The sequence below is a fragment of the Ranitomeya imitator genome, chromosome 6, assembly GCF_032444005.1.
Source record: "Ranitomeya imitator isolate aRanImi1 chromosome 6, aRanImi1.pri, whole genome shotgun sequence".
NCBI classification, from domain to species: Eukaryota; Metazoa; Chordata; class Amphibia; order Anura; family Dendrobatidae; genus Ranitomeya; species Ranitomeya imitator.
In genome coordinates, this window is record NC_091287.1 from 2936899 (window position 1) to 3058794 (window position 121896).

The window sequence follows — 121896 nt, forward strand, 5'->3', positions numbered from 1 at the left end:
CAGCATGTACCCCCCATATCCCACCACAGGGGTCCGACCCCCGGAGCAGCAGCAGCATGTACCCCCCATATCCCACCACAGGGGTCCGGCCCCCGGAGCAGCAGCATGTACCCCCCATATCCCCCCACAGGGGTCCGGCCCCCGGAGCAGCAGCAGCATGTACCCCCCATATCCCACCATAGGGGTCCGGCCCCCGGAGCAGCAGCATGTACCCCCATATCCCACCACAGGGGTCCGGCCCCCGGAGCAGCAGCATGTACCCCCCATATCCCACCACAGGGGTCCGGCCCCCGGAGCAGCAGCATGTACCCCCCATATCCCACCACAGGGGTCCGGCCCCCGGAGCAGCAGCAGCATGTACCCCCCATATCCCACCATAGGGGTCCGGCCCCCGGAGCAGCAGCATGTACCCCCATATCCCACCACAGGGGTCCGGCCCCCGGAGCAGCAGCATGTACCCCCCATATCCCACCACAGGGGTCCGGCCCCCGGAGCAGCAGCATGTACCCCCCATATCCCACCACAGGGGTCCGGCCCCCGGAGCAGCAGCAGCATGTACCCCCCATATCCCACCACAGGGGTCCGGCCCCCGGAGCAGCAGCAGCATGTACCCCCCATATCCCACCACAGGGGTCCGGCCCCCGGAGCAGCAGCATGTACCCCCCATATCCCACCACAGGGGTCCGGCCCCCGGAGCAGCAGCGTGTACCCCCATATCCCACCACAGGGGTCCGGCCCCCGGAGCAGCAGCATGTACCCCCCATATCCCACCATAGGGGTCCGGCCCCCGGAGCAGCAGCATGTACCCCCATATCCCACCACAGGGGTCCGGCCCCCGGAGCAGCAGCATGTACCCCCCATATCCCACCACAGGGGTCCGGCCCCCGGAGCAGCAGCATGTACCCCCCATATCCCACCACAGGGGTCCGGCCCCCGGAGCAGCAGCAGCATGTACCCCCCATATCCCACCACAGGGGTCCGGCCCCCGGAGCAGCAGCAGCATGTACCCCCCATATCCCACCACAGGGGTCCGGCCCCCGGAGCAGCAGCATGTACCCCCCATATCCCACCACAGGGGTCCGGCCCCCGGAGCAGCAGCGTGTACCCCCATATCCCACCACAGGGGTCCGGCCCCCGGAGCAGCAGCGTGTACCCCCATATCCCACCACAGGGGTCCGGCCCCCGGAGCAGCAGCATGTTCCCCCCATATCCCACCACAGGGGTCTGGCCCCCGGAGCAGCAGCATGTACCCCCCATATCCCACCACAGGGGTCCGGCCCCCGGAGCAGCAGCATGTACCCCCCATATCCCACCACAGGGGTCCGGCCCCCGGAGCAGCAGCATGTACCCCCCATATCCCACCACAGGGGTCCGGCCCCCGGAGCAGGAGCAGCATGTACCCCCCATATCCCACCACAGGGGTCCGACCCCCGGAGCAGCAGCATGTACCCCCCATATCCCACCACAGGGGTCCGGCCCCCGGAGCAGCAGCATGTTCCCCCCATATCCCACCACAGGGGTCCGGCCCCCGGAGCAGCAGCATGTACCCCCCATATCCCACCACAGGGGTCCGGCCCCCGGAGCAGCAGCATGTACCCCCCATATCCCACCACAGGGGTCCGGCCCCCGGAGCAGCAGCATGTACCCCCCATATCCCACCACAGGGGTCCGGCCCCCGGAGCAGCAGCATGTTCCCCCCATATCCCACCACAGGGGTCCGGCCCCCGGAGCAGCAGCATGTACCCCCCATATCCCACCACAGGGGTCCGGCCCCCGGAGCAGCAGCATGTACCCCCATATCCCACCACAGGGGTCCGACCCCCGGAGCAGGAGCAGCATGTACCCCCATATCCCACCACAGGGGTCCGGCCCCCGGAGCAGCAGCATGTACCCCCATATCCCACCACAGGGGTCCGGCCCCCGGAGCAGGAGCAGCATGTACCCCCATATCCCACCACAGGGGTCCGGCCCCCGGAGCAGCAGCATGTACCCCCATATCCCACCACAGGGGTCCGGCCCCCGGAGCAGCAGCATGTACCCCCATATCCCACCACAGGGGTCCGGCCCCCGGAGCAGCAGCATGTACCCCCCATATCCCACCACAGGGGTCCGGCCCCCCTAATAGCAGAATGTTCCCCCCATATCCCACCACAGGGGTCCGGCCCCCGGAGCAGCAGCATGTACCCCCCATATCCCACCACAGGGGTCCGGCCCCCCTAATAGCAGAATGTTCCCCCCATATCCCACCACAGGGGACCGGCCCCCGGAGCAGCAGCATGTACCCCCCATATCCCACCACAAGGGTCCGGCCCCCGGAGCAGCAGCATGTACCCCCATATCCCACCACAGGGGTCCGGCCCCCGGAGCAGCAGCATGTACCCCCCATATCCCCCCACAGGGGTCCGGCCCCCGGAGCAGCAGCATGTACCCCCCATATCCCACCACAGGGGTCCGGCCCCCCTAATAGCAGAATGTTCCCCCCATATCCCACCACAGGGGTCCGGCCCCCGGAGCAGCAGCATGTACCCCCCATATCCCACCACAGGGGTCCGGCCCCCGGAGCAGCAGCATGTACCCCCCATATCACACCACAGGGGTCCGGCCCCCGGAGCAGCAGCATGTACCCCCCATATCCCACCACAGGGGTCCGGCCCCCGGAGCAGCAGCAGCATGTACCCCCCATATCCCACCACAGGGGTCCGGCCCCCGGAGCAGCAGCATGTACCCCCCATATCCCACCACAGGGGTCCGGCCCCCGGAGCAGCAGCATGTACCCCCCATATCCCACCACAGGGGTCCGGCCCCCGGAGCAGCAGCATGTACTCCCATATCCCACCACAGGGGTCCGGCCCCCGGAGCAGCAGCATGTACCCCCCATATCCCACCACAGGGGTCCGGCCCCCCTAATAGCAGAATGTTCCCCCCATATCCCACCACAGGGGTCCGGCCCCCGGAGCAGCAGCAGCATGTACCCCCCATATCCCACCACAGGGGTCCGGCCCCCGGAGCAGCAGCAGCATGTACCCCCCATATCCCACCACAAGGGTCCGGCCCCCGGAGCAGCAGCATGTACCCCCCATATCCCACCACAGGGGTCCGGCCCCTGGAGCAGCAGCATGTACCCCCATATCCCACCACAGGGGTCCGGCCCCCGGAGCAGCAGCATGTACCTCCCATATCCCACCACAGGGGTCCGGCCCCCGGAGCAGCAGCATGTACCCCCCATATCCCTTCACAGGGGTCCGGCCCCCGGAGCAGCAGCATGTACCCCCATATCCCACCACAGGGGTCCGACCCCCGGAGCAGCAGCATGTACCCCCAATATCCCCCCACAGGGGTCCGGCCCCCGGAGCAGCAGCATGTACCCCCCATATCCCACCACAGGGGTCCGGCCCCCGGAGCAGCAGCATGTACCCCCCATATCCCACCACAGGGGTCCGGCCCCCGGAGCAGCAGCATGTACCCCCCATATCCCACCACAGTGGTCTGGCCCCCGGAGCAGCAGCAGCATGTACCCCCCATATCCCACCACAGGGGTCCGGCCCCCTGAGCAGCAGCAGCATGTACCCCCCATATCCCACCCCAGGGGTCCGGCCCCTGGAGCAGCAGCGTGTACCCCCCATATCCCCCCACAGGGGTCCGGCCCCCGAAGCAGCAGCATGTACCCCCATATCCCACCACAGGGGTCCGGCCCCCCGAGCAGCAGCAGCATGTACCCCCCATATCCCACCCCAGGGGTCCGGCCCCCGGAGCAGCAGCGTGTACCCCCCATATCCCACCACAGGGGTCCGGCCCCCGGAGCAGCAGCATGTACCCCCCATATCCCACCACAGGGGTCCGGCCCCCGGAGCAGCAGCAGCATGTACCCCCATATCCCACCACAGGGGTCCGGCCCCCGGAGCAGCAGCGTGTACCCCCCATATCCCACCACAGGGGTCCGGCCCCCGGAGCAGCAGCATGTACCCCCATATCCCACCACAGGGGTCCGGCCCCCGGAGCAGCAGCATGTACCCCCCATATCCCACCACAGGGGTCCGGCCCCCGGAGCAGCAGCATGTACCCCCCATATCCCACCACAGGGGTCCGGCCCCCGGAGCAGCAGCATGTACCCCCCATATCCCACCACAGGGGTCCGACCCCCGGAGCAGCAGCATGTACCCCCCATATCCCACCACAGGGGTCCGGCCCCCGGAGCAGCAGCATGTACCCCCCATATCCCACCACAGGGGTCCGGCCCCCGGAGCAGCAGCAGCATGTACCCCCCATATCCCACCACAGGGGTCCGGCCCCCCGAGCAGCAGCAGCATGTACCCCCCATATCCCACCCCAGGGGTCCGGCCCCCGGAGCAGCAGCGTGTACCCCCCATATCCCACCACAGGGGTCCGGCCCCCGGAGCAGCAGCATGTACCCCCCATATCCCACCACAGGGGTCCGGCCCCCAGAGCAGCAGCATCATGTTCCCCCCATATCCCACCACAGGGGTCCGGCCCCCGGAGCAGCAGCATGTACCCCACATATCCCACCACAGGGGTCCGGCCCCCGGAGCAGCAGAATGTACCCCCCATATCCCACCACAGGGGTCTGGCCCCCGGAGCAGCAGCATGTACCCCACATATCCCACCACAGGGGTCCGGCCCCTGGAGCAGCAGCATGTACCCCCCATATCCCACCACAGGGGTCCGGCCCCCGGAGCAGCAGCATGTACCCCCCATATCCCACCACAGGGGTCTGGCCCCCGGAGCAGCAGCATGTACCCCCCATATCCCACCACAGGGGTCCGGCCCCCGGATCAGCAGCAGCATGTACCCCACATATCCCACCACAGGGGTCCGGCCCCCGGAGCAGCAGCATGTACCCCCCATATCCCACCACAGGGGTCTGGCCCCCGGAGCAGCAGCATGTACCCCCCATATCCCACCACAGGGGTCCGGCCCCCGGATCAGCAGCAGCATGTACCCCACATATCCCACCACAGGGGTCCGGCCCCCGGAGCAGCAGCATGTACCCCCCATATCCCACCACAGGGGTCTGGCCCCCGGAGCAGCAGCATGTACCCCCCATATCCCACCACAGGGGTCTGGCCCCCGGAGCAGCAGCATGTACCCCCATATCCCCCCACAGGGGTCCGGCCCCCGGAGCAGCAGCATGTACCCCCCATATCCCACCACAGGGGTCCGGCCCCCCGAGCAGCAGCAGCATGTACCCCCCATATCCCACCCCAGGGGTCCGGCCCCCGGAGCAGCAGCGTGTACCCCCCATATCCCACCACAGGGGTCCGGCCCCCGGAGCAGCAGCATGTACCCCCCATATCCCACCACAGGGGTCCGGCCCCCGGAGCAGCAGCATGTACCCCCCATATCCCACCACAGGGGTCCGGCCCCCGGAGCAGCAGCATGTACCCCCCATATCCCACCACAGGGGTCCGGCCCCCGGAGCAGCAGCATGTACCCCCCATATCCCACCACAGGGGTCCGGCCCCCGGAGCAGCAGCAGCATGTACCCCCCATATCCCACCACAGGGGTCCGGCCCCCCGAGCAGCAGCAGCATGTACCCCCCATATCCCACCACAGGGGTCCGACCCCCGGAGCAGCAGCATGTACCCCCCATATCCCACCACAGGGGTCCGGCCCCCGGAGCAGCAGCATGTACCCCCCATATCCCACCACAGGGGTCCGGCCCCCGGAGCAGCAGCATGTACCCCCCATATCCCACCACAGGGGTCCGGCCCCCGGAGCAGCAGCATGTACCCCCCATATCCCACCACAGGGGTCCGGCCCCCGGAGCAGCAGCGTGTACCCCCCATATCCCCCCACAGGGGTCCGGCCCCCGGAGCAGCAGCATGTACCCCCCATATCCCACCACAGGGGTCCGGGCCCCCGAGCAGCAGCAGCATGTACCCCCCATATCCCACCCCAGGGGTCCGGCCCCCGGAGCAGTAGCGTGTACCCCCCATATCCCCCCACAGGGGTCCGGCCCCCGGAGCAGCAGCATGTACCCCCCATATCCCACCACAGGGGTCCGGCCCCCCGAGCAGCAGCAGCATGTACCCCCCATATCCCACCACAGGGGTCCGACCCCCGGAGCAGCAGCATGTACCCCCCATATCCCACCACAGGGGTCCGGCCCCCGGAGCAGCAGCATGTACCCCCCATATCCCACCACAGGGGTCCGGCCCCCGGAGCAGCAGCATGTACCCCCCATATCCCACCACAGGGGTCCGGCCCCCGGAGCAGCAGCATGTACCCCCCATATCCCACCACAGGGGTCCGGCCCCCGGAGCAGCAGCGTGTACCCCCCATATCCCCCCACAGGGGTCCGGCCCCCGGAGCAGCAGCATGTACCCCCCATATCCCACCACAGGGGTCCGGGCCCCCGAGCAGCAGCAGCATGTACCCCCCATATCCCACCCCAGGGGTCCGGCCCCCGGAGCAGTAGCGTGTACCCCCCATATCCCCCCACAGGGGTCCGGCCCCCGGAGCAGCAGCATGTACCCCCCATATCCCACCACAGGGGTCCGGCCCCCCGAGCAGCAGCAGCATGTACCCCCCATATCCCACCACAGGGGTCCGACCCCCGGAGCAGCAGCATGTACCCCCCATATCCCACCACAGGGGTCCGGCCCCCGGAGCAGCAGCATGTACCCCCCATATCCCACCACAGGGGTCCGGCCCCCGGAGCAGCAGCATGTACCCCCCATATCCCACCACAGGGGTCCGGCCCCCGGAGCAGCAGCATGTACCCCCCATATCCCACCACAGGGGTCCGGCCCCCAGAGCAGCAGCGTGTACCCCCCATATCCCCCCACAGGGGTCCGGCCCCCGGAGCAGCAGCATGTACCCCCCATATCCCACCACAGGGGTCCGGCCCCCCGAGCAGCAGCAGCATGTACCCCCCATATCCCACCCCAGGAGTCCGGCCCCCGGAGCAGCAGCGTGTACCCCCCATATCCCCCCACAGGGGTCCGGCCCCCGGAGCAGCAGCATGTACCCCCCATATCCCACCACAGGGGTCCGGCCCCCGGAGCAGCAGCATGTACCCCCCATATCCCACCACAGGGGTCCGGCCCCCCGAGCAGCAGCAGCATGTACCCCCCCATATCCCACCCCAGGGGTCCGGCCCCCGGAGCAGCAGCGTGTACCCCCCATATCCCCCCACAGGGGTCCGGCCCCTGGAGCAGCAGCATGTACCCCCCATATCCCACCACAGGGGTCCGGCCCCCCGAGCAGCAGCAGCATGTACCCCCCATATCCCACCACAGGGGTCCGGCCCCCGGAGCAGCAGCAGCATGTACCCCCCATATCCCCCCACAGGGGTCCGGCCCCCGGAGCAGCAGCGTGTACCCCCCATATCCCACCACAGGGGTCCGGCCCCCGGAGCAGCAGCATGTACCCCCCATATCCCACCACAGGGGTCCGGCCCCCCGAGCAGCAGCAGCATGTACCCCCCATATCCCACCACAGGGGTCCGGCCCCCCGAGCAGCAGCAGCATGTACCCCCCATATCCCACCACAGGGGTCCGGCCCCCGGAGCAGCAGCATGTACCCCCCATATCCCACCACAGGGGTCCGGCCCCCCGAGCAGCAGCAGCATGTACCCCCCATATCCCACCACAGGGGTCCGGCCCCCGGAGCAGCAGCAGCATGTACCCCCCGTATCCCACCACAGGGGTCCGGCCCCCGGAGCAGCAGCATGTACCCCCCATATCCCACCCCAGGGGTCCGGTCCCCGGAGCAGCAGCATGTACCCCCCATATCCCACCACAGGGGTCCGGCCCCCGGAGCAGCAGCAGCATGTACCCCCCATATCCCACCCCAGGGGTCCGGTCCCCGGAGCAGCAGCATGTACCCCCCATATCCCACCACAGGGGTCGGGCCCCCGGAGCAGCAGCAGCATGTACCCCCCATATCCCACCACAGGGGTCCGGCCCCCGGAGCAGCAGCATGTACCCCCCATATCCCACCACAGGGGTCCGGCCCCCGGAGCAGCAGCAGCATGTACCCCCCATATCCCACCACAGGGGTCCGGCCCCCGGAGCAGCAGCATGTACCCCCCATATCCCACCACAGGGGTCCGGCCCCCGGAGCAGCAGCAGCATGTACCCCCATATCCCACCACAGGGGTTCGGCCCCCGGAGCAGCAGCAGCATGTACCCCCCATATCCCACCACAGGGGTCCGGCCCCCGGAGCAGCAGCATGTACCCCCCATATCCCACCACAGGGGTCCGGCCCCCGGAGCAGCAGCAGCATGTACCCCCATATCCCACCACAGGGGTCCGGCCCCCGGAGCAGCAGCATGTACCCCCCATATCCCCCCACAGGGGTCCGGCCCCCGGAGCAGCAGCATGTACCCCCCATATCCCACCACAGGGGTCCGGCCCCCGGAGCAGCAGCAGCATGTACCCCCCATATCCCCCCACAGGGGTCCGGCCCCCGGAGCAGCAGCATGTACCCCCCATATCCCACCACAGGGGTCCGGCCCCCGGAGCAGCAGCATGTACCCCCTATATCCCCCCACAGGGGTCCGGCCCCCGGAGCAGCAGCATGTACCCCCCATATCCCACCACAGGGGTCCGGCCCCCGGAGCAGCATGTACCCCCCATATCCCACCACAGGGGTCCGGCCCCCGGAGCAGCAGCAGCATGTACCCCCATATCCCACCACAGGGGTCCGGCCCCCGGAGCAGCAGCAGCATGTACCCCCCATATCCCACCATAGGGGTCTGGCCCCCGGAGCAGCAGCATGTACCCCCCATATCCCACCACAGGGGTCCGGCCCCCGGAGCAGCAGCAGCATGTACCCCCCATATCCCACCACAGGGGTCCGGCCCCCGGAGCAGCAGCATGTACCCCCCCATATCCCACCACAGGGGTCCGGCCCCCGGAGCAGCAGCAGCATGTTCCCCCCATATCCCACCACAGGGGTCCGGCCCCCGGAGCAGCAGCAGCATGTACCCCCCATATCCCACCACAGGGGTCCGGCCCCCGGAGCAGCAGCAGCATGTACCCCCCATATCCCCCCACAGGGGTCCGGCCCCCGCAGCAGGAGCAGCATGTACCCCCCATATCCCACCACAGGGGTCCGGCCCCCGGAGCAGCAGCATGTACCCCCATATCCCACCACAGGGGTCCGACCCCCGGAGCAGCAGCAGCATGTACCCCCCATATCCCACCATAGGGGTCCGGCCCCCGGAGCAGCAGCATGTACCCCCCATATCCCACCACAGGGGTCCGGCCCCCCGAGCAGCAGCAGCATGTACCCCCCATATCCCACCATAGGGGTCCGGCCCCCGGAGCAGCAGCATGTACCCCCCATATCCCACCACAGGGGTCCGACCCCCGGAGCAGCAGCAGCATGTACCCCCCATATCCCACCACAGGGGTCCGGCCCCCGGAGCAGCAGCATGTACCCCCCATATCCCACCACAGGGGTCCGGCCCCCGGAGCAGCAGCATGTACCCCCCATATCCCACCACAGGGGTCCGGCCCCCGGAGCAGCAGCAGCATGTACCCCCATATCCCACCACAGGGGTCCGGCCCCCCGAGCAGCAGCAGCATGTACCCCCCATATCCCACCACAGGGGTCCGGCCCCCGGAGCAGCAGCATGTACCCCCCATATCCCACCACAGGGGTCCGGCCCCCGGAGCAGCAGCAGCATGTACCCCCCATATCCCACCACAGGGGTCCGGCCCCCGGAGCAGCAGCAGCATGTACCCCCCATATCCCACCACAGGGGTCCGGCCCCCGGAGCAGCAGCATGTACCCCCCCATATCCCACCACAGGGGTCCGGCCCCCGGAGCAGCAGCATGTACCCCCATATCCCACCACAGGGGTCCGGCCCCTGGAGCAGCAGCATGTACCCCCCATATCCCACCACAGGGGTCCGGCCCCCGGAGCAGCAGCAGCATGTACCCCCCATATCCCACCACAGGGGTCCGGCCCCCGGAGCAGCAGCAGCATGTACCCCCCATATCCCACCATAGGGGTCCGGCCCCCGGAGCAGCAGCATGTACCCCCCATATCCCACCACAGGGGTCCGGCCCCCGGAGCAGCAGCATGTACCCCCATATCCCACCACAGGGGTCCGGCCCCCGGAGCAGCAGCATGTACCCCCATATCCCACCACAGGGGTCCGGCCCCCGGAGCAGCAGCATGTACCCCCCATATCCCACCACAGGGGTCCGGCTCCCGGAGCAGCAGCATGTACCCCCCATATCCCACCACAGGGGTCCGGCCCCCGGAGCAGCAGCATGTACCCCCCATATCCCCCCACAGGGGTCCGGCCCCCGGAGCAGCAGCATGTACCCCCCATATCCCACCACAGGGGTCCGGCCCCCGGAGCAGCAGCAGCATGTACCCCCCGTATCCCACCACAGGGGTCCGGCCCCCGGAGCAGCAGCATGTACCCCCCCATATCCCACCACAGGGGTCCGGCCCCCGGAGCAGCAGCATGTACCCCCCATATCCCACCACAGGGGTCCGGCCTCCCTAATAGCAGCAGCATGTACCCCCCATATCCCCCCACAGGGGTCCGGCCCCCGGAGCAGCAGCATGTACCCCCAATATCCCACCACAGGGGTCCGGCCCCCGGAGCAGCAGCATGTACCCCCCATATCCCACCACAGGGGTCCGGCCCACGGAGCAGCAGCATGTACCCCCATATCCCACCACAGGGGTCCGGCCCCCGGAGCAGCAGCATGTACCCCCCATATCCCCCCACAGGGGTCCGGCCCCCGAGCAGCAGCATGTACCCCCCATATCCCACCACAGGGGTCCGCCCCCGGAGCAGCAGCAGCATGTACCCCCCGTATCCCACCACAGGGGTCCGGCCCCCGGAGCAGCAGCATGTACCCCCCATATCCCACCACAGGGGTCCGGCCCCCGGAGCAGCAGCATGTACCCCCCATATCCCACCACAGGGGTCCGGCCTCCCTAATAGCAGCAGCATGTACCCCCCATATCCCCCCACAGGGGTCCGGCCCCCGGAGCAGCAGCATGTACCCCCATATCCCACCACAGGGGTCCGTCCCCCGGAGCAGCAGCATGTACCCCCATATCCCACCACAGGGGTCCGGCCCCCGGAGCAGCAGCAGCATGTACCCCCCATATCCCACCACAGGGGTCCGGCCCCCGGAGCAGCAGCAGCATGTACCCCCCATATCCCACCACAGGGGTCCGGCCCCCGGAGCAGCAGCATGTACCCCTCATATCCCACCACAGGGGTCCGGCCTCCCTAATAGCAGCAGCATGTACCCCCCATATCCCACCACAGGGGTCCGGCCCCCGGAGCAGCAGCAGCATGTACCCCCCATATCCCACCACAGGGGTCCGGCCCCGGAGGCAGCAGCATGTACCCCCCATATCCCACCACAGGGGTCCGGCCCCCGGAGTAGTAGCATGTACCCCCCATATCCAACCACAGGGGTCCGGCCCCCGGAGCAGCAGCATGTACCCCCCATATCCCACCACAGGGGTCCGGCCCCCGGAGCAGCAGCATGTACCCCCATATCCCACCACAGGGGTCCGGCCCCCGGAGCAGCAGCATGTACCCCCCCATATCCCACCACAGGGGGTCGGCCCCCGGAGCAGCAGCAGCATGTACCCCCCATATCCCACCACAGGGGTCCGGCCCCCGGAGCAGCAGCAGCATGTACCCCCCATATCCCACCACAGGGGTCCGGCCCCCCGAGCAGCAGCATGTACCCCCCATATCCCCCCACAGGGGTCCGGCCCCCGGAGCAGCAGCAGCATGTACCCCCCCATATCCCCCCACAGGGGTCCGGCCCCCGGAGCAGCAGCATGTACCCCCATATCCCACCACAGGGGTCCGGCCCCCGGAGCAGCAGCATGTACCCCCCCATATCCCACCACAGGGGTCCGGCCCCCGGAGCAGCAGCAGCATGTACCCCCCATATCCCAACACAGGGGTCCGGCCCCCGGAGCAGCAGCATGTACCCCCCATATCCCACCACAGGGGTCCGGCCCCCGGGAGCAGCAGCATGTACCCCCCATATCCCCCCACAGGGGTCCGGCCCCCGGAGCAGCAGCATGTACCCCCCATATCCCACCACAGGGGTCCGGCTCCCGGAGCAGCAGCATGTACCCCCCATATCCCACCACAGGGGTCCGGCCCCCGGAGCAGCAGCAGCATGTACCCCCCATATCCCACCACAGGGGTCCGGCCCCCGGAGCAGCAGCAGCATGTTCCCCCATATCCCACCACAGGGGTCCGGCCCCCGGAGCAGCAGCAGCATGTACCCCCATATCCCAACCACAGGGGTCCGGCCCCCGGAGCAGCAGCAGCATGTACCCCCCATATCCCCCCACAGGGGTCCGGCCCCCGCAGCAGGAGCAGCAGCATGTACCCCCCATATCCCACCACAGGGGTCCGGCCCCCGGAGCAGCAGCATGTACCCCCCATATCCCACCACAGGGGTCCCGGCCCCCGGAGCAGCAGCAGCATGTTCCCCCATATCCCACCACAGGGGTCCGGCCCCCGGAGCAGCAGCAGCATGTACCCCCATATCCCACCACAGGGGTCCGGCCCCCGGAGCAGCAGCAGCATGTACCCCCCATATCCCCCCCACAGGGGTCCGGCCCCCGCAGCAGGAGCAGCAGCATGTACCCCCCATATCCCACCACAGGGGTCCCGGCCCCCCGGAGCAGCAGCAGCATGTACCCCCCATATCCCATCACAGGGTCCGGCCCCCCGGAGCAGCAGCATGTACCCCCCATATCCCACCACAGGGGTCCAGGCCCCCCGAGCAGCAGCAGCATGTACCCCCCCATATCCCACCATAGGGGTCCGGCCCCCCCGGAGCAGCAGCATGTACCCCCCATATCCCACCACAGGGGTCCGGCCCCCGAGCAGCAGCAGCATGTACCCCCCCCATATCCCACCACAGGGGTCCGGCCCCCGGAGCAGCAGCATGTACCCCCCATATCCCACCACAGGGGTCCGGCCCCCCGAGCAGCAGCAGCATGTACCCCCATATCCCACCACAGGGGTCCGGCCCCCCGAGCAGCAGCATGTACCCCCCATATCCCACCACAGGGGTCCGGCCCCCGAGCAGCAGCAGCATGTACCCCCATATCCCACCACAGGGGTCCGGCCCCGGAGCAGCAGCATGTACCCCCCATATCCCACCACAGGGGTCCGGCCCCTGGAGCAGCAGCATGTACCCCCCATATCCCACCACAGGGGTCCGGCCCCGGAGCAGCAGCAGCATGTACCCCCATATCCCACCACAGGGGTCCGGCCCCCGGAGCAGGCAGCAGCATGTACCCCCATATCCCACCACAGGGGTCCGGCCCCCGGAGCAGCAGCATGTACCCCCATATCCCACCACAGGGGTCCGGCCCCCGGAGCAGCAGCATGTACCCCCATATCCCACCACAGGGGTCCGGCCCCCCGGAGCAGCAGCATGTACCCCCCATATCCACCACAGGGTCCGGGCCCCCGGAGCAGCAGCATGTACCCCCCATATCCCACCACAGGGGTCCGGCCCCCGGAGCAGCAGCATGTACCCCCATATCCCACCACAGGGGTCCGGCCCCCGGAGCAGCAGCATGTACCCCCCATATCCCACCACAGGGGTCCGGCCCCCCCGGAGCAGCAGCATGTACCCCCCATATCCCACCACAGGGGTCCGGCCCCCGGAGCAGCAGCATGTACCCCCCATATCCCACCACAGGGGTCCGGCCCCCGGAGCAGCGCAGCATGTACCCCCCGTATCCCACCACAGGGGTCCAGGCCCCCGGAGCAGCAGCATGTACCCCCCATATCCCACCACAGGGGTCCGGCCCCCGGAGCAGCAGCATGTACCCCCATATCCCAGCCACAGGGGTCCGGCCCCCGGAGCAGCAGAATGTACCCCCCCATATCCCACCACAGGGGTCCGACCCCCGGAGCAGCAGCATGTACCCCCTTATCCCACCACAGGGGGTCCGGCCCCCGGAGCAGCAGCATGTACCCCCCATATCCCACACAGGGGTCCGGCCTCCCTAATAGCAGCAGCATGTACCCCCCATATCCCCCCACAGGGGTCCGGCCCCCGAGCAGCAGCATGTACCCCCCATATCCCAGCACAGGGGTCCGGCCCCCGGAGCAGCAGCATGTACCCCCCATATCCCACCACAGGGGTCCGTCCCCCGGAGCAGCTATCCCACCACAGGGGTCCGGCCCCCGGAGCAGCAGCATGTACCCCCCATATCCCACCACAGGGGTCCGGCCCCCGGAGCAGCAGCATGTACCCCCCATATCCCACCACAGGGGTCCCGGCCCCCGGAGCAGCAGCATGTACCCCCCATATCCCACCACAGGGGTCCGGCCCCCCGGAGCAGCAGCATGTACCCCCCATATCCCACCACAGGGGTCCGGCCCCCGGAGCAGCAGCAGCATGTACCCCCCATATCCCACCACAGGGGTCCGGCCCCCCGGAGCAGCAGCATGTACCCCCCATATCCCACCACAGGGGTCCGGCCCCCGGAGCAGCAGCATGTACCCCCCCATATCCCACCACAGGGGTCCGGCCCCCGGAGCAGCAGCATGTACCCCCATATCCCACCACAGGGGTCCGGCCCCCGGAGCAGCAGCATGTACCCCCCATATCCCACCACAGGGGTCCGGCCCCCGGAGCAGCAGCATGTACCCCCCATATCCCACCACAGGGGTCCGGCCCCCGGAGCAGCAGCAGCATGTACCCCCCATATCCCACCACAGGGGTCCGGCCCCCCGGAGCAGCAGCATGTACCCCCCATATCCCACCACAGGGGTCCGGCCTCCCGAGAGCAGCAGCATGTACCCCCCCATATCCCACCACAGGGGTCCGGCCCCCGGAGCAGCAGCATGTACCCCCCATATCCCACCACAGGGGTCCGGCCCCCGAGCAGCAGCAGCATGTACCCCCCATATCCCACCACAGGGGTCCGGCCCCCCGGAGCAGCAGCATGTACCCCCCATATCCCACCACAGGGGTCCGGCCCCCGGAGCAGCAGCATGTACCCCCCATATCCCACCACAGGGGTCCGGCCCCCGGAGCAGCAGCATGTACCCCCCATATCCCACCACAGGGGTCCGGCCCCCGGAGCAGCAGCATGTACCCCCCATATCCCACCACAGGGGTCCGGCCCCCGGAGCAGCAGCAGCATGTACCCCCCATATCCCACCACAGGGGTCCGGCCCCCGGAGCAGCAGCAGCATGTACCCCCCATATCCCACCACAGGGGTCCGGCCCCCCGGAGCAGCAGCATGTACCCCCCATATCCCACCACAGGGGTCCGGCCCCCGGAGCAGCAGCAGCATGTACCCCCCATATCCCACCACAGGGGTCCGGCCCCCGGAGCAGCAGCATGTACCCCCCATATCCCACCACAGGGGTCCGGCCCCCGGAGCAGCAGCATGTACCCCCCATATCCCACCACAGGGGTCCGGCCCCCGGAGCAGCAGCAGCATGTACCCCCCCATATCCCACCACAGGGGTCCGGCCCCCGGAGCAGCAGCAGCATGTACCCCCCATATCCCACCACAGGGGTCCGGCCCCCGGAGCAGCAGCATGTACCCCCCATATCCCACCACAGGGGTCCGGCCCCCGGAGCAGCAGCAGCATGTACCCCCCATATCCCACCACAGGGGTCCGGCCCCCGGAGGCAGCAGCGATGTACCCCCCATATCCCACCACAGGGGTCCGGCCCCCGGAGCAGCAGCAGCATGTACCCCCCATATCCCACCACAGGGGTCCGGCCCCCGGAGCAGCAGCATGTACCCCCCATATCCCACCACAGGGGTCCGGCCCCCGGAGCAGCAGCATGTACCCCCCATATCCCTCCACAGGGGTCCGGCCCCCGGAGCAGCAGCATGTACCCCCCATATCCCACCACAGGGGTCCGGCCCCCGGAGCAGCAGCATGTACCCCCCATATCCCACCACAGGGGTCCGGCCCCCTAGAGCAGCAGCATGTACCCCCCATATCCCACCACAGGGGTCCGGCCCCCGGAGCAGCAGCATGTACCCCCCATATCCCACCACAGGGGTCCGGCCCCCGGAGCAGCAGCAGCATGTACCCCCCATATCCCACCACAGGGGTCCGGCCCCCGGAGCAGCAGCAGCATGTACCCCCCATATCCCACCACAGGGGTCCGGCCCCCGGAGCAGCAGCAGCATGTTCCCCCCATATCCCACCACAGGGGTCCGGCCTCCCTAAGAGCAGCAGCATGTACCCCCCATATCCCACCACAGGGGTCCGGCCCCCGGAGCAGCAGCATGTACCCCCCATATCCCACCACAGGGGTCCGGCCCCCGGAGCAGCAGCATGTACCCCCCATATCCCACCACAGGGGTCCGGCCCCCGGAGCAGCAGCAGCATGTACCCCCCATATCCCACCACAGGGGTCCGGCCCCCGGAGCAGCAGCATGTACCCCCCATATCCCACCACAGGGGTCCGGCCCCCGGAGCAGCAGCAGCATGTACTCCCCCATATCCAACCACAGGGGTCCGCCCCCCGGAGCAGCAGCATGTACCCGGAGCAGCAGCAGCATGTACCCCCCATATCCCACCACAGGGGTCCGGCCCCCGGAGCAGCAGCATGTACCCCCCATATCCCACCATAGGGGTCCGGCCCCGGAGCAGCAGCATGTACCCCCCATATCCCACCACAGGGGTCCGGCCCCCGGAGCAGCAGCAGCATGTACCCCCCATATCCCACCACAGGGGTCCGGCCCCCGGAGCAGCAGCATGTACCCCCCATATCCCACCACAGGGGTCCGACCCCCGGAGCAGCAGCAGCATGTACCCCCCATATCCCACCATAGGGGTCCGGCCCCCGGAGCAGCAGCATGTACCCCCCATATCCCACCACAGGGGTCCGCCCCCCGAGCAGCAGCAGCATGTACCCCCCATATCCCACCATAGGGGTCCGGCCCCCGGAGCAGCAGCATGTACCCCCCATATCCCACCACAGGGGTCCGACCCCCGGAGCAGCAGCAGCATGTACCCCCCATATCCCACCATAGGGGTCCGGCCCCCGGAGCAGCAGCATGTACCCCCCATATCCCACCACAGGGGTCCGGCCCCCGGAGCAGCAGCAGCATGTACCCCCCATATCCCACCACAGGGGTCCGGCCTCCCTAATAGCAGCAGCATGTACCCCCATATCCCACCACAGGGGTCCGGCCCCCGGAGCAGCAGCATGTACCCCCATATCCCACCACAGGGGTCCGGCCCCCGGAGCAGCAGCATGTACCCCCATATCCCACCACAGGGGTCCGGCCCCCGGAGCAGCAGCATGTACCCCCCATATCCAACCACAGGGGTCCGGCCCCCGGAGCAGCAGCATGTACCCCCATATCCCACCACAGGGGTCCGGCCCCCGGAGCAGCAGCATGTACCCCCCATATCCCACCACAGGGGTCCGGCCCCCGGAGCAGCAGCAGCATGTACCCCCCATATCCCACCACAGGGGTCCGGCCCCCGGAGCAGCAGCAGCATGTACCCCCCATATCCCACCACAGGGGTCCGGCCCCCCGAGCAGCAGCAGCATGTACCCCCCATATCCCCCCACAGGGGTCCTGCCCCCGGAGCAGCAGCATGTACCCCCCATATCCCACCACAGGGGTCCGGCCCCCGGAGCAGCAGCATGTACCCCCCATATCCCCCCACAGGGGTCCGGCCCCCGGAGCAGCAGCATGTACCCCCATATCCCACCACAGGGGTCCGGCCCCCGGAGCAGCAGCAGCATGTACCCCCCATATCCCACCACAGGGGTCCGGCCCCCGGAGCAGCAGCATGTACCCCCATATCCCACCACAGGGGTCCGGCCCCGGGAGCAGCAGCATGTACCCCTCATATCCCCCCACAGGGGTCCGGCCCCCGGAGCAGCAGCATGTACCCCCATATCCCACCACAGGGGTCCGGCCCCCGGAGCAGCAGCATGTACCCCCCATATCCCACCACAGGGGTCCGGCCCCCGGAGCAGCATGTTCCCCCATATCCCACCACAGGGGTCCGGCCCCCGGAGCAGCAGCATGTACCCCCATATCCCACCACAGGGGTCCGGCCCCCGGAGCAGCAGCAGCATGTACTCCCCATATCCAACCACAGGGGTCCGCCCCCCGGAGCAGCAGCATGTACCCCCCATATCCCCCCACAGGGGTCCGGCCCCCGCAGCAGGAGCAGCATGTACCCCCCATATCCCACCACAGGGGTCCGGCCCTCGGAGCAGCAGCAGCATGTACCCCCATATCCCACCACAGGGGTCCGGCCCCCGGAGCAGCAGCATGTACCCCCCATATCCCACCATAGGGGTCCGGCCCCCGGAGCAGCAGCATGTACCCCCCATATCCCACCACAGGGGTCCGGCCCCCGGAGCAGCAGCAGCATGTACCCCCCATATCCCACCACAGGGGTCCGGCCCCCGGAGCAGCAGCATGTACCCCCCATATCCCACCATAGGGGTCCGGCCCCCGGAGCAGCAGCATGTACCCCCCATATCCCACCACAGGGGTCCGGCCCCCGGAGCAGCAGCAGCATGTACCCCCCATATCCCACCACAGGGGTCCGGCCCCCGGAGCAGCAGCATGTACCCCCCATATCCCACCACAGGGGTCCGACCCCCGGAGCAGCAGCAGCATGTACCCCCCATATCCCACCATAGGGGTCCGGCCCCCGGAGCAGCAGCATGTACCCCCCATATCCCACCATAGGGGTCCGGCCCCCGGAGCAGCAGCATGTACCCCCCATATCCCACCACAGGGGTCCGACCCCCGGAGCAGCAGCAGCATGTACCCCCCATATCCCACCATAGGGGTCCGGCCCCCGGAGCAGCAGCATGTACCCCCCATATCCCACCACAGGGGTCCGGCCCCCGGAGCAGCAGCAGCATGTACCCCCATATCCCACCACAGGGGTCCGGCCCCCCGAGCAGCAGCAGCATGTACCCCCCATATCCCACCACAGGGGTCCGGCCCCCGGAGCAGCAGCATGTACCCCCCATATCCCACCACAGGGGTCCGGCCCCCGGAGCAGCAGCAGCATGTACCCCCCATATCCCACCACAGGGGTCCGGCCCCCGGAGCAGCAGCATGTACCCCCCATATCCCACCACAGGGGTCCGGCCCCCGGAGCAGCAGCAGCATGTACCCCCCATATCCCCCCACAGGGGTCCGGCCCCCGGAGCAGCAGCATGTACCCCCCATATCCCCCCACAGGGGTCCGGCCCCCGGAGCAGCAGCATGTACCCCCCATATCCCACCACAGGGGTCCGGCCCCCGGAGCAGCAGCATGTACCCCCCATATCCCACCACAGGGGTCCGGCCCCCGGAGCAGCAGCAGCATGTTCCCCCATATCCCACCACAGGGGTCCGGCCCCCGGAGCAGCAGCAGCATGTACCCCCATATCCCACCACAGGGGTCCGGCCCCCGGAGCAGCAGCAGCATGTACCCCCCATATCCCCCCACAGGGGTCCGGCCCCCGCAGCAGGAGCAGCATGTACCCCCCATATCCCACCACAGGGGTCCGGCCCCCGGAGCAGCAGCATGTACCCCCCATATCCCACCATAGGGGTCCGGCCCCCGGAGCAGCAGCATGTACCCCCCATATCCCACCACAGGGGTCCGGCCCCCGGAGCAGCAGCAGCATGTACCCCCCATATCCCACCACAGGGGTCCGGCCCCCGGAGCAGCAGCATGTACCCCCCATATCCCACCACAGGGGTCCGGCCCCCGGAGCAGCAGCAGCATGTACCCCCCATATCCCACCACAGGGGTCCGGCCCCCGGAGCAGCAGCATGTACCCCCATATCCCACCACAGGGGTCCGGCCCCCGGAGCAGCAGCAGCATGTACCCCCATATCCCACCACAGGGGTCCGGCCCCCCGAGCAGCAGCAGCATGTACCCCCCATATCCCACCACAGGGGTCCGGCCCCCGGAGCAGCAGCATGTACCCCCCATATCCCACCACAGGGGTCCGGCCCCCGGAGCAGCAGCAGCATGTACCCCCCATATCCCACCACAGGGGTCCGGCCCCCGGAGCAGCAGCATGTACCCCCCATATCCCACCACAGGGGTCCGGCCCCCGGAGCAGCAGCAGCATGTACCCCCCATATCCCCCCACAGGGGTCCGGCCCCCGGAGCAGCAGCATGTACCCCCCATATCCCACCACAGGGGTCCGGCCCCCGGAGCAGCAGCATGTACCCCCCATATCCCCCCACAGGGGTCCGGCCCCCGGAGCAGCAGCATGTACCCCCCATATCCCACCACAGGGGTCCGGCCCCCGGAGCAGCAGCAGCATGTACCCCCCATATCCCACCACAGGGGTCCGGCCCCCGGAGCAGCAGCATGTACCCCCCATATCCCACCACAGGGGTCCGGCCCCCGGAGCAGCAGCAGCATGTTCCCCCATATCCCACCACAGGGGTCCGGCCCCCGGAGCAGCAGCAGCATGTACCCCCCATATCCCCCCACAGGGGTCCGGCCCCCGCAGCAGGAGCAGCATGTACCCCCCATATCCCACCACAGGGGTCCGGCACCCGGAGCAGCAGCATGTACCCCCCCATATCCCACCACAGGGGTCCGGCCCCCGGAGCAGCAGCATGTACCCCCCATATCCCACCATAGGGGTCCGGCCCCCGGAGCAGCAGCATGTACCCCCCATATCCCACCACAGGGGTCCGGCCCCCGGAGCAGCAGCATGTACCCCCCATATCCCACCACAGGGGTCCGGCCCCCGGAGCAGCAGCATGTACCCCCCATATCCCACCATAGGGGTCCGGCCCCCGGAGCAGCAGCATGTACCCCCCATATCCCCCCACAGGGGTCCGGCCCCCGGAGCAGCAGCATGTACCCCCCATATCCCACCACAGGGGTCCGGCCCCCGGAGCAGCAGCAGCATGTACCCCCCATATCCCACCACAGGGGTCCGGCCCCCGGAGCAGCAGCATGTACCCCCATATCCCACCACAGGGGTCCGACCCCCGGAGCAGCAGCAGCATGTACCCCCCATATCCCACCATAGGGGTCCGGCCCCCGGAGCAGCAGCATGTACCCCCCGTATCCCACCACAGGGGTCCGGCCCCCCGAGCAGCAGCAGCATGTACCCCCCATATCCCACCATAGGGGTCCGGCCCCCGGAGCAGCAGCATGTACCCCCCATATCCCACCACAGGGGTCCGACCCCCGGAGCAGCAGCAGCATGTACCCCCCATATCCCACCATAGGGGTCCGGCCCCCGGAGCAGCAGCATGTACCCCCCATATCCCACCACAGGGGTCCGGCCCCCGGAGCAGCAGCATGTACCCCCCATATCCCACCACAGGGGTCCGGCCCCCCGAGCAGCAGCAGCATGTACCCCCCATATCCCACCACAGGGGTCCGGCCCCCCGAGCAGCAGCATGTACCCCCATATCCCACCACAGGGGTCCGGCCCCCCGAGCAGCAGCAGCATGTACCCCCATATCCCACCACAGGGGTCCGGCCCCTGGAGCAGCAGCATGTACCCCCCATATCCCACCACAGGGGTCCGGCCCCCGGAGCAGCAGCAGCATGTACCCCCCATATCCCACCACAGGGGTCCAGCCCCCGGAGCAGCAGCAGCATGTACCCCCATATCCCACCACAGGGGTCCGGCCCCCGGAGCAGCAGCATGTACCCCCCATATCCCACCACAGGGGTCCGGCCCCCGGAGCAGCAGCATGTACCCCCAATATCCCCCCACAGGGGTCCGGCCCCCGGAGCAGCAGCATGTACCCCCCATATCCCCCCACAGGGGTCCGGCCCCCGGAGCAGCAGCATGTACCCCCCATATCCCACCACAGGGGTCCGGCCCCCGGAGCAGCAGCAGCATGTACCCCCCGTATCCCACCACAGGGGTCCGGCCCCCGGAGCAGCAGCATGTACCCCCCATATCCCACCACAGGGGTCCGGCCCCCGGAGCAGCAGCATGTACCCCCCATATCCCACCACAGGGGTCCGGCCCCCGGAGCAGCAGCATGTACCCCCAATATCCCCCCACAGGGGTCCGGCCCCCGGAGCAGCAGCATGTACCCCCCATATCCCCCCACAGGGGTCCGGCCCCCGGAGCAGCAGCATGTACCCCCCATATCCCACCACAGGGGTCCGGCCCCCGGAGCAGCAGCAGCATGTACCCCCCGTATCCCACCACAGGGGTCCGGCTCCCGGAGCAGCAGCATGTACCCCCCATATCCCACCACAGGGGTCCGACCCCCGGAGCAGCAGCATGTACTCCCCATATCCCACCACAGGGGTCCGGCCTCCCTAATAGCAGCATGTACCCCCATATCCCACCACAGGGGTCCGGCCCCCGGAGCAGCAGCAGCATGTACCCCCCATATCCCACCACAGGGGTCCGGCCCCGGAGCAGCAGCATGTACCCCCCATATCCAACCACAGGGGTCCGGCCCCCGGAGCAGCAGCATGTACCCCCATATCCCACCACAGGGGTCCGGCCCCCGGAGCAGCAGCATGTACCCCCATATCCCACCACAGGGGTCCGGCCCCTGGAGCAGCAGCATGTACCCCCCATATCCCACCACAGGGGTCCGGCCCCCGGAGCAGCAGCAGCATGTACCCCCCATATCCCACCACAGGGGTCCGGCCCCCGGAGCAGCAGCAGCATGTACCCCCCATATCCCACCACAGGGGTCCGGCCCCCCGAGCAGCAGCATGTACCCCTCATATCCCACCACAGGGGTCCGGCCCCCGGAGCAGCAGCAGCATGTACCCCCCATATCCCCCCACAGGGGTCCGGCCCCCGGAGCAGCAGCATGTACCCCCCATATCCCACCACAGGGGTCCGGCCCCCGGAGCAGCAGCATGTACCCCCCATATCCCCCCACAGGGGTCCGGCCCCCCGAGCAGCAGCAGCATGTACCCCCCATATCCCACCACAGGGGTCCGGCCCCCCGAGCAGCAGCAGCATGTACCCCCCATATCCCACCACAGGGGTCCGGCCCCCCGAGCAGCAGCATGTACCCCTCATATCCCACCACAGGGGTCCGGCCCCCGGAGCAGCAGCATGTACCCCCCATATCCCACCACAGGGGTCCGGCCCCCGGAGCAGCAGCAGCATGTACCCCCCATATCCCACCACAGGGGTCCGGCCCCCGGAGCAGCAGCATGTACCCCCATATCCCACCACAGGGGTCCGGCCCCCGGAGCAGCAGCATGTACCCCCCATATCCCACCACAGGGGTCCGGCCCCCGGAGCAGCAGCAGCATGTACCCCCATATCCCACCACAGGGGTCCGGCCCCGGAGCAGCAGCATGTACCCCCCATATCCCACCACAGGGGTCCGGCCCCCGGAGCAGCAGCATGTACCCCCCATATCCCACCACAGGGGTCCGGCCCCCGGAGCAGCAGCAGCATGTACCCCCCATATCCCACCACAGGGGTCCGGCCCCCGGAGCAGCAGCATGTACCCCCCATTTCCCACCACAGGGGTCCGGCCCCCCGAGCAGCAGCAGCATGTACCCCCATATCCCACCACAGGGGTCCGGCCCCCCGAGCAGCAGCATGTACCCCCATATCCCACCACAGGGGTCCGGCCCCCCGAGCAGCAGCAGCATGTACCCCCATATCCCACCACAGGGGTCCGGCCCCCGGAGCAGCAGCATGTACCCCCCATATCCCACCACAGGGGTCCGGCCCCTGGAGCAGCAGCATGTACCCCCCATATCCCACCACAGGGGTCCGGCCCCCGGAGCAGCAGCATGTACCCCCCATATCCCACCACAGGGGTCCGGCCCCCGGAGCAGCAGCAGCATGTACCCCCATATCCCACCACAGGGGTCCGGCCCCCGGAGCAGCAGCATGTACCCCCATATCCCACCACAGGGGTCCGGCCCCCGGAGCAGCAGCATGTACCCCCATATCCCACCACAGGGGTCCGGCCCCCGGAGCAGCAGCATGTACCCCCATATCCCACCACAGGGGTCCGGCCCCCGGAGCAGCAGCATGTACCCCCCATATCCCACCACAGGGGTCCGGCCCCCGGAGCAGCAGCAGCATGTACCCCCCATATCCCACCACAGGGGTCCGGCCCCCGGAGCAGCAGCATGTACCCCCAATATCCCCCCACAGGGGTCCGGCCCCCGGAGCAGCAGCATGTACCCCCCATATCCCCCCACAGGGGTCCGGCCCCCGGAGCAGCAGCATGTACCCCCCATATCCCACCACAGGGGTCCGGCCCCCGGAGCAGCAGCAGCATGTACCCCCCGTATCCCACCACAGGGGTCCGGCCCCCGGAGCAGCAGCATGTACCCCCCATATCCCACCACAGGGGTCCGGCCCCTGGAGCAGCAGCATGTACCCCCCATATCCCACCACAGGGGTCCGGCCCCCGGAGCAGCAGAATGTACCCCCCATATCCCACCACAGGGGTCCGGCCCCCGGAGCAGCAGAATGTACCCCCCATATCCCACCACAGGGGTCCGACCCCCGGAGCAGCAGCATGTACCCCCCATATCCCACCACAGGGGTCCGGCCTCCCTAATAGCAGCAGCATGTACCCCCCATATCCCACCACAGGGGTCCGGCCCCCGGAGCAGCAGCATGTACCCCCATATCCCACCACAGAGGTCCGGCCCCCGGAGCAGCAGCATGTACCCCCCATATCCCACCACAGGGGTCCGGCCCCCGGAGCAGCAGCAGCATGTACCCCCCATATCCCACCACAGGGGTCCGGCCCCCCGAGCAGCAGCAGCATGTACCCCCCATATCCCACCACAGGGGTCCGGCCCCCGGAGCAGCAGCATGTACCCCCCATATCCCACCACAGGGGTCCGGCTCCCCGAGCAGCAGCATGTACCCCTCATATCCCACCACAGGGGTCCGGCCCCCGGAGCAGCAGCATGTACCCCCCATATCACACCACAGGGGTCCGGCCCCCGGAGCAGCAGCAGCATGTACCCCCCATATCCCACCACAGGGGTCCAGCCCCCGGAGCAGCAGCATGTACCCCCATATCCCACCACAGGGGTCCGGCCCCCGGAGCAGCAGCATGTACCCTCCATATCCCACCACAGGGGTCCGGCCCCCGGAGCAGCAGCAGCATGTACCCCCCATATCCCACCACAGGGGTCCGGCCCCCGGAGCAGCAGCAGCATGTACCCCCCATATCCCACCACAGGGGTCCGGCCCCCGGAGCAGCAGCAGCATGTACCCCCCATATCCCACCACAGGGGTCCGGCCCCTGGAGCAGCAGCATGTACCCCCCATATCCCACCACAGGGGTCCGGCCCCCGGAGCAGCAGCAGCATGTACCCCCCATATCCCACCACAGGGGTCCGGCCCCCGGAGCAGCAGCAGCATGTACCCCCCATATCCCACCACAGGGGTCCGGCCCCCGGAGCAGCAGCATGTACCCCCCATATCCCACCACAGGGGTCCGGCCCCCGGAGCAGCAGCATGTACCCCCATATCCCACCACAGGGGTCCGGCCCACGGAGCAGCAGCATGTACCCCCATATCCCACCACAGGGGTCCGACCCCCGGAGCAGCAGCATGTACCCCCCATATCCCACCACAGGGGTCCGACCCCCGGAGCAGCAGCAGCATGTACCCCCCATATCCCACCACAGGGGTCCGGCCCCCGGAGCAGCAGCATGTACCCCCATATCCCACCACAGGGGTCCGGCCCCCGGAGCAGCAGCATGTCCCCCCATATCCCACCACAGGGGTCCGGCCCCCGGAGCAGCAGCATGTACCCCCCATATCCCACCACAGGGGTCCGGCCCCCGGAGCAGCAGCATGTACCCCCATATCCCACCACAGGGGTCCGGCCCCCGGAGCAGCAGCATGTACCCCCATATCCCACCACAGGGGTCCGGCCTCCCTAATAGCAGCAGCATGTACCCCCATATCCCACCACAGGGGTCCGGCCCCCGGAACAGCAGCAGCATGTACCCCCCATATCCCACCACAGGGGTCCAGCCCCCGGAGCAGCAGCATGTACCCCCCATATCCCACCACAGGGGTCCGGCCCCCGGAGCAGCAGCATGTACCCCCCATATCCCACCACAGGGGTCCGGCCCCCGGAGCAGCAGCATGTACCCCCCATATCCCACCACAGGGGTCCGGCCCCCGGAGCAGCAGCATGTACCCCCCATACCCCACCACAGGGGTCCGGCCCCCGGAGCAGCAGCATGTACCCCCCATATCCCACCACAGGGGTCCGGCCCCCGGAGCAGCAGCATGTACCCCCCATATCCCACCACAGGGGTCCGGCCTCCCTAATAGCAGCAGCATGTACCCCCATATCCCACCACAGGGGTCCGGCCCCCGGAACAGCAGCAGCATGTACCCCCCATATCCCACCACAGGGGTCCAGCCCCCGGAGCAGCAGCATGTACCCCCCATATCCCACCACAGGGGTCCGGCCCCCGGAGCAGCAGCATGTACCCCCCATATCCCACCACAGGGGTCCGGCCCCCGGAGCAGCAGCATGTACCCCCCATATCCCACCACAGGGGTCCGGCCCCCGGAGCAGCAGCATGTACCCCCCATACCCCACCACAGGGGTCCGGCCCCCGGAGCAGCAGCATGTACCCCCCATACCCCACCACAGGGGTCCGGCCCCCGGAGCAGCAGCATGTACCCCCCATATCCCACCACAGGGGTCCGGCCCCCGGAGCAGCATGTACCCCCCATATCCCACCACAGGGGTCCGACCCCCGGAGCAGCAGCAGCATGTACCCCCCATATCCCACCACAGGGGTCCGGCCCCCGGAGCAGCAGCATGTACCCCCCATATCCCACCACAGAGGTCCGGCCCCCGGAGCAGCAGCATGTACCCCCCATATCCCACCACAGGGGTCCGGCCCCCGGAGCAGCAGCAGCATGTACCCCCCATATCCCACCACAGGGGTCCGGCCCCCCGAGCAGCAGCAGCATGTACCCCCCATATCCCACCACAGGGGTCCGGCCCCCGGAGCAGCAGCATGTACCCCCCATATCCCACCACAGGGGTCCGGCCCCCCGAGCAGCAGCATGTACCCCTCATATCCCACCACAGGGGTCCGGCCCCCGGAGCAGCAGCATGTACCCCCCATATCACACCACAGGGGTCCGGCCCCCGGAGCAGCAGCAGCATGTACCCCCCATATCCCACCACAGGGGTCCGTCCCCCGGAGCAGCAGCATGTACCCCCCATATCCCACCACAGGGGTCCGGCCCCCGGAGCAGCAGCAGCATGTACCCCCCATATCCCACCACAGGGGTCCAGCCCCCGGAGCAGCAGCATGTACCCCCCATATCCCACCACAGGGGTCCGGCCCCCGGAGCAGCAGCAGCATGTACCCCCCATATCCCACCACAGGGGTCCGGCCCCCGGAGCAGCAGCAGCATGTACCCCCCATATCCCACCACAGGGGTCCGGCCCCTGGAGCAGCAGCATGTACCCCCCATATCCCACCACAGGGGTCCGGCCCCCGGAGCAGCAGCAGCATGTACCCCCCATATCCCACCACAGGGGTCCGGCCCCCGGAGCAGCAGCATGTACCCCCCATATCCCACCACAGGGGTCCGGCCCCCGGAGCAGCAGCAGCATGTACCCCCCATATCCCACCACAGGGGTCCAGCCCCCGGAGCAGCAGCATGTACCCCCCATATCCCACCACAGGGGTCCGGCCCCCGGAGCAGCAGCATGTACCCCCCATATCCCACCACAGGGGTCCGGCCCCCGGAGCAGCAGCAGCATGTACCCCCCATATCCCACCACAGGGGTCCAGCCCCCGGAGCAGCAGCATGTACCCCCCATATCCCACCACAGGGGTCCGGCCCCCGGAGCAGCAGCATGTACCCCCCATATCCCACCACAGGGGTCCGGCCCCCGGAGCAGCAGCAGCATGTACCCCCCATATCCCACCACAGGGGTCCAGCCCCCGGAGCAGCAGCATGTACCCCCATATCCCACCACAGGGGTCCGGCCCCCGGAGCAGCAGCATGTACCCCCATATCCCACCACAGGGGTCCGGCCCCGGAGCAGCAGCATGTACCCCCCATATCCCACCACAGGGGTCCGGCCCCCGGAGCAGCAGCATGTACCCCCCATATCCCACCACAGGGGTCCGACCCCCGGAGCAGCAGCAGCATGTACCCCCCATATCCCACCACAGGGGTCCGGCCCCCGGAGCAGCAGCATGTACCCCCCATATCCCACCACAGGGGTCCGGCCCCCGGAGCAGCAGCATGTACCCCCCATATCCCACCACAGGGGTCCGGCCCCCGGAGCAGCAGCATGTACCCCCCATATCCCACCACAGGGGTCCGGCCCCCGGAGCAGCAGCATGTTCCCCCATATCCCACCACAGGGGTCCGGCCCCCGGAGCAGCAGCATGTACCCCCCATATCCCACCACAGGGGTCCGGCCCCCGGAGCAGCAGCATGTACCCCCCATATCCCACCACAGGGGTCCGGCCCCCGGAGCAGCAGCATGTACCCCCCATATCCCACCACAGGGGTCCGGCCCCCGGAGCAGCAGCATGTTCCCCCATATCCCACCACAGGGGTCCGGCCCCCGGAGCAGCAGCATGTACCCCCCATATCCCACCACAGGGGTCCGGCCCCCGGAGCAGCAGCATGTACCCCCCATATCCCACCACAGGGGTCCGACCCCCGGAGCAGCATCAGCATGTACCCCCCATATCCCACCACAGGGGTCCGGCCCCCGGAGCAGCAGCATGTTCCCCCCATATCCCACCACAGGGGTCCGGCCCCCGGAGCAGCAGCATGTACCCCCCATATCCCACCACAGGGGTCCGACCCCCGGAGCAGCATCAGCATGTACCCCCCATATCCCACCACAGGGGTCCGGCCCCCGGAGCAGCAGCATGTTCCCCCCATATCCCACCACAGGGGTCCGGCCCCCGGACCAGCAGCAGCATGTACCCCCATATCCCACCACAGGGGTCCGGCCCCCGGAGCAGCAGCATGTACCCCCCATATCACACCACAGGGGTCCGGCCCCCGGAGCAGCAGCATGTACCCCCCATATCCCACCACAGGGGTCCGACCCCCGGAGCAGCAGCATGTACCCCCCATATCCCACCACAGGGGTCCGGCCCCCGGAGCAGCAGCATGTACCCCCCATATCCCACCACAGGGGTCCGGCCCCCGGAGCAGCAGCAGCATGTACCCCCATATCCCACCACAGGGGTCCGGCCCCCGGAGCAGCAGCATGTACCCCCCATATCCCACCACAGGGGTCCGGCCCCCGGAGCAGCAGCATGTACCCCCCATATCCCACCACAGGGGTCCGGCCCCCGGAGCAGCAGCAGCATGTACCCCCCATATCCCACCACAGGGGTCCGGCCCCCGGAGCAGCAGCATGTACCCCCCATATCCCACCACAGGGGTCCGGCCCCCGGAGCAGCAGCAGCATGTACCCCCCATATCCCACCACAGGGGTCCGGCCCCCGGAGCAGCAGCATGTACCCCCCATATCCCACCACAGGGGTCCGGCCCCCGGAGCAGCAGCAGCATGTACCCCCCATATCCCACCACAGGGGTCCGGCCCCCGGAGCAGCAGCATGTACCCCACATATCCCACCACAGGGGTCCGGCCCCCGGAGCAGCAGCATGTACCCCCCATATCCCACCACAGGGGTCCGGCCCCCGGAGCAGCAGCATGTACCCCCATATCCCACCACAGGGGTCCGGCCCCGGAGCAGCAGCATGTACCCCCCATATCCCACCACAGGGGTCCGGCCCCCGGAGCAGCAGCATGTTCCCCCATATCCCACCACAGGGATCCGGCCCCCGGAGCAGCAGCATGTACCCCCCATATCCCACCACAGGGGTCCGGCCCCCGGAGCAGCAGCATGTACCCCCCATATCCCACCACAGGGGTCCGGCCCCCGGAGCAGCAGCATGTACCCCCCATATCCCACCACAGGGGTCCGGCCCCCGGAGCAGCAGCATGTTCCCCCATATCCCCCCACAGGGGTCCGGCCCCCGGAGCAGCAGCATGTACCCCCATATCCCACCACAGGGGTCCGGCCCCCGGAGCAGCAGCAGCATGTACCCCCCATATCCCACCACAGGGGTCCGGCCCCCGGAGCAGCAGCATGTACCCCCCATATCCCACCACAGGGGTCCGGCCCCCGGAGCAGCAGCATGTACCCCCCATATCCCACCACAGGGGTCCGGCCCCCGGAGCAGCAGCATGTACCCCCCATATCCCACCACAGGGGTCCGGCCCCCGGAGCAGCAGCATGTACCCCCCATATCCCACCACAGGGGTCCGGCCCCCGGAGCAGCAGCATGTACCCCACATATCCCCCCACAGGGGTCCGGCCCCCGGAGCAGCAGCAGCATGTACCCCCCATATCCCACCACAGGGGTCCGGCCCCCGGAGCAGCAGCATGTACCCCCCATATCCCACCACAGGGGTCCGGCCCCCGGAGCAGCAGCATGTACCCCCCATATCCCACCACAGGGGTCCGGCCCCCGGAGCAGCAGCATGTACCCCCCATATCCCACCCCAGGGGTCCGGCCCCCGGAGCAGCAGCATGTACCCCCATATCCCCCCACAGGGGTCCGACCCCCGGAGCAGCAGCATGTACCCCCATATCCCACCACAGGGGTCCGGCCCCCGGAGCAGCAGAATGTACCCCCCATATCCCCCCACAGGGGTCCGACCCCCGGAGCAGCAGCATGTACCCCCCATATCCCACCACAGGGGTCCGGCCCCCGGAGCAGCAGCATGTACCCCCATATCCCCCCACAGGGGTCCGGCCCCCGGAGCAGCAGCATGTACCCCCATATCCCACCACAGGGGTCCGGCCCCCGGAGCAGCAGAATGTACCCCCCATATCCCCCCACAGGGGTCCGACCCCCGGAGCAGCAGCATGTACCCCCCATATCCCACCACAGGGGTCCGGCCCCCGGAGCAGCAGCAGCATGTACCCCCCATATCCCACCACAGGGGTCCGGCCCCCGGAGCAGCAGCAGCATGTTCCCCCATATCCCACCACAGGGGTCCGGCCCCCGGAGCAGCAGCATGTACCCCCATATCCCACCACAGGGGTCCGGCCCCCGGAGCAGCAGCAGCATGTACCCCCATATCCCACCACAGGGGTCCGGCCCCCGGAGCAGCAGCATGTACCCCCATATCCCACCACAGGGGTCCGGCCCCCGGAGCAGCAGCAGCATGTACCCCCCATATCCCACCACAGGGGTCCGGCCCCCGGAGCAGCAGAATGTACCCCCATATCCCACCACAGGGGTCCGGCCCCCGGAGCAGCAGCATCTACCCCCCATATCCCACCACAGGGGTCCGGCCCCCGGAGCAGCAGCATGTACCCCCATATCCCACCACAGGGGTCCGGCCCCCGGAGCAGCAGCATGTACCCCCATATCCCACCACAGGGGTCCGGCCCCCGGAGCAGCAGCAGCATGTACCCCCCATATCCCACCACAGGGGTCCGGCCCCCGGAGCAGCAGCATGTACCCCCCATATCCCACCACAGGGGTCCGGCCCCCGGAGCAGCAGCATGTACCCCCCATATCCCACCACAGGGGTCCGGCCCCCGCAGCAGGAGCAGCATGTACCCCCCATATCCTCCCACAGGGGTCCGGCCCCCGGAGCAGCAGCATGTACCCCCCATATCCCCCCACAGGGGTCCGGCCCCCGGAGCAGCAGCATGTACCCCCATATCCCACCACAGGGGTCCGGCCCCAGAGCAGCAGCATGTACCCCCATATCCCACCACAGGGGTCCGGCCCCCGGAGCAGCAGCATGTACCCCCATATCCCACCACAGGGGTCCGGCCCCCGGAGCAGCAGCATGTACCCCCCATATCCCACCACAGGGGTCCGGCCCCAGAGCAGCAGCATGTACCCCCATATCCCACCACAGGGGTCCGGCCCCCGGAGCAGCAGCATGTACCCCCCATATCCCACCACAGGGGTCCGGCCCCCGGAGCAGCAGCATGTACCCCCCATATCCCACCACAGGGGTCCGGCCCCCCGAGCAGCAGCATGTACCCCCATATCCCACCACAGGGGTCCGGCCCCCGGAGCAGCAGCATGTACCCCCCATATCCCCCCACAGGGGTCCGGCCTCCCTAATAGCAGCAGCATGTACCCCCCATATCCCACCACAGGGGTCCGGCCCCCGGAGCAGCAGCATGTACCCCCCATATCCCACCACAGGGGTCCGGCCCCCGGAGCAGCAGCATGTACCCCCATATCCCACCACAGGGGTCCGGCCCCCGGAGCAGCAGCATGTACCCCCATATCCCACCACAGGGGTCCGGCCCCCGGAGCAGCAGCATGTACCCCCCATATCCCACCACAGGGGTCCGGCCCCCGGAGCAGCAGCATGTACCCCCATATCCCACCACAGGGGTCCGGCCCCCGGAGCAGCAGCAGCATGTACCCCCATATCCCACCACAGGGGTCCGGCCCACAGAGCAGCAGCAGCATGTACCCCCCATATCCCACCACAGGGGTCCGGCCCCCGGAGCAGCAGCATGTACCCCCCATATCCCACCACAGGGGTCCGGCCCCCGGAGCAGCAGCATGTACCCCCCATATCCCACCCCAGGGGTCCGGCCCCCGGAGCAGCAGCATGTACCCCCATATCCCCCCACAGGGGTCCGACCCCCGGAGCAGCAGCATGTACCCCCATATCCCACCACAGGGGTCCGGCCCCCGGAGCAGCAGAATGTACCCCCCATATCCCCCCACAGGGGTCCGACCCCCGGAGCAGCAGCATGTACCCCCCATATCCCCCCACAGGGGTCCGGCCCCCGGAGCAGCAGCATGTACCCCCCATATCCCACCACAGGGGTCCGGCCCCCGGAGCAGCAGCATGTACCCCCATATCCCCCCACAGGGGTCCGACCCCCGGAGCAGCAGCATGTACCCCCATATCCCACCACAGGGGTCCGGCCCCCGGAGCAGCAGAATGTACCCCCCATATCCCCCCACAGGGGTCCGACCCCCGGAGCAGCAGCATGTACCCCCCATATCCCACCACAGGGGTCCGGCCCCCGGAGCAGCAGCAGCATGTACCCCCCATATCCCACCACAGGGGTCCGGCCCCCGGAGCAGCAGCAGCATGTTCCCCCATATCCCACCACAGGGGTCCGGCCCCCGGAGCAGCAGCATGTACCCCCATATCCCACCACAGGGGTCCGGCCCCCGGAGCAGCAGCAGCATGTACCCCCATATCCCCCCACAGGGGTCCGACCCCCGGAGCAGCAGCATGTACCCCCATATCCCACCACAGGGGTCCGGCCCCCGGAGCAGCAGCATGTACCCCCATATCCCACCACAGGGGTCCGGCCCCCGGAGCAGCAGCAGCATGTACCCCCCATATCCCACCACAGGGGTCCGGCCCCCGGAGCAGCAGAATGTACCCCCCATATCCCACCACAGGGGTCCGACCCCCGGAGCAGCAGAATGTACCCCCATATCTGTTAAAAATCGTTATTGCGCAAAAATATCTAATCAAGACTTAACCAGGTGCGTTATTCTTAAAAGAAAAATGTCATGATATTCTGACGAAAGTGTAGTGGTTTATTGAGTCATCCACCATCGCAGCAAAAACATAAAAGGTAGATGAAACAATTACAAACAGAGTGTCCATGTGTAGATATCAGCGCTTCTCCTGTTACTCATCTTTCCAGGGTCCTGAATGGTAGAAGTCATCTGTCTGTGTGAAAGTCTGAAGTCATCATGGCATGGAGTAGCTAACAGCTGTTGTTCCTCGTGTCTTGTCTCATGTCCATGGAGAATGATGGTGAAGGAAGGGAGGTGACCGTCCCACGTGACAAAAAGCCCCCCACCCCCTCCTAAGAGACGTTTATATATGCTCAACACTGATCACGTGTTCCCTGTATATGGCGTTAACTTATACTCTGAGCTACATACACAGAAATAGCTTTGGATAATGTCAGCAAGAAACCATGTGCTCGGTACAGAATAAAAATAAGAATAATTAATATTTAACAATTCCCCCTTTTGAGGGTGACAGACATTGATTGGAACCCTCAAATTAAAATAATAATAAGATCTTCTTTCTTCTTTGGCAAAATGATGTAATAAATAATATCAATAATAATGTTATATGTTCTCAATAATATAATGATATATAAATTCATGTTATGGTAAGCCGTGACCAATATTCATATAAAATATATATATATATATACTTCCCTATATCTACTTGAAGCATCTCAGGTCTGATGTCATCTGGTCTTCATATTGATGTCTTCTTCTTTTAAAACAATCTTTATTATAAGTCTTTTGAAATAGATGATAGCATGTAGATATGTAGAGACTGTGTGTCATGTGTCAATCAAAGTCCATAAATTCAAATGTTGATAAGAAAACAATGTTCATAGATGAAATGAAGCTTTAATATCTGTGCAGTGTCACCTTTAGAGACCTGGACTTACATTGGCTCGCCTTGGAAATCATCTGGAATCCTCAAATCATCCGCACTGGTCTTGGGACAGGTGTGACGTCTTTGGTCAGCACAGCAAGGGTTACATTGACTCTTCCTTGCCAAACATAGCACCATAACCAGTCCTTAGTGCACAGGACGCATGTCAGGGTTATTACCTGAGTGTTCACCAGCTTTCATGGAAGTCTTATAGGTGATAGGAAACCACTGGAACGTAATAACACAGTTCATCTTTGATACTGTACTCATAGTCAGTGCTGGATGCTGTAGTTGTTGTCAGTGGTGACATGTATTGTATTTGACACAGTCTATTACTCAGAAATCAGAACATTGTTACCTTGTGGAACTTCTGGATAACGGCTTTTCTTCTTGCAACTTTTAAGAATTAATTGAATTTAGAAAAATGAAAAGTCTTTATTAACGTATCTCCGGTATCTTGATTGAAGTCTTCATTCCCTATTCTATACCAAATCTGGTAATTTCCCTAACTTATAATATCACAGCGTACCATAGCAATCAATAATATCCATATAATTATTAAATGATATTAAAATGGAATTTATATTTGGAAAAATAAAATAATAATAATAATAATAAATGATATATTATTTACCATATTCTTCATGTGATTGGACATTTTTATGTCGTAGGTGTAATTTCTTTTTGAACCCATAGATGTCAGTGTGTCTTTTATGTAACAAGTGCTGATATTTAGTATTAAAACTTTATTAATTTATGTTCAGTAGACCAATAATATGTAAGTATGTATAGCCATGAACCAAAATAAGAATATATATATGAATAAATGAATGAATGAGTGAAAGAATTGTTGTATTTAACTCAGGAATTGAAACATTTCTTATATAATGAAACCATATGATCACTATATTTGATAAAGCAATATGCTTGTAGACATTACTCTATTAAATATTGATTTTTCCTTGATGAAAAATAAGATTGAAAAATAAAAATTGAAAGAAAAGTGGAAAAAAAATGAAAAATAAAAATGAGAATAAAAAATAAAAATAAAAATAAAAATAAGGCCTTTATATGTTGATGACAAATGCTGAGATTATGTTTCAGTAACACACTCCCTTAATACTACCTCATGTAGATGTTGTCATAACCTTGGAACACCAAAATATTGAAATTATGCAACTTTGCATATAATACCCCTCATAAGAGAAAAAAAATGATATTTATAATATTTATTGTTATTGTACCCAATAATACCTTATTAATATTTCTTCTTTATTAAAATGTGTGAAGAAGAGGTATTGATGAAATGTGATGATGTGATCAGGATCAAAAACACATTTCCCCCTTAATATCAAAAAATATTATTTTATGAAAAAATTAATTTGTAAAAAACCCAAGTGAAAAATAATTATTTTTATAACTGTCATATCAACTTGTGCCATATATTTGTTTGAAGATGTATACTCATCTATGTAAATATAAAAAACACTGAAATATGAAAAAATTATCATTAGGAAAAAATGTTCTAAATGTAGGTTTCCTTGATAAACCATATTGATGTGTTATTGTACTTATTAAATAATAATAATAACTAAAGAAATATATGTTGCTTACATGTTGAATAATAATATTTAAATATATCTTAATATTCTAATAATTTAACTGAATCTTATTTTCTTAAACACAAAAGTTTTTTTTTTTCTCATACATACCATAAATCATGAGGCCTCAGTCAAACTGTGCAAACACATTCCACATTCCACATTCCACATTCTGGTCACTCTTACATCACATCTCATGTCAAATTCACTCAGCAGCTGCTCACATGTTCTCTCACCTGTCACATGTGACTCACATAGACGTTCACAATACATTTCACATACAAAGAATAAAAAACATGTATATTAACCCAAAATATTGTATCCTAATTATCAATCAATGCGCATTGTAATCTATTAAATTTAGTATTCTAATATTTCTTTGAATATTCCCCAAATATTATCTAACAGTATGTTTTAACCTATAGAAAGGACTCCTCCATTTACAAGAAACCCGAGTTGAATGTTCCAACGCTATTTCGGTACAGGAATCCATTTGAATGTATAGGCTGAGGAAAATTCCCAAAAATTAAAAAACAAGGCTATATGATATTTCTTAACTCACAGCTGTCACGTCATGCACCATGCAGTGGAAGGAAAAAAAAAACATAATGTTACAGAAAAACATGTAGTACACACATTTTTAGGTTGTTAGATATATTATTTATTTTGTTAGTGTTAAATATATATAAAAATCATGCAGTTAATATAACTTCCTGTGTGAATAAGACATAAATTCATGAAACAGGTATTTTTTTGTTCAATCCTCGCTTTGAAAGTAAAATTCTAAGGGAAATGAAAGATAAAGGTTATTTTCATATTTATTTCAAAACAAAATAATTTAGATATCTTATACATATGTATATACTTAATAAATGTATTTAATTGTAATTCTAAATATTTTTTACTGGAGTAAATTTTAATTATTTCGCTATATATATAAAAATGCAGTTAATATAATCTCTACTTATACAAATATGCTACAGTATTTACTGTATATTATATTAATATATGTAACTGCAGAATTATATTGAAATAGAATAATTACATGAATAAATAATACATTGTATAACTCATAATATACCAGTAATTACATTTTTTAGCCAATTACATTTAGCTGTCTGTCGATAATCTGCTGAAATGCTAAATTTAGTAAGGTCAGTTTTAACCCTATGGACTCTTTGAAGAGCTGCTGTGATAATGGAGTGTTCAGCTGAGCTCCCCCTGGGATACTCACCTGCTTCCGTCTGTCAGTCTCCGCCATCTTTAGAGACAGATCTGAGCCTTCAGATTTTAACCCTTTCAAAGGAATTTCTTTAATAGATTCCTGAATCGTTTCATAGGGTTTGTAGCAAATATGTAATTTTCTTCGTACTTCATAGATTTGATTTTGGATCAGGTTTGAAGATTTTGATTTTGGCTTTTGATAAGATTGAATTCTGACTGGTTTCAAAAACTTAGTAAAATGTGTTTTCCTTTCAAGATTCTCGTGTTTTCTAGAAAAATCAAGGGATTTTGCGCATTCGTATAAAGAATTTTTCTGTGTAGCAATTATACGAGATACAGGATTTAAGAATTTAAACTTGTTTACAAAACAATTTATCATGGATTGTTGATTCAAATTCGTACAGACCAATTTATAAATCCTTTCAAAAATGGCCATAAAAGTAAATGTACATTCTTCCCGGCCAATCTTCAATTTTAGAAGAATATCAAGATCTGGATAATTTTCTTTCAATCCACAGAAAATCAAAATTCTTAATCTTTCTACATCAGTCATATTTTCATACTCCTCATTCTGCATTTCTAATGAATATCTTCTCATAAAAGTTACTGGCAGCCAAATTTTAAACAAATTATTTTTCTCCTGATTAGTCAAATCAAACTTATCAGCAAAACTTTCAAATATCTCTGAATTTCTGCACACATGGATTTTGTCATCATATGCAGGAATGATTTTGCATAATTTTAGCAGAATTTTCCTAGATTTAAGTTGGAGTTGGGCCTCTGAGTCGTCTATTTTTAGTGGCTCTTGTACATCTGTCCCTCGTAGATCATCTTTGTCAATTGTCATGTCTCCTTCACTTCCTCCATCTTGTTTTTCATTTTGTGTCACAAAGTCAATGTCACTTTGGGTGGTCATCGTCATTACAGATACGTGTGTCACATCTTTCTCACTCTTCTCATTACAGTCAATCTTGGGAACATCATTAGTTTCCTTAGAAATTCTTTCTACACTGTCTTTTTTGGACTTCTCTGTCACAAACTCGTTAAATACATAAACCATATGTAAAATATTTTTAAGTTGCTCTTTTTCTTTTTTCTTAGACATTAGCTTACAATCTAAATTCAAATTCGCAGTTCTGCATTCTGAAAATAAATTAGACCAAAATATTTCTAAGCTAGATCCGTACAAACTTACAAAGTCTATCTGACTTGATTTAGCATATGAATTTATCAAATCCATTTGTCTTACCTTGAAATCTCAGCTTGTAGTTCCTTTGCTTTTACAACGCTGGGCTCCGGACTTCAGCACGGCTATTTTTAGCACGTCTGTTCTTCAGCACTACCAGTGCTTGCTGTCAATCCGTACAACACCTGTTAGTCTCCGTCATTCGTAGGTTCTTGTGAGATCTTTGTGACTTGAAATTTTGAAGTGGAATTCCTGAATACTTGCACAATCTAGCGGAACTCTTCTGTCTTCCCCCGTGTGCAAGAAGAAGGAAATTCACGCAAAAATAGCACAAAAAATCAAAACTGGCTGGCTCACCAAATGTTAAAAATCGTTATTGCGCAAAAATATCTAATCAAGACTTAACCAGGTGCGTTATTCTTAAAAGAAAAATGTCATGATATTCTGACGAAAGTGTAGTGGTTTATTGAGTCATCCACCATCGCAGCAAAAACATAAAAGGTAGATGAAACAATTACAAACAGAGTGTCCATGTGTAGATATCAGCGCTTCTCCTGTTACTCATCTTTCCAGGGTCCTGAATGGTAGAAGTCATCTGTCTGTGTGTGAAAGTCTGAAGTCATCATGGCATGGAGTAGCTAACAGCTGTTGTTCCTCGTGTCTTGTCCCATGTCCATGGAGAATGATGGTGAAGGAAGGGAGGTGACCGTCCCACGTGACAAAAAGCCCCCCACCCCCTCCTAAGAGACGTTTATATATGCTCAACACTGATCACGTGTTCCCTGTATATGGCGTTAACTTATACTCTGAGCTACATACACAGAAATAGCTTTGGATAATGTCAGCAAGAAACCATGTGCTCGGTACAGAATAAAAATAAGAATAATTAATATTTAACAATATCCCACCACAGGGGTCCGGCCCCCGGAGCAGCAGCATCTACCCCCCATATCCCACCACAGGGGTCCGGCCCCCGGAGCAGCAGCATGTACCCCCATATCCCACCACAGGGGTCCGGCCCCCGGAGCAGCAGCAGCATGTACCCCCCATATCCCACCACAGGGGTCCGGCCCCCGGAGCAGCAGCATGTACCCCCCATATCCCACCACAGGGGTCCGGCCCCCGGAGCAGCAGCATGTACCCCCCATATCCCACCACAGGGGTCCGGCCCCCGCAGCAGGAGCAGCATGTACCCCCCATATCCTCCCACAGGGGTCCGGCCCCCGGAGCAGCAGCATGTACCCCCCATATCCCCCCACAGGGGTCCGGCCCCCGGAGCAGCAGCATGTACCCCCATATCCCACCACAGGGGTCCGGCCCCAGAGCAGAAGCATGTACCCCCATATCCCACCACAGGGGTCCGGCCCCCGGAGCAGCAGCATGTACCCCCATATCCCACCACAGGGGTCCGGCCCCCGGAGCAGCAGCATGTACCCCCCATATCCCACCACAGGGGTCCGGCCCCAGAGCAGCAGCATGTACCCCCATATCCCACCACAGGGGTCCGGCCCCCGGAGCAGCAGCATGTACCCCCCATATCCCACCACAGGGGTCCGGCCCCCGGAGCAGCAGCATGTACCCCCCATATCCCACCACAGGGGTCCGGCCCCCCGAGCAGCAGCATGTACCCCCATATCCCACCACAGGGGTCCGGCCCCCGGAGCAGCAGCATGTACCCCCCATATCCCCCCACAGGGGTCCGGCCTCCCTAATAGCAGCAGCAGCATGTACCCCCCATATCCCACCACAGGGGTCCGGCCCCCGGAGCAGCAGCATGTACCCCCCATATCCCACCACAGGGGTCCGGCCCCCGGAGCAGCAGCATGTACCCCCCATATCCCACCACAGGGGTCCGGCCCCCGGAGCAGCAGCATGTACCCCCATATCCCACCACAGGGGTCCGGCCCCCGGAGCAGCAGCAGCATGTACCCCCCATATCCCACCACAGGGGTCCGGCCCCCGGAGCAGCAGCATGTACCCCCATATCCCACCACAGGGGTCCGGCCCCCGGAGCAGCAGCATGTACCCCCATATCCCACCACAGGGGTCCGGCCCCCGGAGCAGCAGCATGTACCCCCCATATCCCACCACAGGGGTCCGGCCCCCGGAGCAGCAGCATGTACCCCCATATCCCACCACAGGGGTCCGGCCCACGGAGCAGCAGCAGCATGTACCCCCATATCCCACCACAGGGGTCCGGCCCCCGGAGCAGCAGCATGTACCCCCCATATCCCACCACAGGGGTCCGGCCCACGGAGCAGCAGCAGCATGTACCCCCCATATCCCACCACAGGGGTCCGGCCCCCGGAGCAGCAGCATGTACCCCCCATATCCCACCACAGGGGTCCGGCCCCCGGAGCAGCAGCATGTACCCCCCATATCCCACCACAGGGGTCCGGCCCCCGGAGCAGCAGCATGTACCCCCATATCCCACCACAGGGGTCCGGCCCCCGGAGCAGCAGCATGTACCCCCATATCCCACCACAGGGGTCCGGCCCCCGGAGCAGCAGCATGTACCCCCATATCCCACCACAGGGGTCCGGCCCCCAGAGCAGCAGCATGTACCCCCCATATCCCACCACAGGGGTCCGGCCCCCGGAGCAGCAGCATGTACCCCCATATCCCACCACAGGGGTCCGGCCCACGGAGCAGCAGCAGCATGTACCCCCATATCCCACCACAGGGGTCCGGCCCCCGGAGCAGCAGCATGTACCCCCCATATCCCACCACAGGGGTCCGGCCCACGGAGCAGCAGCAGCATGTACCCCCCATATCCCACCACAGGGGTCCGGCCCCCGGAGCAGCAGCATGTACCCCCCATATCCCACCACAGGGGTCCGGCCCCCGGAGCAGCAGCATGTACCCCCATATCCCACCACAGGGGTCCGGCCCCCGGAGCAGCAGCATGTACCCCCCATATCCCACCACAGGGGTCCGGCCCCAGAGCAGCAGCATGTACCCCCATATCCCACCACAGGGGTCCGGCCCCCGGAGCAGCAGCATGTACCCCCCATATCCCACCACAGGGGTCCGGCCCCCGGAGCAGCAGCATGTACCCCCCATATCCCACCACAGGGGTCCGGCCCCCCGAGCAGCAGCATGTACCCCCATATCCCACCACAGGGGTCCGGCCCCCGGAGCAGCAGCATGTACCCCCCATATCCCCCCACAGGGGTCCGGCCTCCCTAATAGCAGCAGCAGCATGTACCCCCCATATCCCACCACAGGGGTCCGGCCCCCGGAGCAGCAGCATGTACCCCCCATATCCCACCACAGGGGTCCGGCCCCCGGAGCAGCAGCATGTACCCCCCATATCCCACCACAGGGGTCCGGCCCCCGGAGCAGCAGCATGTACCCCCATATCCCACCACAGGGGTCCGGCCCCCGGAGCAGCAGCAGCATGTACCCCCCATATCCCACCACAGGGGTCCGGCCCCCGGAGCAGCAGCATGTACCCCCATATCCCACCACAGGGGTCCGGCCCCCGGAGCAGCAGCATGTACCCCCATATCCCACCACAGGGGTCCGGCCCCCGGAGCAGCAGCATGTACCCCCCATATCCCACCACAGGGGTCCGGCCCCCGGAGCAGCAGCATGTACCCCCATATCCCACCACAGGGGTCCGGCCCACGGAGCAGCAGCAGCATGTACCCCCATATCCCACCACAGGGGTCCAGCCCCCGGAGCAGCAGCATGTACCCCCCATATCCCACCACAGGGGTCCGGCCCACGGAGCAGCAGCAGCATGTACCCCCCATATCCCACCACAGGGGTCCGGCCCCCGGAGCAGCAGCATGTACCCCCCATATCCCACCACAGGGGTCCGGCCCCCGGAGCAGCAGCATGTACCCCCCATATCCCACCACAGGGGTCCGGCCCCCGGAGCAGCAGCATGTACCCCCATATCCCACCACAGGGGTCCGGCCCCCGGAGCAGCAGCATGTACCCCCATATCCCACCACAGGGGTCCGGCCCCCGGAGCAGCAGCATGTACCCCCATATCCCACCACAGGGGTCCGGGCCCCCGAGCAGCAGCAGCATGTACCCCCCATATCCCACCACAGGGGTCCGGCCCCCAGAGCAGCAGCATGTACCCCCCATATCCCACCACAGGGGTCCGGGCCCCCGAGCAGCAGCAGCATGTACCCCCATATCCCACCACAGGGGTCCGGCCCCCGGAGCAGCAGCATGTACCCCCATATCCCACCACAGGGGTCCGGCCCATGGAGCAGCAGCAGCATGTACCCCCATATCCCACCACAGGGGTCCAGCCCCCGGAGCAGCAGCATGTACCCCCATATCCCACCACAGGGGTCCGGCCCACGGAGCAGCAGCAGCATGTACCCCCATATCCCACCACAGGGGTCCGGCCCCCGGAGCAGCAGCATGTACCCCCCATATCCCACCACAGGGGTCCGGCCCCCGGAGCAGCAGCATGTACCCCCCATATCCCACCACAGGGGTCCGGCCCCCGGAGCAGCAGCATGTACCCCCCATATCCCACCACAGGGGTCCGGCCCCCGGAGCAGCAGCAGCATGTACCCCCCATATCCCACCACAGGGGTCCGGCCCCCGGAGCAGCAGCATGTACCCCCCATATCCCACCACAGGGGTCCGGCCCCCGGAGCAGCAGCATGTACCCCCCATATCCCACCACAGGGGTCCGGCCCCCGGAGCAGCAGCATGTACCCCCCATATCCCACCACAGGGGTCCGGCCCCCGGAGCAGCAGCATGTACCCCCCATATCCCACCACAGGGGTCCGGCCCCCGGAGCAGCAGCATGTACCCCCCATATCCCACCACAGGGGTCCGACCCCCGGAGTAGCAGCATGTACCCCCCATATCCCCCCACAGGGGTCCGGCCCCCGGAGCAGCAGCATGTACCCCCCATATCCCACCACAGGGGTCCGGCCCCCGGAGCAGCAGCATGTACCCCCCATATCCCACCACAGGGGTCCGGCCCCCGGAGCAGCAGCAGCATGTACCCCCCATATCCCACCACAGGGGTCCGGCCCCCGGAGCAGCAGCATGTACCCCCATATCCCACCACAGGGGTCCGGCCCCCGGAGCAGCAGCAGCATGTACCCCCCATATCCCACCACAGGGGTCCGGCCCCTGGAGCAGCAGCATGTACCCCCCATATCCCACCACAGGGGTCCGGCGCCCGGAGCAGCAGCAGCATGTACCCCCCATATCCCACCACAGGGGTCCGGCCCCCGGAGCAGCAGCATGTACCCCCCATTTCCCACCACAGGGGTCCGGCCCCCCGAGCAGCAGCAGCATGTACCCCCCATATCCCACCACAGGGGTCCGGCCCCCGGAGCAGCAGCATGTACCCCCCATTTCCCACCACAGGGGTCCGGCCCCCCGAGCAGCAGCAGCATGTACCCCCATATCCCACCACAGGGGTCCGGCCCCCGGAGCAGCAGCATGTACCCCCCATATCCCACCACAGGGGTCCGGCCCCCGGAGCAGCAGCATGTACCCCCCATATCCCACCACAGGGGTCCGGCCCCCGGAGCAGCAGCATGTACCCCCCATATCCCACCACAGGGGTCCGGCCCCCGGAGCAGCAGCAGCATGTACCCCCCATATCCCACCACAGGGGTCCGGCCCCCGGAGCAGCAGCATGTACCCCCCATATCCCACCACAGGGGTCCGGCCCCCGGAGCAGCAGCATGTACCCCCCATATCCCACCACAGGGGTCCGGCCCCCGGAGCAGCAGCATGTACCCCCCATATCCCACCACAGGGGTCCGGCCCCCGGAGCAGCAGCAGCATGTACCCCCCATATCCCACCACAGGGGTCCGGCCCCCGGAGCAGCAGCAGCATGTACCCCCCATATCCCACCACAGGGGTCCGGCCCCCGGAGCAGCAGCAGCATGTACCCCCCATATCCCACCACAGGGGTCCGGCCCCCGGAGCAGCATGTACTGCGGACTCCTCCGCGCGCTACCGCTGAACTAGAGACCACGCCCATGATGTCACCTCAGAACACGCCCCCGCGATAGGACACGCCCCCGGAGATGACGTCACACCGGGAAGGAGCCCACGCAGTGTGGAATGTCCCCGGCACTTGTGCGGCTGATTGACGCCTCCAGGGGGCAGAATGGAGCCGGCGGGGCAGGTACGGTACAGAAGGGGACAGCGCCGGTGTATGGGGGGCGGGATAGAGCGCTATAGCGAGCTCACCTCACTGACAAGATCCCATACGTGTTATTAAAGGAGACTGCAAATACATGTCTATAGTGACGTCACCAGACTGCAGAGACCCCATATATAGAGCAGAGACCCCCCATATATAGAGAGCAGAGACCCCCCATATATAGAGAGAGCAGAGACCCCCCATATATAGAGAGCAGAGACCCCCCATATATAGAGAGAGCAGAGACCCCCCATATATAGAGAGAGCAGAGACCCCCATATATAGAGAGCAGAGACCCCCCATATATAGAGAGCAGAGACCCCCCATATATAGAGAGAGCAGAGACCCCCCACATATAGAGAGCAGAGACCCCCCATATATAGAGAGCAGAGACCCCCCATATATAGAGAGCAGAGACCCCCCATATATAGAGAGCAGAGACCCCCCATATATAGAGAGCAGAGACCCCCCATATATAGAGAGCAGAGACCCCCCATATATAGAGAGCAGAGACCCCCCATATATAGAGAGAGCAGAGACCCCCCATATATAGAGAGAGCAGAGACCCCCCACATATAGAGAGCAGAGACCCCCCACATATAGAGAGCAGAGACCCCCCATATATAGAGAGAGCAGAGACCCCCCACATATAGAGAGCAGAGACCCCCCACATATAGAGAGCAGAGACCCCCCACATATAGAGAGCAGAGACCCCCCATATATAGAGAGAGCAGAGACCCCCATATATAGAGAGAGCAGAGACCCCCCATATATAGAGAGAGCAGAGACCCCCCATATATAGAGAGCAGAGACCCCCCATATATAGAGAGAGCAGAGACCCCCCATATATAGAGAGCAGAGACCCCCCATATATAGAGAGCAGAGACCCCCCATATATAGAGAGCAGAGACCCCCCATATATAGAGAGAGCAGAGACCCCCCATATATAGAGAGAGCAGAGACCCCCCATATATAGAGAGCAGAGACCCCCCATATATAGAGAGCAGAGACCCCCCATATATAGAGAGCAGAGACCCCCCATATATAGAGAGCAGAGACCCCCCATATATAGAGAGCAGAGACCCCCCATATATAGAGAGCAGAGACCCCCCATATATAGAGAGAGCAGAGACCCCCCATATATAGAGAGCAGAGACCCCCATATATAGAGAGAGCAGAGACCCCCCATATATAGAGAGCAGAGACCCCCCATATATAGAGAGAGCAGAGACCCCCCATATATAGAGAGCAGAGACCCCCCATATATAGAGAGCAGAGACCCCCATATATAGAGAGAGCAGAGACCCCCCATATATAGAGAGCAGAGACCCCCCATATATAGAGAGCAGAGACCCCCCATATATAGAGAGCAGAGACCCCCCATATATAGAGAGCAGAGACCCCCCCATATATAGAGAGCAGAGACCCCCCATATATAGAGAGCAGAGACCCCCCATATATAGAGAGCAGAGACCCCCCATATATAGAGAGCAGAGACCCCCCATATATAGAGAGCAGAGACCCCCCATATATAGAGAGCAGAGACCCCCCCATATATAGAGAGCAGAGACCCCCCATATATAGAGAGCAGAGACCCCCCATATATAGAGAGCAGAGACCCCCCATATATAGAGAGAGCAGAGACCCCCCATATATAGAGAGAGCAGAGACCCCCCATATATAGAGAGCAGAGACCCCCCATATATAGAGAGCAGAGACCCCCCATATATAGAGAGCAGAGACCCCCCATATATAGAGCAGAGACCCCCCATATATAGAGCAGAGACCCCCCATATATAGAGCAGAGACCCCCCATATATATAGAGCAGAGACCCCCCATATAGAGAGCAGAGACCCCCCATATAGAGAGCAGAGACCCCCCATATAGAGAGAGCAGAGACCCCCCATATATAGAGAGAGCAGAGACCCCCCATATATAGAGAGCAGAGACCCCCCATATATAGAGAGCAGAGACCCCCCATATATAGAGAGCAGAGACCCCCATATATAGAGAGCAGAGACCCCCCATATATACAGAGCAGAGACCCCCCATATATAGAGAGAGCAGAGACCCCCCCATATATAGAGAGAGCAGAGACCCCCCATATATAGAGAGAGCAGAGACCCCCCATATATAGAGAGAGCAGAGACCCCCCCATATATAGAGAGAGCAGAGACCCCCCCATATATAGAGAGAGCAGAGACCCCCCCATATATAGAGAGAGCAGAGACCCCCCATATATAGAGAGCAGAGACCCCCCATATATACAGAGCAGAGACCGCCCATATATAGAGAGAGCAGAGACTCCCCATATATAGAGAGCAGAGACCCCCCCATATATAGAGAGCAGAGACCGCCCATATATAGAGAGAGCAGAGACCCCCCATATATAGAGAGCAGAGACCCCCCATATATACAGAGCAGAGACCGCCCATATATAGAGAGAGCAGAGACCCCCCATATATAGAGAGCAGAGACCCCCCATATATACAGAGCAGAGACCGCCCATATATAGAGAGAGCAGAGACCCCCCCATATATAGAGAGCAGAGACCCCCCCATATATAGAGAGCAGAGACCCCCCATATATACAGAGCAGAGACCGCCCATATATAGAGAGAGCAGAGACCCCCCATATATAGAGAGCAGAGACTCCCATATATAGAGAGCAGAGACCCCCCCATATATAGAGAGAGCAGAGACCCCCCATATAGAGAGAGCAGAGACCCCCCATATAGAGAGAGCAGAGACCCCCCATATATAGAGAGCAGAGACCCCCCATATATAGAGAGCAGAGACCCCCCCATATATAGAGAGCAGAGACCCCCATATATACAGAGCAGAGACCCCCCATATATAGAGAGAGCAGAGACCCACCATATATTGAGAGCAGAGACCCCCATATATGCAGAGCAGAGACCCCCCATATATAGAGAGAGCAGAGACCCCCATATAGAGAGCAGAGACCCCCCATATATAGAGAGCAGAGACCCCCCATATATAGAGAGCAGAGACCCCCCATATATAGAGAGCAGAGACCCCCCATATATAGAGAGCAGAGACCCCCCATATATAGAGAGCAGAGACCCCCCATATATAGAGAGCAGAGACCCCCCATATATAGAGCAGAGACCCCCCATATATAGAGCAGAGACCCCCCATATATAGAGCAGAGACCCCCCATATATAGAGCAGAGACCCCCCATATATAGAGCAGAGACCCCCCATATATATAGAGCAGAGACCCCCCATATATAGAGAGCAGAGACCCCCCATATATAGAGAGCAGAGACCCCCCATATATAGAGAGCAGAGACCCCCCATATATAGAGAGCAGAGACCCCCCATATATAGAGAGCAGAGACCCCCCATATATAGAGAGCAGAGACCCCCCATATATAGAGAGCAGAGACCCCCCATATATAGAGAGCAGAGACCCCCCATATATAGAGAGCAGAGACCCCCCATATATAGAGAGCAGAGACCCCCCATATATAGAGAGCAGAGACCCCCCATATATAGAGAGCAGAGACCCCCCATATATAGAGAGCAGAGACCCCCCATATATAGAGAGCAGAGACCCCCCATATATAGAGAGCAGAGACCCCCCATATATAGAGAGCAGAGACCCCCCATATATAGAGAGCAGAGACCCCCCATATATAGAGAGCAGAGACCCCCCATATATAGAGAGCAGAGACCCCCCATATATAGAGAGCAGAGACCCCCCATATATAGAGAGCAGAGACCCCCCATATATAGAGAGCAGAGACCCCCCATATATAGAGAGCAGAGACCCCCCATATATAGAGAGCAGAGACCCCCCATATATAGAGAGCAGAGACCCCCCATATATAGAGAGAGCAGAGACCCCCCATATATAGAGAGAGCAGAGACCCCCCATATAAAGAGAGAGCAGAGACCCCCATATATAGAGCAGAGACCCCCCATATATAGAGAGCAGAGACCCCCCATATATAGAGAGCAGAGACCCCCCATATATAGAGCAGAGACCCCCCATATATAGAGAGCAGAGACCCCCCATATATAGAGAGCAGAGACCCCCCATATATAGAGAGCAGAGACCCCCCATATATAGAGAGCAGAGACCCCCCATATATAGAGAGCAGAGACCCCCCATATATAGAGAGCAGAGACCCCCCATATATAGAGAGCAGAGACCCCCCATATATAGAGAGCAGAGACCCCCCATATATAGAGAGCAGAGACCCCCCATATATAGAGAGCAGAGACCCCCCATATATAGAGAGCAGAGACCCCCCATATATAGAGAGCAGAGACCCCCATATATAGAGCAGAGACCCCCCATATATAGAGAGCAGAGACCCCCCATATATAGAGAGCAGAGACCCCCCATATATAGAGCAGAGACCCCCCATATATACAGAGCAGAGACCCCCCATATAGAGAGCAGAGACCCCCCATATATAGAGAGCAGAGACCCCCCATATATAGAGAGCAGAGACCCCCCACATATAGAGCAGAGACCCCCCATATATAGAGAGAGCAGAGACCCCCATATATACAGAGCAGAGACCACCCATATGTAGAGAGCAGAGACCCCCCATATGTAGAGAGCAGAGACCCCCCATATGTAGAGAGCAGAGACCCCCCATATACAGAGAGCAGAGACCCCCCATATACAGAGAGCAGAGACCCCCCATATACAGAGAGCAGAGACCCCCCATATACAGAGAGCAGAGACCCCACCATATATAGAGAGAGCAGAGACCCCCCATATATAGAGAGCAGAGACCCCCCATATATAGAGAGCAGAGACCCCCATATATAGAGAGCAGAGACCCCCCATATAGAGAGCAGAGACCCCCCATATATAGAGAGCAGAGACCCCCCATATAGAGAGCAGAGACCCCCCATATATAGAGAGCAGAGACCCCCCATATATAGAGAGCAGAGACCCCCCATATATAGAGAGCAGAGACCCCCCATATATAGAGAGCAGAGACCCCCCATATATAGAGAGCAGAGACCCCCCATATATAGAGAGCAGAGACCCCCCATATATAGAGAGCAGAGACCCCCCATATATAGAGAGCAGAGACCCCCCATATATAGAGAGCAGAGACCCCCCATATATAGAGAGCAGAGACCCCCCATATATAGAGAGCAGAGACCCCCCATATATAGAGAGCAGAGACCCCCCATATATAGAGAGCAGAGACCCCCCATATATAGAGAGCAGAGACCCCCCATATATAGAGAGCAGAGACCCCCCATATATAGAGAGCAGAGACCCCCCATATATAGAGAGCAGAGACCCCCATATATACAGAGCAGAGACCCCCCATATAGAGAGCAAAGACCCCCATATATAGAGAGCAGAGACCCCCCATATATATAGAGCAGAGACCCCCATATATAGAGAGAGCAGAGACCCCCCACATATAGAGCAGTGACCCCCATATATAGAGAGAGCAGAGACCCCCCCATATAGAGAGCAGAGACCCCCCATATAGAGAGCAGAGACCCCCCATATAGAGAGCAGAGACCCCCCATATAGAGAGCAGAGACCCCCCATATAGAGAGCAGAGACCCCCCATATAGAGAGCAGAGACCCCCCATATAGAGAGCAGAGACCCCCCATATATAGAGAGCAGAGACCCCCCATATATAGAGAGCAGAGACCCCCCATATATAGAGAGCAGAGACCCCCCATATATAGAGAGCAGAGACCCCCATATATAGAGAGCAGAGACCCCCCATATATAGAGAGAGCAGAGACCCCCCATATATAGAGAGAGCAGAGACCCCCCATATATAGAGAGAGCAGAGACCCCCCATATATAGAGAGAGCAGAGACCCCCCATATATAGAGAGAGCAGAGACCCCCCATATATAGAGAGCAGAGACCCCCCATATATAGAGAGCAGAGACCCCCCATATAGAGAGCAGAGACCCCCCATATATAGAGAGCAGAGACCCCCCATATATAGAGAGCAGAGACCCCCCATATATAGAGAGCAGAGACCCCCCATATATAGAGAGCAGAGACCCCCCCATATAGAGAGCAGAGACCCCCCATATATAGAGAGCAGAGACCCCCCATATATAGAGAGCAGAGACCCCCCATATATAGAGAGCAGAGACCCCCCATATATAGAGAGCAGAGACCCCCCATATATAGAGAGCAGAGACCCCCCATATATAGAGAGCAGAGACCCCCATATATACAGAGCAGAGACCCCCATATATACAGAGCAGATACCCCCCATATAGAGAGCAGAGACCCCCCATATATACAGAGCAGAGACCCCCCATATATAGAGAGAGCAGAGACCCCCATATATACAGAGCAGATACCCCCCATATAGAGAGCAGAGACCCCCCATATATACAGAGCAGAGACCCCCCATATATAGAGAGAGCAGAGACCCCCATATATACAGAGCAGATACCCCCCATATAGAGAGCAGAGACCCCCCATATATACAGAGCAGAGACCCCCCATATATAGAGAGCAGAGACCCCCCACATATAGAGCAGAGACCCCCCACATATAGAGCAGAGACCCCCATATATAGAGAGAGCAGAGACCCCCCATATAGAGAGCAGAGACCCCCCCATATAGAGAGCAGAGACCCCCCATATATAGAGAGCAGAGACCCCCCATATGTAGAGAGCAGAGACCCCCCATATGTAGAGAGCAGAGACCCCCCATATACAGAGAGCAGAGACCCCCCCATATACAGAGAGCAGAGACCCCCCCATATATAGAGAGAGCAGAGACCCCCCATATACAGAGAGCAGAGACCCCCCATATACAGAGAGCAGAGACCCCCCCCATATATAGAGAGAGCAGAGACCCCCACATATAGAGAGCAGAGACCCCCACATATAGAGAGCAGAGACCCCCCACATATAGAGAGCAGAGACCCCCCACATATAGAGAGCAGAGACCCCCCACATATAGAGAGCAGAGACCCCCCATATATAGAGAGAGCAGAGACCCCCCATATATAGAGAGCAGAGACCCCCCATATATAGAGAGCAGAGACCCCCCATATATAGAGAGCAGAGACCCCCCATATATAGAGAGCAGAGACCCCCCATATATAGAGAGCAGAGACCCCCCATATATAGAGAGAGCAGAGACCCCCCATATATAGAGAGAGCAGAGACCCCCCATATATAGAGAGAGCAGAGACCCCCCATATATAGAGAGAGCAGAGACCCCCCATATATAGAGAGAGCAGAGACCCCCCCATATATAGAGAGAGAGCAGAGACCCCCCCATATATAGAGAGAGCAGAGACCCCCCATATATTAGGAGAGAGCAGAGACCCCCCCATATATAGAGAGAGCAGAGACCCCCCATACATAGAGAGCAGAGACCCCCCATATATAGAGAGAGCAGAGACCCCCATATATAGAGAGCAGAGACCCCCATATAGAGAGAGCAGAGACCCCCCATATAGAGAGAGCAGAGACCCCCCATATAGAGAGAGCAGAGACCCCCCATATATAGAGAGAGCAGAGACCCCCCATATATAGAGCAGAGACCCCCCATATATAGAGAGCAGAGACCCCCCCCATATAGAGAGCAGAGACCCCCCATATAGAGAGCAGAGACCCCCCCATATAGAGAGCAGAGACCCCCCATATATAGAGAGCAGAAACCCCCCATATATATAGAGAGCAGAGACCCCCATATATAGAGAGAGCATAGACCCCCCATATATAGAGAGCAGAGACCCCCCATATATAGAGAGCAGAGACCCCCATATATAGAGAGCAGAGACCCCCCCATATATAGAGAGAGCAGAGACCCCCCATATATAGAGAGCAGAGACCCCCATATATAGAGAGAGCAGAGACCCCCCATATATAGAGAGCAGAGACCCCCCATATATAGAGAGCAGAGACCCCCCATATATATAGAGAGCAGAGACCCCCATATATAGAGAGAGCATAGACCCCCCATATATAGAGAGCAGAGACCCCCCACATATAGAGAGCAGAGACCCCCCCACATATAGAGAGCAGAGACCCCCCCACATATAGAGAGCAGAGACCCCCCATATATAGAGAGAGCAGAGACCCCCATATATATAGAACAGAGACCCCCCACATATAGAGAGCAGAGACCCCCCACATATAGAGAGCAGAGACCCCCATATAGAGAGAGCAGAGACCCCCCCATATAGAGAGAGCAGAGACCCCCCATATATAGAGAGCAGGGGGTCTCTGCTCTCTATATATGGGGGTCTCTGCTCTCTCTATATGGGGGTCTCTGCTCTATATTTATGGGGGTCTCTGCTCTCTATGGGGGTCTTAGCTCTCTATATATGGGGGGTCTCTGCTCTCTATATATGGGGGTCTCTGCTCTCTATATATGGGGGGTCTCTGCTCTCTATATATGGAGGGTCTCTGCTTTCTCTATATGGGGGTCTCTGCTCTCTATATATGGGGGGTCTCTGCTCTATATATGGGGGGTCTCTACTCTCTATATATGGGGGGTCTCTGCTCTCTATATATGGGGGGTCTCTGCTCTATATATGGAGGGTCTCTGCTCTCTCTATATGGGGGTGTCTGCTCTCTATATATGGGGGGTCTCTGCTCTCTATATATGGGGGGTCTCTGCTCTCTATATATGGGGGGTCTCTGCTCTCTATATATGGGGGGTCTCTGCTCTCTATATATGGAGTGTTTCTGCTCTCTATATGGGGGTCTCTGCTCTCTCTATATGGGGGGTCTCTGCTCTCTATATATGGGGGGTCTCTGCTCTCTATGGGGGGTCTCTGCTCTCTATATATGGGGGGTCTCTGCTCTCTCTATATATGGGGGGTCTCTGCTCTCTATATATGGGGGGTCTCTGCTCTCTATATATGGGGGGTCTCTGCTCTCTATATATGGGGGGTCTCTGCTCTCTATATATGGGGGGTCTCTGCTCTCTCTATATATGGGGGGTCTCTGCTCTCTATATATGGGGGGTCTCTGCTCTCTATATATGGGGGGTCTCTGCTCTCTATATGGGGGGTCTCTGCTTTCTATATATGGGGGGTCTCTGCTCTCTATATATGGGGGGTCTCTGCTCTCTCTATATATGGGGGGTCTCTGCTCTCTATATATGGGGGGTCTCTGCTCTCTCTATATATGGGGGGTCTCTGCTCTCTATATATGGGGGGTCTCTGCTCTGTTGTAAATCCACATTCTTGTGCATTCAAGCTAAAGGTACCGTCACACATAACGATTTCTTTAACGATATTGTTGCTTTTTGTGACGTAGCAACGATCCCGCTAACGATCTCGATCACGATGTGTGACAACGATCAGGCCCCTGCTGGGAGATCGTTGGTCGCTGGGAATGATCAGGACCTTTTTTTTTGGTCACTGATCACCCGCTGTCATCGCTGAATCGGCGTGTGTGACGCCGATCCAGCGATGTGTTCACTGGTAACCAGGGTAAACATCGGGTTACTAAGCGCAGGGCCGCGCTTAGTAACCCGATATTTACCCTGGTTACCATTGTAAAAGTTAAAAAAAACAAACAGTACATACTTACATTCCGGTGTCTGTCCCCCGGCGTCAGCTTCCCGCACTGACTGTGTCAGCGCCGGCCGGCCGTAAAGTACAGCTGTGACGTCACCACTGTGCTGTGCTTTACTGCCGGCCGGCGCTGACACAGTCAGTGCGGGAAGCTGACGGCGGGGGACGTGACAGACACTGGAATGTGAGTATGTACTGGTTTTTTTTTTACATTTACAATGGTAACCAGGGTAAATATCGGGTTACTAAGCGCGGCCCTGTGCTTAGTTACCCGATGTTTACCCTGGTTACCCGGGGACCTCGGCATCGTTGGTCGCTGGAGAGCTGTCTGTGTGACAGCTCTCCAGCGACCACACAATGACTTACCAATGATCACGGCCAGGTCGTATCGCTGGTCGTGATCGTTGGTAAATCGTTTAGTGTAACGGTACCTTAAGCCTGGCCTCACATCTGCTAGCCATTAGGATTTTCCTTAACTACCTGTTTCCAAGGGAGTGGTCAACTGCATAGTGGTCATGTAAAGGTGACTTGTAGATCGCAAGCTCTTGCTCCATACTCTGGAGATGTTTGTAAGGATTTTAATTTTTCTCTATCATATTCCTGGTCAGTGATTTTTTTTTTTAGGGCTCTATGGTCTTGGTCAGTGGTTTTTAGTGATCTCTATGGTCTTGGTCAGTGATTTCTCTGGGGCTCTATGGTCTTGGTCAGTGATTTCTCTGGGGCTCTATGGTTCTGGTCAGTGAATTTTTTTGGGGGGAAGGGGCTCTTTGGTTCTGGTCAGTGATTTCTTGGAGGCTCTATGGCCCCGATCAGTGATTTCTCTGGGGCTCTATGGCCCTGGTCATTGATTACTCAGGGTTCTATGGCCCTGGTCAGTGATTTCTCAGGGGCTCTATGGTCCTGGTCAGTGATTTTTCAGGGGCTCTATGGTCCTGGTCAGTGATTTCTCAGGGGCTCTATGGTCCTGGTCAGTGATTTCTCAGGGGCTCTATGGTCCTGGTCATTGATTTCTCTGGGGCTCTATAGCCCTGGTCATTGATTACTCAGGGTTCTATGGCCCTGGTCAGTGATTTCTCAGGGGCTCTATGGTCCTGGTCAGTGATTTCTCAGGGGATCTATGGTCCTGGTCAGTGATTTCTCAGGGGCTCTATGGTCCTGGTCCAGTGAATTTTCTGGGACTCTATGGTCCTTTCAGTTATGTCTCTGGTGTTATATGGCCCTGGTCAGTGATTTCTCTGGGGTTCTAATGTCCTGGTCAGTGATTTCTCTGGGGCTTCTTGGTCCTGGTCAGTGATTTCTCGGTTCTCTATGGTCCTGGTCAGTGATTTCTCTGGGGTTCTAATGTCCTGGTCAGTGATTTCTCTGGGGCTTCTTGGTCCTGGTCAGTGATTTCTCGGTTCTCTATGGTCATGGTCTGTGATTTCTCGGTTCTCTATGGTCCTGGTCAGTGATTTCTCTGGGGCTTCTTGGTCCTGGTCAGTGATTTCTCGGTTCTCTATAGCCCTGGTCAGTGATTTCTCGGTTCTCTATGGTCCTGGTCTGTGATTTCTCTGGGGCTTCTTGGTCCTGGTCAGTGATTTCTCGGTTCTCTATGGTTCTGGTCTGTGATTTCTCTGGGGTTCTAATGTCCTGGTCAGTGTTTTTTCTGGGGCTTCTTGGTCCTGGTCATTGATTTCTTGTTCGCTCTATGGTATTGGTCATTGATTTCTCATGGGCTCTATGGTCCTGGTCAGTGATTTCTCTGGGGCTTCTTGGTCCTGGTCAGTGATTTCTCGGTTCTCTATGGTCCTGGTCAGTGATTTCTCTGGGATTCTAATGTCCTGGTCAGTGATTTCTCTGGGATTCTAATGTCCTGGTCAGTGATTTCTCTGGGGCTTCTTGGTCCTGGTCAGTGATTTCTCGGTTCTCTATGGTCCTGGTCTGTGATTTCTCTGGGGCTTCTTGGTCCTGGTCAGTGATTTCTCGGTTCTCTATGGTTCTGGTCTGTGATTTCTCTGGGGTTCTAATGTCCTGGTCAGTGATTTCTCTGGGGCTTCTTGGTCCTGGTCATTGATTTCTTGTTCGCTCTATGGTATTGGTCATTGATTTCTCATGGGCTCTATGGTCCTGGTCAGTGATTTCTCGGGTCCTGGTCAGTGATTTCTCAGGGTCTCTATGGCCATGGTCAGTGATTTCACTGGGTCTCTATATCCCTGGTCAGTGATTTCTCAGGGTCTCTATGGCCCTGGTCATTGATTTCTAGGGGCTCCATGGCTCTGGTCAGTGATTTCTCAGGGGCTCTAGGGCCCTGGTCAATGATTTCTCGGGTCTTTATGGTCCTGGTCATTGATTTCTCAGGGGCTCTATGGCCCTGGTCAGTGATTTCTCTGGGCTTTATGATCTTGGTCAGTGATTTCACGGGGCTCTATCGTCCTGGTGAGTGATTACTTGCAAGTTTTATGGACATGGGTAGTGACTCTCGGGGACTCTATGGCCCTGATTATTGATTTCTCGGAGGTTATATAGTCCTGATGAGTGATTTCTCTGGGCTCTATGGTTCTGGTCAGTGATTTCTCAGGTTCTCTATGGCCCTGGTCAGTGATTTCTGGGGGGCTATTTGGCCCTGGTCAGTGATTTCTCGGGGGCTATATGGCCCTGGTCAGTGATTTCTCTGGGCTCTATGGTTCTGGTCAGTGATTTCTCTGGGGCTCTATGGCCCTGGTCAGTGATTTCTCCGGGGCTCTATGGTTCTGGTCAGTGATTTCTCCAGGGCTCTATGGTCTTGGCCTCTGATTTCACGGGGGCTCTATCATCCTGGTGAGTGATTTCTCACGAGTTTTATGGCCCTGGTCAGTGATTTCTTGGCTCTATGGTTCTTACTTTTCTCTTTGTGCACTATGGTTTTCATTCAAGATCGGCTTTGTGTTTTGGGCGCTGTGCCCTTCGTGGGTCGTCTATGTACTGTCAATATTATTTCCTTTTTGCTACTTTCCAGGATCCTCTGGTGTTTGATGATGTGGCCATATATTTTACCCCAGAGGAGTGGGGGAGCTTAGAAGAATGGCAGAAGGATCTGTACAAGGAGGTGATGATGGACAATTACCACGCGCTCCAGTCACTAGGTAAGTAGAGCTAGCAGCAACTGATAAATTGTCCTGAGAGATCTGTCACTAGTCATAGCCAATGTCTTCCTAGCCCACATCCTTCTCAGTAGTCAGTCAGTGTCTTCGTAACCCACACCCTTTTTACTAGTCACATCCAGTGTCTTCCAAGCCCACACCCTTCTCACTGGTCACATCCAGTGTCTTCCTAGCCCACACCCTTCTCACTAGTCACAGCTGTAGTCTTATCCGATTTCCATCTGAGTAGTCAGAGCTGCGGTTGCCTGTGTATCTCCCAGTCTCAGGTGCTGCACACTCTTTGAGGTGTTAGTTGATCCTGTGGACAGCAGTGAGAAGGTTTGTCTGGCTTAGTCTTGTTCTGAGGGCCTTCAATAAAGGACTGGTGAACAGACAATGCTGAAGTTACACCACCACATGCGCACCTGGGGTACGCAACCACAGCACAAAAGTTTGGCCTCTTGTGTAAAATGTGCAGAAATCAGAATGCACTGATCAAGAAACTTCGTATCTCCATATTTTAATAAAAGGATCGGATGTAGGACATTTCTCCATTTCATTTGGTAAATTGCCTCATTTAGAAACTGATGGCAGCGACAAATCTCAGAAGAGTTGTGCCCTGGCCATGTCCACCATGGTGCCCAGCCCGCGTCCCCTATTACGCCTGGGTCATGTCCCCCATTGTGCCCGGGCCATGTCTGAAATTGTTCCACAGTTAGATGCAGTTCACATATCGGTGATTTCAGACCATCTTTGCTTCGGAGAGACTTTGCCTCTCTCCCATGATCCTTATACAGTGTCATGTCTTCATCCTTCATCATTTTTTCATTAGTGCCAATTACTTTTCCAGCCTTTTGTTATCTTTGTCCCAACTTTTTGAGGTTTGTTGCTGCCATCAGTTTCTAATTGAGGTAATTTATCAAAAATGTATAATATATAATATGTGTGTGTGTGTGCAGTGGACTATGTATAGATTTATTGTGTCACTAGCAATAATGTAACATCTGTCTTGAAAGCTGCATGTCGCACCCAGGTGTTAATATGTATTTTCCTGGGACAAGTAGAAATCTGTCTCCAATCTCACCAAGGGTCCTGCTGGAAGCCGAGAAGAAAGGTAACATTTGGCACCTCCTAGCTCTTGGAAGAGAGATGTTAATTACTTCCTGATAGTATCTCTGGGAGAGCTGTTACACAAAGGATCTCAAGAGAAAATAATATATTCATTGGGGGGCGCGGCCGTGGTCCAATAAAAACCAAGCAATTATGATATTAACCTGAGGGGCTGGTCTAGAAACCTGACCTCCAGACCAAAGTTATAAAGTAGACCTGATACCTAAAAAACGTGTTCACATGTGAGGGCATCCTGAGAAACTGATGTGTTCCACCAGCTCCATTCACCCCCCTCAGAGAGCAGAAAGCAAACTACCAGATGATTTCTGTTAGTTTCTCCTGTTTATTTTTATACTGTTTTGCATAAGTTGTATGTCTTTTTATTATCATATTTTTATACCTTTTCTTACTGTAGGCACTGAACCTTTTGTTGGTAAAGTATAAAACTTTAAGTTGAACCTTGAATGTTCTAAAAGAATCCATAGCCTAAAGTGTGTGAGCCTTATGAGTGATAGACATTATTAGTATTATTAGTTCCAGGACTCATCACCCGTGTATTCGGTGAGTGGTGGCAGCGTGTATGAGCGGGTGTGTGGCCTGGGTCGGTGAGTGATTTATGCTCCCATTACAGTATAGGACAGAGGTTGAATGCTGGACTGAGAGTGGGGAGATAGATTAACCCTTGCAGGCACAACCCCAAGTCACGTGTGAGAGCGGATACGTGACAAATTAGTGACACCACGGAGAAGGGATCCGTGACAGTGATAAAATATGGAGATAAGAGGTTTCCTGCACATCACATTCTGGTTTTCTGCATATTTTATACAGAGGTCAAACTTTTATGGAATTGTAGTTGTAAATCAGAAGTGTCAGTCAGCGCCACAACTGCCACGTGCTTACAGTATAGGGAGAGCCATCGCCAGGTCACGGGCATTGGGACCTCCCAGCTCTGAGATTTATAGATGGTCTGGTGACTCCTCTTTATCTTGGAACAGGGATTCCTGTGGTGAAGTCAGAGCTCCTGTTACTGATCGAAGAAGGAGATGAGCCATGTGTTCAGGGGCATCCAAGATGGGAGGAACTGGGCTGTGAACCAAAACCGTTGAAAGGTACATGTCCACTTGAGTCCTCCATATTATATGCTGTGAGAGGGGGATTAAAAAAGGGTGAGGGGCCTGATCTGAAACCAGTGAACATGTGACGTGGAGCGTGAGATGGGAGACGATCTTGACGTGGAGCGTACAACTGATGATGGATGTGATGCAGAGCGTGTGATTGGACGTGTGACGTCGACCGGGAAGGACATGTGACATGAAACGTGCACTGGATGACAGACTTGTGACATGGAGGATGTGACAGATGATAGATGTGTGAGGAGGAAGGACGTGTGATGGGGGAACGCACATGTGATGTGCAGTATGCGACTGGGGGATGGGCATTTGATGTGGAACGTGCGATGGGGACGAACATGTGATGTGAAGCGTGTGACGTGGTGCGAGTGAAGGGGCTGATGTGTAATGTTGAGCATATGATGGAACAGCCGTGTGATGTGGAGCGAGCAACGAGGGGTGGACATGGGATGTGAAGCGTGTGACGGAACAGACGTGTGACGTGGTGCGAGTGAAGGGGCTGATGTGTAATGTTGAGCATATGATGGAACAGCCGTGTGATGTGGAGCGAGTAACGAGGGGTGGACATGGGATGTGAAGCGTGTGACGGAACAGACGTGTGACGTGGTGCGAGTGAAGGGGCTGATGTGTAATGTTGAGCATATGATGGAACAGCCGTGTGATGTGGAGCGAGCAACGAGCGGTGGACATGGGATGTGAAGCGTGTGACGGAACAGACGTGTGACGTGGTGCGAGTGAAGGGGCTGATGTGGAGCGAGCAACGAGGGGTGGACATGGGATGTGAAGCGTGTGACGGAACAGACGTGTGACGTGGTGCGAGTGAAGGGGCTGATGTGGAGCGAGCAACGAGGGGTGGACATGTGATGTGAAGCGTGTGACGGAACAGACGTGTGACGTGGTGCGAGTGAAGGGGCTGATGTGGAGCGAGCAACGAGGGGTGGACATGTGATGTGAAGCGTGTGACGGAACAGACGTGTGACGTGGTGCGAGTGAAGGGGCTGATGTGGAGCGAGCAACGAGGGGTGGACATGGGATGTGAAGCGTGTGACGGAACAGACGTGTGACGTGGTGCGAGTGAAGGGGCTGATGTGGAGCGAGCAACGAGGGGTGGACATGTGATGTGAAGCGTGTGACGGAACAGACGTGTGACGTGGTGCGAGTGAAGGGGCTGATGTGGAGCGAGCAACGAGCGGTGGACATGGGATGTGAAGCGTGTGACGGAACAGACGTGTGACGTGGTGCGAGTGAAGGGGCTGATGTGGAGCGAGCAACGAGGGGTGGACATGTGATGTGGAGCGTGTGACGGAACAGACGTGTGACGTGGTGCGAGTGAAGGGGCTGATGTGGAGCGAGCAACGAGCGGTGGACATGGGATGTGAAGCGTGTGACGGAACAGACGTGTGACGTGGTGCGAGTGAAGGGGCTGATGTGGAGCGAGCAACGAGGGGTGGACATGGGATGTGAAGCGTGTGACGGAACAGACGTGTGACGTGGTGCGAGTGAAGGGGCTGATGTGGAGCGAGCAACGAGGGGTGGACATGTGATGTGAAGCGTGTGACGGAACAGACGTGTGACATGGTGCGAGTGAAGGGGCTGATGTGGAGCGAGCAACGAGGGGTGGACATGTGATGTGGAGCGTGTGACGGGGAGGCGGGCATACGATGTGTGACGGTGCGGACCTGAGATGTGAAGCGAAGGACGGGGGATTGACGTGTGATGTGGAGCGTGTGAAGGGGAGGCGAGCATACGATGTGTGACGGTGCGGACCTGAGATGTGAAGCGAAGGACGGGGGATTGACGTGTGATGTGGAGCGTGTGAAGGGGAGGCGGGCATACGATGTGTGACGGTGCGGACCTGAGATGTGAAGCGAAGGACGGGGGATTGACGTGTGATGTGGAGCGTGTGACGGGGAGGCGGGCATACGATGTGTGACGGAGTGGACCTGAGATGTGAAGCGAAGGACGGGGGATTGACGTGTGATGTGGAGCGTGTGACGGGGAGGCGGGCATACGATGTGTGACGGAGTGGACCTGAGATGTGAAGCGAAGGACGGGGGATTGACGTGTGATGTGGAGCGTGTGAAGGGGAGGCGGGCATACGATGTGTGACGGAGTGGACCTGAGATGTGAAGCGAAGGACGGGGGATTGACGTGTGATGTGGAGCGTGTGAAGGGGAGGCGGGCATACGATGTGTGACGGAGTGGACCTGAGATGTGAAGCGAAGGACGGGGGATTGACGTGTGATGTGGAGCGTGTGAAGGGGAGGCGGGCATACGATGTGTGACGGAGTGGACCTGAGATGTGAAGCGAAGGACGGGGGATTGACGTGTGATGTGGAGCGTGTGAAGGGGAGGCGGGCATACGATGTGTGACGGTGCGGACCTGAGATGTGAAGCGAAGGACGGGGGATTGACGTGTGATGTGGAGCGTGTGATGGGAGACTGGTGTGAAGTGGAGGGTGCGATGGATGACAGACATGTGACGTAGACCGTGTGAGCAGGAATGACGTGACGTGGAACGTGCAATTGGTGACAGACGTGTGACAGATGACAGACGTGTGACGTGGAGTGCGTGACACATGACCGATCTGGGACGTTACACGTCTGGTGACATCGTCTTTCTGCCCTCATGCCTTGCAGGTTGGCAGAGCCAGAGACACGCAGTGGAGTTTGGCCGATATGATGGCGTGTGGCGGGATCGCCGGCCGCTCATGTACCACAGACGTGAGTTCAGGGTGCATCTTAATCCCATTATTACACCACCCCACATATCACGGCACATCCTGTTTGTGTTTCAGGGGTGGTGAGGAAACGCAGTGGCCGCAGATCCCCCAACTTCTCCCGCATAGAACTGGAGTGCTTCGTCTCATTAATGGATCGTTACCTGCCAGACAAGCTCCAGAGGGCGGGGACCATCTCTCTACGCCAGCGCCGAGCCATCCTCCAGGAGATCGCTCGCAGCCTGGAGCCCATGTCCGGTTGCCTCCGCACCCCGCGCCAGCTGCTCCACCGATGGGCAGATTTCAACAACAGAGACCCCGAGCGGCTGATGGAAATAAGGATGCAGCTGCTCTATGGTGAGACCTAGGAGATGGGCGCATGGAAATGATGGCGGGTACCTGTAGTGTCACATACGTGTCCATCACACACAGATTACACATGATACACGTGATACCGCTTGTAGGCACACGTCTTCCACAATCTTGGGGGATATGGAGACAAAGAGGTGATTATGGAGGGGCCCCCCAGATTATTTCACCTGATGAGGTAACAAACTCTTCTCATCTGTTGATGCAGCAGCCAGTTGTGATCAGAGCTGGGAATCCACGGCTGTGCAGACAGCGCCCTCACCAGGTAATAGTCACATCCTGCAGTTTGTGAAGAAGTGCCGTGTGGGTGAGCAGAGCAGTGACAGCCGCATTGTGTGGATGAGCAGAGCGGTGACAGGCACCTGTGGGTGTGCAGAGCAGTGACAGGCGCATTGTGTGGGTGTGCAGAGCGGTGACAGGCACCTGTGGGTGTGCAGAGCAGTGACAGGCGCATTGTGTGGATGAGCAGAGCGGTGACAGGCACCTGTGGGTGTGCAGAGCAGTGACAGGCGCATTGTGTGGATGAGCAGAGCAGTGACAGGCACCTGTGGGTGTGCAGAGCAGTGACAGGCGCATTGTGTGGGTGAGCAGAGTGGTGACAGGCGCCTGTGTGGGTGTGCAGAGCGGTGACAGGCGCCTGTGTGGGTGTGCAGAGCGGTGACAGGCGCCTGTGTGGGTGAGCAGAGCGGTGGCAGGCGCATTGTGTGGGTGAGCAGAGCGGTGACAGACACATTGTGTGGGTGAGCAGAGCAGTGACAGGCGCATTGTGTGGGTGAGCAGAGCAGTGACAGGCGCCTGTGTGGGTGAGCAGAGCAGTGACAGGCGCCTGTGTGGGTGAGCAGAGCGGTGACTGGCGCATTGTGTGGGTGAGCAGAGTGGTGACAGGTGCATTGTGTGGGTGAGCAGAGCGGTGACAGGTGCATTGTGTGAGTGAGCAGAGCGGTGACAGGCGCATTGTGTGGGTGAGCAGAGTGGTGACAGGTGCATTGTGTGGGTGAGCAGAGCGGTGACAGGTGCATTGTGTGGGTGAGCAGAGCGGTGACAGGTGCATTGTGTGGGTGAGCAGAGTGGTGACAGGTGCATTGTGTGTGTGAGCAGAGTGGTGACAGGCGCCTGTGTGGGTGAGCAGAGCGGTGACAGGCGCATTGTGTGGGTGAGCAGAGCGGTGACAGGTGCCTGTGTGGGTGAGCAGAGCGGTGACAGGTGCCTGTGTGGGTGAGCAGAGCGGTGACAGGCGCATTGTGTGGGTGAGCAGAGTGGTGACAGGTGCATTGTGTGGGTGAGCAGAGCGGTGACAGGTGCATTGTGTGGGTGAGCAGAGCGGTGACAGGTGCATTGTGTGGGTGAGCAGAGTGGTGACAGGTGCATTGTGTGTGTGAGCAGAGTGGTGACAGGCGCCTGTGTGGGTGAGCAGAGCAGTGACAGGCGCATTGTGTGGGTGAGCAGAGCGGTGACAGGTGCCTGTGTGGGTGAGCAGAGCGGTGACAGGTGCCTGTGTGGGTGAGCAGAGTGGTGACAGGCGCATTGTGTGGGTGAGCAGAGCGGTGACAGGTGCCCGTGTGGGTGAGCAGAGTGGTGACAGGCGCATGGTGTGGGTGAGCAAAGCTGTGCAGGCGCATTGTGTGGGTGAGCAGAGCTATGCAGGCGCATTGTGTGGGTGAGCAGAGCGGTGACAGGCGCATTGTGTGGGTGAGCCGAGCAGTGACAGGCGCCTGTGTGGGTGAGCAGAGCTGTGCAGGCGCATTGTGTGGGTGAGCAGAGCGGTGACAGGCGCATTGTGTGGGTGAGCAGAGTGGTGACAGGCGCATTGTGTGGGTGAGCAGATTGGTGACAGGCGCATTGTGTGGGTGAGCAGAGTGGTGACAGGCGCATTGTGTGGGTGAGCAGAGCGGTGACAGGTGCCCGTGTGGGTGAGTAGAGCGGTGCCAGATGCATTGTGTGGGTGAGCAGAGCAGTAACAGGCGCCTGTGTGTGTGAGCAGAGTGGTGACAGGCGCATTGTGTGGGTGAGCAGAGTGGTGACAGGCGCATTGTGTGGGTGAGCAGAGTGGTGACAGGTGCATTGTGTGGGTGAGCAGAGTGGTGACAGGTGCATTGTGTGGGTGAGCAGAGCGGTGACAGGCGCCTGTGTGGGTGAGAAGAGCAGTGACAGGCGCATTGTGTGGGTGAGCAGAGTGGTGACAGGCGCCTGTGTGGGTGAGCAGAGCGGTGCAGGCGCATTGTGTGGGTGAGCAGAGCTGTGCAGGCGCATTGTGTGGGTGAGCAGAGCGGTGACAGGTGCCCGTGTGGGTGAGAAGAGCGGTGACAGGTGCATTGTGTGGGTGAGCAGAGCGGTGACAGGCGCATTGTGTGGGTGAGCAGAGTGGTGACAGGTGCATTGTGTGGGTGAGCAGAGCGGTGACAGGCGCATTGTGTGAGTGAGCAGAGTGGTGACAGGTGCGTTGTGTGGGTGAGCAGAGCGGTGCCAGATGCATTGTGTAGTTCAGCAGAGCAGTGACAGGCGCCTGTGTGGGTGAGCAGAGTGGTGACAGGCGCATTGTGTGGGTGAGCAGAGTGGTGACAGGCGCATTGTGTGGGTGAGCAGAGCTGTGCAGGCGCATTTTGTGGGTGAGCAGAGTGGTGACAGGCGCATTGTGTGGGTGAGCAGAGCTGTGCAGGCGCATTGTGTGGGTGAGCAGAGTGGTGACAGGCGCATTGTGTGGGTGAGCAGAGCTGTGCAGGCGCATTGTGTGGGTGAGCAGAGCTGTGCAGGCGCATTGTGTGGGTGAGCAGAGCTGTGCAGGCGCATTGTGTGGGTGAGCAGAGTGGTGACAGGCGCATTGTGTGGGTGAGCAGAGTGGTGACAGGCGCATTGTGTGGGTGAGCAGAGCTGTGCAGGCGCATTGTGTGGGTGAGCAGAGTGGTGACAGGCGCATTGTGTGGGTGAGCAGAGTGGTGACAGGTGCATTGTGTGGGTGAGCAGAGCTGTGCAGGCGCATTGTGTGGGTGAGCAGAGTGGTGACAGGTGCATTGTGTGGGTGAGCAGAGTGGTGACAGGCGCATTGTGTGGGTGAGCAGAGCTGTGCAGGCGCATTGTGTGGGTGAGCAGAGCTGTGCAGGCGCATTGTGTGGGTGAGCAGAGCTGTGCAGGCGCATTGTGTGGGTGAGCAGAGTGGTGACAGGCGCATTGTGTGGGTGAGCAGAGTGGTGACAGGCGCATTGTGTGGGTGAGCAGAGCTGTGCAGGCGCATTGTGTGGGTGAGCAGAGTGGTGACAGGCGCATTGTGTGGGTGAGCAGAGCTGTGCAGGCGCATTGTGTGGGTGAGCAGAGTGGTGACAGGCGCATTGTGTGGGTGAGCAGAGCTGTGCAGGCGCATTGTGTGGGTGAGCAGAGCTGTGCAGGCGCATTGTGTGGGTGAGCAGAGTGGTGACAGGTGCATTGTGTGGGTGAGCAGAGTGGTGACAGGTGCATTGTGTGGGTGAGCAGAGCGGTGACAGGCGCATTGTGTGGGTGAGCAGAGTGGTGACAGGTGCATTGTGTGGGTGAGCAGAGCAGTGACAGGCGCATTGTGTGGGTGAGCAGAGCGGTGACAGGCGCATTGTGTGGGTGAGCAGAGCGGTGACAGGCGCATTGTGTGGGTGAGCAGAGCGGTGACAGGCACCTGTGTGGGTGAGTAGAGCGGTGACAGACGTATTGTGTGGGTGAGCAGAGCGGTGACAGGTGCATTGTGTGGGTGATAAGAGCGGTGACAGACGTATTGTGTGGGTGAGCAGAGCGGTGACAGGCGCATTGTGTGGGTGAGTAGAGCGGTGCCAGATGCATTGTGTGGGTGATCAGAGCGGTGACAGACGTATTGTGTGGGTGAGCAGAGCGGTGACAGGCGCATTGTGTGGGTGAGCAGAGCGGTGACAGGCACCTGTGTGGGTGAGTAGAGCGGTGCCAGATGCATTGTGTGGGTGATCAGAGCGGTGACAGACGTATTGTGTGGGTGAGCAGAGCGGTGACAGGTGCATTGTGTGGGTGAACAGAGCAGTGACAGGTGCCTGTGTGGGTGAGCAGAGCAGTGACAGGTGCCTGTGTGGGTGAGCAGAGCAGTGACAGGGGCATTGTGTGGGTGAGCAGAGCAGTGACAGGCGCATTGTGTGGGTGAGCAGAGCAGTCACAGGCGCATTGTGTGGGTGAGCAGAGCAGTGACAGACGCATTGTGTTAATCAGCAGAGCAGTGACAGGCGCATTGTGTGAGTGAGCAGAGCGGTGACAGGCGCATTGTGTGGGTGAACAGAGCAGTGACAGGCACTTTGTGTGGGTGAGCAGAGCGGTGATAGGTGCATTGTGTGTGGGTGAGCAGAGCGGTGATAGGCGCATTGTGTGGGTGAACAGAGCAGTGACAGGCACTTTGTGTGGGTGAGCAGAGCGGTGATAGGTGCATTGTGTGTGGGTGAGCAGAGCGGTGACAGGCGCATTGTGTGGGTGAGCAGAGCTGTGCAGGTGCATTGTGTGGGTGAACAGAGCAGTGACAGGCACTTTGTGTGGGTGAGCAGAGTGGTGATAGGTGCATTGTGTGTGGGTGAGCAGAGCGGTGACAGGTGCCTGTGTGGGTGAGCAGAGCAGTGACAGACGCATTGTGTTGGTCAGCAGAGCCGTGCAGGCGCATTGTGTGGGTGAGCAGAGCAGTGACAGGTGCATTGTGTGGGTGAGCAGAGCAGTGACAGGTGCATTGTGTGGGTGAGCAGAGCGGTGATAGGCGCGTTGTGTGGGTGAGCAGAGCGGTGATGGATGCATTGTGTAGGTGAGCAGAGCAGTGACAGGCGCATTGTGTGGGTGAGCAGAGCGGTGCAGGCGCATTGTGTGGGTGAGCAGAGCGGTGATAGGCACCTGTGTGGGTGAGCAGAGCGGTGACAGGTGCCTGTGTGGGTGAGCAGAGCAGTGACAGACGCATTGTGTGGGTGAGCAGAGCAGTGACAGGTGCATTGTGTGGGTGAGCAGAGCAGTGACAGGTGCATTGTGTGGGTGAGCAGAGCGGTGCAGGCGCATTGTGTGGGTGAGCAGAGCGGTGATAGGCACCTGTGTGGGTGAGCAGAGCACTGACAGGTGCCTGTGTGGGTGAGCAGCAGAGCAGTGACAGGCGCATTGTGTGGGTGAGTAGAGTGGTGACAGGTGCATTGTGTGGGTGAGCAGAGCGGTGACAGGCGCATTGTATGGGTGAGCAGAGCAGTCACAGGCGCATTGTGTGGGTCAGCAGAGCGGTGACAGGCGCATTGTATGGGTGAGCAGAGCAGTAACAGGTGCATTGTGTGGTGAGCAGAGCCATGACAGGCGCATTGTATGGGTGAGCAGAGCAGTAACAGGTGCATTGTGTGGGTGAGCAGAGCGGTGACAGGCGCATTGTATGGGTGAGCAGAGCAGTAACAGGTGCATTGTGTGGTGAGCAGAGCGGTGACAGGCGCATTGTATGGGTGAGCAGAGCAGTTACAGGTGCATTGTGTGGGTGAGCAGAGTGGTGGTAGGTGCCCCGTGTGGATGATCAGAATGGTGACAGGAGCATTGTGTGGGTGAGCAGAGCGGTCATAGGCGCATTGTGTGGGTGAGCAGTTCACGGGGAGGATACCCTTATCTTCCCCACCACTCACACCAATTTGTCATGAAGCGGGGTTGTTTGGTTGCTCCTGGTTCCTTTCTGAAGGAGATTTATTTATATCCCACTTCCCAGTTCCGGTTTGAAACTTGCAGCTCTATGGTGCCCCCTTACCGAGACAAGGAACAGACAGACAGGGTACTGCACCTAGGATAATTAGTTGCCAGAAAGGCTGCTTTACTTTGTACTGGCTAATGGGCACACTGCAGCAAGAGCGATATAACTACTCCCACTCAGGCGGGAACAATAATTATCAAGCCGCCAGTCGCTACAAAGCCTCCTAAACGCACAGGACAAATCCGTTGCCACCAGCCCCGATTTCTTAATTATTAACGGGTCTGGAGCCAACCCAAATTAGTAGCATGATTCACTTCAGAGGACGTGACAGTTCATTATAGATCAAGGAGAGACAAAGCTAGTAATTTTAAATATTTTACTCCAAAAAGGGTTGGCAGTGTTTACAAAAGTATAAAAAATATATTATAAAGAAGACAAGTATCGTATGTACAGTACAATTACAAATAAAATGGGATTAAAGTTGAAAAGCACTTAAATTTCATTCATATCATTTCATCTCATGGCTGACCTTGTGCTGTGAAGGAGGGCACACATCTAGATTCATATCACACATCCATCTCTCAGCTAGTCCCAGGACAAAGATGAAGGAAGACTGCAGTCCCACTCACTTATCTCCCAACCTAAAACCAAGACATTCCCTCTGTGGTGACCTTACTCAGATTCTGGATCCTGAAATAAAAGATAGCAGTGGGGAGGGAGTTGCCTGCAGGCTAAGAGCAGAGCTTTATAGGCAAAGTAAAGAGGGGGGTGTCCGAAAAGCCCACTGCGTGCGTCTGAAAACCATGGACCTTTTAGGTATATACTCACAACATGGCATGTTCATATTATCATGACACCTCCCCCTTTTGGATCGCGATAAGGAGGCAGAACCTCTCGGTACTCCTCCATGTGCACCTCGGAAGGTTCGCCTCGACGGGACAACCCATCTGCATTGTCATGCTCGCTGCCCTTTTTGTGTTTCACGGTAAAGTACTGTTGGAGGGCAAGGCTCCAACGTAGCAACCTTCCGTTAGTTCTACACATGGCTCGTAGCCAGCGCATAGGGTTGTGGTCAGTCACCACAGTGAAGGTGCGACTGCACAGGTAGGGCTGCAAACGTTGCAGGGCCCAGTCCATGGCCAGGCACTCCTTCTCGATGGTGGAGTAGGCCACTTCCCTCGGCAGAAGTCGACCTGGCTGAGCACAGCACAGAGGCCAAAATTGCTGGCGTCGGTCTGCACCAGGAACGGTCGAAGCTGTCGACTACTTTTAACACAGGAGAGTTGCACAGGGCTTTTTTCAAAGCCTGAAAGGCCCCCTCACTACCATCTGTCCAGTCGACTATTTGGGGTAGCTTCCTCCCGGTGAGGTCCGTCAAGTGTTTTACCAAGCTACTATAGTTTTGTACGAAGCGCCTATAGTACCCTGCAATGCTCAGGAAGGACATCACCTGCTTCTTGGTCCTGGGGGGTGGGCCAGGACGCTAACAGATCCTTTCTCCCAGGCTCTAGACTTATGGAGTTCCCACCTACCTGGTGCCCCAGGTAGTGGACCTCTCGTGCCCATTTTGCACTTTCCCGACTTGATGGTCAAACCTGCTTGGTGAATTCGCCTGAGCACCTACTGAAGATGCTGCAGGTGTTTGTCCCAGGAGGAACTGAAGATGGCAATGTCATCCGAGTACGCCCCCGCGTACTCCAATCCCTGAAGCAGGTGGTTGACCATCCACTGGAAAGTGGCAGGGGCATTCTTCATGCCGAAGGACATAGCCGTGGACTCGTACAGTCCGAAGGGTGTGATAAAGGCGGACTTCTCCTGCGCCTCGGGGCTCGGGAATCTGCCAGTATCCTTGACTCAGATCCATTATGGTCAGATATTCTAAGCCAGCTAACCGCTCAAGCTGCTCCTCAATGCGCGGAATTGGGTGCGTGTCAGAGGCTGTGATTGCAATGAGCCCCCTGTAGTCCACACAGAACCGGGAGTTCCTATCCTTCTTTGGCATGAGAACTACCCGTGAGGCCCACGCGCTCTTTGACCATTGAATCACCCCCAGCTGTAACATCTCGATCTCCTGGCGCATAACCTGCTGCACCTCATCGGAGATCCGATAGGGTGTTCGCCGTAGTAGGGCATGATTCCCGGTGTCCACCTTGTGGACCGCTAACTCAGTCCTTCCAGGTCGGTTGGAAAACACAGTCCGAGAGGGTTCCAGCGTGGTCCGCAATTGCGACCCCTGGGGTTCGGCTAACAAGGCGCTTACCTCCACGTCCTCGATGGACCCACCGGCCTTGGCTTGGACCAGCATGTCCATGAAGGGGACTTCCTCCCCGTCTTCGGGCAGGCTGCAGACCGGTAGGACGAAAGGTTCAAATTCGTGATGAGCTTTCATCATGTTGACGTGAAAGGCCTTTCGCCTACCCTGAGCGTGGTCAAGCGTGACCACGTAGATGACTGGGTTGAGCTGTTGGTGGACGACGTACGGGCTCCCAGGCTGCCTGAAGCTTATCCTTTGGTACAGGGACGAGCACCTGCACTTTTTGACCCACCTGGTAGGTCCGCTTCCGGTCATTCTGGTCGTACCAGTGCTTCTGATCGGCCTAAGCCTGCGTCATGTTGTCATGCACCAACTGCGTCTTGTCTGCATTTTCTCATAGAAGCGCATGACATACTCCCCTATGGACACTTCAGAAAGGTTCTGCTCCTCTTCCCAGGATTCCCTTACCAACCCAAGGGGTCCCTGGACTCTCCTGCCATACAGGAGCTCGAAGGGGGAGAACCCCGTTGAGGCCTGCGGAACCTCTCGGTAAGCGAATAGCAGGTGTGGGAGGTACCGCTTAGCATGCGTAGCATCTGTTTGAGGGTACCATTGAAGCGCTCACATAAGCCATTGGTCTGTGGGTGATACGCACTCGATACCAGACACTTCACCTACATTCTCTTACAGAGAGCCTCGATTAGGCGAGACATGAATTGGGTCCCTTGATCGTAAGCATCTCCCTGGGAACTCCTACCCGTGAAAAGATGGCCAACAGTGCATCCGCCACCTTATCCGCCCTAGTTGAGAACAGAGCCACTGCCTCTGGGTACCGGGTAGCGTAGGCTACCACAGTGAGGATGTGTTGCTTTCCAGAGCTGCTGGGGATGGCCAGCGGGCCCACAATGTCCACAGCAATCCTCTGGAAAGGCTCCTCTATTACTGGCAAAGGGAACAGGGGAGCCTTAAGAGCAGGCCTTCTCCATTCTTTGGCAGGTGATACAGGTGTGGCAGTAGTTTTTCACATCTGTCCCCATCTTGGGCCATTAGAAGTGTTGTGACAGCTGGGTTTTAGTTTTGCTGATCCCCAAGTGTCCAACGAGTGGGATCTCATGGGCAATCCTCAACAACTCACTCTTGAATTGGAACGGGACGACCAGCTGTCTTTCCCTCAACCACTCCTTTTGGGATTTTCCGGGTACTGTCTCCCGGTACAACCTCCCTCGTTGCCAGAACACCCTCTCCTTCTGAATTTCTGGCTAGGGGCAGCCAGAAGCAACGTCGGGGTGCTTTCCCCATGGGAGGAACCCTCTGGGAGCTGCTCTGGGTCCATCTCTGGTTCAGTCACGCCTGTTGTGATGATAATGTATAATATGATTTTTTAGTAGTCCCTGTTAGCACACATATTGTGGGCTCTGACCCCCCCCCCCCCTTCTCTCTGTATTTCTGCTGACAGATGTGTGTATGTGGATACCAAATCCCTCATGGCCCCCCCACAAGAATTTTTATTGCGCTTGTAGCTGCACAAATCTCCCTCCAGCTCCAGCTGAAACTGGTCTGATCTGTATCAAAAGACAGTAGGTTCTTTGTTCTATTATAGTAAGATATTGGGCCCCCGATTTGGGCTAGAAAAATGATAAGTATATATTGCTAACTTCAATCGGTAGATCTGTCAACCACTGTAACCAAAAAACAAAACAAAACACAAAATTGAGCTTAAATTGAGTTGGTACACATGCAGAGGTTAAACGCATGTTCACATTGACCACAAAACATTGAAACCTACAAGAGAAAAGAGTAAACGAAAACTCTGATGTAACTATGTAAAAAAGCAAAAGTGCATTTAAATAACACAGAGTTTTTAGTAATACTGTTTTTTTTTTTTTTTTTTTTTTTTTTGGTTTCAAACATTTTTATTGAACATTTTAACAATTTCAAGACATCTGCATTTTATTTATATGTGTGATATTTCGCATTAGTAATTGGGATAGAGGGGGGAGGTGAGGGGTTGGGAGAGGGAGAGGAAAGAAAAACAACTTTATTGGTAATAGACAGATTTGTAATTATTTGTATATTTGCTACAGTATTGAGCTGTCTTGAATAGATAAGCTTCCATGAATTTCTAAATTCAGAACTATATACATCAAAGTAGCACGGCAGCTACCATTAATCTAGAAACGAAAAGAAATTTAATAAAATAACATTAACTAATCTAAGGTTTGGTGTTTAGTGTTCCAAATGCTCCATTTTTTGTCGTATTTATGCAAACATCCATTAGCTATTGCAAATTTTAAATCCAGGGTATTATGCGTCTTTAGTCTGTCCACAATGTCAGAGAACCTTGGTATGTCAGATCTTCGCCAGAAGGTGGCGATCAAGTTTTTAGTTATCAGTAACAAATGAATTATGACCTCTTTGGTTGAGTGATGTACCTCTTCGAGGTCCAAGAAAAAGAGTGCTGTCTGTGGGGAAAGAGTGAAATTCTTATCAAGAAGTTCACCGATATATGTAGAAATCTTATTCCATAACTCTGTGAGAACTGGGCATGTCCAGAATATGTGTTTCAGATCTCCCTTTAGCCCACACCCTCTCCAGCATAATGGAGTTGAAGTGTGCTATCCTAGACGGAGTCAGATACCATCTTGTTAATAATTTATAAAATGATTCATGTAGCGGTATGGATATATTTGAAGAGTATGAATTTTTTATTGCTTTCTCCCATTCTTCCTTTGTTGCACAGAACTGGAGATCTCTCTCCCACTTGACCATATATTTATTTTTTATGAACTCGCTATCCTTATTGAAAGTACCGTAAAGAAATTTAGTGCACCAGAAGATTTTATGAGTTGGGTTGTTTAGAAGGAGATGGATTACTTCTGTTTTCGGGGGAACCATACAGATGAAATTTTGAAGGTACTCCTTAACCATGCAATATTGCATAAAGTCTGAGGAGGGTATCTTGAATTTGTTTTTAATCTCGGAAAAACTGAGCAATCTATCAGTTGCGAGAATGTCTCCCAACTTTCGGATGCCATTTTTTTCCAGAGTTCAGGTACCGAGAATCCGTAAACAGAAGCAATCAGGGAAATTGGAAAATTCTCTTTCAGTTTTGACTTCTCCGTTTTGTTCAATGAGGCAAGATGATCCCAAGATTGGGTAATTGCCAGAAAAATAGGGTGATTTAGTTTGTATTTTTTTAAGTTGAATATATGATTGAGGAGGAGATTTTTAAGAGGGCTTGAGATGCTATGGTCCTTTTCTAGATCCATCCAAGATGGTTTGACATCTTCAGTTATCCAGTATTGGCTTTGTTTGATTAGGTTAGCGTGGTAATAAGCTAAAATGTTTGGTATCCCCATTCCTCCATTACATTTATGTTTAGAAAGAACTGTTCTGTCTACTCTAGCTCTCTTCTCTCCCCAAACAAAGGAGAAGATTTTTTTGTTGTAGCTATTAAAAAAAGTTATTGGGAAGATAAGAGGGAGAGCCCTGAAAATGTATAAAATTTTCGGAAGTATCACCGTTTTTATCGCTAATACTCTACCCATCCACGACAAGCCTATAATTCCCCAGGGTTGGAGATCTCTTGAGATATTGGTCAGAAATGTCTCGCAATTTGCATTAACTGTGCTACGTATTGTTTTTTTGAACACAATGCCTAGGTGTGATATTTGTTCTTCTTCCCAGCCGAACTCTGAATTATTTTTAATAGAGTTTATTGTGGTGTTTGTAAGGTAAAATTGTAGGATTTTCGATTTACTGTTATTAATTTTAAAGTTTGATATTTGTGAAAATTCCTCTACTATCTCAAGAAGTGTTGCAATGGATTGTGACGGATTTGTGAGTGAAAGCAGCATGTCGTCTGCAAATAGACTTATTTTGAATTGTTTAGTCGGTGTGTAAATCCCCGTGATTTTTTCATTTATGCGAATTGCTTCGGCTAATGGTTCTATCGCCAAGGCGAACAGCAGTGGCGAGAGGGGACACCCCTGTCTTGTGCCATTATTTATATAGAATGATTTTGATAAGGTGCTATTTATGTAAACTTTGGCACTTGGCTTGGAGTACAGTGTAAAAACAGTTTCTATCCATTTGTTGTTGAAACCAAAATTTAAAAGAACACTTTTTAAGTAAGCCCAATTGACTCTATCGAACGCCTTCTCGGCATCCAGTGTTAGGAGAATTGAGGGGGTTCGGGTAGAATTAATTCTATTAATAATGTTTATAAGCCTCCTAGTGCTATCGGAAGTTTGCCTGCCTTCAATGAAGCCTGATTGGTCATCATTGATTAGCCTTGGTAGGATTCCTTTCAATCTTGTAGCTAATAATTTGGAGAAAATTTTTAAGTCTGAATTTATCAGGGAAATTGGGCGAAAATTCTTCACCTCTTCTAGATTACTTGATGACTTGGGAATCATAATAAGTGTTGCCTCCAACATCTCTCCAGGGAAGATCCCACCCCCCGAAACCTGGTTGAAAATTTTTGCCATGTAAGGAATAAGTATATCTGCAAAGTTTTTGAAGTATTCGTTTGTTAGTCCGTCTGGGCCTGGTGATTTTTGTAATTTTAGTGAGTTTACCGTTTCTGTAATTTCTGAGATTGTTATTGGTGCGTTAAGTTGTGACAGGTCTGATGGGCTGATTTTAGGAAGTTGTAGTTTATCAAAGAACTCTGTTATTTTTTGGGGATCTGGTTGAGAGTTAGGATTTTCTCCGTTTAGGTTGTATAGTTTCATATAATAAGAAGCGAATTCCTCTACTATATCAATTGGGTGTTGTTTTATATCTCCAGCTGCATTTTTTATTTTATATACTCTGCTACGAACTCTCTCATTCTTCAGTTTGGACATCATGAACCTCGTTGGTTTGTTCGTCTCAGAGTACACTCTAAACTTTGACACTCTAACAATTTTATCAAAGTCATCAAGGATAGCCCTGTTTAGTTCCTGTCTCAAATTGAGGATTTCCCTGTAAACTTGCTGAGATTTTATGTTTGTTTTAGAGAGATCATTTTCCTTTATATTTATTTGTTTTTGTATAGTTTTAATTTTTTCTATTTTTTTGGAGTTGTGTCTTGCTGCTATTTGAATCAATTTCCCCCTTATTACTGCCTTATGGGCACACCACACTGTGAGTGGGTTCATCCCCTCAGTATCGTTTTCTTTGAAATATTGTTTTAATGTCGTGACAATTTCATTTCTATACTCTGGGATGTTCAATAGGAAGTCATTGCACCTCCATAAAGTAGAATTTTTAAAGAATGGGCCGATCCACATTTCGAATACGATGGGAGAGTGGTCCGAGATTGACCTGTCTAGTATGGCTGAGCTTTTTATTTTATTGAGGGTGAATACGTCTGTGAGAAGCAAGTCTATTCTCGCAGAGGTTTTATGTACTGATGAAAAATGTGAGTACTCTCTGGATGAAGAATTTAGACACCTGAAAGTGTCGTATAGCTCATTGTTTTGAATCCATTTATTGAGGTTACATGTTAAGTGGCGAGTTAAAGACGTGGAATCCAAACCTCCGTCAGGCACCATATTGAAGTCTCCCAAAATAAATAAATTGCCCTTCTTTTTTGACTGGACTTTCTTCATCACTTTATTGAGAAAGCTCAGCTGTTTTGTGTTAGGGCAGTACACATTAACGATTGTACACTGAGTTGAGTTGATTTCACAAATTAGAATATGGTACCTGCCGGCGGGATCCACCACCTCCTCAACAAGATGGAATGGCACCGTATCTTTTATTAACGTGATTACTCCTGCCTTTCTTTTGGGTGATGAAGATGAGAAAGAGTGTAGAAAGTCCCTGTGGGTGAAATTTGGATGGCTACCTTTTTTAAATTTCGATTCCTGAATGCATACGATGTCTGCATGTGATTGCTTAATTTCTTTCCACAACGCGTACCTTTTCCATGGGCTATTAAGCCCTCTGACATTGTAGGACATACATTTTAGCTGCATAATCCGGTATATTAAAGGAGCTGTAGGAACACCAAGAAAAGATAAAAGGATTAACAATCAAAAGAAACGGTTTGTCAAATACAATACAATAAAACTGGTATGAACAAGAAATTCAAAACTGGGTCTGTTCCCTAAGGAAGTCTCGACCTGTTGGGGGAAAAGTTCGTGAAAGATTGACTCTCCACCTTTTCCCTACGATTATAGAGGAAGCGTTAGCCATAAGTTTTCCGGAGTCTCTTTAGATCCTTAAAATGAAATAAAATCAGGAGTGAGATTTAAAAAGTGCCAGTCCCTCCTCCAAGGTATTAATCACAACGAATTTGTCTCTGTAGCTGAACATCAACTTGGTAGGGAATCCCCATCTGTATTGGATATTTTTCCCTCTTAAAATATCTATTAAGGGCTTGAAAGATCTGCGGGTGTCCAGAGTGTGTTTTGAGAGATCTGTGAATATTTTTAGTTGGTGGTAAGGCTCTGGAAGCGAGCCCTTAGTTTTAACATAATCCTGTATCTTTTCCTTAGTGCCGAAAAAGTGTAGGCGAAGGATCGTATCCCTTGGTTTGTCTGCTAGTATGCCTTTGGGTTTAGGGAGTCTATGGATTCTGTCAATGCAAAGGTCCATAGTGCTGAGACTTGGAATCGTTTTTTTAAAGATAGTTTTAACAAAGTCTGGTAGTTCTGATTGTCCTACTTCCTCTGGGATACCTCTGATTTTCAAATTATTTCTCCGACTCCTATCCTCTAAGTCTGCCATTTTGGTTCTGAGGTCGTTAATTTCTTTTTTTAAAACAATATTTTGGCTGGTTAGTGAGTCTGTTTTAGTTTCAAGGTCAGTTATTTTGGATTCATAGAGTTCCAGTTTTTGGGTAAAGCCTCTGCAGACCTCCTCAAAAGAGGCATTATGTTTAGCGAAACCCGTATCTAATTTCTGGTCAATTAATGAGGTTATTTTTTGATAAAATAATTCCTCGTGGCTCATTTTTGGAGTATTTGGTTCTGATTCTGGTCGGTCTTTTTTATTTTTACTTTCAGAGTCCGAATTTCTCTCCTCCTCCGGTGCGCCTCTCTTGGCCGATACAGTGGTGTCCATAAGCTGACTCAATGCTGAAGACACAACCTTCGCGGAGGGGAGATTTTTGCTCCTGGTATCTAAATTTGTTTTGATAGGATTAGACCGTTGAGTAGGAGCGGCTTTTGGAGAAGTGGATTTAGCACCGTTTGGTTGCGTTGTTATTTTATGAGTTTTTGGGTCGTCAGCTTTTTGAGGAGATCTAAATTTAATTGGGCTCGACAGGTTGGAAATGTCTGTATATGATCTGGAATAGGATGCAGAAGTTTCCTTTTGATTTTGTAGTGATTTTTTTGTTTTCAGACCTTTGTTCCATTTAGGAATTGTAATGAGTATGCGAGTTATTTAGATTAAATCCTCTATTTTCAGCAGTCAAATTCTCAGCTTTAAATACTTAAGAAGATAAGAGAAACAACGTCCGTGTATCTCAAAATTGGTACTGTCTCTTTAAATGCAGCTATTGTCTTCAGATTCTCTGTTGTCACTTAGAAACATTAATTTATCCACCAGGTGGCACTGAGAAGGAGTCACAAGATCAGGTTTTACTATGGATGTTGTATATCCTAAGCTCTGTAGAATATGGGAGATTTATTGTGACAAACCCCAGAGCTTGTGTGCAGTTTGTGGACTATAATGCGAGGGGCTGGCTCCCGGACCCCAAATGTTAGAGGGTTTATGTTATTTTAATAGTGTTCCACAGCAGGCTTCCCGCCCAAACAGTACCTCGTTCGCATTCCTCAGCGTCAGTCCCGGGGTGGTAATTAGCAATGCCTTACTTCCACAGCGTTATCTCCCGCCGGACAGACCGGGGTGAATCCCCTTCCTTATGCTTTTTATTTGCGGCTCGTTAGTGTCTAAGGGGGATTTCCGCCACCGGGCTTACCTTGTGCCTCAGTGTGCAGGGAGGGCACCGACGCTGTTGTGCTCCGACTTATAGATGTGGCTGTGGGGGTTAGAAGTGGCGCCTCCAGCTGTTGTCCCACGTCGCTGCAGGGGTCAGGAACGGTGATCCTGCTGCGATGCGGCTTGGAGTAGGTGCTCCTGTCGGCCGTCGCCGCAGGCAATGCGGCTCTCTCTTCTGCTCCTCGTTGCGGTCCTCCGGCGCTAGTGTCTGTGTGCTTGTCTGCTGTGATCTCCAGTGAAGCTGCCTGTGCTCGCAGCTGTGTCCGGCGTCGCCGCTGCTAACAGGAGCGGCGTCCCCAAGATGGTCCGAGGAAGGCTCAGGAGCGGTCGCTGATCTCCCCGGGTCCTCGCTGTGGCAGCGCTTGTCACCGCAGTGGCGCGCAGGAGCAAGCAGCGATGAGTCAGGCGGTTCCGGCTCTGCGGTGGCCTGTCCAAGTGGTTGCTCCTACGGGTGGCCGGAGTGCCTCTCCAATCCTCCTTTGCTACGCAGTTGGTCCTAGTGCGTCTGGTTATCTGGCGCCCCTCTTAGCTGCCGGTCCGCGCCATTTTCTCTGTGTAGCGGTGGGGAAGCTCCCCTGTCTAGACACCGTTATGTTGTGAATTAGGGAAGGTGGCAGTCTCTGGTTTCTTCAGCTGCTTGATGGTGGGACGTTTCTTCGCTCCTCTGTGTCAGGTCCTCACAAGCAGAGGGAACCCAGGCTGCAGACGATGAGCTGCACCGGGTACTCTGTCAGCACGAGGCAGATGGGAGCTCCAAAATGGCGGCTCCACTAGTTCCTTGTCAGGCAGAGTAAAGCGTGCTGGATAACTTCAGCTGCATTCCATCTAGAGTCTCCGTTTTGGTGTCGTTTTGATGCTCGTAGTTACGGCTATTAAGTAATGTCAATAAAATTTCTTTTTATCCTCATATAGTCGCTTTCCTGACGCTGTATTTGGGAAAAAGCTAGAGAGCTCACAGCTCCTGCACCCTCACATGTCCAGAGCTAGGCCACGCCCCAGTAATACTGTTTTTTGATAAAAAAAAACAAACACAAAAGCCATCCCACCTCGTCACGGTAACTCTGATCGGGACAGTCCTACACTGTCTAATATTAAAACCTTACATTGTGTCATTGTTGAACTCAGTGTGAATAAGGGCAGACAAAAGGACTGGGCCCAACAGTCCCCCTACAGCTGAGGAGAGGGGAGGGCGATGTTAGCTTAACCCTTTTAGTGATGTCACAAGGCTGCAGTTATAAGTTTCCACACTTCACCCAGCATTGAGTCTTGCCTGAGGAGCTGTTCCTATCCAGACCTCCTGATGTACTGGGATATTTGGGGCTCCGCCTACCAGCATGTTTGCCTGAGATGATCTGAGCACATGTGAGTTTTATCTTCTTTAATCCATGTTATTTTATAATTGCATTGTACATACATACTTTGTCTCATATTGTAACATCTTTATATACCTTTTAATAAACACTGCCTGATCTTTATGGAATGAAATATTTAAAATACTAGCTTAGTTCTCCTGCTCTAAAACGTACCCTAAGTCTTCTGAAGGGAATTATGCTACTATTTTTGGTTAGCTTCGGATCAGTTAATCGAAGCTGGTGGCGGCATACCTAGTCCTGCGCTTTTGAGAGTCGTTGTAGCGACGGCGGCGTTGATAATTATTGTTCCTGCCTGAGTGGGAGTAGTTATATCGCCTCGCTGCAGCGTGCCCAATAGCCAGTACAGAGCAGGCAGCCTTTCTGGCGACTAATTACCCTAGGTGCAGTACCTAATCTGACCTGAGGGTGAGGGGGGCGCCAGAGAGCTGCAAGTTTTCAAGTGGAACTGTATAGCAGGATACGCATAAATCCCTGCAGTTCGTTGTATATTGCAGAGCAGTGGGATAACTAAAATAAGCCCCTGCGGTAAATTGAGAGATCAATAGCCTTGTTTGTGTTTTCATCACATTGGAGCAGTGGAGGGATAACTAAGATAAGCCCCCTGCACATGTGATAGCCGTGGGCTGGCCAAAGGTCACCCCGATCGTGACGTACTGTTGACAGTTACGGTGTGAATCTGTGACATATTGGTGGCAGCGTGGTGGGATCATAGAGCATTAGTGATCTGATTTGAGCAATCATTCCTCTCACTAAAACTTGCAAAGTTCTTGCGAGGACTCTGCGCAAATAAGTTTGGAGAACGAACTCAGTGTTTATTAGTCCTGAGACAATTGTATGTACTGGTGATTATCCCCTTCCCTTTTCTTCGTTTTTCTTTCCTATCTTTTATTTGGCAACCATGGCTGCAATGGGAGAAGAGTGGTATAAGCAGCTTAAGAAAGACACTCTAATTGCCCTCTGCGGAGTGTGGCGGATCGACGCCACGAACAAAAACAAAGGCCAACTGGTCGCGGCTCTGCTGCAATAGGAAAACGGCCAGAGCCCAGCGGGCGCAGAACCCGGCCCAAGCAGAGGTGGTGCTGCAGCAGAGTTCCAACCACTGAATGCTGGCCCTACTAGCAACCAGGGCAATTTGGACCCCCACTTGCTGGCGGCCTTGGAAAAATTCCCACTGACGACCGTGATGGACGTCTGCAGCTGATTCAGCAATACCGGCAAGAGGCCCACGAGCCGAGCGGGAGGCTGAGAGAGCCAAGCACCAAGCCCAGCGAGTCCACGAACTGGAGATGGTCCGGCAAGGTGGGATTAACCCTCCACCTCCCGGAGCCGTGTGCCCAACAGCGCTCAGATACCGAAGCCCCGACCTGGGCACTTTTCTGTGATGGAGAAGGACAGGGACTAGGACACTTTTCCACTGACCTTTGAGAAGGCGTTCAGACAGTACCAGCTGCCTGGGGACCAATGGGCACGATACCTGACCCGAGGGCTAAAAGGCAAAGCTCTGGAGGCGTTTGCTTCACTTCCGCCAGAACAAGATCGTGACTACGAGGCCATCAAGCAGGCCCTGATAACAAAGTACCAGCTTACACCCGAGGATTACCGTAGAAAGTTCCGGAACCTCCAACGTGGCCCACACGACAGTTACAGCGATGTGGCGCATGGACTCGTGACCCATTTTGACCAGTGGACCCAAGGACTGTCAGTGACCACCTTTGCACAGCTGCGAGACCTGATGATCAGAGACCACTTCTTACATCTTTGCCCAGCTGAGGTGCGACAATTCGTGATGGACAGAGAACCCAAAGACGTGACGAAAGCAGCGCAGATTGCCGATGCCTAAGGCCAACCGTAGATCGGAAGTGCGGAAGCCAGTCACCACCAGCTGGAGATGGTGTAAGCCTGCAACCATTGCCAGTGCCCCTGCCAGCCAACACAACAGAGGTCCTGTCCCTGTTGTCAACAGCACCAGACCTACCACCGAACCTTGCCAGTGTTTCTACTGCAAGCGGACTGGTCATATCAGTCCCTACTGTCCAGACAAGCATTAGAACCCCCAGCCAAGGCCCCAGGGCCTAGCGCAGCAGTTCTTTTGGTGGATGGGGTGGCTGGGAGGGTGTGTGACAACGTGCAGCACGTCACCGTAGGGGGCCATGTCGCTACAGGCCTCCAGGACACCGGGGCTGAACGGACCCTCATCCGACCCAAACTGGCGGCCCCTGAAGAGATCATTCCGGGGAAAACTCTGACTGTCACCGGGATTGGGGGCATTAGCTGTCCCTTGCCAATGGCTGGGTTTATATTGATTGGGGTGCTGGGAGCGCGGTGAAGGAAGTGGGACTGTCTGATAATTTGCCCACTGATGTTTTATTGGGGACTGATTTGGGGAGGATGGTTGCATACTACGTTCCTAACACCCCTACCCAATCTGCTAATAAGGGTAACGTTATCCCTGATGAGGATGATGATGATGGGAAATCGCATGTGTTACCTGACCATGCCTTATCTTGTAATGATGCATCTGATAACCATTTTTTCCCTAGGATTGGTGATGAAAATGTTGTAAATGTGCCAACTGAACCTGATAACCATTTTTATACAAAAGTTGATGTGTCCATAGGTACAGGAATGCTCAGCCCTGTTGCTCTGCAGAGTGATACGGCTGAGGAACCCCTAGCAGGGGCAAGTGTCGGTGCTATAGGAAATGGGGAGATGCTTGGGAATCATGAGGAAGGTGATGCCATGAAATTGACCAGTGCGTCCGAGGAAGGTAACTGGCCCATAAGTAGCACTGACCCTGAAGTGTTGGGGGTGGATGGGAGGTAGAGCCCATAGCAGCGCCGGCTGATGGGTCTGTGGAAATCCCCGGGAGACAGCCTAAGTAGCTGCTGTCACCCGCAATCAGAGTGCCCGGAACGCAGTTACCGTTCTGTTTTCTGGACCCTCAGCAGTCACAGGCGTGACTGAACCAGAGATGGACCCAGAGCAGGTCCCAGAGGGTTCCCGTGGGGAAGGGACCCAGAGCAGGTCCCAGAGGGTTCCTGTGGGGAAGGGACCCTGATGTTGCTTCTGGCTTCCCCTAGCCAGGAGTTTCAGGCCGCTCTATACACAGATGCGAGCCTGGAGAATTTGAGGTACCTCGCCGAGACGCCCACCTCCGTGACTGATATGGAGACGGTGTTCTGGGTAAGAGGGAGGTTGTACCGGGAGACAGTACCCAGAAAATCGCAAAAGGAGTGGTTGAGGGAGAGACAGCTGGTCGTCCCACAGCCATTCCGGAGTGAGTTGTTGCGGATTGCCCATGAGATCCCGCTCGCTGGACACTTGGGGATCAACAAAACTAAGGCCCGGCTGGCTCAACACTTCTATTGGCCTAAGATGGGGACAGATGTGTCAAACTACTGCCGCTCCTGTATCACCTGTCAAAGAGTGGGGAACGCGGGGCCTGCTCTTAAGGCTCCCCTGATCCCTTTGCCAGTGATCGAGGAGCCTTTCCAGAGAATCGCGGTGGACATTGTGGGCCCGCTGGCCGTCCCCAGCAGCTCTGGAAAGCAATATATCCTTACTGTGGATGACTACGCTACCCGGTACCCAGAGGCAGTAGCTCTGTTGTCAACTAGGGCAGACAAGGTGGCGGATGCCCTGTTGGCTATCTTTTCACATGTAGGATTTCCCAGGGAGATGCTGACCGATCAAGGGACCCAATTCATGTCTCGCCTAATGGAGGCTCTCTGTAAGAGAATGCAGGTGAAGCGTCTGGTATCGAGTGCGTATCACCCTCAGACCAATGGCTTGTGTGAGCGCTTCAATAGTACCCTCAAACAGATGTCACGCATGCTGGTTGAAACCGAAGGGCGCGACTGGAAGCAGTACCTCCCGCACCTGCTATTCGCTTACCGAGAGGTTCCGCAGGACTCGACGGGGTTCTCCCCCTTCGAGCTCCTGTACGGCAGGCGAGTCCGGGGACCCCTTGGGTTGGTAAGAGAATCTTGGGAAGAGGAGCCGAACCCTTCTGAAGTATCCATAGTGGATTATGTCATGCGCTTCCATGACAAGATGCAGACCTTGACGCAGTTGGTGCATGACAACATGACGCAGGCTCAGGCTGACCAGAAGCACTGGTACGACCAGAACGCCCGGGAGCGGACCTACCATGTGGGTCAAAAGGTGTGGGTGCTGGTCCCCGTACCAAAGGATAAGCTTCAGGCAGCCTGGGAAGGCTCGTACGTCATTCACCAACAGCTCAACCCTTTCACATACGTGGTCACGCTTGACCACGCTCGGATAGGCGAAAGGCCTTTCACGTCAACATGATAAAAGCTCATCACGAATGTGAACCTTTTGTCCTACCTATCTGCAGCCTACCCGAAGTCGGGGAGGAAGACACCCTCCTGGACATGCTGGCCCAAGCCAAGGCCGGTGGGTCCATTGAGGACGAGGAGGTAAGCGCCTCACTAACCGAACCCGAGTGGTTGCAGTTGCGAACCACGCTGGAATCCTTCTGGGCCGTGTTCTCCAACCGACCTGGAAGTACTTAGTTAGCAGTCCACGAGGTGGACACCGGGAATCATGCCCCACTACGGCGAACACCCTATCGAATCTCCGACCAGGTGCAGCAGGTTATGCGCCCGGAGATCGATGAGATGTTACAGCTGGGGGTAATTCGACGGTCAAAGAGTGCGTGAGCCTCACCTGTAGTTCTCGTGCCAAAGAAGGATCGGACCACACGGTTCTGCGTGGACTACAGGGGACTCCACGCCATCACAGCCTCTGACACGCACCCTATTCCACGCATCGAGCAGCTGCTTGAGAGGTTAGCTGGCGCAAACTACCTGACCATAATGGATCTGAGTCAAGAATACTAGCAGATTCCCCTGAGCGCCGAGGCGCAGGAGAAGTCCGCTTTTATCACACTATTCGGCCTGTACGAGTCCACGGTCATGCCCTTCGGCATGAAGAATGCCCCTGCCAATTTCCAGCGGATGGTCAACCTCCTGCTTCAGGGACTGGAGGAGTACGCGGTGGCATGCTTGGATGACATTGCCATCTTCAGTCCTTCCTGGGATGAACACCTGCAGGATCTCGAGGAGGTGCTCAGGCGAATTCACCGAGCCGGACTGACTATCAAGCCGGGAAAGTGCCAGATGGGCATGAGTGAGGTCCACTACCTGGGGCACCGAGTAGGCGGGGGCACCCTAAAGCCAGAGCCTGAGAAAGTGGGAGCGATCGTGAACTGGCCCACCCCCAGGACCAAGAAGCAGGTGATGTCCTTCCTGGCCACCGCAGGGTACTATAGGCGCTTTGCAAAGCACTATAGTAGCCTGAAGCTACCCCACATCGTCAACTGGACCGATGACTGTGAGGGGCCTTCCAGACATTTAAAACAGCACTGTGCAACGCCCCTGTGTTGAACGCAGTCGACCGTTCTTGGTGCAGACCGACGCCAGCGGTGCTGTGCTCAGCCAGGTTGACTCGGAGGACCGAGAGCACCCCGTGTTGTACCTGAGCCGGAAACTTCTGCCGAGTGAAGTGGCCTACTTTACCATCGAGAAGGAGTGCCTGACCATAGTCTGGGCCCTGCAGCGCTTGCAGCCCTACTTGTACGGTCGCACCTTCACTGTGGTGACCGACCACAACCCTCTGCGCTGGCTAAATGCGATGTGCGGATCCAATGGAAGGATGCTACGCTGGAGCCTTACCCTTCAGCAGTTCTACTTCACCATCGAACACAAAACGGGCAGGAAGCATGGCAATGCGGATGGATTGTCCCACCAGGGCGAACCTGCTGAGGTGTGCATGGCCGAGTACCGAGAGGTCCTGCCTCCGTAGCGGACACCAGAAAAGGGAGGTGTGATGATAATGTATAATATGATTTTTTAGTTGTCCTTGTTAGCACACATATTGTGGGCTCTGACCCTTCTTTTCTGTGTTTCTGCTGGCAGAGATGTTTATATGTGGATCCCAAATCCCTCATGGCCCCTCCCACAAGAATTTTTATTGCGCTTTAACTGCACAAATCTCCCTCCAGCTCCAGCTGAAACTGGTCTGATCTCTCTCAAAAGAGGAGGTTCTTTGTTCTATTATAGTAAGATATTGGGCCATCGATTTGGGCTAGAAAAGTAAGTATATATTGCTAACTTTCATCGGTAGATCTGTCAACCCCTGTAACCACTAGCAGCTAAATGCAACTTGTGAAAAGTACGGATTTCTCCAGAACCGTGTGGAACAACTAGGACGAATTTGGTATCAATGGAGAGCTAATTTTAATACAAGATGGATGAGGTGTGTGTTATGACTCTGCCCGATTCTCGAGCGAAGATATGAGAGTTATAAGAATTGTTGGAGAAAACTGTACAGCTGAGGAGAGGGGAAGGCGATGTTAACTCAACCCCTTTAGTGATGTCACAAGGCTGCAGTTATAAGTTTCTGTCCTTAACCCAGCATTGAGTCTTGCCTGAGGAGCCTTGCCTGAGGTCTTATCCAGACCTTTTGATGCACGTGGATATTTGGGGCTCCGCCTACCAGCATGTTTGCCTGAGATGATCTGAGCACATGTGAGTTTTATCTTTCTTCTTTAATCCATGTTATTTTATAAGTGCTTTGTACATACATACTTTGTCTCATATTGTAACATCTTTATATACCTTTTTATAAACACTGCCTGCTCTTTATGGAGTAAAATATTTAAAATACTAGCTTCGTTCTTCTGCTCTAAAACGTACCCTAAGTCTTCTGAAGGGAATTACCCTACTATTTTGGGTTAGCTTCGGACCCGTTAATCGAAGCTGGTGGCGGCATACCTTGTCCTGCGCCTTTGGGAGTCGTTGTAGTGATGGCGGCGTTGATAATTATTGTTCCTGCCTGAGTGGGAGTTGTTATAACGCCCTCGCTGCAGCGTGCCCAATAGCCAGTACAGAGCAGGCAGCCTTTCTGGTGACTAATTACCCTAGGTGCAGTACCTAATCTGACCTGAGGGTAAGGTGCGCCAGAGAGCTGCAAGTTTTCAAGCGGAACTGTAAAGCGGGATATACATAAATCCCTGCAGTTCGTGTTATATTGAAGAGCAGTGGGATAACTAAAATAAGCCCCTGCGGTAAATTGAGAGGTCAATAGCCTTGTTTGTGTTTTCATCACATTGGAGCAGTGGAGGGATGACTAAGTAACATAGTAACATAGTAACATAGTTAATAAGGCCGAAAAAAGACATTTGTCCATCCAGTTCAGCCTATATTCCATCATAATAAATACCCAGATCTACGTCCTTCTACAGAACCTAATAATTGTATGATACAATATTGTTCTGCTCCAGGAAGACATCCAGGCCTCTCTTGAACCCCTCGACTGAGTTCGCCATCACCACCTCCTCAGGCAAGCAATTCCAGATTCTCACTGCCCTAACAGTAAAGAATCCTCTTCTATGTTGGTGGAAAAACCTTCTCTCCTCCAGACGCAAAGAATGCCCCCTTGTGCCCGTCACCTTCCTTGGTATAAACAGATCCTCAGCGAGATATTTGTATTGTCCCCTTATATACTTATACATGGTTATTAGATCGCCCCTCAGTCGTCTTTTTTCTAGACTAAATAATCCTAATTTCGCTAATCTATCTGGGTATTGTAGTTCTCCCATCCCCTTTATTAATTTTGTTGCCCTCCTTTGTACTCTCTCTAGTTCCATTATATCCTTCCTGAGCACCGGTGCCCAAAACTGGACACAGTACTCCATGTGCGGTCTAACTAGGGATTTGTACAGAGGCAGTATAATGCTCTCATCATGTGTATCCAGACCTCTTTTAATGCACCCCATGATCCTGTTTGCCTTGGCAGCTGCTGCCTGGCACTGGCTGCTCCAGGTAAGTTTATCATTAACTAGGATCCCCAAGTCCTTCTCCCTGTCAGATTTACCCAGTGGTTTCCCGTTCAGTGTGTAATGGTGATATTGATTCCCTCTTCCCATGTGTATAACCTTACATTTATCATTGTTAAACCTCATCTGCCACCTTTCAGCCCAAGTTTCCAACTTATCCAGATCCATCTGTAGCAGAATACTATCTTCTCTTGTATTAACTGCTTTACATAGTTTTGTATCATCTGCAAATATCGATATTTTACTGTGTAAACCTTCTACCAGATCATTAATGAATATGTTGAAGAGAACAGGTCCCAATACTGACCCCTGCGGTACCCCACTGGTCACAGCGACCCAGTTAGAGACTATACCATTTATAACCACCCTCTGCTTTCTATCACTAAGCCAGTTACTAACCCATTTACACACATTTTCCCCCAGACCAAGCATTTTCATTTTGTGTACCAACCTCTTGTGCGGCACGGTATCAAACGCTTTGGAAAAATCGAGATATACCACGTCCAATGACTCACCGTGGTCCAGTCTATAGCTTACCTCTTCATAAAAACTGATTAGATTGGTTTGACAGGAGCGATTTCTCATAAACCCATGCTGATATGGAGTTAAACAGTTATTCTCATTGAGATAATCCAGAATAACATCCCTCAGAAACCCTTCAAATATTTTACCAACAATAGAGGTTAGACTTACTGGCCTATAATTTCCAGGTTCACTTTTAGAGCCCTTTTTGAATATTGGCACCACATTTGCTATGCGCCAGTCCTGCGGAACAGACCCTGTCGCTATAGAGTCACTAAAAATAAGAAATAATGGTTTATCTATTACATTACTTAGTTCTCTTAGTACTCGTGGGTGTATGCCATCCGGACCCGGAGATTTATCTATTTTAATCTTATTTAGCCGGTTTCGCACCTCTTCTTGGGTTAGATTGGTGACCCTTAATATAGGGTTTTCATTGTTTCTTGGGATTTCACCTAGCATTTCATTTTCCACCGTGAATACCGTGGAGAAGAAGGTGTTTAATATGTTAGCTTTTTCCTCGTCATCTACAACCATTCTTTCCTCACTATTTTTTAAGGGGCCTACATTTTCAGTTTTTATTCTTTTACTATTGATATAGTTGAAGAACAGTTTGGGATTAGTTTTACTCTCCTTAGCAATGTGCTTCTCTGTTTCCTTTTTGGCAGCTTTAATTAGTTTTTTAGATAAAGTATTTTTCTCCCTATAGTTTTTTAGAGCTTCAATGGTGCCATCCTGCTTTAGTAGTGCAAATGCTTTCTTTTTACTGTTAATTGCCTGTCTTACTTCTTTGTTTAGCCACATTGGGTTTTTCCTATTTCTAGTCCTTTTATTCCCACAAGGTATAAACCGCTTACACTGCCTATTTAGGATGTTCTTAAACATTTCCCATTTATTATCTGTATTCTCATTTCTTAGGATATTGTCCCAGTCTACCAGATTAAGGGCATCTCTAAGCTGTTCAAACTTTGCCTTCCTAAAGTTCAATGTTTTTGTGACTCCCTGACAAGTCCCCCTAGTGAAAGACAGGTGAAACTGTACAATATTGTGGTCGCTATTTCCAAGATGCCCGACCACCTGCAGATTTGTTATTCTGTCAGGTCTATTAGATAGTATTAGGTCTAAAAGTGCTGCTCCTCTGGTTGGATTCTGCACCAATTGTGAAAGATAATTTTTCTTGGTTATTAGCAGAAACCTGTTGCCTTTATGGGTTTCACAGGTTTCTGTTTCCCAGTTAATATCCGGGTAGTTAAAGTCCCCCATAACCAGGACCTCATTATGGGTTGCAGCTTCATCTATCTGCTTTAGAAGTAGACTTTCCATGCTTTCTGTTATATTTGGGGGTTTGTAACAGACCCCAATGAGAATTTTGTTACCATTTTTCCCTCCATGAATTTCAACCCATATGGACTCGACATCCTCATTCCCTTCGCTAATATCCTCCCTTAAAGTGGACTTTAGACAAGACTTTACATAGAGACAAACCCCTCCTCCTCTCCGATTTTTACGATCCTTTCTAAACAGACTGTAACCCTGTAAGTTAACTGCCCAGTCATAGCTTTCATCTAACCATGTCTCGGTTATTCCCACTATGTCAAAGTTACCTGTAGATATTTCTGCTTCTAGTTCTTCCATCTTGTTTGTCAGGCTTCTGGCGTTTGCGAGCATGCAGTTTAGAGGATTTTGTTTTGTTCCAATCTCCTCGCTGTGGATTGTTTTAGAAATGTTCTTACCTCCCTTCTGAGTATGTTTTCCTGGGTCGTCTTTGTTCGAGTCTAATGTTTTTCTTCCCGTCCCCTCTTCTTCTAGTTTAACGCCCTCTGCATATGTGATAGCCGTGGGCTGGCCAAAGGTCACCCCGATCGTGACGTACTGTTGACAGTCACGGTGTGAATCCGTGACATTGATGGCAGTGCGGTGGGATCATAGAGCATTAGTGATCTGGTTTGAGCAATCATTCCTCTCACTAAAACTTGCAAAGTTCTTGCGAGGACTCTGCGCAAATAAGTTTGGAGAGCGAACTCAGTGTTTAATAGTCCTGAGACAATTGTATGTACTGGTAATTATCCCCTCCCCTTCTCTTCGTTTTTCTTTTCTATCTTTTATTTGGCAACCATGGCTGCAATGGGAGAAGAGTGGTATAAGCAGCTTAAAAAAGACGCTCTAATTTCCCTCTGTGGAGTGTGGAGGATCAACGCCATGAACAAAAACAAGGGCCAACTGGTTGCGGCTCTGGTGCAATGGGAAAACGGCTAGAGCCCAGCGGGCGCAGATCCCGGCCCAAGCAGAGGTGGTGCTGCAGCAGAGTTCCAACCACTGAATGCCGGCCCTACTAGCAACCAGAGCGAATTGGACCCCCACCTGCTGGCGGCCTTGGAAAAAGCCTTGTTTGTGTTTTCATCACATTGGAGCAGTGGAGTGATAAATAAGATAAGCCCCCTGCACATGATAGCCGTGGGCTGGCAAAAGGTCACCCCGATCGTGACGTACTGTTGACAGTGATGGTGTGAATCCGTGACACCTGTGACTGAGGAGGGTCCAGAAGGCAGAATGTTTTCTGCGTTCCGTGCACTCTGACTGCGTGTGACAGCAGGTATGTAGGCTGTCTCCCCAGGGATTTCCATAGACCTATCATCCGCGGCTGTGTGACAGGCACAACATATGCATGGAGAGCCTATTTGTTGGGCTCTCCATGCATGTGTTGTGTCTGTCACACAGCCGCGCATATGCAGCTGCGGCGGCAGACAGCTGATCAGCCGGTGCGATGCAGGAAGCCGGGTTCCCTATGCAGCTAGTCGCAAGCGCTATAAGCTTGCCGACTAAGGAGGGAGTGATCATGTTCACTCAACTCTAGTCCTGAGTCCATGCACCACATCGCTATAACTGTCGTGTGGGTCATGTTGGAGGTTCCGGAACTTTCTATGGTAAACCTCAGGTGTAAGCTGGTACTTTGTTATCAGGGCCTGCTTGATGGCCTCATAGTCTGGTGGGAGAGAAGCAAATGCTTTCAGAGCTTTGCCTTTTAGTCCTGGAGTCAGGTATCGGGCCCATTGCTTATCCGGCAGCCGGTACTGTTGGCAGGCTTTCTCAAAGGCCCACAGAAAAGTGTCCAAGCCCTCGTCCTTTTCCATCACAGGAAAGTGCTCTGGCCAAAGTTTAGGGGTCTGAGCGCTGTAGGGCTCGCCGCTGGACTGGGACAACCTTGGCACCTGGAGTCGGGCTAACTCCAGCCGGTGCTCCCGCTCCACTTGCCGCTCAGCTCTCTCCACCTACCGCTCGGCTCTCTCCGCCTTCACTCTGGGCCTCCGCTTTCACTTGGTATTGCTGGATCAGCCTCAGACATCCATCACCGTCGTCGGCAGGAAGTTGTTCCAAGGCCACCGGCAGGTGGGGGTCCAATCCTCCCTGGTTGCAAGTAGAGCCGGCATTCAGTGGTTGGAACTCTGCGCTCTGAGTGCGGTCTTGAGCTGCTTCCCATTGCACCAGACCCACGACCAGTTGGTCTTTGTTTTTGCCCGCAGAGTCAATCTACTTCAATATGTGCAAGGCCGTAAGAGTGTCCTTGGTCTGTTTCTGATAAAAGGTTTCTCCCATCATAGCCATGGTTGCCAAATAAATGATAGGACAGAAAAACGAAGAGAAAGGAGGGGATAATCGCGAGTACACAATTGTCTCAGGACTAGTAAACACAGCTTGTTCTCCAAAACTTTTTTGCACCAAGTCTTCACAAGAACTGTGCAAGCTTTTTGTGAGACGAATGATTGCTCAAACCCATTCACTAATGCTCTATGATCCCACCACTCTGCCACCAATTTGTCACGGTTCACGGGGAGGATACCCTTATCTTCCCCACAACTCACACCAATTTGTCATGAACCGGGGTTGTTTGGTTGCCCCTGGTTCCTTTCTGAAGGGGATTTATCTATATCCCACTTCCCTGTTCCGGTTTGAAACTTGCAGCTCTATGGCGCCCCCTTACCGAGACAAGGAACAGACAGACAGGGTACTGCACCTAGGATAATTAGTCGCCAGAAAGGCTGCTTTACTTTGTACTGGCTAATGGGCACACTGCACCGAGGTCGATATAACTACTCCCACTCAGGCGGGAACAATAATTATCAATCCCGCCAGTCACTACAAAGCCTCCCTAACGCACAGGACAAATCCGCTGCCACCAGCTCCAATTTCTTAATTATTAACGGGTCCGGAGCCAGCCCAAATTAGTAGCATAATTCACTTCAGAGGATGTGAGAGTTCATTATAGAGCAAGGAGAGAGAAAGCTAGTAATTTTATATATTTTACTCCAAAAAAGGTAGGCAGTGTTTACAGAAGTATAAAAAGATATTATAAAGAAGACAAGTATCGTATGTACAGTACAATTACAAATAAATGGGATTAAAGTTGAAAAACACTTACATTTCATTCATATCATTTCATCTCATGGCTGACTGTGCTGTGGAGGAGGGCACACATCTAGATGCATCTAGATGCATATTACACATCTATCTCGCAGCTAGACCCAGGACAAAGATGAAGGAAGACTGCAGTCCCACTCACTTATCTCCCAACCTAAAACCAAGGCACTCCCCCTGTGGTGACCTCACTCAGATGCTGAATCCTCCCTTTTCTTAGTTTCTATACATAACTCGCTGTATGAACCTTGTACGAGAGCGGCACAATGATCAGGATGTTTACCACGTCAGAGAGGTTCTTTTAAGTATAAACATGGCGTAGATACATGACTCGCTTACGGAGATATCTGCTCCTTGCAACTCGTTGGGTTTAGCTCCTAACGATTTCAGTGAGCTATAGATCTCTGGATGGACATCCGGAATATATAATCCTTATATCTCTAGCTCAGATCAGTTCCAGTATACATATCTTTGAAAGAACAATAGAGTCCCATGCATTTTCTGTACCAGTTTTGGCTGGTATTAGGCGGGAGGGGGGAATGAGGGGTTTAAAGAGAGCCTGGCTCTCGCAACACAGAGCTATAAAGACTATTCAGTGAATGTGCTGGCTGGTCTCACATCACAAGGATATAGCAGGGAGAAGGGAGTTGCCTGCAGGCTAGGAGAGCAGAGCTTTCTAGGCAGAGTAAAGGGGGGGGGGGTGGATTGGAAAAGCCAACAGCGTGCATCTGAAAACCATGGACCTTTTAACTATATACTCACAACATGCCATATTTATATTATCGTGATAGGTGCATTGTGTGGGTGAGCAGAACAGTGACAGGCGCCTGTGTGGGTGTCACGATAATGTAAAATACCATAGCAGAGGGATTTTTGCACATGTGACCATGGTCCTGAAAGCACACAGCAGCTTTGACCCACTCTCTCCCCCCTGAATACAACAAACAAGCCATATGGCCAAGACACTGGGTAACTTGAAGCTAGTGTGTGAGCAGGGTGTGGCTTTAAACTGCAGGTGACCAATCCTGCAAAGCCACCTGTTGTCCCTCTGGTCTCACTCAGGAATTTCTTTTGTCTCCAGAGTCTAGAAATGTAAATATCTCTGAGATCAGTGAATATCATTAGCCAGCCCCTTTAGTGATGTCACAAGCTCAGAGGTGTAGGTTCCTGCACTGAGCCTGGCTTTCATTCTTGCCTGGGAGCTGAATCCATGAAGAGTCTTTGTCATGCGCTGTGATGTCTGGATCCTCAACCAGCATGGTTAGCCCGCAATGACTTAAGCAAAATATGAGTGTAATCTTCGATTTTAATCTTTATTTTATTTTGTAATCTGTAATGTATATACGAATCATCTCTTTTCTAATATCTTTTTATACTTTATAATCACTGCCTAATTTTTAATGGAGTAAAATATTTAATTGCTAGCTTGTCTCTTCTTCTCTATTACGAACTGTGCATCCTCTGAAGTGAATTGCGCTACTGATTTGGGTTGGCTCCGGACCAGTTTGATCGGAGCTGGTGGCAGCATACTTTGTTCTGTGCGGTTGGGAAACTGCATAGCGACGGCAGCATTGTTAATTTTTGTTCCCGCCTGAGTGGGAGTAGTTAATGGCCCTCGCTGCAGTGAGCCCAATAGCCAGTACGTAGCGGGCAGCCTTTCTGGCGACTGATTACCCTAGGTGCAGTACCTAGTCTGCCCTGAGGGTAAGGGGGCGCCAGAGAGCTGCAAGTTCCAAACTGGAACTGGGAAGTGGGATATAGATAAATCCCCTTCAGAAGGAACCAGGGGCAACCAAACAACCCCGGTTCGTGACAAATTGGTGTGAGTGGTGGGGATGATAAAGATATCCTCCCCGGGATCGCTGACACATTGCTGGGATCCGTGACATATTGTTGGCAGTCACGGTGTGAATCGTGACAGTGGGTGAGCAGAGTGATGACAGGCGCCTGTGTGGGGGAGCAGAGCAGTGACAGGCGCATTGTGTGGGTGAGCAGAGCTATGACAGGCGCATTGTGTGGGTGAGCAGAGCAGTGACAGGTGCATTGTATGCGTGAGCAGAGCGGTGACAGGCGCATTGTGTGGGTGAGCAGAGCAGTGACAGGCGCCTGTGTGGGGGTGAGCAGAGCAGTGACAGGCGCCTGTGTGGGTGAAAGAACACTCAACAAGGCACAGATATCACTTATTTATATTAAAAAGGATTTGAGTATGTGTGTATATATATATATATATATATATATATATATATATATATATATATAATCAGAGAAACAAATAAGAAATGGAGCGCACTCGCTGGAAATCCGATGCAGGTAACTTTATTAGCGCAAGGTAAAAGACATCTTCACGACCGGGGGTGCTGTACAAAGAAAAGCGGCGAGGCTAGACGACGGCCGTTTCGCGCCTGGCTGGCGCTTCAACGGGTCACCCGTTGAAGCGCCAGCCAGGCGCGAAACGGCCGTCGTCTAGCCTCGCCGCTTTTCTTTGTACAGCACCCCCGGTCGTGAAGATGTCTTTTACCTTGCGCTAATAAAGTTACCTGCATCGGATTTCCAGCGAGTGCGCTCCATTTCTTATTTGTTTCTCTGGTATCTACACGTGGACTGTTTCCAGCGGAGCTTTGCACCTAGGACCGGTTACAGTGGCCTGTAAGACACAGGTGAGCGGCTCCCACTATATGCTTTGGTCGTAGTGCTGTCCGGCTGTCTCATTTGTTGCATATATATATATATATATATATATATATATATAACATATACATACATAGATACATACACATGTATATATTCGCATATATCTCTTCTATTGTGCCAAAGAGAGAAAAAGAAAGAAGTGGAGCCCACTCAACATATATGAATAACACCAAAATGTGAGCAATGGATAAACAAGGGACCAGTCAAGCAAATAGGTGATGTTTAAAAATTTAACGTTTTATTTTAATGAAACATGGTAAGCAATACTCCACAAGAATAAAAAATATAATACTAATATAAATATATACCACATATATAATACACAAACTACGCACGTATGCTGGACCGAAAAAAACCGTGCCAACTACATCAGTATATATAGGCAGAATTAATACAGAAAAACCCCTGAAGGAAAAAATAATAGATATAATATAGTTCATAAAAAATTCATATACTGTGTAAAAACGAAGGATGGAGGAGGACAAGGTAAAAAAGGTGTATAAAAGGAATTATTTCCACATATACGAAGGTGAGGGCTAAAAAATATATATGAATAAAAACACATAAGCCTCACAAAGTGCACAGTGTCAAATACAGTATTTAACAGATATTGCAATATAGAGTGAAGGTCCGCTGACCCAAAACGGGGTGAGGGGCATTACACCTCAGAAGCAAATAAAGTGAACAAGTGCATATAATGAAAACAACAAGGATCCTTTACACATTAAATAAGGTATACCTTTCAGGGGTTAATAGGTCCAGTAGTACGTGCGCCCCGACGCGCGTTTCGGAACGAGTCCTTCGTCAGGGGGTACGTATACTGTCCTAGATAGCCATCTTTATACTAATACTAATTAACGCCAATGTCCAGCGTCCGGGTGTATGCGGCGTATCCGCCGCCAGGAGGTCCCGGAAGTCTGTGACATCCACGTCATGTGATCGGACGCACGGCATTGTGGTCCGGCGTTGCCTAGATCACACAGACGCGGGGAGTCAGGACTGCGAGACACAAGCAGCACATGCGCACCACCAAGTGTGGGTGAGCAGAGTGGTGACAGGCGCATTGTTTGGGTGAGCAGAGCAGGGACAGGCGTATTGTGTGGGTGAGCAGAGCAGTGACAGGCACAGTGTATGGGTGAGCAGAGCAGTGACAGGCACAGTGTATGGGTGAGCAGAGCGTTGACAGGCGCCATGTGTGGGTGAGGAGAACGGTGTCAGGTGCTCCATGTGGGTGAGCAGAGTAGTGACAGGCTCCTGTGTGGATGAGTAGAGGGGTCACAGGCGCCCTGTGTGGGTGAGCAGAGCAGTGACAGGCGCCTGTGTGGATGAGTAGAGGGGTCACAGGCGCATTGTGTGGGTGAGCAGTGCAGTGACAGGCGCCGTGTGTGGGTGAGCAGAGCAGTGATAGGTGCCCGTGTGGATGAGTAGAGGTGACAGGCGCATTGTGTGGGTGAGTAGAGTGGTGACAGGCGCATTTTGTGAGTGAGCAGAGCGGTGACAAGTGCCCTGTGTGGATGAGTAGAGCGGTGACAGGCGCATTGTGTGGGTGAGTAGAGTGGTGACAGGCGCATTGTGTGCATGAGCAGAGTGGTGACAGGCACATTGTGTGGGTGAGCAGAGCTGTGACAGGTGCATTGTGTGGATGAGTAGAGCAGTGACAGGCGCATTGTATGGATGAGTAGAGCGGTGACAGGCGCATTGTATGGATGAGTAGAGCAGTGACAGGGGCATTGTATGGATGAGTAGGGCGGTGACAAGTGCATTGTATGGATGAGTAGAGCGGTGACAAGCGCATTGTGTGGATGAGCAGAGCGGTGACAGGCGCATTGTATGGATGAGTAGAGCAGTGACAAGCGCATTGTATGGATGAGTAGAGCGGTGACAGGCGCATTGTGTGGATGAGTAGAGCGGAGACAGGAGCATTGTGTGGATGAGTAGAGCGGTGACAAGCGCATTGTGTGGATGAGTAGAGCAGTGAAAGGCGCATTGTGTGGATGAGTAGAGCGGTGACAAGCGCATTGTGTGGATGAGTAGAGCGGTGACAGGCGCATTGTGTGGGTGAGTAGAGTGGTGACAGGCGCATTTTGTGAGTGAGCAGAGCGGTGACAAGTGCCCTGTGTGGATGAGTAGAGCGGTGACAGGCGCATTGTATGGATGAGTAGAGCAGTGACAGGCGCATTGTATGGATGAGTAGGGCGGTGACAAGTGCATTGTATGGATGAGTAGAGCAGTGACAAGCGCATTGTATGGATGAGTAGAGCGGTGACAGGCGCATTGTGTGGATGAGTAGAGCGGAGACAGGAGCATTGTGTGGATGAGTAGAGCGGTGACAAGCGCATTGTGTGGATGAGTAGAGCAGTGAAAGGCGCATTGTGTGGATGAGTAGAGCGGTGACAAGCGCATTGTGTGGATGAGTAGAGCGGTGACAGGCGCATTGTGTGGGTGAGTAGAGTGGTGACAGGTGCATTTTGTGAGTGAGCAGAGCGGTGACAAGTGCCCTGTGTGGATGAGTAGAGCGGAGACAGGAGCATTGTGTGGATGAGTAGAGCGGTGACAAGCGCATTGTGTGGATGAGTAGAGCGGTGACAGGCGCATTGTGTGGATGAGTAGAGCGGTGACAGGCGCATTGTATGGATGAGTAGAGCGGTGACGAGCGCATTGTGTGGATGAGTAGAGCGGTGACAGGCGCATTGTATGGATGAGTAGAGCGGTGACAGGCGCATTGTGTGGATGAGTAGAGCGGTGACAGGCGCGTTGTGTGGATGAGCAGAGCGGTGACAGGTGCGTTGTGTGGGTGAGCAGAGCGGTGACAGGCGCATTGTGTGAATGAGCAGATCGGTGACAGGCGCATTGTATGGATGAGTAGAGCGGTGACAGGCGCATTGTGTGGATGAGTAGAGCGGTGACAGGCGCATTGTATGGATGAGTAGAGCGGTGACAGGCGCATTGTGTGGATGAGTAGAGCGGTGACAGGCGCATTGTATGGATGAGTAGAGCGGTGACAGGCGCATTGTGTGGATGAGTAGAGCGGTGACAGGCGCATTGTATGGATGAGCAGAGCGGTGACAGGTGCGTTGTGTGGGTGAGCAGAGTGGTGACAGGCGCATTGTGTGAATGAGCAGATCGGTGACAGGCGCATTGTGTGAATGAGCAGATCGGTGACAGGCGCATTGTATGGATGAGTAGAGCGGTGACAGGCGCATTGTGTGGATGAGTAGAGCGGTGACAGGCGCATTGTGTGGATGAGTAGAGCATTGACGGGCACCTAGTGTGTGTGTGAGCCGAGAGCGGTGACAGTCGCCCTATGTCTGTGAGTAATGTGGTGACTGTCGCCCCCGTGGGTGTGTGAAGCTGTGTTTGGTCCTACGTAATGGACGTCACTGCTGGAAGATGTGCACTAGTCACGAGGTCACATTTGTCTGATCGGGGCACATTACTATGAACAGGGCACAGGTCACATGACTGCCGACTGTCGTCACTGGTCTCATGTTCTGATTTTATCTTTATTGTTTCGACTACAGGAAGGAGATGGAGACGGAGGATCTCTCGCCCCCTGTCATCATCATCCTCCTACTGCTCAGAGGATGGAGATGAGACTCAGGAGGACCGTCTGTGGGATGAGGGTCTCCCCGAGTCCTCCATTCAATATTGCCCTGTACTGACTGACCCTCATCTGCAGACACCATTAGCCACCAATAAAGATTCTCAGGGGCACCATATTGTACCTCCTCCACTCCCAACATCAGGTGAGTTCCACTGCTCTGATCATACAATACAATGTGGACCCTTTAGGATGGGAGGGAATTGAAAACCTCATGTATGGAGCTGACAGGAAAAGATGGCAGAAGTAAAGGTAGCATCTCAGTACCACTAGTCTGATAACACTGTCAAGGGCCAAAGAGAGTGGATGGTAGGGCATGGCTGATGAGAATCCGAGAGAGCTGATGAGGACCGGAGAGAGGATGAAGATTGCTAGAAGGAGTCTCTAATAAGGACCATAGAGAAGACAACGAGTACCTGAAAAAGTCCCTGACAAGGATCGTAGAGAGGATGGCGAGTGCCTTAAAGATTCGGTGATGAGGACCAGAGAGATGATGATGAGTAGCTGAAAGATTCGGTGATGAAGACCGTAGAGAGGATGGCGAGTGCCTTAAAGTGCCCATGTCAGCAGGATTGTGCACAACAACCTTAAGATAGTGTCAGGACGGCACCGTTATACTGATTACACAGAATCCGTCTTGTGGTTGTTTTTTAATCTTTATTTTCAGTTTTGAGTTTATCATATGTTAATGATATGTACGATTGCCGAGAGCTGTTACCGTGCAGGCGCGCGCGGTGCCATCTTGGAGGAGGAAACATTTTTTCTTCTCCAACAAGATGGTACTGCTGGCGCAATAGTAGCTTTTGGATCTCCATACACAACAATAGCTGCTACTGCGCAGGCGCCATTTTTAAATTGATTTTTTTTTTGCACTTGCTCAATAACATCAAGAATACTTATTAACTGGACACTAAACATGCGATATTGCTGCAGCGCAGGGGCCACGGCCAGCACCTGCCTGCAGAAGCGTTCTTTAATTTTTTTTCTTCAGTATGTACAGGTATTCATTATGTAAACTAGAGGGCAGGTCAGTGAGGGATCAGTGACCTGTCAGCAGTGTGCATTATGAATACCTAATCAAAGCACCACCTGAAGACCCCCCTACAGTCCGCCCTCGGGACACAGGCAAATCATTAACTAAAATCTGAAAATACAGATTATACAACCACAAGATGGATTTTATCACCAGGTATCAGTGTAATCAGTATAACGGTGCCGACCTGACACTGTGTGTAGGTTACTGTGCACAATCCTGCTGACAAGTCACTTTAAAACTTGTGAGGACTAGGGAGATGATGACGAGTACCTGAAACATTCGGTGATGAGGACCGGAGAGAGGATGCCGAGTGCCTGAAAGCGTCGGTGATGAAGATCGGAGAGAGGATGCCGAGTGCCTGAAAGCATCGGTGATGAAGATCGGAGAGAGGATGCCGAGTGCCTGAAAGCATCGGTGATAAAGATCGGAGAGAGGATGCCGAGTGCCTGAAAGCATCGGTGATGAAGATTGGAGAGAGGATGCCGAGTGCCTGAAAGCGTCGGTGATGAAGATCGGAGAGAGGATGCCGAGTGCCTGAAAGCGTCGGTGATGAAGATCGGAGAGAGGATGCCGAGTGCCTGAAAGCGTCGGTGATAAAGATCGGAGAGAGGATGCCGAGTGCCTGAAAGCGTCGGTGATGAAGATCGGAGAGAGGATGCCAAGTGCCTGAAAGCGTCGGTGATGAAGATCGGAGAGAGGATGCTGGATGCCTGAAAGCGTCGGTGATGAAGATCGGGGAGAGGATACCGAGTGCCTGAAAGCGTCAGTGATAAAGATCGGAGAGAGGATGCCGAGTGCCTGAAAGCGTCGGTGATGAAGATCGGAGAGAGGATGCCGAGTGCCTGAAAGAGTCAGTGATGAAGACCAGACAGAGGATGCCGAGTGCCTGAAAGCATCGGTGATGAAGATCGGAGAGAGGATGCCGAGTGCCTGAAAGCGTCGGTGATGAAGATCGGAGAGAGGATGCCGAGTGCCTGAAAGAGTCAGTGATGAAGACAAGACAGAGGATGCCGAGTGCCTGAAAGCATCGGTGATGAAGATCGGAGAGAGGATGCCGAGTGCCTGAAAGCGTCGGTGATGAAGATCGGAGAGAGGATGCCAAGTGCCTGAAAGCGTCGGTGATGAAGATCGGAGAGAGGATGCCGAGTGCCTGAAAGAGTCAGTGATGAAGACCAGACAGAGAATGCCGAGTGCCTGAAAGCGTCGGTGATGAAGATCGGAGAGAGGATGCCGGGTGCCTGAAAGCGTCGGTGATGAAGATCGGAGAGAGGATGCCGAGTGCCTGAAAGCGTCGGTGATGATGGCCAGAGAGAGGACAACGAGTGCCTGAAAGAGTCAGTGATGAAGACCAGACAGAGGATGCCGAGTGCCTGAAAGCATCGGTGATGAAGATCGGAGAGAGGATGCCGAGTGCCTGAAAGCGTCGGTGATGAAGATCGGAGAGAGAGGATGCCGAGTGCCTGAAAGCGTCGGTGATGAAGATCGGAGAGAGGATGCCGAGTGCCTGAAAGCGTCGGTGATGAAGATCTGAGAGAGGATGCCGAGTGCCTGAAAGCGTCGGTGATGAAGATCGGAGAGAGGATGCCAAGTGCCTGAAAGCGTCGGTGATGAAGATCGGAGAGAGGATGCCAAGTGCCTGAAAGCGTCGGTGATGAAGATCGGAGAGAGGATGCCGAGTGCCTGAAAGCGTCGGTGATGAAGATCGGAGAGAGGATGCCGAGTGCCTGAAAGAGTCAGTGATGAAGACCAGACAGAGGATGCCGAGTGCCTGAAAGCGTCGGTGATGAAGATTGGAGAGAGGATGCCAAGTGCCTGAAAGCGTCGGTGATGAAGATCGGAGAGAGGATGCCGAGTGCCTGAAAGAGTCAGTGATGAAGACCAGACAGAGAATGCCGAGTGCCTGAAAGCGTCGGTGATGAAGATCGGAGAGAGGATGCCGGGTGCCTGAAAGCGTCGGTGATGAAGATCGGAGAGAGGATGCCGAGTGCCTGAAAGCGTCGGTGATGATGGCCAGAGAGAGGACAACGAGTGCCTGAAAGAGTCAGTGATGAAGACCAGACAGAGGATGCCGAGTGCCTGAAAGCGTCGGTGATGAAGATCGGGGAGAGGATACCGAGTGCCTGAAAGCGTCGGTGATAAAGATCGGAGAGAGGATGCCGAGTGCCTGAAAGCGTCGGTGATGAAGATCGGAGAGAGGATGCCAAGTGCCTGAAAGCGTCGGTGATGAAGATCGGAGAGAGGATGCCGAGTGCCTGAAAGAGTCAGTGATGAAGACCAGACAGAGAATGCCGAGTGCCTGAAAGCGTCGGTGATGAAGATCGGAGAGAGGATGCCGGGTGCCTGAAAGCGTCGGTGATGAAGATCGGAGAGAGGATGCCGAGTGCCTGAAAGCGTCGGTGATGATGGCCAGAGAGAGGACAACGAGTGCCTGAAAGAGTCAGTGATGAAGACCAGACAGAGGATGCCGAGTGCCTGAAAGCATCGGTGATGAAGATCGGAGAGAGGATGCCGAGTGCCTGAAAGCGTCGGTGATGAAGATCGGAGAGAGAGGATGCCGAGTGCCTGAAAGCGTCGGTGATGAAGATCGGAGAGAGGATGCCGAGTGCCTGAAAGCGTCGGTGATGAAGATCTGAGAGAGGATGCCGAGTGCCTGAAAGCGTCGGTGATGAAGATCGGAGAGAGGATGCCAAGTGCCTGAAAGCGTCGGTGATGAAGATCGGAGAGAGGATGCCAAGTGCCTGAAAGCGTCGGTGATGAAGATCGGAGAGAGGATGCCGAGTGCCTGAAAGCGTCGGTGATGAAGATCGGAGAGAGGATGCCAAGTGCCTGAAAGCGTCGGTGATGAAGATCGGAGAGAGGATGCCGAGTGCCTGAAAGCGTCGGTGATGAAGATCGGAGAGAGGATGCCGAGTGCCTGAAAGCGTCGGTGATAAAGATCGGAGAGAGGATGCCGAGTGCCTGAAAGCATCGGTGATGAAGATCGGAGAGAGGATGCCGAGTGCTTGAAAGCGTCCGTGATGAAGATCGGAGAGAGGATGCCGAGTGCCTGAAAGCGTCGGTGATGAAGATCGGAGAGAGGATGCCGAGTGCCTGAAAGCGTCGGTGATAAAGATCGGAGAGAGGATGCCGAGTGCCTGAAAGCGTCGGTGATGAAGATCGGAGAGAGGATGCCAAGTGCCTGAAAGCGTCGGTGATAAAGATCGGAGAGAGGATGCCGAGTGCCTGAAAGAGTCAGTGATGAAGATCGGAGAGAGGATGCCGGGTGCCTGAAAGCGTCGGTGATGAAGATCGGAGAGAGGATGCCGGGTGCCTGAAAGCGTCGGTGATGAAGATCGGAGAGAGGATGCCGGGTGCCTGAAAGCGTCGGTGATAAAGATCGGAGAGAGGATGCCGAGTGCCTGAAAGCGTCGGTGATGATGGCCAGAGAGAGGACAACAAGTGCCTGAAAGAGTCAGTGATGAAGACCAGACAGAGGATGCCGAGTGCCTGAAAGCGTCGGTGATGAAGATCGGAGAGAGGATGCCGGGTGCCTGAAAGCGTCGGTGATGAAGATCGGAGAGAGGATGTCGGGTGCCTGAAAGCGTCGGTGATGAAGATCGGAGAGAGGATGCCGGGTGCCTGAAAGCGTCGGTGATGAAGATCGGAGAGAGGATGCCGAGTGCCTGAAAGCGTCGGTGATGATGGCCAGAGAGAGGACAACGAGTGCCTGAAAGAGTCAGTGATGAAGACCAGACAGAGGATGCCGAGTGCCTGAAAGCATCGGTGATGAGGACCGGAGAGAGGATGCCGAGTGCCTGAAAGAGTCTGTGATGAAGACCAGAGAGTGGATGCCAAGTGCCTGAAAGCGTCGGTGATGATGACCAGAGGACAACGAGTGCCTGAAAGAGTCAGTGATGAAGACCAGAGAGAGGATGATGAGTGCCTGAAAGAGTCGGTGATGATGACTGCAGAGAGAATGACGAGTGCCTGAAAGAGTCGGTGATGATGGGCAGAGAGAGGATTACGAGTGCCTGAAAGAGTCAGTGATGATTACCACAGAGAGGATGAAGAATGCCTGAAAGCGTCAGTGATGATGGCCAGAGAGAGGACAACGAGTGCCTGAAAGAGTCAGTGATGAAGACCAGACAGAGGATGCCGAGTGCCTGAAAGCATCGGTGATGAGGACCGGAGAGAGGATGATGAGTGCCTGAAAGAGTCGGTGATGAGGACCAGAGAGGATGACGAGTGCCTGAAAGAGTCGGTGATGATGACTGCAGAGAGAATGACGAGTGCCTGAAAGAGTCAGTGATGATTACCACAGAGAGGATGAAGAATGCATGAAAGAGTTGGTGATGAGGACCAGAGAGAGGATGATGAATGCCTGAAAGAGCCGGTGATGAGGACCAGAGAGGATGACGAATGCCTAAAGGAGTCGGTGATGATGACCACAGAGAGGATGTCGAGTGCCCGAAAGAGTCCCTGATGAGGACCAGAGAGATGATGACGAATGCCTGAAAAAGTTGGTGGTGAAGACAGCAGATAGGATGTTGAGTGCCTGAAAGAGTCTGTGATGATGACTGCAGAGAGGATGACAGGTCCTCAGGTTGGAGGTGACATTTTCTGACACCTGTGTATGTTGGACACAAATCAAAGGTCCTCAGGATGGAGGTGACATCTGTCGCTGATGTATGATGGACACACATCCGAGATCTTCATGATAGAGGTGACATCTTCTGACACTGGTGTATGATGGACATACATTGGAGGTCATCATGATGGAGGTGACTTCTTATGTCACTGGTGTATGATGGACACATATTTGAGGTCGTCAGGGAGGAGGATTTGATATTGGTATATGGTTCTTCTCAGAGGAGATGTGGTGGCAGCGTAGGCCCAGGTGGTGGATGGAGGAACAGAGTGGTTTGCAGGGATTCCCAGACCTCAGAAGAAAGATCTCCACTAGTAGAGACTTCTCCACCATTCTGCCTAGCTCTACACAAGAATGGTAAATGTGCCATCCACCCTGAGTTTGTGTTACCTGAAGAACTCATCCCAGTCACTGGGTTTGGGGGTGTTCACCGTCCCTTACCAATGGCCCGGTTTTCCTGGACGGGGGTGCAGGGAGGGGTTTAAGGGAATTGGGGGTGTCTAAGCACCTCACAAATGTTATATTGGGAACTGAACAGAAAGGTAGGTTGCTCAATACATTCCAGACAACCCTCCCGGATCCGGTATGTCATGTGTCACCAATGTTGATAATGTGAGTGTCGAAGTGATGCATAATGATAATGTATCTTATGGTACAGGAGAACTCAGCCATGTCACGTTGCAGGGTGATATTGCTGAGGATTCCCTAAAAGGAGCAAGCATGAGTGCTAATGGCGTTGGGACCAGGCATGGGGATCGTGAAGCGGGTAGTCTCGTACAGCTGACTAATGTCACGATGGACTGTTACATGGCCTGTAGTAGCTTGCTCATGAGTAGTGATTCTCCTTAGGTATTAGTGGAGGATAGGGAGAATCGGAGGGGATCATAAGGAAGCTGACCAGTGTCACGGCGGACGGTGACATGGCTTGTGGAAGCTTTCTCATGATTAGCACTGCTCCTGAGGTATCACAGGAGACGCACTGGGATTATAATGATGGTGGTCACGTGCAGCCGATCAGTTTTACGACGGTCTGTGACAGGGCTGGTGATAGCTGCCCCATGATTAGCACTGCTCCTGAGGTAACAGGTTAGATGCGGAAAGTTTCACCTCCAGCTTGTCTAGATGGGAGAAAGTTTGTCCCAGAGCCGTTCAGGGTGGGAGAAAAGTGTTACCTACAGTCTGTCAGGATGATGGGAAAGCGATACCCATAACCTGTCAGGATGGTAGTAAAGTTATGCCCCCAGCATGTCAGGATCGTGGGAAAGCCTGTCCAACCGACGGTCAGGGTGAGGGAAAAGTGTGTCTGTCCCACAGCCTGTCAGGGAGGTGTGATAGTAGGGTCCCCAGTCTATCAGGGTTGTAGAAATGTAGCATCTTCAGTCCGTCAGGTTGCGGGGAAAGTTGTGTCCGCAGCTTGTCAGACTAATGGGAAGGCATTCTTATCCCCTAGGGAGACAACTTACATAGCCGCTGTCAGATATGAATATTGTTTGTTTTTATCCAATATTTATGAGATAGATTTTCTATGTTGTAGAGAAAGGACGGATGTGAGGCTTTGACTTATTATTTGCCGTGGGGCCACTAGGAAACCTCCAATTGAATAGCGGCCTGATAGATGATACTATACCTTCTGCGGCGAAGATATCTTACAAGTTGGGGATTTCACCAAAATTCTAATATAGCCAGGACATCCCACAATCCGACTCACGTGAGGTCATCAAGGGGAGGTGTGTGGGTGTAACGTGGGGGCTAATAAAAAGCAGAATCTGGGTCTGCATCAATGGTCCGTTCAGGAAGGTGCAGCTCGCTGTGGTTCTGTCCGTTTCCTCCCTCCACTAAGCTCTGAGCCATTTCCGGGACTCAGATTTAGTAAGTTTATTTTGTTAGAAAAGAACTGAAACCGCGCATAAGGAAATGAAAAGCTAAAAAACACGTAAAATATGTTAAAATGCCAAAATACGTGATAAAATGTGGTTTGTATAAAGACACCCCTAGAAGCAATATAGGCCACTGTGCTGCAGTATTTCCGGATTTGCCTGCCCGCTATCTTATTCATACACCAGACGCCGGGCACTCTACTGCAGGACCTCACGCTCAGCTCCGTACCCGGTAACGCTGCGGGGGCCTCTTGCACTATTGCTCGTCACACACTAATGTGCATTATTACTTCAAATAGGCTGCTTTGCACCACTACTCACCGGTTGAAAGTGGTTATATTGCTATGTCATCATCTCACGAGACCGCAATGCACTCTTGAGACCGGAGCGCGCAAGGAGCGTCGGTATCCGCTTCGCTTGGATCCGGGGCCTCCAGAAGGTGAGTATATAACTATTTTTTATTTAAATTTTTTTTTTAACAGGGATATGATGCCCACATTGCTATATACTACGTGGGCTGAGCAATATACTACATGGGCAGTGCAATATACTACGTGGGCTGTGCAACGTGGCTGGGCAATATACTATGTGGGCTGTCCTATATACTACATGGGCTGTGCTATATACTACGTGGGCTGTGCAATATACCACGTGGCTGGACAATATACTACGTGACTGGGCAATATACTACGTGACTGGGCAATATACTACGTGGCTGGGCAATATACTACATACTACTTGGCTGGGCAATATACTACGTGACTGGGCAATATACTACGTGGCTGTGCTATATACTATGTGGACATGCATATTCTAGAATACCCGATGCGTTCGAATCGGGCCACCATCTAGTACTTTTATTAATCAAATGAGTTGCCAAATTAATGTAAAATCTAGTCCACACGTTGACAAGGATCGAAAAAAAGATTTTTTTATTTGAAATAATAATTTTCTCCTTCAAACTTTGCTTTCGTCACAGAATGCTCCTTTGCAGCAGTTCCAGCATTTCAGACCTTTAGCATTCTAGCAGGTAATTTGCGGTGGTAATCTGGAGAAGTTCCCCCCATGCTTCCAGAAGCCCCTCCACAAGTTGATTTGGCTGATGGGCACTTTTTTGGTACCATACGGACAAGCTGCTCCCACAACAGCTCAATGGGGCTGAGATCTGGTGACTGTGCTGGCCGCTCCATTACAGATAGATACCAGCTGCCGCCTTCTTCCCTAAATAGTTCTTTCATAATTTGGAGGTGGCTTTCGGTCATTGTCCTGTTTGTAGGATGAAACTGGCTCCAATCAAGCGCTGTCCACAGGGTATGGCATGGCGTCGCCAAATCGAGTGATAGCCTTCCTTATTCAAAATCCCTTTTACCTTGTACAAATCTCCCACTTTACCAGCACCAAAGCAGCCCCAGACCATCACATTGCCTCCACCATGCTTGACAGATGGCGTCACACACTCTTCCAGCATCTTTATAGTTGTTCTGCGTCTCACAAATGTTCTGTGTGATCCAAACACCTCAAACTTGGATTCATCTGTCCATAACACTTTTTTCCAATCTTTCTCTATCCAATGTCTGTGTTCTTTTGCCCATATTAATATTTTCCTTTTATTAGCCAGTCTCAGATATGGCTTTTTTCTTTGCCACTCTGCCCTGAAGGCCAGCATCCCGGAGTCGCCTCTTCACTGTAAATGCTGACACTGGCGTTTTGCGTGTACTATTTAATGAAGCTGCCGGTTGAGGACCTGTGAGGCGTCGATTTCTCACTACAGACTCTAATGTACTTGTCTTGTTGCTCAGTTCTGCAGTGCAGTCTCCCACTTCTCTTTCTACTCTGGTTAGAGCCTGTTTGTGCTCGCCTCTGAAGAGAGTAGTACACACCGTTGTAGGAAATCTTCAGTTTCTTGGCAATTTCTCGTATGGAATAGCCTTCATTTCTAAGAACAAGAATAGACTGTCGAATTTCACATGAAAGTTCTTCATTTCTGGCCATTTTGAGAGTTTAATGGAACCAACAAATGTAATGCTCCAGATTGTCAACTAGCTCAAAGGAAGGTCAGGTTTATGGGTTCTCTAATCAGCCAAACTGTTTTCAGCGGTGCTAACATACTTGCACAAGGGTTTTCAAGGGTATTCTAACCATCCGTTAGCTTTCTTACACAGTCAGCAAACACAAAGTACCATAAGAACACTGGAGTGATGGTTGTTGGAAATGGGCCTCTATACACCTATGAAGATATTGCATTACAAACCAGACGTTTGCAGCTAGAATAGTCATTTACCACATTAACAATGTATAGAGTGTATTTCTGAATCATTTAATGTTAGCTTCATTGGAAAAAACTGTGCTTTTCTTAAAAAAATAAGGAAATTTCTAAGTGACACTAAACTTTTGAACGGTAGTGTGTATATTCCATGCGTTGTAGTCGGTTGTGTATATGTTATAAACTCACTGTGAGTTCACCAATAATTGTCCTAATAGTGGAAGCAGCTGCAGCCTCACTTGTTAATCGTCGGTCAATTGTGTAATCGTCCTAACAATAGGGGGCAGTGGAGTGCTGTTCCCCTGACAAAAAGGTAACGGAGGATCTGCAACCCCTCCGGCTGTGATCCTTGACAATAAGTAAACTACTCAGATACCTGCACAGACGCCATTTTGCATCCTTTGATAATTTTCTCCTGACTTTTCGCTATGGTTGTGCTATTATTGTGAGTGGGAGTTGTAGAATAGTTTGTGTCTTATATTTGCTGCACTTTCTCTCTATTTAAGTCTATGCACCATTGAAAATTACAGTCACCATGATCAATGACCAACACGCAGAACAAGGATGCCCATTGTCATACAGTATCTGGTCACGGAAAATTATTCTGCAGCATAATTGTTGGTATGTGAAAGTACATGCCCCTGCCCCACCCCATGCAGACATTTCACCTTGTACATGTGACCCTATGATGGACCTGAACTGAGAAATGCTTATAGGGCATTCAGACACAGGTAATGATGTGAGAAGTAAGACCCTGTGTCCTGTATCACATGCAGAGCTCTCTAGATGTTATAATATCTCAAATGCATTATGTTACATGACCTCTTCTCAGGGTGTCTGGCGTTAACAGATTAATGGTCGCCTGATCGGGATGTCACTGTTATGATCGGGATGATGGTGTGGTGATCAGGACGATGGTGTGGTGATCGGGACGATGTTGTGGTGATCAGGATGATGGTGTGGTGATCGGGACAATGGTGTGGTTAACGGGACGATGGTGTCATGTTCGGGATGATGCTGCTTTGATCCAGATGATGGTATTATGATCAGACCTATGGTGTTATGATCTGGTGCCATGATCGGGATGATGGTTCTACGACAGAGGTGATGGTTCTACGATAGGGGTGATTTTTTTTTCCATCCTGACAATTTCCTCATATGATTCATTCCCAGGTCTGTGGATGATAAAATCAGAGGCGGACAGTGAAGAAGATGAAGAAGGTGAGGAATAACAATGGTGTTGTGATCGGGGACGATGGTGTTGTGATCGGGGACGATGGTGCTGCGCTCGGGACGATGGTGCTGCGCTCGGGACGATGGTGCTGCGCTCGGGACGGTGGTGCTGCGCTCGGGACGGTGGTGCTGCGCTCGGGACGGTGGTGCTGCGCTCGGGACGGTGGTGCTGCGCTCGGGACGGTGGTGCTGCGCTCGGGACGGTGGTGCTGCGCTTGGGATGGTGGTGCTGTGATGGGGCGATACTGCTGTGATGGGGGCGATGCTGCTGTGAAGGGGGCGATGGTGATACAATCTGCCGCTACAGTTAGGGCAATAATGCTACAATCGGGGCGATGGTACTATTTGAGGACACAGCATTGTATCTTAATTAAAGTTGAGCAAATTTGTTCGGAATCGGTCACTGAATCTGAATTTGCCATATTCATGCCATATTTGTACCCCAATCGTGCCAAATGTATGTTTGATGATCGGTTCCGAACATATTCGGTAATTTCTACTCCCATTGACTCTAATGACGTTTGGCTGTGTTTGACAAATATTCAATGGCGATTATATTCGTAAACGAATCCGAACAAACTCGCTCAACTCTAATCTTAATTAACCAGACGTCTATTTTCAGCAAGCCAACAAGAATAGACTGTTATCTATATGTTGATTTGTGAGTTTGTGTTTCTTTCTGGTTGGTAAAGAAAACAGACTTTTACTTGTGTAAGCCTGTAATATTGACAATTTGTTGTGACACATTGTGCTCTTATCCTGGATGACTAGTGATGTTTGATGATATGCTGATTACATAATGTCCAGGATAGCTAGTTTGTTGAGTTTGTTGACTTTTAAAACAGAGGAGGAAAAACTATGCAAATAGATCACCATTTTTCCCCTTTATCTGTGAATTCTGGTTTGAAGGACACTTGTTAAGTTTAAAAAGAGGTTATTTGACTCTGTATGGAGAGACAGAGTTTCAGCCAAGACATCCAAAAATCCAAAGGACCAGAGACGGGACAGCAGCCAAGACATCATGGCTCCATCACGAGAGACACGGATTTTTCATTCTACAGGATGCCAGCTTGGGGCACTTCGCCCCCGGCTGGGAGAATACAGATCTGCTCCATTGACCATAGCAAATCCATGGATACGTTTGGAGAAAGCCTGGATTGGGACCCGTCGGTCGCCTGGCTCAATGGAGATATTCAGAGAAGCCAGGTTGTGACCCTCGGGTCAACTGGCCTTCTACCTGAATGGATTGTCATCTTCCTATGCTTGTCGTTACCTCTTCTCTGTGTGCGTGCCACAGGTGGGGTAATAAACCCTGTAAGCTAAAGCCAGGTTGTGACCCTCCGGTCAACTGGCCTTGTACCTGAATGGACTATCATCTTCCTACACTTGTCGTTACCTTCTCTCTGTGTGCCACAGGTGGGGTAGTCGGCCCTGGAAGATGAAGCCAGATTGTGACCCTCCTGCCAACTAGTCTTGTAATTGAATGGACTGTCATCTTTCTACGCTTGTCTTTACATTCTCTCTGTGTGCGTGACACAGGTGGGGTAATCGGCCCTGGAAGCTGAAGCCAGGTTGTGACCCTCCGGTCAACTGGCCTTGTACCTGAATGGACTGTCATCTTCCAAAACCTGTCGTTACCTTCTCTCTGTGCGTGCCACAGGTGAGGTATTCAGCCCTGGAAGATGAAGCCAGGTTGTGACCCTCCGGTCAACTGGCTTTGTACCTGAAGCACAGTCATCTTCCCAAGCTTGTCGTTTCCTTTCCTCTGTGCGTGCCACAGGTGGAGTATTTGGCCCTGGAAGCTCTGAAATAACAGCTGCCATTATCCCGGTGAGTCAGCGGAAGGGTGATACTCTGTAATGTGCACCATCTTGGGTAATGTGCTGGGACTGTTCTTCATATTATCTGCCTGTTTTGTGGTTCAATAAAGCATTGCCACACTGTTTTACCCTGTTGATTAGCTTTACGCCCGTGTCTCCATATGCTACAATCGGGGTGATGTTTTTGTGTTTTCTCCTGACAATTTCCACATGTGATTCATTCCCAGGTCTGCGGATGATAAAATCTGAAGCGGACAGTGAAGAAGATGAAGGAGGTGAGGAGTGACAATGGTGTTATGATCTGAAGGAAAGTGCTGTGATGCGGGCGACGGTGCTGTGATGCGGGCGACGGTGCTGTGATGTGGGCGACGGTGCTGTGATGCGGGCGACGGTGCTGTGATGCGGGCAACGGTGCTGTGATGCGGGCGACGGTGCTGTGATGCGGCGACGGTGCTGTGATGAGGGCGACGGTGCTGTGATGCGGGCGACGGTGCTGTGATGAGGGCGACGGTGCTGTGATGCGGGCGACGGTGCTGTGATGCGGGCGACGGTGCTGTGATGCGGGCGACGGTGCTGTGATGCGGCGACGGTGCTGTGATGAGGGCGACGGTGCTGTGATGCGGGCGACGGTGCTGTGATGCGGGCGACGGTACTACAATCTGGGTGATGTTTTTTTTTTCACCTCACAATTTCATCATGTGATTCATTCCCAGGTCTGCGGACGATAAAATCAGAGCCGGACAGTGAAGAAGATGAAGGAGGTGAGGAATGTTTCTCATACATGAGATTTTTACATTTTCTGTTTCCTTACAGCATCAGTCAGATGGAAACTGCGATAGTATAATGAACCCTTAGAACAAGACGGCTGCCATTCTTTTATTTGGTACTAAGAGGATCTGTTGTAGTCAGTGAAACCTGTTCTTAGATTCTTCCAGGAAAGATCCTCCTAGTGGACAATTCTTAATATCCTGAGAAATCTCTGTTTATATTTGGCCCAAATCCTAGAAATCTCTGAGAACGCGAAGGATCTCATAGTCTCTGTCCAGTTTGCTGCTCAGTTATTGAATTGTCATGATGGAAGGGGTAACTTCAGATAACAATCTGTCGCTCACCACCACTGCGGCCATTTCATATGTTGTCCTCACGCTCTCAGGAATGTTTTTGGATATTGCCACTACCTCCACTTAGTATCACCTACTTCCCCTCAGATCCTGAACTTTCTTACATATTTCTGAATATCTGGACTTTTCTCTTAGGAGGAAGTTGCAGTAATGACATTCCCTCCCCGCAGTCAGTGATGTCCGGCCAAAATCACAGGAGGAAAGGGAGTCAAAGGAAGGGCACCGAGCAGCCATCTTCTAATTCTGAATCCCCAGAAGATTCGTACCCCTGGATGGAGCCCCTTGCTGAGGGTGAGAATCTGACGTCCTCTACAGCTTTGTGATGAAATTCTAAACAGGCTTAGAGATGGTGGCTCCTGGGACCATATATACAGCAGGCTTGCGGGTAGTCATCCCCTTGCTCCAAGTTGCAGAGGTTGTGAGAAAGCATGGTGCCATCCTATCTTTGCACAGCCCCGTTGTATTGTTGAGGTCTCCGGGGATCCATCCATTGCACTAGACATTAGCTCTTCGTAACTCTCCACAGGTCCCACTGTGGTCAAGCTGGAGTCTGATCTTCTATCATCAGGTCCTTGCATCCTGGAGTCAGAGACCTGTTCGGAGCAGGAAGGTGAGCGGAGTGCTTTGTATTGTCCTGTAATAAGTCCCTGCCAGCAACACCGATGCCTAATCACTTCTCTTCTGACAGACTCCCCTGGAGCAAGATCCATCAGGAGGTCCCCAAACTTCTCTGCAGCGGAGCTGGAGTATTTTGTGGCGCTAATGGATCACTTCCTGCCAGATAATCTCATTCGAGCTGGGGCTATTCCCATCAGGCAGCGTAAATCTATCCTTCAGGAGATCGCCAGACGCTTGGAGCCTCTGTCTGGCTGTTTGCGCACCCCCCGCCAGCTCCGACATCGCTGGACCGACTTCAACAACAGAGACCCAGACCGACTGGAAAAGATACGAAGCCGGATAAGGAGAGGTAACTGGAGGGATAAACAATAAAAATGTATATTCAGACCAAGTGGCGCTTAGAGCCGAAAAATTGTAGCCGCAGTGGTCCCCGTATAACTGTTAGAGAGCAGCGTGTGGCAGTAGTATTGATTGTGCTCTACGGTAGTGACGTGGGATCAGGTTGGGTGCAGAGAGGTGTAAGGCTATGTGCACACGTAGAAATGGTCCAATGTGGATTTTTCCGCAACGGATTTGATAAATCCGCAGGCCAATAACACTGCGGTTTTCCTGTGGATTTATCGCGGATTTACCGCGGTTTTTGTGTGGATTCCACTGCGGTTTTACGCCGGCGGTTTTCTATTATGGAGCAGGTGCAAAACCGCTGCGGATTCCGCACAAATACTTGACATGCTGCGGAATGTAAACCACTGCGTTTCCGTGCGTTTTTTCCGCAGCATGTGCACTGTGGATTGCATTTTCCCATAGGTTTACATTGTACTGTAAACGCATTGGGAAACCGCTTTGGATCCGCTCAAAATTCGCAGCGTGTGAACATGGCCTGACAGTATCCGCCTGTGCTACAAGCCGTAATATACAGCGGTATTACCTGTACTGCGGCCGAATGGTGAGAGAATAGGATGCGTCTTATAAACGCAATGTCCCCTTACAGTAGCTTCAGATCAGCTTGTGCTAATTGTCGTGCCCGTGCAAAAATTCTGAGGCAAAAGGGGGGTAGGTAGCATTAATAAGAACGTGGTATCATGTAGAGTACAGAGTATTATTGCAGTCTTGTTCTGTGCCACAAATAGTGATATGTATAAAGTTACCTGTCTGGTTACTAGATAGCGGAAGAGCAGGATGCCATTGTAGTAATCGGCACAGAGATGAAAGATGTGCCGTTTAGTATGGATCCTGGTGTGAAGCGGCCATTGATGCATGCGTTATAGGTGAGTATATCCAAGTCCTAGTGTACTGTGCAGAAGCCGTCGTGGAACAGCAGGCACGGAGACACTGGCACGGTACCGTGAGTCCTGCTGGAGCCTGGCGTCGGAGGTGGATGGCACTTGCGGTTGCTGTGGTGAGTGGATCGTGGGTGAGGCGGCTGCTGGACCACGGGACGTTGGAGATGTGGCAAGGAGCCACGTAACAAAGTTCATTGGGGCTGCTAGCCAGTGGTTCCAAGTTACGAACGCTGCCCCGGCCGGCGGCAAGTGCAGAGGGAATCACTGCCGGATGACCCGAGCGGGGAATCGGGGTAGTGACATCACTCCTGTACCTATGGTCGGGTAGATGAAAGTTGGCAGCCTACAATTCTAATCCAACACGTTTCAGGAGCTTGCGGCTTCCTTCGTCAGAGATATTACAACTCCAGTGTAGTGAACTTTTAAATGCCAGTTTCCATTAGTCTAAATGGGCATGTGACCACCACTGGACGCGGGCAACGCCACAGAAGAGATGGGACTGGTTGTCATAGTGCAGGATATGTTAAGAGGTGAGAGACTGACCAGCGATGGTCACCAGCAGGAGCATGAAGGAGATCAATGCCGATAAAAACTCCGGATCTCAAAACTAGATTTATTCAAGGAGGAATAAAAATGTTCAGAATTGAGGGAAAGTTTAGATAAAATGAGAATATTGATATTTTTGAGAGAACATATGCAAAGTGTGTTACAACATGTTCTCGATGCATGAATCTTTATTTGATTTCATTAATCATGGATATATGAACAATACCTGTTCATGAATATACTGTAACGGTTAGTTAACATGTTAATAAAAATGATATTTGTGGGGGAAATGATTTTTTGGGGGGATGATTTTTTATTAATTTAGTTTAAAGAAAATTTGTAATAAAAATTATTTTTGAAAGTATTTGTTTTTCATAAATTTGCTATTCTAATATATGGAGAAAACACGAGATTACTGCGATGAATGCAACTTTATTCAGGTAACAGTCAGAGGCGTTAGGAGATCACAGAAACCCGAAACGCTCCACCTCATTGTTCAGACCATGCGGTTTTAAGGTATTGAAGACGAAGATCCATTCTGTCTCTTTACGAGACATTATTTTTCTGCAGTTACCACCCCTCCAATCCTCAACAACTTGTACCCCCAGAATTGTGTCCCCATCAGGTTGCCCCCATGTTTCTCAATGTAGTGTTCGGATAGGGGATGATCCTGTATTTTTTAGAGATGTTGTTAATGTGTTCACCAATTGTTTTGGAGAGTTTTCTTTTAGTGCGCCCCACATATTTTTTATTACATGGCATTGAATGCCTCCTTTAGTGTGACAGGAGATGAAGTCTTATGTTATATATCTCATTACCCTGTGTAAAGGTCGTGTGTTTACAAGGGGTTAATGTGCAGCACAGTTTACACAGAAATAAACCTATGAGGTTGAGGTGTGGGGTCATTAGGTGACCACTACCGTGTACAGTCTCTTGCACAGTCGGAGCTGCCAGGTTATTCTGTGTCCTCCTGTAAATGAATTGTGGTTGGTTCGGTAATCGTTCACCCAGAATCTTGTCCTCTCGTAATTAGTGATGAGCGATTATATTCGTTACTCGAGATTTCCTGAGCATGCTCGGGGGTCCTCCAAGTATTTGTTAGTGCTCGGAGATTTAGTTTTCCTCACGTCATCTGAATGGCTATTAGCCTGCTTGATTACATGTGGGGATTCCCTAGCAACCAGGCAACCCCCACATGTACTCAGGCTGGCTAATAGCTGTAAATCATTCAGCTGTGGCGATGAAAACTAAATCTCCGAAACACAAACAAATACTCGGAGGACCCCCGAGCGTGCTCAGAAGAACCCGAGCAACGAGTATACTCGCTCATCACTACTCGTAATCTGTTCCAGAGTTTAGTGATGTTTCTCAGAAAGTAGTTTTGGGATTATGTTGTAAGATTATGGGGATATTGAGAGGATCTTGTTGCTTTTGGTTATTAGTTATGTTATGGGAGATCAATAAATCTCTTGGTATTTTGGTTACTGTGTCTCTAAGGTAACGTTCACACTAGCGTTATGCTAGTGTGCGTTGGGTTAGCGTCGGGCGACGCAGCGGCGACGCACGCGTCATGCGCCCCTATACTTAACATGGGGGACGCATGCGTTTTTGTTAGTTGCGTTGTGCGACGCATGCGTCTTTTTTGCCGCAAGCGTCGGACCAAGAAAACGCAACAAGTTGCATTTTTCTTGCGTCCGATTTTCGGCAAAAAACGACGCATGCGTCGCAAAACGCAGCGTTTTTGCGTGCGTTTTGCCGCGTTTTTGCGTGCGTTGCGTCGCCGACGCAGCGGCGCACAACGCTAGTGTGAACGTAGCCTAAGAAGTCCTTATTCTATCCTCTCTCTATAAATGTGTCCATAAGGTTGTTGGCTTTCTGTTCAGAATCCATATTCTCCATACAATTTCTGTGGAGGCGAATAAATTGTCCTCCAGGAATATTGAGTAACCAATGCGGCACATGTCAGCGGTGTAAGGCAATGTGACTATTGCTGTCAGTCGGTTTGGTAAAAGTGCCAGTGCAAACTTTATATTCGTGGATAAAAATAGTTAAGTCTAAAAAAGTCAGGGATTCCCTGCTAGTGGTAGATGTGAATTGTAGACGATAGAATCTAAAAACTGGGATAAACTTAGGGAATCCCCTGACCAGACAAAGAACACAGTCTATAAAGTGTTTCCGTAGGACCAGGTTGGCGCACAGTTCGCCCTGAGGGTATATAAGCTGGTGTTCCCACAGGCCAACATAAAGGCTAGCGTAACTGGCACAAACCTGGTCCCCATGGCCGTGCCCTGCTGCTGCTGGAGATAATGATCATTGCTGGATTTAAGAATATGATGACTATAAAATTCATACAATCTCCAGTGAACTGGACTTGTCAGTGGGGATCTGTGTAAACGTATTCAAGAAAAACATTGAAGCTTCGCACCCTTCTGATGTTCCGTTACCGCGTACAGTGGGGTGACGTCTGGGGTCCCCATAATGTAGTTCTCCTTCCATGTTAGGCCGTTTACAAGCTGTAAGATGTGTTTTGTGTCCCTGAGATAAAGATGCAAATAAGGAACACACGCTTGCAACTGGTGGTCTACAAACCTTGACAAATTAGAGGCACCCCACTCCTGAGACGATGGCTGTGCCTGGAGGGTTCAATATAGAATATTAATACATCGAGCTTCATCCTTATTAATAAATCCTTTATGGTGCTCAGGATCTCATCTGTAGGGTCACTGATTTTTTTACCATATGTTTCTTCATCACCTAGATTCTCATTGCCTCGGAATGATATTGATCGTAGTCTAAGATGACTATACTCCCTTCTTTGTCAGCCGGGCGGATTACAATTTGATTTTTATTTTGAAGAGTTCTTAGGGCGTTCTTTTCCTAAGGGGTAAGCTTGTAATGTATACTTTTATTTGTACATGTTGGGTTAATTTGACGTAGATCTTCAGTAACTCCTTTCAGAAACATCTTCATTGAGTTAGAATATTCATGGATTGGGTGGAAATTAGATTTATTTTTGAGATCGGTAGATGTGGTGTCTTGAATGATCGGTTTGAATGATAAATTGTACATATACACATGGAACTTGTTAAACTTATTAGTTGGAGCAAACTTTAAACCTTTCTGGAGGGATCACATCTTGTGCCTCGATGATTTACGTCTATCGATTGTTTCCCGCTATCATTTATGAGGCATTCAGACTTTGTATCAGTGTTGGCCAATAATGGGAATTTCCTCCATTCTGCCGGCATTCTGAGCGTCCACATTAGTGTAGATGGAGCAACTTGTGGAGGCCCTGTACACAGTTCAGGCCGGGTCTAGGTCCGGTTGTGAGAAGCGACTGATCTTGGGATTGTCCGGTTCCTGCAGTGATTCCTGCTCTGTATCTCTGATTTGCAGCTGCCCGGCTGGAATCCTGTAAGAAGCTCAGTAAAGCAGCAGAGTCGGCATCCGGAGCAGGTAACCTCACCCGTCTCACTTATTAGCCTTGTCCCCCACTGATGCACGGTCTGTGTGTGGATTCCACGCTGATAATATAGAGTGCTCCAGACTGAATTCTGGGGGCAGACATGTTGTCTGATCATGATGGGTGCCATTCATTATCTGCACCACTGTCATATTGCACAAATGTTGGTATTTTCCATATTAATGTTTAGAATAAAAAAAAATCCTGAAATGTTGCAGTTTTCAGTTTGGCCACTAATCCCGGATACCGCTCACTCGATCTCTCACTGTTGATCCACTGTGATTGTCCCATAGATGGCAGATCACTCGATCTCTCACTGTTGATCCGCTGTGATTGGTCCCATAGATGGCAGATCACTCGATCTCTCACTGTTGATCCGCTGTGATTGGTCCCATAGATGGCAGATCACTCGATCTCTCACTGTTGATCCGCTGTGATTGGTCCCATAGATGGCAGATCACTCGATCTCTCACTGTTGATCCGCTGTGATTGGTCCCATAGATGGCAGATTACTCGATCTCTCCTTATTGATCCACCATGATGATTCCCACAGATGGCAGATCCCTTGATTTCTCATTGTTAATCCACCATCACCGTCCTCACAGATGGCATTTCCCTCCATCTCTCACTGGTGATCTGCTGTGATGGTTCCCACATACGGCAGATCGTTCGATATCTCTCTGTTGATCTGCTCTGGTGAGATTAGGATCCTGCATTTTTTATGTGTTCATTTATTTTCTCAGGGAAGAAATGGAGACTGCGACGTCATCCTCTCCAGCGAGACATCATGCAGGAGGAGCAGACCCCAGTGCAGATGACGTTGGACACCTCTGAGGAGCATTTACCCAGAATACCTTGGCACCAGTCTGGGCTTCCAAAACCTAGAAACACCTTCTCTATGGCACGATTAAAAAAAAATCGTCACCTGTCGCTTCACATCTTACGTATAGAATCATCCAGCAGCAGCTCCTACAGAGGGCAGGCAAGCATGACTGTGCTGAGCTGAAGACATGGCAGCAAGGGATGTTAGACCACCATCCTGGCAGTTCTGATTCTCCTGTAGAAGAAGGTTTAATGTTCTGTTCCTTCTATCGCCACCATCATTGACGTCACAAAGAATCCAGCAACCTCTGCTCTACTGCAGTGAATCTGTACAGGAGGGTGATATGGCTGAAGAGTCTGCTTGTGAATGTTTTGGGCCCCGGCAGTATACAAGGGGGGAGTCCAAAAACTATCCGCTTACTGGCTGTAGAAGTTATTTTAAGGCAGCACTCCAGCATTTTTTTTAGCTTTACCACTGGAGTGGTGCTAATAATGTAAGTTCCCTGCACCTTGTATCATACTTACCAGCTGCCATCTTCTACTGTTATCGTCACCACCCTGGTCAGTCTTCTTACGGTTCTACAATGTTTGCCGGGAGAGCCAGAACAACTCTATGTAAGTCTATGAGAAGCTGAACAAGGGTCTCCTAGAATATCATTGAGAGCTTGTGATGGCAGTGCGGGACCAGAGTGGTGCCAGGAAGAGCTGAAGATGGCAGCTAGTGAGTAAAATACTATGATCGGGTAACTTACAGTTGTAGTGGCAACACTCCAGGGTTGAAATAATAATAAAAAAGCTGAGGAATGGTGCTTTAAAGGAAACCTGACGCCAAAAAAACGCTATTAACCTGCAGATATGGGGTTACCAACCTGCCTGGCTCCTGTACTTAGCGGAATATTGCGGGGAGAAAATGAGCATTATTCTCCCTAGTAGAAGTCGGGTTTCAGTCACCGGGGTGGCGCTGGTTCAGTCACATACAGAATGGCAGCTGTAACCGCGCTCCTGACACTGGCTCTACATTGTAGCCGGGTGTCATTCAGGGCCGACGGTGCAGTTACAGCCGCTGCTCTATATACTCAGACCAGAACGCTGCCGAGGGAATAAAGTCTATTTTCTTCCCGCAGGGTTTCGCTACGTCCAGGCATCAGGCAGGATAGTAACGCTATTAACCTGCAGATTTACTCCATATCACCAGGTCAATGGCGTTTTTTCTGGTGGAAGGATCCTTTAATCAACTTTCAGAAAAGACGATGCAGAATTTTCTTCATAATCTCCTTGATTTTCGATCACATTTTGTCCACCAACAAGCGTTGCTATTCCCTCATTAAAAACTATTTCCGGCTGAGCTGGGATCACTTCATTGGATGTGAATTGTCATCCTCGTAAAACTTCTTCCAGGGCCCCCATCATGATAATCCACTGGAGCCACTTCCAACAGAAGGAGTTCACGCTCAATATTGTCATCAGTCGTGGACGGGCATCCGGCTTCATTCTCATGGCAGACATTGTGAAACCGTCCTGCACGTCTCTATCCCGTCACAAACATTTCTTCTTGACCAAACGCTTTCTCTGTACTGTGCACAAAGTCTTCAATCAATCTGGCCACCCGACACACTCCCGAACCAGAAGAAACAGATCACTGCACTGCTCTAAGGCTGCCGTCACACTATCAGTATGTGGTCAGTATTTTACATCAGTATTTGTAGCCAAAACCAGGAGTGGAACAATTAGAGGAAAAGTATAATAGAACCATCTGCACCACTTCTGCATTTATCACCCACTCCTGGTTTTGGCTACAAATACTGATGTAAAATACTGACCAAATACTGAGCGTGTGACAGCAGCCTAATTCTGTGCAGATCACAAGTGGTGCAGCAGCCATTGTATCTTGCACCGCAGTCTCAAAAGAAGTGATGTAACCTGTCCAAGAACGCACAGCAGTGACGGGAGATGGTCACCATGCCCTCAAAGTGCTGATAGCACCGTTCATGTAACCAGGGTGCAGAAAATAATTTTGACTCACCCTCGTGTGTATGTCTATATACAGTAGTTTTCAGAATACCAGCCGTGTAATATAACTAACCAGATTAATCGCTGTTTTTGGTATAAATTCTATCACCACACGTCACACAATTTACCAGTCGGTGCAGTAGATAAGAGAACCCCCAGACTCCGCATCCATGATCTGCAGGTATCGGAGTCTGTGTATCAGAATAATTCACAGGGGGTGATCACAATAATACCAGTGTGGAGATCAATCAGTGCGGTCAATCATTCTGTGAAGAGATGGGTGTGAGTCCGGTGGCCGTTATCTAATGGTGAAGCCAGGACGTGTACATGCATT

The 121896-nt window shown here is 54.4% G+C and overlaps 1 protein-coding gene across 6 annotated transcripts; it reads left to right on the top strand.

Annotated features, from left to right (window-relative positions):
• The first annotated feature begins 44429 nt into the window (after nt 1-44429).
• LOC138641582 (uncharacterized) lies at nt 44430-120897 on the top strand. Of its 6 annotated transcripts, XR_011313914.1 has the most exons (16): nt 44430-44547; nt 57067-57193; nt 59296-59409; nt 62071-62154; nt 62229-62507; nt 62728-62784; nt 98764-98988; nt 109820-109867; nt 111927-111974; nt 112413-112460; nt 112956-113111; nt 113347-113430; nt 113509-113787; nt 118026-118151; nt 118664-118723; nt 119474-119546. XR_011313914.1 is itself a non-coding variant. In XM_069729065.1 (15 exons), the coding sequence occupies exons 1-15, from the start codon at nt 44530-44532 to the stop codon at nt 119734-119736; spliced, it is 1890 nt and encodes a 629-aa protein (XP_069585166.1). In that variant the 5' UTR covers nt 44430-44529; the 3' UTR covers nt 119737-120897. The 6 variants fall into 6 exon arrangements, 5 of the variants coding, with proteins under 5 accessions (XP_069585166.1, XP_069585167.1, XP_069585171.1 ...); XM_069729065.1 differs by lacking the exon at nt 118026-118151 and having other exon boundaries at nt 119474-120897; XM_069729066.1 differs by lacking the exons at nt 111927-111974; nt 118026-118151 and having other exon boundaries at nt 119474-120897.
• Nucleotides 120898-121896: the final 999 nt, after the last annotated feature.

Excerpts from the sequence above, each read along its gene's own strand:
- LOC138641582 (XM_069729065.1), top strand. Across the intron at positions 59,410-62,070 it reads TGAACCAAAACCGTTGAAAG|GTTGGCAGAGCCAGAGACAC; the intron begins GTACATGTCCAC and ends CATGCCTTGCAG. Across the intron at positions 118,724-119,473 it reads AGAGTCGGCATCCGGAGCAG|GGAAGAAATGGAGACTGCGA; the intron begins GTAACCTCACCC and ends TTATTTTCTCAG.